Source organism: Cervus elaphus, chromosome 21 (genome assembly GCF_910594005.1).
Source record: "Cervus elaphus chromosome 21, mCerEla1.1, whole genome shotgun sequence".
NCBI classification, from domain to species: Eukaryota; Metazoa; Chordata; class Mammalia; order Artiodactyla; family Cervidae; genus Cervus; species Cervus elaphus.
The window spans coordinates 37,513,794-37,657,972 of NC_057835.1; the positions used below are offsets into that span (position 1 = coordinate 37,513,794).

General features: G+C 38.6%; 4 protein-coding genes across 4 annotated transcripts; 2 read left to right on the forward strand and 2 right to left on the reverse strand.

Moving 5' to 3' along the window:
- Positions 1 to 474: 474 nt before the first annotated feature.
- TRAM1 (translocation associated membrane protein 1) lies at positions 475 to 33,242 on the reverse strand. Its single transcript, XM_043879469.1, has 11 exons — positions 32,312 to 33,242; positions 22,771 to 22,834; positions 21,189 to 21,310; positions 20,959 to 21,075; positions 19,628 to 19,686; positions 17,602 to 17,686; positions 11,358 to 11,428; positions 11,148 to 11,252; positions 10,207 to 10,350; positions 9,104 to 9,264; positions 475 to 2,063 (listed from the first exon to the last, which is right to left on the reverse strand). Exons 1-11 carry the CDS (start codon positions 32,432 to 32,434, stop codon positions 1,990 to 1,992), a joined length of 1,125 nt encoding a protein of 374 aa, XP_043735404.1. The 5' UTR covers positions 32,435 to 33,242; the 3' UTR covers positions 475 to 1,989.
- A 16,172-nt stretch (positions 33,243 to 49,414) lies between these two features.
- LACTB2 (lactamase beta 2) lies at positions 49,415 to 81,179 on the reverse strand. The gene is made up of 7 exons (XM_043880105.1): positions 81,000 to 81,179; positions 75,127 to 75,290; positions 69,466 to 69,592; positions 58,303 to 58,481; positions 55,544 to 55,692; positions 50,400 to 50,481; positions 49,415 to 49,761 (listed from the first exon to the last, which is right to left on the reverse strand). Exons 1-7 carry the CDS (start codon positions 81,119 to 81,121, stop codon positions 49,718 to 49,720), a joined length of 867 nt encoding a protein of 288 aa, XP_043736040.1. The 5' UTR covers positions 81,122 to 81,179; the 3' UTR covers positions 49,415 to 49,717.
- Positions 66,445 to 66,946, forward strand: LOC122679435 (60S ribosomal protein L27a-like). The gene has a single exon (XM_043880107.1). It carries the CDS (start codon positions 66,445 to 66,447, stop codon positions 66,757 to 66,759), a length of 315 nt encoding a protein of 104 aa, XP_043736042.1. The 3' UTR covers positions 66,760 to 66,946.
- Positions 81,180 to 88,599: 7,420 nt separating the features above from the next.
- Positions 88,600 to 108,477, forward strand: XKR9 (XK related 9). Its single transcript, XM_043880374.1, has 3 exons — positions 88,600 to 88,933; positions 101,630 to 101,832; positions 107,849 to 108,477. The coding sequence occupies exons 1-3, from the start codon at positions 88,662 to 88,664 to the stop codon at positions 108,475 to 108,477; spliced, it is 1,104 nt and encodes a 367-aa protein (XP_043736309.1). The 5' UTR covers positions 88,600 to 88,661.
- Positions 108,478 to 144,179: the final 35,702 nt, after the last annotated feature.

A 144,179-nucleotide genomic window follows, 5' to 3' on the forward strand; every position in this document is an offset into this window, starting at 1 on the left:
ACATGAAACTAATCATGCTTTTTGGTAGAACATGTGTTACCTTGGAGGAAAGGCTATCCTAAATGCTTATCAAAAGCATGCTCTTTAAACATGTGTACAGGACTTCCCTGGTGGTCCAGTGGTTAAGAATCCGCCTGCAATAACGCAGGAGACATGGCTCTGATCCCTGGGGTCTGGGAAGATACCACACGCCTCAGGGCAACTAAGCTGGTGTGCTGCAGCTACTGAAGCTGGTGCATCCTAGAGCCCATGTTCCCAACAAGAGAAGCCAGGACAACGAGAAGCCTGCGAGAGAGTAGTCCCCTTTTGCTCCAACTACACAAAGTCTATACACAGCAGCAAAGACCCAATGCAACCAAAAGTAAATATTAAAAAAAAAAATTCACTTATAAAAATAAATGTGTTCCTTTTAATGAGATTAGACACTAAAAATAGTGTAAAATTTGCTAACAAAGAAAACGTTCAAGATGCAGCTTGTGAAAGTAAAAATTTTTATTCTGATTGATTTCTCAACGTATAGTTCAATATAAGGCCAGTTTTTAATGGCAGAGATTTGGTTCCACGGAAACTCCATGATGCTACAGAGAGCTACTACTTTTTCCAGGAAGTAGGTAAACAGCTGGAAACAGAAAGCACTTTCTAGCAGCATGGCAACTCATTAAACTGCAGAGTGACCAGGTCTGCAACTTTTATACTAAAAATGGCACAAACATTAACTGGTGACAGAAGTGAGAAGTGGGGAGCAAGATGTGAACATTGAAAGGAGCGATATGTGTCTTGTAAAGATGACAAAAACCCAAGGACAGCTATAAAGATTTGAAAGGATAATTATAGAAAAGGGAACCAAATATTTTACCCAAATGTTTTTTAGAGCCTTTCTGTAGAGATACAAATATATATATATATATATTTATCCAAAAATATGTTTTATACAGATAAATGGTTTCTCAAATAAGGATGGAACCAAAGCTACAGTTATAACATAAAGCACTGTCTTTTGTAAGACTATTTATCCACCTGAATTTTCAATTTGAGGTTAGTGCATTAAATATTTTCAAATATTGACATCCTTTTCATGTATATAAATCAAGGAGGCATTATTTTTTAAAAGGGTTTTCAGGTTAAACAGTATTTTTCTAAGATCCTGTGCATATCAAACTTATGACAAGCCCCATTAAGAATCATTATTTAATAAACATATCAAAAAGGGCTATGGTCAAATTTTCTTCTTTATAGGAAACATTTAATTTTCTGATTTCCAGTTTACAAGTGTTGAAAATGCACAAGAAAGCTATTACTTCACAAGTACTTTTATGTTAAGATATTTTGATTCAATATACATGGCAATATATCTCCACACATCGTAACCAAAAGTATGTTTTTTTTCCTTAAAAAAATGGGGATGTAACATTAACAATCACTATAAAATAAAGCACACAAGTATTTTGGTGAATTTACAAATCTTTTTCCCCAAGTGTAAAGGCTACAAAAATTCCTAAAAATTAGAGAACACTGAAAACATATTAAAATTTGACATCCAACTTTATATTATTTCCATTTTGCCCTGAAAGATAACTTAAAAAATATGACCCTGCTGGAACAGGCCATCTTGCTTAATATAAAAAATTGGTGAGAGCAAGAAATTGTATCACTGATATGTGTAATTTCTGTAAATAGTTATCTCTTCAAATCATTAGAAAAATGCTTAAAGATAAAAAACAAAATAAAATAAAATAAAATAAAATATGATGGTGGTCCCTAAACTATTTTGAAGGCAGGTAGCTTAGTCTAAGCTAAAACATTTTTTTCACTCATAGGAATCATCCTCCCCTCAAATGCCCTTTAAAAAAATGCATGAAACAATGCAATAGTAGCAAGAATCAAAGAGCAGAAAATGTATTTTCAGGAACAGAAAAAAATCTCTAGTGCTGAAAGATATAGTAAAAAGCAGATTTCTTTGGGGACATTAATCAATTAGATTATAATTCATTATGAAGATTTCTCTTTTCTGTTACGGGGAGAGTCTGCTCCATTTGAAGTTACTGTTCCATTGACACCATTTTCTGAAAAGAGAAAAAAAAATCAGGATTACTTTCTTTTATAAATAAGTGTAAATGACAGTATCTTTTATACATAAAGGTACCTTCAGAAAAGAAAATTTAAAACCCAATATATATTCTTATGCCCTTAGGTGAAACTTACTAGTGCTTAATCCATATGAGTATTTAACCAATCATAAAACACGCTAACAAGTTAAACACAATGAACTGAAAGCAGCAAATTAAAAGGAATTATAATGTCAATTATATCTCAAAAAATAGTTCAAAAAAGGAAAGCAAGAACAAGAAGAATTATACAACAAAGTCTGCAAAGCAACACTTTCATAGAAAAACAGGAATATTTTTTACACTGGACAGCAGACAAGGGAGGTTCTTGGGGATGTGTTTCTTTACAACATATTAAAAAACTGCCATTTAGGATAACTCATGTTTAAGAGTGTTATAATGGCCTTCTACAAGCTAGGGTGGAATAACTGATGTCAGACCAATCCTCCCTCCAAAAATACCCATAAAAGGAGAACATAAAAATGGCTATTTGAAAGCACTGGGGAAAAAAACAAGTCAGCTAAGAATATTTCTCCCCCAAGGGATTTGCCAGCTACTAAATGAGCACATAGCACACATATATACACAAATGTGCACACACACCAAGCAAGACTCAGAGAAATCCAGCAGAAAGTAACTCTGTGAACAAAAAGCTACACAGAGAATTGGGATGTCTCACAATGACAGGGAGATAAAAATAAGTATTCAGCGCCTATCAGAGAAGAAAGTCCTTAGAAATAGTTGGTGTCCTAGGAATGAGGGTGAACTGGAAATAGATCAGCTTCAGTGACATAGAATGATCCACTCATATTTAATCCAGAGTTTCTACTGATGCAGCCACAGTATCTACATTCTTTTACACAAAACATTCAGTATTCAATTAAAAATTACCAGGTGTGTCAGAAAACAAGACCAAATGACTGAAAACTAAGAGAAAAAAAAATATCAGAAATAGATCCTCAGATGAGCCAGATGTGGAGCTGTCAGACAGGGACATTAATAGAACAATGACTAATAAAAATAAATGCAAAGACAAGTAGTTTCATCCAAGGACTCAAAGATCTTTAATCCTAGGACTGGAAAATACCACAACTAAAAATATAAATTTAATAAAAATTTAACAGCAGATTAGACACAACAGAAGAGATTAGTGAACTAGAAAAAAAATACTCATATTGAAACTCAGAAAAAAAAGGATGGAAAAAACCAGAAAAGCATGAGAAGATATAAAAGGACAGGATAAAGGGGTTTAAACACATGTACTGGAATTCCCGAAGGACAGGAGAAAGAGAATGGGGCAGAAGCAATATCTGAAGAAATAATGGTGAAGAATTTCCCCAAACAGTAAAAGAAACCAAGCCAAGATTCAAGAAGCTAGGTAAAACGCAGGGCAGGATATACACAAAGAAAATCAAACTTACGCACATCACAGTATAACTGTCAAAAAAGAGAACAATTTCATCAGACTGGAAGAAAAAACTAAAATTACACACTGCTTACAAGACACAATTTATATTTAGGGACAAGAAAAGGTTTAAGGTAGAAAAATAGGAAACAGGAAAAGGTACACCATGATATAATATAACATTTTACTACAAGAAAATTGGTGAGCCAGAGTGAATTCAGACTAACTAGAGATGAAGATGGACATGTGACAATAACAAAGGACACATTCCACAGGGATTTATAACAACCCTAAACTTTGATGCACCTGTAATATATCCTTCACAATATTTAAAGCAAAAATGTACAAGCTACAAGGAGAAGTGGGTCAATACCTTTTGTAATAACTGACTGAACAAGCAGAACTCCTTCTACCAAGTCAGTAAAGACACAAAAGAATGGACCACACAAATGGACCTGATGCCTACCTATAGAACAACATACTCAACAAACACACAATACACATCCTTGAGAAGTCCAAAGGGAACATTCATCAAAACTGAACAAATGATGAGACATAATGAAGGTCCCAACAAATTTCAAAGAACTGAAATGATTCAGAGTATGCTTTTTAACCACAGTGGAATTAAGGTAGAAATCACTAGTAAAAACTAGAAAATACCCAAATATTTGTAAACTACACAATGTACTTAAAAGTAATCTATGAGTCAAAGAGGAAATCACAATTGGAATCATAAAATATTTGAAGCTGAATGATAATGAAAAAGATGTATCAAAACCTGTGAAATAAGGGTAAAGCACTGCTGAAAGGGAAGTCTGCCCTTAATTGCAAGTAATTCATGAGAAGGGATAAAAATCAATGATTCATTTTAACAAAGCCACAAATAACAAAACAGCAAATTAAAGGGAAATAAGAACAGAAATCAATGACAGAACTGAGACAATCAGCAAAAGAAGACAAATGTTAGTTCTTGGCTGATGGAAGTGAAAAAGAGAAAGGCATAAATTACTAACATGGGAAGTGGAAAATGGGAATCATTGCTGTTTTACAGGCATTAATAAGTAGATACTATGAATAATTTTACATCAATACATTTCACAAATTTAGATGAAATGGATAAATCCTTGAAAAATACAATTTACCAAAAAAGAAATGATAAGAAAAAATTTGAATAATCCTATTATCTATTAAAGAATGCAAATCTGTACCTTCCTGTAAAGAAAAGTCTAGGCTGGATAGCTTCACTGGTGAATCCTTCCAAACATTTAAATAAGAAATGATGCTGGCATTACATGAAGGACAAACCTGCCCAATACCTTTTATAAAGTCAGCAAAACTCATATCAAAAACTGACAAAAGGGCTAATTTTAGCCTAATCTTTTACATGAACACAGATGCAAAAATCCTAACAAAATATTGAAAAAACCATCCAACAAAAGAGATATTATCATCAACTTGGATTTAGGCTAGGAAATACATTACCAAAAATACATATCTATATTCTTTATGAATACAGATATAAAAATCCTCAAAAAAATACTAGCAAGTCAAATCAAGTGATATTCAAAGGATTATGTACATTACCAGTCAGTGAGCTTTATCCCAGGATTGCATTATATGCTTAACATTAAAAAAATCAATTAATATAATCCATGATAATAATCTAGAAGAGGAAATGGCAACCCACTACAACATTCTTGCCAAGATAATCCCATGGACAGAAGAACCTAGTGGGCTACAGTCCATGGAGTCACAGGAAGTCAGACACACTTGAAGTGACTGAGCACGCATGCATGATAATTAATAAAGGATACAAACCATTTGATGATCTCAACAGTTGCAGAAGAAGCAAGTGATAAAACCTAACATCCTTTTACGATATAAATTACAAAAAAACTAAGGAAAAAAGGGAACTTTCTCTAAATGTTGAAGCCCATTTAGGCAAAACTCACAGGTAACATTATACTTAAAGGTGAAAGACTGGATGTTTTCCTGCTAAGATCAGGAATAAGGTGAGGGTGTCTGTTTTTGCTTATTCAAAATTGTTCTGGAGGTTCTAGCCAGGGTAATTTGGCAAAAAAATGAAATAAAAGGCATCCAGACTGAAGAGGGAAAAGTAAAACTATCTCTTTGCAGATGACATGAGCTTGTATATTGAAAATGCAAAGAAATCCACAAAAATGCAATTAAATAATGAAATAAAACTTTAAAAAACCCCAATAAGTACAGCAATGTTGCAGGATACAAGATCAATATGCAAAAATTCCATTGCATTTCTATACACTGGCAATGAAAAATCCAAAAATGAAATTAAGCAGACAATTCTATTTACAACAGCATCAAAAAGAAAAAAATACTTAGGAATAAATTTAATGAAGAAGTGCAAAACTTATACACTGATACCTATAAAATTTAATTGAAAAAAATTAAAGAAGACCTCAAAAGACATAAAGACATCTATGTTCACACTCCCCAAGGCAATCTACAGACCCAAGATACTCCAATGAAGTCCAGCTGACTTTTTTGCAGGAAAATGATAAACTGATCCTAAAATTTGTATGGAAATGCAAGGCACCCAGAATACCCAAAACATGAAAAAAACAAAACTGGCAGACTCACATTTCATGATTTGAAAACTCACTACAAAGCTACGGTAATCAAGAGAAGGGCATAAGAACAGACATTCAGATGAAAAGAACAGAACAGAGCTAGAAATAAATTACTACTTTTATGATCAACTGATTTTTTAACAGGAGTATCAAGACAATTAAATGAAAACTAGTTTTTTCCACAAATGGTGCAGAGATAATTGGATATCAACATGTGAAATGATAAATGTATTAGTACAATGTTATACTTCAGAAAACAGTTTAGCAGTTCTCTGTTAAATATACAGTAATGATATGACCCAGCAATTCCACTCCTAGGTATATCCCAAACAGCAAAAACCAGGTGTTCAAACAAAAATATGTACACAAATATTAACAGCATCAGTCATAGTAGCCCCAACATTGGAAACAACCCAAATATTCATCAATTTATGGATAAACATAACACTGTATCTTCACTCGTTTATTATTTGGCCATGGAAAGGAATGAAGTATCGACACATGCTATGTATCATATATATAAATTTTAAGCACATGCTATGTGGAAAAAAAAAATGTCCAGAAAAGGCTAATCTATAGAGACAGAACAGTAAGAGGTTGCTAGGGGCAGAGGAAAGGAGGGAATGGAATGACTGCTAGTGGGCATGAGGATTTTTCTGGGTGATACAAATCTGGAATTAGGCAGTGGTATTGAGAAACCTGTGTGCAGGTCAGGAAGCAACAGCTAGAACTGGACGTGGACCAACAGACTGGCTCCCAATAGGAAAGGGAGTGAATCAAGGCTGTACGTTGTCACCCTGCTTATTTAACTTACATGCAGAGTACATCATGAGAGACGCTGGGCTGGATGAAGCACAAGCTGGAATCAAGATTGCCAGGAGAAATATCAATAACCTCAGATATGCAGATGACACCACCCTTATGGCAGAAAGTGAAGAAGAACTAAAAAGCCTCTTGATGAAAGTGAAGGAGGAGAGTGAAAAAGTTGGCTTAAAGCTCAACATTCAGAAAACTAAGATCATGGCATCTGGTCCCATCACTTCATGGCAAATAGATGGGGAAACAGTAGAAACAGACTTTATTTTTTTGGGCTCCAAAATCACTGCAGATGATGATTGCAGCCATGAAATTAAAAGACACTTATTCTTTGGAAGTAAAGTTATAACCAACCTAGATAGCATATTTAAAAGCAGAGACATTACTTTGCCAACAAAGATCTGTCCAGTCAAGGCTATGGTTTTTCCAGTAGTCACATATGGATGTGAGAGTTGGACAGTGAAGAAAGCTGAGCACCGAAGAATTGATGCTTTTGAACTGTGGTGTTGGAGAAGACTCTTGAGAGTCCCTTGGACTGCAAGGAGATCCAACCAGTACATCCTAAAGGAGATGAGTCCTGGGTGTTCATTGGAAGGACTGATGTTGAAGCTGAACTCCAATACTTTGGCCACCTCACGTGAAGAGTTGACTCATTGGAAAAGACCCTAATGCTGGGAAGGATTGGGGGTAGGAGAAGAAGGGAACAACAGAGGATGAGATGGCTAGATGGCATCACCAACTAGACAGACATGGGTTTGGGTAGACTCTGGGAGTTGGTGATGGACAGGGAGGTCTGGGGTGCTTCGATTCATGGGGTCGCAAAGAGTCGGACACGACTGAGCAACTGAACTGAACTGATGCACAATTTTGTGAATATACTTAAGAATTACTGAAATGTACACTTTAAAAGGTCAACTTCTCGTGTATGAATTATATTCCAATAAAGCAGTTATTAAAAAACATTTAATCAGAGATACTCTATATAAGTGGGAGGTATATAGCATGTTTGGGACTTCCCAGATAGTACTAGTGATAAAGAACCCATCTGCCAATGCAGGCGATGTAAGAGACATGGGTTCGATATCTGGGTTGGGAAGATCCCCTGGAGGAGGGCATGCCAACCCAGTCTAGTATTCTTGCTTGGAAATTCCCAAGGACAAAGGAGTCTGGTGGCCTACAGTCCGTAGGGTCACAAAGAGTCGGACACGACTGAAGCAACTTAACACACACACACATACACACACACACACACACACACAGAGCTAATGCCATACCTAAAGGTGAAAGACTGGATGTTCACACACACATCATGCTCATGGGTTCAAATACTCAATTCTCCCTCAGTTGATCTATGGAGTCAATGTAATATCAACCCGACACCCCAGTGAAGCTTTTTGTGTGTGTGGAAACTGACCAAGATGCACTAAAATTCATATGACACGCAAAGGGTCAAGAGTTGCTGATACAAACCTGAATAAGGACAAGACTGGAAGACATAAACTATCAGATATAAAGACACAAAGGGAGCAAACCACCACTGTTGATAAAGATTTTAAAACGGAATTTCTTGTCTTACACTTTCAACTATACTACTACAAGTTGACAAGTTATTCCACTGTCAATGCATTTTCAATCAAAAGCGTGAAGGAGAAAAGAGGTGAGAGGCAAAGTAAAAGATGAAGGGCCAAACAATCAGGAGTTATACAAGAGCTGTTCCTCTTGGGACTAAAGGGCAGATGGAAGGAGCTGAAAGAGGTCTTGTTTTTGATGTCCGAAAGTACTATCACTCTTTAGGATACTCACTCATTAAAACTGCCCATGTATACACTGGTCTAGAGGGGCTCAAAATCACCAACTCTGGAGGACTTGTGAGAGAGAACTTTAGTGTCCATGTACACATTGGTCTAGAGGGGCTCAAAGTCACCAAGTCTGCAGAACTTGTGAGAAAGAACTTCAGTGGACGGTTTTTGAGGGGAGTAACTGATTCGAGGGAACCACCAAACTGGAAGATGGGGCAAAATGATTTTCTTTCTAATTTTGCTAGTAAGTAGAATTAACTCTTCTTTTTAAGATTTTAAATCTTAATAAGATTATAAATAAGACCCCAAAACATTAAAAAAAAAAAGTGTTTTCTACTTCAGGTTTTTCACTGTTTACTGAGTACAAACCTGTTCCTTTTCTAGAAGATCTGCCTTTAGTCACTGGTGGCTTCTTCTTCACAGCTGGTGCCTGAAAAGTAGAGTGTTCTCTCCACCTTCGAAGTTGAAAATTAATGAACTTCCACATCATGAATGCTTGGGTAATACAAATGGATGCCAGAACAGCAATTCTGAGAATACAAAGAAAGAAACAGAAAATTAACGTGCACCCAAGCAATGCCATTGAATAAAGTAGTCTCTCTTGCTTTGACAGTATTAGCTTAGCGCTAAATTCCCACTACATTGACAAGGATTATATTAATGAATAATTACCCCACTAATAATTAACCCCAGGTGGCTTAATGGTAAGGAATCCACCTGCCAATGAAGGAGATGCAAGAGACTCAGGTTTGATCCCTAGGTTGGGAAGATCCCTTGGAGGAGGGCATGGCAACTCACTCCAGTATTCTTGCCCAGAGAATGCCATGGACAGAGGAGCCTGGCTGGTTACAGTCCACAGGGTCACAAAGAGTTGGACATGACTAAAGTGACTGAGCACAATAATTAACCCCAGAAGTTAAATAAATGCTTTAGTAATTTTTTTTCAAACTTTAAACTTTTTATTTTTTATTGGGATATAGCCGATTAAACTGTTGTGGTAGTTTCAGGTGAACAGCAAAGGGACCCAGTCACACATATACATGTATCCACTCTCCCTCAAATCCTTCTCCCAATCCAGGCTGGTGCAGAATACTGAGCAGAGTTCCCTGTGCTAGACAGTAGGTCCTTGTTGGTTATCCATTTAAAATACAGCAGAGTGTACATGTCCACCCCCAACTCCCTAATTATCCCCTCCCCCGGTAACCATAAGTTCATTTTCTCCCGGTAACCATAAGTTCATTTTCTAAGTCTGTGAGTCTCTTTCTGTTTTGTTAGTTTATTTGTATCTAAATGCTTTAGTATTGATACTTTAATTTATACATGAAATTGCAATAGGTATGAAATCAAATCAAATGAGTATTTTCCTCTACCTCTCATAATTATACCTTTATATTTTAGACAATTCATATTTTAAATGGATAATACATACTATATTGTAGGGCAAGGTGAGAAAAGTGTTAAATCAACCCTACCTAACAGCCAACACATTGAAGTTTCCAGTACTGAAATCCAGCTTCTGGTTCTCTGCTCTTGCCAGGCCAAAGCCAACAGTGAGTACCGAGAGAATTAAAGTCAGAAGTCTTCCCAAAACAAACAGAACTGCCCACAGAGAAAATCTGTGGGAAAAAATGTCAAAGTCAGATTCACAAAATTGCAAAGATAAGATGCTAGTAGAAATCAGATTCCTGTTAAGTAACTGCATATTAAAACAGCCATTTCGTACAGTTCTGCAAAAAGGATTCTGAAATAAAATGCTAGGGAAATGCTTCATATTATATCACATTCTTGGAGATTGTATAACAGCATATTTCAGGTTCTAGAAGTCCAGTTAAAGAAATATGTTTTTTTTTTTCGTTTAGCTGATTTTCTGTGTATGTGTATGACAACTATTAATGATTCTCAGAACTCCTGGTATATAGAACAATTTTGGAAAAGGCTGAATAAAAACAAAGGCCATGTATTCCATTCTCATGAGAGTCCACGTTTCACTTTTTTTCTCCCCAAGGCTCTTTACAAGACATACTACATCAATGCTGTCCAAGTTTAATTTTCCCATCAAAATATTTTTGTATCTTTAAGGCTCTATAATCTATTATTTCAATTTCTTCTGAAAGTTCACTTTTCCTCATTATTCCTTCTCCAAAAGAACAATGTGCACTAAACAAGATAGGAAAAGTTGTATCAGAAAAGTAAATCCTCAACCTTCAAAACTACAATATACTATCTCTCAAGCTAAGAAAGACTATTTTAGAGAACAAAATACCAACTTCAATTGTTAAAAAGTGTCATTTTATTTAAAGTAGCTTATAAAACAACATAATTGCCCATAGCATGGACCTTGGCAATAGCATAGACCTTTGCAACATAGGCACTGACTTTAATTACACAGAAACAGAATAGTTGAAAGACTCACCCTTTCTGATACTTTTCATCACTAAAGTAAAACAGGCGGGAAATGTGGAAAAGAAATTCGACAAAATAGTGTAGCACCAAAAGCACAAGTCCTAGATGATTCAAGCTGTTAAAAGAACACATTTAAAATGAAAAGATTATTACAAATTAAGACAGAGTAGCATACTATCTGCCCAGTCCATAAACACATCCAAGAAAAATCCCAACTCACTTTAAAAGATACGCTCCAGCAATGTGAAAGAGGTAAAGGCCAATGTATACAAGCTGACGAGGAATATCTTCCTGTAAACAGAAAATGGCACAATGGGTTAACACTGGGGGAAGTAGTTCTGTTTGGAGAAGCAGTGTGAAAATGGAGTCACAGAAGACCTAAAGGCCACTCTGCCCGGCACCCATTCCAAGTGCTCACCCCAACTGGCCACAGTCCTTTACCCTCTCTTGGCTTCATCTACTCATCTGGAAATGTGAATAACACCTGGGTTTGCTTGAATCAGATGAACTCCAAATCCCTTTTAGTACTGAGTGGTTCTTTTTATAATAAATAATATTAAATGACACAATCTTAATAACCGTAAGTCCTTCTAATATTAAAACCACTATGTTTATACCAGCAGAGATTCTTTTGTTTATCCAAATAGTATTCACGTTTTTTAGTCCCTTTCATTTCACTGTCAGTCAAGTCATTAAAACCAAAGGTTAAAATTTATCTTCTCACTTAGGACACCATCTACTTTTATATTCTTTCTCCTCTTAATAACCCTGTAAGTCAGGTATTCAGATTTCACTTTTGCTTTTCCTTCCCCGCTAACCCCATAGTTCTCAGTGACTTGGTTATCTTAGAAATAGTGGTTTTCAAAGATATTTAAGTCAAGTGACTCATAAAATTAATTTGGGGGTCACCCTAACATCTTTTGAAATATGAAATATAATTTAAAAAATGCTAGAGTGTACAGCACATTGTATTGTTTCATGAAAGTTTTATTCCCGATTTTACACACACCTGTACACACACAGAATTATAATGTAAACTCTACAGTTTTTCACCCTAGGTTACAGTAAAAAATGTTTGCAAAAAATGAACAGCAGGTCCTATAAACACTTGTTAATTTAGGAAATGCCTGTACCGCTCATTTCTACTCTGTTTTTGGCAGTTTACCACATATATGGTTCTACTAGCCTGGCTAGTACTATTTATGTACTGCAGTTCTAATTAAAATGATTACAATATGGTTGATGTCAGCAAACTGTGCACCATTTTCCTGGAACCTCACTAGACTTGTCTCTGGCATACAGAGAGCTGAACACAGATCTCTTCTCTTTCAGTCCCTACAATTCAAGTACAGTTACTTCACCAAATCTTCCGAGAAAGAGTAGAGAGTTTGTAAGTGTAGTTTTGAAACTGAAAAGTCTTTTCCAGTAAGAATGGTACAAAGATCAAGTGTTAGAGAATGTACGACAGTTGAACAGAACTATATAGAATCTTCTATATAGTTGTCTCGGGGAAAATTTCCAAGATACAATACTAAGTGTACAGTGGAGCTTCCAACTGGAGAGAGAACTAAGGCTGGCTGACAATTTTCTCCACATAATTCTCAAACTTCCAATGAAATATTTCTCCTTACTAAAGGAGCGAGAGAAAAAGATGTGATAACATGGCAAAGTTCAACCACAAGGAAGTCTCTTTACTCTCTTAAAATCATTTCAGACCAGCTCAGCGATAGTGTTATAATTGCAATTTGACATTCTATGGAAACAGAGGTGTCACTAAATACACGGTACTTGTATTTCTGAAAGTGTGGTGTATATATCATTGGCACTGTACAAAATGATTTTAGATAGTATACAACAAAACACTTTAACTTTCACGATAATTTTATTTTTCATTTTATTGTTTCTAAAGATTTTTTTTTTTTTAAATGTGGACCATTTAAAAAGTCTTTATTGAATTTGTTACAATACTGCTTCTTTTTTATGTTTTGGTTTTCAGCTGCAAGGCATGTGGCTTCCCAACCAGGGATCAAACCTGCACCCTCTCCATTGGAAGTCTTAATAACCACTGGACTGCCAGGGAAGTTCCTCACTATAATTTTAAATACATTTTAAGTTGCAGCGAGGTGGCATGTAAGTGACTACATATAAGAAACAATGCCATATTCCTTCAGATGTGCTACACAATGTTCCAGATTTCTGAGGGGAAAACAACACCAAGAGGACCCTTGATACTTACAATAAAAGCTTTTTAAAAAGCTTTAAAATTGCTGATTGGACACTAAACTCATTTTATTACATAACAACTTGTATAAATCAATGTAAAAAACTAATTTGCTGGAATAACTGCTGGAAAAGCTACAGCAGTGTAACTGCTTGGAAAGATTAAAGAAAAAAAGATTTTTTTTAAAAAGAAGAAACACAAATAGGTTTTAAAAATACACCATTTAGCAGAGAACATAAGCTGCCTATCTTTTTTCCTGTTAGACAAATCTAAAAACACTACCATAAATTACAAACATACTATATTTCAAAAAGTCATTCCATTTCTCTTTTTTCTCCTTAAATCTCAACCTAATTATGTGAGGCAAGGTTTCGCTTGCTCTTAGGTAAAGAAAAGTCCACAGCTTCTTCCCTAAATTCAAGTTCAACTTTGCATCTCAGCCCTGCCTTTCTGATAGCAACTGAGTCAATCATGGTGAGTAAAATACCACCAAAGGTCCCATCGCCACAACTGTCAAATCCTTAGCAAGAGCTTTTCCAAAAGGACAGAATACCAAGAAATCTTTTTTCTAAGTAATAGAAACCAGAGCCTTCTACAAACTGGCCAGTGTCTCTAAAGCAATGCTTGCAAATTCAAAGCTGAACCAGAGAAAAGTGTCAAAATAAATGAGCGACAGGGAGGGGTCTACTGCAAGGAGTGGTGGAGAGTGCAGGTTAAAGGTGTTTCCCTATTAACAATAATAAGGTGACAGGTGTGATGTAGCATGATTTTTAAAATGAAACCAGACTTCCTCTGATGTTCTTCAATTGTCATAGGGTTACAGCCCTTCTGGGGCTTTACATGCCTGTGGCCAACAATAAAGAGCTTACCCAGCACCACGGTCTCTTGGGGCCTACATGCTTCCCTGGGGTGTGGGGATCAGTGAGAAAAGAGAAGGCTGGGTGAAAAGATCAGTGAGAAAAGATGTCGGCACTCTTAGAGGCAGTTCACGGTATCAGTTAACCGGCCACATCACAGATTTCAATTAGGGAGTTAGCACGCCATCAAAGGGTGGCTCATAACTGTTTTAGAATCTAGAGTCTAGATGAATGCAAACGTGGATGAGAAAAAGCTATTTTGGTTTTCCAAGACTCACCACCCTATGATTTTGTTATGTAAATAAACTCTTTTTACCAGAAGTCAGTAATGAGGTTTTGTTTATTTACAAACTTTCTTAAACCTGAATGGAAAAAATATGTAATGAAATGAGCAGTTGCCAAGTACTTATATATCCTTAATGCTAATATTCAAGTAGTTTATATAAAGACAAAGTCATAGACTAATGACTTAAAATTCTGATAAGTCTCCTTTTTCATGGAATACCTAATAAACACAGTACACTTAAATCAAAACAAATGCTAAAATTATAAATAACTTCAGGTGACATTTTTGGTTGTTATTCTAACATCTTTTATTAACCAGGTCAGCTGTATACTTTAGTAAATTTCTATTTTTATAAGGAAATGTTTTTCTTAACTACACAGTACTAAAATATGAACTTTACTTTAAACTGAATATCGCATATATGCCCAAATATAAGGCAAAGATTTTCCCCTAAACCAAAAATGTAGTCATCTCATATGTAAATTTTTTCAAAGCTCTCATACTACAGAGATCTGTATTGATTATTTTAAACAACAAATAAATGGGTTAGGATACATAACCTGAGAAAACTCAACCAATGTCATTTCTAAATGCTTACACAAGGTTAGTGGAGGAATCAATAAGACAGAGTAACGATGTACTTTGGAAAAACTGATTTAAATGAGTCAAGGAAGCTCCAGTGATGAAGGACAGATATTAACAACAAGTCGCACATGAAAAGTGTGAATTTAACCCTCAGGAAGGAGTGGGCAAAAAGCTTTTTAAAAATTTAATATACTTTATATCATATACAACTGTATGTATGGATAATTAAACCAAATAATCTGAATATCAGAAATAAAACATTTGGATATTCCATCCACACTTCCCTGAAACTTCTTATATTCGAGATGGCTAAGAAATTACATTTTGAATCCTCTTATGGACAAAAGAGAGGACTGTTTATATTGAAACATACATATTATATGCATTTAAAATATCCTTCTTAAAACAAACTGAGTTATTTGTGACTAACACACCTCTTGAATTGCTACTGTGTTCCTTTTTCCATTTCTCTGTAGGACTGGGTCAAAACAACCACTGTTCTGATTTTTTTCCAGTGAAGAGTTCTTCCAAAAATAATTCTTATAGAGTAAATTTTAAGAAACCGTTGAACACATATGCAGCTGTTACTTTCAAATTATGTTAATTACTTGCAACAGTTACTTTCGACTGTCATATGTAGGTGTTAAAAATAGTTTCAGTTAAGTTCTAAGTTATGCAAATTATTCCACAAAAATTAGATTGCATTTCTGGAGAAATGCCATCTGGCAGGAATTGATAAGAAAAGAGCTTTGAGAACTAAAATGAACAATTACTTTGAAATGTCCCTCTCTACTTACATGGTCAATGAACAATATATAGACATATGAACTCATAATGAAACCCAGAGGTAAAACATCCCATAGATACAAAAGTACATGAAGATCTAAACATCTGAGCCATGGTACTAAGATATCAAGGACTAGGACGGTCTCAGCAGTGCTCCACGGAACCTTCTGCAATGAGGGCTGGGTTCTCTGTCTCTGATCCAAACTGGCAGACTGTGAAACCATGTGTGCCGACGAGCATTTGCGACATGGCTAGTGTGACCAAGAAAGCGAATTCTGTTTTTGTTTAATTAGGTTAAATGTGTCTTGTGGCTACTGTTTTGGACAGTGCAGCTATGGGACACGTATGGTTCACATTAGGTAGGTAATCACTAAATATGGAAGGGTTATTGGAAGTGGTGTGGCTAAAAATTTTATATTAAGACAGTTCTAAGTCAACGGTTTTATGGATCTTCATCCTAATCCTTATAATCAACTAAAAACCATTCTACTTTACATGGACTCTAATTTGGTGCTATTCTCTAATCACGGCAGACATCAGTGATGACTGACACATGACACAAAAACCACAGACACAACACAGCAATAAAATCAAGCACTTATACTCATGAATTAACTACTCAGAGTACATATAGAAAGAAGTGTTTGTGGCTTTTAAGAAGGCAGAGATAAAATGGTCACTGGATGGGTGGTTACAGTTCTGTTTTGGAAAAGCTTCTCAAAGTAAGGGGATTTTAAAACCAGTGTTTTAAATGTGGAAAAATGTAAAATACACACAATGAATCCCCATGTACCTGTCTCCCAACTATGGCTGTTAACTCATGACTTTCTTTTTATCCATCACCTGCACCAGCCCCCCCACATGTCAGTTCATATATAGGGATTTTAAAAACAATCTCTCCCCAAAGGAGAATAAAAGTGCTTGATTAATTTATTAGAAAAGGTATCCCGGAGAAAAGAACTATGTGCTGGGATTATAGAATTAGAGAATATTAAAACTGAATGAGGTACAAAAAGGGAAGAAAAAGGGACCAGGGGACAGGGGCACAGATGGGAAGAACCCTTGGAACATAGGTGAGCAGCTAGATTTTAATTTAGAGCAAAAAGGACCTAGCACAGTTTTTAGAAGAGAAAGAGTTAAATCAAGGAAACAAAGTTTACTCTGTGACACCAGGTAAGACTGACTTCAGAGGTACCGACGGTAAAACGACACAGGAGGCTACTGCAGTGCTCCAGGAGCTGAGTTACTCTTCAAACAAGACAAATGAACATCTTCCCTACCTATTTCACTAGGAAAAGAATCAAGGTGAATATTTAACTATGGTTTACTTTTCTCAATATTGAATTTTTCTCTGGGACTTATACACAGTACCATTAGTTGCAGAATAATCTAATTAATCGGTTTGGTCTCATTTGTGAAACTGCTAAGAGTTTGAATATTACATTGCAAGATTTGTTTAAATTTTATTTTAAATTACTACTAATACAATTTTAAAATGAGAAATTAGCATGTCAAATGTAAGCTCTCCCCTCTTAAGTTGAAATGAATAAAAGTTTCTGCAATAAATACTTAAAGACATTTAGTCTGTGTGGAAAAAGGGGAGGTGAGAGAATAGCGGGGGGATGGAAGAGGGGAAAGGGAGGCTAGAGATGTGAGGAAATATTTAATTTTAAAACAACTTCTCAAAAAAAGGCAAAAATGACAACACAATTACAAAACTCCTGCTTACTTTTTTGGTTTTCTGGAAGTAGAGTTCAGGAAAGGCATGAAACCAGTATGCCAACTGTGATATGTAGAAAAACTTCATCTGAAATCTGTGTAACACAAGAAAGGAGAACATATCGTTTAAAGCACAACATCTTTAAAGAATAAAGTAAAAACAAACACTGGAAATCAGGACATGCTAAGTAGCTACCTTTGTGTTACCATTTCAGGTCCCCTTACAAAACTTCTGTACTTCACTCGACAGTAGCCCCCTTCTCCAGCCCCCCAGGGTCTCCCCCCCATCAGTCAGTTCCTCTGGACTAAACAGCAGGAGCAAAGACATGATCCACAGAACCCTGGGAGCAACCAAGCAAGCTACCAGGGAACAGAGCCCCTTGCCTGTGAGTGAGTGAGCGCTGATGAGTGTGCCTGTCAGCTACTGAAAATGTGCAGAACATGTCCCTGAGGGAATCAAATCACACATCTGTAAGGGTTCCGCAAAAGGGAAGTGGGAAGGGCAAAAAGATGGTGAGGAAGTGAAGGTGCACAAATTCACCAGCACTGGAAACTGAGACAATCCCAATTTCAAACAACCTCTGGATTTTTCCTTAGGGAAACATGGTAACTCTACCTGGTTGAGACACTTGAGAGCACCCAATAAATGGAGGCAAACTTGGATTCAAGAGAGGAATAAGGCACTGCAGGGCTCCCAGGAGACATATTCTCATCATCTAGAATCCACAGTCTCTTCACACCACACCCCTCTAGACCTCCTCTTTCTGCTTTCCCTCCCCCTCTCCTCCAGAGGTCTAAAGTGGAAAACACAAAGCCTATCTGAATAATTCTGTAGGGAGAGAGGGGAAGGGGTTCAGGGAAGGGGAGAAAATACAGTCCCACATAAATATGATGTTTATAACCCCATTCTACAAAAGTTCATCGAATTAATACACTTATTAAAAGTTAGAATGGCTCAGCAGAATATGGTAAAACTGTAGGTCATGTTGCTGCTGCTGCTGCTAAGTCACTTCAGTCGTGTCCGACTGTGCAACCCCAGAGACGGCTGCCCACCAGGCTCCCCCGTCCCTGGGATTCTCCAGGCAACAACACTGGAGTGGGTTGCCATTTCCTTCTCCAATGCATGAAAGTGAAAATTGAAAGTGAAGATGCTCAGTCGTGTCTGACTCTTAGCGACCCCATGGACGGCAGCCTACCAGGCTCCTCCCTCCATGGGATTTTCCAGGCAAGAGTACTGGAGTGGGGTGCCACTGCCTTCTCCGGTAGGTCATGTTACTCTCTTCATGTCTTTTTCTCCAATTCTCCCCTCACAATGCATCCACTGACTACTGCCTAGATGATGAGCCCCTACAGCTGGCACAGCAAAGGATATGCAAAGAGACAGTTCCTTCTGCTGTCAAGTACATACAGTCTTGGTGGGCATGGGCACAACATAAGACTGACTTACATAAATGAGACAACTACAGAGCAGCCAAGACAATGTATAAACATAAAATACTGCACAACAAAATGAAAAATTCAAGAAAGCAGAAGCCCACAGAGGCTAAAGGAGCAAGGAAAATATGGAATAGATGTTTTAGAACTGGGCTTGAAGAATGAATAACTTAGCTAGCTGACTTGGCGACCCCTGAGCTTCTTATAGCACTGTACAGAAACCTTGGGGGCCAAAACAGTGAAACAGTCTCTACCCTCAAGCTTACAGTGTTAAGAGAGAAGAAATGGAAGAAAAGAGACTAGGGTAAAGAAAAGGAGCAAGAGTATGTAGAAGATGGAGCAGGGATGAGGGAAAAGAAGAAGACAGAGGACTAAATTAGGATTACTATTAAAATCAGTTTTCTTAAGGTAACAGACACACTGAGAAGACTATACACATAACAAAAGCACGAAGGAATTTTTTCTTCTTATGGCAGCGTGACTGCCAAAGACATACCCATCGTACGAATTTGCCTCATGTCTTAAAAGAGAATAACAAATCCTGCTTAAAAGTGACATGACCATGGCCCTTAAGTGAGAAAAGTCTACTAAAAATGACTTACGTCATCAGGTTATGGGGATAAGCCCTCCACAAGATAGTCGGGTCTGAGATGTAGTTTTCCTAAGAGAGAAGATACAATAATTAGCCTAATAAGCATGTAAATTCCTTAGAAAATAAGACAGTATTTTCATTTCTTGCACATTTACAACTCTCTATCTCAAGTTCCAAAGGGTCCACAGAAGTCAAACATTTTAGATGTTCTAGTTATTTTTCATTCGGTTGAACTGCTTACTTTAGTGAAGTGAAAATCAATGAGTGATGTGAAGTCCAAAAAGACGTTAATTCCTGGCTTTTGAAATTCTTTCGATCCAGGAGAGTAAAAAAGACACATATGTAAACACAACCAAAAAACAGTAATGGCACATAACAGTCATCCAAGGAATGAATTTTGTCTCAGGTAATCAAAGAAAGAGTTCCAAAAGAGGGGGCACCTGACAGGAGACAGAGGATCAAGGTGGTGTCAAGTTTTATAAGATTATGTCCACAAAAGGAGAAGGAAATGGCAGCCCATTCCAGTATTCTTGCCTGGAGAATACCATGGACAGAGGTGCCTAGTGGGCTGCAGTCCATTGGGTCACAAAGAGTCAGACATGACTGAAGTGACTTAGCATGCATACATGTCCACATAATAACCATGTCTTTTTCTTAGATAACCAGATCTGTTTAGTGAGAATTATCACATATGTATATATAGAAAAAACTGAAGCAAATTATCCTTAATATCTATTGAGGTTTAACACATTTGTTGTTTTAAAACTGTGTAAGGCAGAATTTGTATACATCAATAATAAAAAAAAAATTTCTGCGTATATAAGATTTTAAGCTGAATTTTTTGTTCATCTATAATCACTAAAGCAGCAGTTTACAATGGAACAAGCTCTGGACTTGAAAAGCTGAGTTTTAGTCTGTCTCCAACTGTGTCATACCCTGGAAAATTCACTTGGCCTATTTATTCATCTCTAGTATACATGCAACCTTGTGAAAGTATCACTGATAACTTACCCTTTCTGCTAACACAGAGCCTCTTGCAAATGACTACAGATATGAAAACAACATTCAGATCGACTAAAACTGAGTAAGGCTTTCTGGAACACTGAACATAGTTGGCAATTTTTGCTGTATAAAAACTCAAAGAGAGGCTCACTGATGAAACTTGATTTATACTAGCTCAACAGCAGAACTCCTAATCTTAGTTAAGAACAACAACAGAAGAGGAATTTTTCTAAGGTTCGGGGTTTGCTTATGAGTGCTAAAAATAGGACATCGTTTCCTGTTCTGAGTATCTAATTAAATACTCTGAGAGATGAGAATTTAAGCGTAGTACATACTTACAGATACGAGAATGAATGTGCCCCAAATACAAGAAAACAGGTAGAATGCACTAAGCTGACCAGATTCATTAAACTTGCTGTGTTTCGTTTTGGAGAAATGCATTCGCCTGTTAATTTTCTAAAAATAAAAACAATTGTAAATTTAAGATTATAAAACGTATTTAACATAACTATCATGGTATGGAGAGCTAGTATTTTATAAAGTATACATTTCTAAGATTGTATACTTACATCCAACACATATTCTTGAATTATGGCATGAATAATTATCGCCACTAGCATGTAGAAGAAAACTGTAGCCAAATCTTTGATACCATAGTAATAAAGGAACGCTGATTCAGTAGCTTGTTCTTCTGAAGGTCAAAAGGACAGGACACACACACAAAAATATGCATAAGATTATAAAAACAGCACTGAGTACAACACAGTTATGGAAACAAAAGAAGACTAATCTAATAAATAAGTTTACAGAAACATCACGGTAATATGCTTTTGGACACCTTGAGTCTTAGCAGCAATGAAAACTGAGATTACCTAGAAGTCTAAAGTTTCAGCAATTACTTACAAAGACTTGACACAGGTTAGTTACAGCCATTAAAGTCAGAGCACAGGGGAGCGGAGGCCACACTCAGACCCCTGGAGATCCCAGGGGTGGAGCAGGTTATATTTCAGTTATATTAAAGTAAGTTATACTTAGCCCATTTGCCTGTGTTTTCAAGGAACTTTTGAAACTTTCAACTTTCTAGCTCTATTTTTCAAACTAGATACCATATTTATGATTCTGATGGAAAAGCTGACTTTGATTTGATTTAGTTTTGAACTCTAAGCAGGGGAGACAGAAGCAACTGCTACAATTGTTTTCAGTCTTTAAAACTGCTAATTTTCCAGAACAAGACTTAAGCAAATACTTGTGAATTGATAAAAGAGCTTTGTTCTTCTCTGGCATACTCAATTTCTAAACAACTTTGTGGTTTTGAGTAATCTGATATCTAAATTACTAAACCAAATATTTACAAAATGATAAAACTGAACAAAAACCCAACTCCATGTTGTGTAATTTATCTTACATTCTAAATAGAGAGACTGGGGACAAATTTACTGCCTGAATATGTTATCTAGTTAAGTGAATACCACATCCCTCATCCATGCTAATAAATTAATTACTATATTCAACTATAATCAACTTTAAATAACTACTTGATTCTCACGTAGTATAATCTAGAAAAACAACTTGAAATAAAACCTAAAAATGTAGTTTGGATGCTATTCCCAAGCTATCTCTTAGAGCTTACTGTCATTCTCTCATCAAAATAACTGATAGATGGTAGAGCAGAACCAAAAAGTAACAATAAAATGGGCTTAAGAGGGATGTTATTACAGTTCCCAAGCAGAACTCATAGGTCAAAAAAACTGAACCTGAACACTGGGCCTTTAGAAACCTTGACTGAACAATGACACTTCAGAAAATGCAAAATATCTATTCTTAGGATTTTCTTATGGAAAGATCAAAGGGAAGAGAAGGACAAAAAAAACAAAACAAACAAAAAAAACCCTGTTCTTCGATGGAATTTCAAGCCCACTTACAAAAGTACACAGTAAACATTAAACACATAAAAACTGATTTTCATACAGGGTGAAGTCAACCCAAAACATCAGATCTTGCATTATTACAAAATCATCAAGAATAATATTCATTCTCATCATGAATGAGATCTGTGAAGATAAAGAAGAACCTAGTGTTCACAGAAATTTCCAAGTCTGCCCAGCTGAACTCTTCTACTTAACCAGGAAATTCCAAAAGAAAACTACTTACCTGTGGCAGGGAGGGTAACATTATACTGAAGAGTAACAAAAATGATAGAAACTTTTGCCGTTATCTGGAAAAAAAAAAGATCAGGTCAATTAGTGACACTCTCCCAAACAGCAACTCTGGGGGAAAAACATTCCAAGTTCTCTGCCTGCATCTGAGAACCAAGGGCCCCCCAGCTCCTGTGTCACCCAGACAGGCACAAGTGGGGTTCCCCCTCACCAAGGAGCTTGAGGTCAAGGTAATTCACCAGAGCAGTCTGCAATTTAGATGGGATTGTGCAATTCACTCCTAACTTTAAGATTTCAAAAAAGAGAACTGCAGTTCCAGTAAACAGTGTTTTTGATAAATAATGTTTCTCTCTCTAGACCTGTACAATGAACACAAAATTGCCATCAAGAAGATTTTTAAATGTAAATTAATGAAAGAAAAGGGAGCACCGTTACCAGGACGAAAACAGACGGAAGGCAGGGTCTGTGGTGTGTGTGTTAATCTCCTCACACCTGGCATAGGTACGTGGTCACAAATATTTAACTGACCTGCTGACTGGTACAAGCAGAGTGGTCACGACAGGAAAACGGAACGCTTACTCAGTATTTACAGGCACAAACACTGTACCAGACAAGAAAGGATAACAAAGATGATGATGTGATCCAGACGACAAGAAACTTATTTGGGTTTTGGAAGAAACAAATGGCGATAATACCAAAGAATCAGAGCCAACAGGAACTGAGGAGAAACACTGCATTTTTTCTGTTGTTTTTGATTTCTTCCTAGGGTGAGGAGTGAGGTTTTTGATTTCTTCCTGAGGTGAGGAAAGGCTCTGCAGGAGATGTGGTCCCTCGCAGGGGAGGGGAGGACAGCCCAGGCGAGGAAAAAGGGATGCGCAAATGTCAAGAAGCTGGAACCAGGAGGTCAGGCGTAGCAGGTGGGCGTGAGGAAGGGCCTAAGTGCTGATCTAAGCAGTGCAGACTTCATTGTAGCCTGACCAGACAATGTGAGGAGGGAGTTACTGGTGTTTAGAGAGACTGCTGACTGTGGCCCAGCGCTGGCCCCCCAAGTCACCCTCAGATCCATACTCCAGCTGGCAACTGGAATCCTGCCCTCCATCAGGTGAACACACTCCCCAGGCCCGCCCACCCTTCCTCCACCACCTCCGAAGGTCCTCCAGTTGAGTCCCATTCTCCCCAGGATGAGAACTCCAGGGTCTGGCCCTGCCTCCTGCCCTCCTCCCACCCAGGGCTCTGTGCGCGCGTGGTTTTATCGGAAAACCTCTCCACTCGGGACTCAGGTCAACTACACCCTGTCAAGGAAGCGTTCCCTGCCTCTTAGGATAGGTCATTTCCTTTGTTAGACTGCCTCAGAGATCTGGGTTCCATTCTTACAAAATGCACACTCTCGGCGTGCTGATATTCCTAACTGCTGTTACCCAATACAGTAACCTCCGTGAAAGCCGGGACCACACTGGTTTCTGTTCATCACTAGACGCTCAGAGTCCGGCAGGGCGTGTGGCATTTATTCAGTGATTGATCAACATTACTTAATAAATATCAGACAAGAAATAAATTGGAGTAAGGAGGCAAGTCAAGTATGAGAGAAACCCCGTGAAAGCTAATAAGGCTTGAACTAAGGCAGCGGTGGTAGAAGAGAAGTGGAACATTTGAGGCAGAATAAGGCTAGTGGAGATGATGGAATTCCCATTGAGCTATTTCAAATCCTAGAATATTTGATGATGCTGTGAACGTGCTGTATGCAATATACCAGCAAATTTGGAAAACTCAGCAGTGGCCACAGGACTGGAAAAGGTGTTTTCATTCCAATCCCAAAGAAAGGCAAGGCCAAAGAATGCTCAAACTACCGCACAATTGCACTCATCTCACACACTAGGAAAGTAATGCTCAAATTTCTCCAAGCCAGGCTTCAGCAATATGTGAACCATGAATTTTCAGATGTTCAAACTGGTTTTAGAAAAGGCAGAGGAACCAGATATCAAATTGCCAGCATCCACTGGATCATCGAAAAAGCAAGAGAGTTCCAGAAAAACATCTATTTCTGCTTTATTGACTATGCCAAAGCCTTCGACTGTGTGGATCACAATAAACTGTGGAAAATTCTGAAAGAGATGGGAATACCAGACCACCTGACCTGCCTCTTGAGAAACCTATATGCAGGTCAGGCAGCAACAGTTAGAATGGGACATGGAACAATGGACTGGTTCCAAATAGGAAAAAGAGTACGTCAAGGCTGTATATTGTCACCCTGCTTATTTAACTTATATGCAGAGTACATCATGAGAAACGCTGGGCTGGATGAAGCACAAGCTGGAATCACCACTGCCGGGAGAAATATCAATAACCTCAGATGTGCAGATAACACCACCCTATGACAGAAAGTGAAGAAGAACTAGAGTCTCTTGATGATAGTGAAAGAGAAGAGTGAAAAAGTTGGCTTAAAGCTCAACATTCTGAAAACTAAGATCATGGCATCCGGTCCCATCACTTCATGGGAAATAGATGGGGAAACAGTGGAAACAGTGGATGACTTTACTTTCGGGGGCTCCAAAATCACTGCAGATGGTGACTTCAGCCATGAAATTAAATTATTCCTTGGAAGGAAAGTTATGACTAACCTAGACAGCATATGAAAAAGCAGAGACATTACTTTGCCAACAAAGGTCTGTCCAGTCAAGGCTATGGTTTTTCCAGTAGTCACATATGGATGTGAGAGTTGGACTATAAAGAAAGCTGAGCGCCGAAGAATTGATGCTTTTGAACTGTGGTGTTGGAGAAGACTCTTCAGAGTCCCTTCGACTATAAGGAGACCCAACCAGTCCATCCTAAAGGAGATCAGTCCTGGGTATTCATTGGAAGGACTGATGTTGAAGCTGAAACTCCAATACTTTGGCCACCTGATGCTAAGAGCTGACTCATTTGAAAAGACCCTGATGCTGGCAAAGATTGAGGGCAGGAGGAGAAGGGGACGACAGAGGATGAGATGGTCGGATGGTATCACTGACTCAATGGACATGGGTTTGGGTGGACTCCAGGAGTTAGTGATGGACAGGGAGGCCTGGCGTGCGGCGGTTCATGGGGTCACAGACAGTTGGACACAACTGAGCGACTGAACTGACTGACTGACTGAAGGCTTGTTATGCAGGAGGGAAGAATCAGAGATCATGTGCTGATGCTTCAACAAGTAGGTGAAAAACAAAACTATTAATAAAAATGGGCATACAGGAGGAACAACAGGTTTTAGGCAAAGAGTTTTCAGTAAACTTAGATTTCTTTGAGATATGCAGGTGGAAAGACCAACAGGCAGGTGAGGCCCACTCCTGGAGCTCCGCAGGGAGGGCCAGGCTCAAGCATTTTTGGAAGTCTCTCTTTACAGAGAATAGATGGTACACAGTGGAGGCTGTGGAAATATGTAAGTCCTCTGTAGAGAGTGTACAGGATTTAATGAGAAGCAGGACAAATCAGAACCATGGAGAAAGCAGAGAAAAGCTAGTGGGGAAATAACAAGAAATGATCAGAGAGGAAGAGCAGAGAATGAAGAGAGTGGACACCCCAAAAGCCAGAGGGGAAACATTTCAGGACGGTGTGGACAATAAAGCCAAAGCTTCAATAGAAACATGTTAGGAAAAGAGTACAGTGGACTGGACGATTTAAGAAGACATCAGTGGTCACAGCGTTTGAGTGATTCCAACAGAGAGAGCGCAAGGCACATGACAGTGGTGCGGAGAGCCCAAAAGGAACGAACACGGGGTTCCCAGTGAGAGGTCCCAGGTCAGGCTTAAGTTGTTTCATGATGGGAGGGACTGAGCTGGTGAGAGAGGCCGGTCAGGAAAGGAGCTAGGAAGAATTTAACATGTAAGGGCATAATGGGACAGAAAGATCTGGTAGGGAATGAAACACAAGGATAGCTACTGCTGTTCAGTCATTGAGTCATGAGCGACTCTACAACCCCATGGACTGCAGCATGCCAGGCTTCCTTGTCCTTCACCTATCTCCTGGAGTTTGCTCAGACTCTTGTCCATTGAGTCAGCGATCCCATCCAACGATCTCATCCTCTATTGTCCCCTTCTCCTCTTTCCCTCAATCTTTCTCAGCATCAGGGTCTTTTCCAGTGAGTGGGCTCTTTGCATCAGGTGGCCAAAGTACTTCAGCTAAAGGTTAATCTTAAACTGTTTTCCTCTTACACTAAGCAGAAGGTAAAAATGATGGGACAGATAAATTCAAAATATAAGAAACTGAAGAAATTCTCCATGGCATGGAGGGGAAGCAATGTTATCTGTTAGGCACAGCTGGGGAATCCAATGATGAGTATTTTTAAAGTTCCTTTAGGGAAAGGAGCTGGCCAGGGAGAAGTAAAAAGATCCCTATTGCTTTTGTCTGAGGTCAGAAACCTTTGACTTGTAATATTATCTAGCAGCCTGAGTCCACAACTTTCTCTGACAACCCTGAGCAATCCACAGATGGGGAGGCAGGGAAAAGGCAGGTGCCAGGGGGAACCACAGCTGGATACGTATAGGTCAAACAGGGAAAAAGACCAACAGGGAAAGGGAGCCGAGGGCCCGGGGAGTGTGTGGACAGTGAAGCCTGCAGGGAGAAAAGCAAGGCAAGGGGAGGCCACTATACTGGAGAAAAGGAAAGGGGACCAGGCCCCACCAAAGCCTGGACTAGATGGGAGACCCAGCAGGTGAGCAGCAGAGGTGGGGAGAGGCACAACATACCGGGTGTAGCGGGGCTCTGCCATCCCGGAGTATTGCAGGCCTGTGAGAGGACGTCAGGGTAAGGCCCCTCAGTGAGTTGCTTTGCTGGGTAGATACAGTGAACCACTTGACTAGAAGAGGCCAGTAAGGCTTTTCTGTATTACATTCTGGGTCATTCACACGGATACATTACAGCAGAGCGATGACATGTGTTTCCAGGGTAACACTGCTTTTCTGCAATTCTTTTAAATAAAGCTGACTGATGACTAAACTTTATGCTTTAATATCTTGTTTAGATTTCATATACAAACACACTTTGTATCCCTGTTTCTAGTTTAAAATATGAAGTCACCACTACCGTAGCTGAAAAAACTTCTAAGGTTTTTTTTTTTTAAACAAATGACAAGGGAAATTCTTCAAAGATAAATTTAATATCAAATTCCCAAAGCAACAAAAATTAGATTATCCTTTCATGCTAGGCTTCCAAATAAAATTAAAATCTGGCTTCCAGCTAGTTTAGCATGTGACAGTATGTAGAAGAAGAAGAAAAATACAAACCACATACCCTACAAAAGTTTATAGGACATTTTTTTAAAAGAGAAGAAAAATTAAACCAATAATCATGCCCTTAGCCATTTCCAGGCCTCCTAAGTGTCATATCCCAGGCAACACTGTTTTCGTTAAACTAATATTACAGTTAATCAATAGGAAGACAAATTAGTTTGGAATAAAATATGCTACAGAAATGCATGGGCTTCCCAAGTGGTGCAGTGGTAAGAATCCTCCTGTCAATGCATAAAATGCAAGAGACAGGGGTTCAATCATTGGGTCGGGAAGATTCCCTGGAGGAGGAAATGGCAAATGGCTCCAGTATTCTTGTCTGGAAAACCCCATGGACAGAGGAGCCTGGAGGACGATAGTCCACAGGGTCACAAAGAGTTGGACACACTAAGTATGCACACACAAGAAACATGTAATGTGTTCAAAAGGAAAACTGAGTTTATGACAGTTTGGGACACTCGAAGCACTGCTCTCCATTTGTGAGAAAAATATGAGACTTATTCAGATATATCTTAAACAGGTTACCATGACACTTAATGAATTATTTAACTCTGCACTGATTACAATTATCATGAGTATCATAATATTTCTTTCATGGTCACCAGCTGGGGCTTGGTAGCTTATCACACAGAAATGTTAACTACGTTGTACTTGCTAGAGGAAGGAGTGACTACTACATGGACTGGATGTCTTAAAGATAAAGGCAGTTTCTGAATATCAAATCCTACTTTCTCACTGACATAAAAAATTAAGTTCTTAAAAAAAAGGAAAGAAAACGGTGGCATTAAGACAAGCCACACTTAGAAATAAAACAAACCTCCAAGTCTGTTCCACGATACTTGCAATTGTAAAGGTCCCCCTAACCTGGCATGGCGTGAACAACCTGGACTCCTGAGTATGTGAAAAGTTAAGTCTCTTCCAGTAGATCTTCCTCGTGGAGACTCCTAACTCCTCTTCTGCATCCTTGCTTTTGGAAAGCTTCTCAAGTATCCTTACATCTTCTAACTATTAAATTTTCCTCACTCCAGTATGAAGTCATGAATTATACACCACGATTTGCAGTTATGTGGACAGAAACTGACTGTACTAAAAAAAACATAATTTCAAAATTCACAGCAATTTCTGAGAACACAAAATTCCCTGTAAATTAAAGTCTTCCATTTCCCCAAAACAAACTATTGCTTTATCAAGAATGAATGTGTGTGCTCAGTCATGTCTAACTCTTTGCGACCCCATGGACTGTGGCTTGCTAGGCTCCTATGTCCATGTGATTTTCTAGGCAAAAATATTGGAGTGGGTTGCCATTTCCTAATCCAGGAGAATCTTCCCAACCCAGGGATTGAACCCATCTCCTGCGTCTTCTGCATTGGCAGGCTGGTATATACAACTCTTTAGATGCTGTTAAAACCTTCTCTCACATAAAAATTCTGTCTTCTATTTTTTGACCTTGATAAATACTTAAGGAATAATGAGCTATCATTTACAGCATGTCTCCTGTAAGCTAAACTTTCAACTATGAATTACACAAATTAATTTAATTCTTAGAGTAATCCAATGAGCCCTATCTTACAGAAAAGGAAACAAGTTCGAGAAGTTAAATGACATGGCCTAGGTTACCAAGTTAGCAAGCAGTAGAGCCCTAACTCCCTTTAGCTTCAGCATTTATACTACAGTCTTCATTTTGGCTAGTAATACTGTATCTGTTATTGCTTTGTCAATTTCATCATAAATCCTCTGACATTTTCTCAATATATTTACACAAAAGGCTAACAGTTCTGTTGCAAAAATATCAACTCTATTATTCTAGCACAGATACAGTCATTCAATAACTACGTTAATGGTGAGATTCATCAGCAATTACTTTGAAAGCATCAAAACAAACCGGTAAATTTTTTTCCCATGTGTAGATAACATGCTTTTAAATCCTAAAACTTTAACATATAGCAAGAAAAATGTCATAGGACATACACAAACTTTCTTCTGTATACTACTTCAACATTCTTTTTGAACTGACTTTAAAAACTTCTATTTAGATCTTTGTTGAGTCTATTTAAATCAATAAATTTTACAGATATAAAGGTGAAAATCCCTTCACTGTTAAAAAAAAAAATCATTGATGTGAGGAAGTTAACTGGTGGTGAACTTCCCTAGAAATGTGGTGAGAGAACATAAAAAAGTTTACATAAAAACAAAGTTAAAACATTTCTTAGTGTCAGCATTTCTGATTTATATTCTATTTCATTCAAAACACTGCAAGTACATTTTGCAGATAATATTACCCCTAAATTATATCTTCAAAGTCAGGAATTTTTACCATGTGGAGATGGGTTATGGCAAGTCTTACAAAACTGTTCAATATAAGACCAAAGCAGAAGGTATATGTATTTAAGTATAATATTCAGAAAGAGTACAAATGTTTAGCATTGCATTTTTAATATCGTACATATTCATACAGTACTTTATAAACCATGAGATGCCTTCATACCATGCTATCTGATCCTTCCAAGCGGTGAGAAGAGCACACGTATTTCCTTATACAGAGCAGAAAAATTGAGGCTTACCCTTAGGTCATTTAGGTGGTAAGTAGCACAGGCCCAGCCTAAAATGAACTATATGACACATGTTAGTTCCCTTCTACCTTCCCATTTAGGAATACTCACTGCCTCCTTAACTGTGGACTAAGTGGGCAAAAATGACACTATCAAGAATTTAAAAAAAAATTTATCTAGATCCAGAAAAAGCCCATTTGAAGATGAGCAAAAAGTTTGAAAATATTTAAGTATTAAAATATTCAATTTCTAATAATAACATTTAAAAGAGCCACATAGGCTCTATTTTAACAGTTTAGTCATCCTTTGGTCACTGGCAGTCTCATTCCAACTAGTTTTTCTTAAGAGTTTTTTTTTTTTTTATTTAACTAGTTTGTTTAATCACTTTTGAGTTGGAAGCAGGATTTCTTGTCTTTAATTGGATACTGTTCACACTGAACTGCATATGAAAGTCTTTACTGCTCTGTCTATATTTTGCTAACATTTTTATTGGAGCATAGCTGTCTAAAATGTTGTGTTACTTTCTACTGTACTGGTAAAGTAAATCAGCTATACATATACATACATCGCCTTTTTTTGGATTTCCTTCCCATTTAGGTAACCACGGAGCACTGGGTAGGGTTTCCTGAGCTAACCAGTAGTCAAGAATTCTTAATGTCACTCATTAAACAAATATTTTGTAAGCACTTCTAAATGCCGGGATATATTCTAGGCGCTGGAAATTAAGAAAAACAAAACCAAAAAAATTGTGCCTTCACTGAGGTTACATTCCAGGAGGGAGACAATAAATAGGTAAAATAACGAGTGTATTTGGTGGGGGGCTCAGAAGCTACAGAGAAAAGTTAAAAAAGGAAAGAGGATAAGGAACGGGCGTGTGTTTCGGGGAGCGAGGGGAAGGAAGCCGCAGGATGTTACCCGTTCACCTGGCAAAGTTTATTACCCACATTCAACAGCTGTTAAGTAAGTCATCACGATACGCACTACGTGGGAAGAGAATTTACACACTTCTGACATTTCCATCCTCTCCTACTTCAAGAAACAAAAAGAAAATTATTCGACTCCTCGGCACTTCTGCTCTGTACCCCGATTTCCGTATCAGACCTTGTTTCTTTAAGGAGAGCAAGCGCGGGGCAAAAAAAAAAAAAAAAAGTTCGATCACTGGTAACAATACCAGTTTGGGAGACCGAAGTTCTTAACAATCGGGTGGGTGATCCCGCGGCGATCGCTCGCTGCCCCGTGTGGCCACCGCCCTTCCAGCGGGCAGCCGGCGCCCGGCTCCGTCGGTTTGCCCCCCAAACCCCGCGCCGCCGCGGCCCCCGGCTCTCCCCGGCCCCCTGCGGCCTGGCCGGCCGGCCATTCCCAGCCCGCCCACTGCCCGCAGCCAGCTCGGCGCGCAGGGGCCGCCCCCGCTGCCCGCCGGCCCCTCGCCGGCTGCCACGTAACCCTTCGCGGGAACCAGGAACTGCGCGGCCGGCGGGAGGGGGCGGCGTGCGCGGTGGCCGAGGGGGCGACGCGGCGGCCCCGGTCCCTGCGGGCGGGCGGCGGCCAGGCCCCCGGGGCTCCGCAGCCCCAAGCCAGCGCGGGGCGGGGCGGGCCCGCTCTCTGGGGGCCGGGGAGCCGGGACCTTCCCCCCGCCCCGGCCGGGGTCCCCCAGCGGTCCCGGACCGAGGGGCTGAGCTGGAAGCCCGGGCCGGCGGCGGGGCGGGCGGTTGGGGCGGGCTGGGCTCACCTCGAACATGAGCCCCAGCAGGAAGAGCATCGCCACACAGGAGACGATGTCCGCGTGATTCTGCAGGACGAATTCGTGGCTCAGGACCGGGGGGCTCTTGCTGCTCTTCTTGCGAATCGCCATGGTGAAGCCGCCGCCCGTGCCTGCAGGTGCTCCGCCCCGGCTCCGCTTTCCCAGCTGCTCACCGACTCCCTGCCGCCGCCGCCTCCCTCTGGCTGCGCCTCACAGCCCCGCCGCTGCCGCTCGCTGGGGCTTCACTTCCCATCCCACAGCCAGTACGCAGCCGCCTGGGCCACCCGAAAAAAAAAAAAAAAAAAGGCGAGCCCACGGCGGAAGCGAGCATGCGCACTGGGAGGGACGGCGCTCAATAGTGCCGCGGCCGCTCTTGCGAGCCCACAGCGCCGCCTAGGGACTGGAGGCCGTCCGCCCGCGGCCGGGCCGGTGGAAGGAAACTGAGCGGTGCCCGGCCGGCTCCGCGCCCGGGCGGGGGTTGGGAGTCGTTTGAGGCGCGAGCTCCCTGCGCCCCTTTAACAGGCTGAGTCCGCCCCGGTGTCCGAGGGTGACCACGTGCTACGGCGTGCATTGCTGTAAGCGTTTCCCCGTGCCCTCCTGGCCACACTAGGCTTGGGTGTCAGTGCCTGCTTCCACGTTGATTGTCACTTCTTTTGAAAGCCAGTGGCCACTAGCAAGATAATCTTGCTGACTACAACTTAACTACATAAGGATAGGGCCATTCTTTGGTGTTCGCATCTGCCTTAAAAGTTAACCAGAATTACTATTAACACGCCTGAGGACTTTTGCTTGTTCTTTGTAGCCTTGAGTTAGTTTTTAAAAAAGAACAACTCCTATTTGGTCTCACCTGTCCATTCCCATTCCCCAACGGGTGTCCGACTGAAGAGATTAGCTTGGGTTTTACTGGCTTCTTACTTTTTAACAACACTTCTTGGTTATCGACGAGATGGTTTTTAAAAGTTTATGGATTAGACATGTCCTTCTTTCTCATAATTCTACCCAATATAAGACGTCTGGTATACTTTCTCCGAATGAACCGTATCACTGTCTACGCATTTGCCAAATCTAGAAACCAAGTCATCCTGGAGTGATCTCTCTCAGTGTCCTTCCATATACAGACCATTGTCACACCCAGGCCATTCAGTCCTTAGCCCCATCTATCACTGCTGCAGCCTCCGGCGGGGACTCATCTCTGGAGTACAATAGTACAACTCTGGTGAATCCATTAATGGTTTAAGAACATGGGTTTTTTTTTTTAATTTTTTTTTATTTTAGAACATGGGTTTTTAAATCAGAATTCTGATCACTTATTACCTGTATGATCATGGACAAGTTACTTCATCTCCATGAAACTCAATTCCTCATTTATTTATTTAGGTATTCAAAAATTTTATTGGTTATCTACTGTATGCTAAGCACTGAGGATAAAGAATTGAAGGAAAAATACAGTTGAGCCTATTCTTGCAGGCTTTCATTCTAGTATGAGAAGAGGGTCTTTACACAAGATTTAAAAAGTGAAACATAAACTGAGATGAGAGTTCTGGAGAAAAATAAAGGGGACTAGGGAAAATGGGAAATTACATTTGTCTGATGACTTGAAGAGGTGAGGGAGCAAACCATGTGGATATCATCAATAAAAAAGAGAATTGTACCTATTTTGGCAATTAAATGAGATGATTCAAAGAAAGTGCTTAGTAGGGAGTTAGGTATGAATGTTAACTATTATTATTTTCCTCCTTTCTGATCAAACAATTACTAGTTTTACTTACTTGCAGTTCCCTTTCAATTTCATATTAAAATGATGCTTCTAACAGAATTTTTCAAAATTTTTTCATCATTTCCCTTCTCCTTCAGAGAATGCTGTGCGTGCATGCTCAGTCACATCCCACTCTTTGCCAGACTGTAGCCCTCCAGGCTCCTCTGTCTGTGGACTTTCCCAGGCAAGAATACTGGAGAGGGGTTGCCATTTTCTCCTCCAGGGGATGTTCCCGATCTAGGGATTGAACTCCAGTCTCCTGTGTCTCCTGCATTGGAGAGAGGCTGAAGGGTCTAGGGAAAGCTTTTTTTTTTTTTTCTTATATGATCTATTTCTTAAAACTTAATTTTCTGAAGTGTAGTTGATTTACAATGTCTTGTAATTTCTGCTTATGGCAAAGTGATTCAGTTATACATATATTCTTTTTCATATCCTTTTCCATTATGGTTTATCTCAGGATATATTTCCCTGTACTATACAGTAGGACCTCACTGCTTATCCATTCTATATGTAATAGTTTATATCTGTTAAAACCCAAACTCCCACATCATTCCTGGATATGATCTGTTGTATGTTTGCACACAGAGAGAATGACCCATTAGAGACGTTTCTTCTGTAGGAAATTCCTACAGAACTGTAAGAGGTGATGGCGTCTAGTGTACAAGCGGAGGACCCATGGTAACAGGGATGGCGTTCCCATAGTAACCAGAGGAGAGCAGAGTCTGTGGATAGGTAAGAATGGCCCGATGAAGTTATCTTCTGGTTGCTTCTATTGTCTCGGTAAAATACAACATGAAATCATCAGGAGCGGGTATAGCATATTGGAGATTGAAGAGAAAATGGGATAAAATTGTGGAAGGGCGAATGGATTAGAGGAATGTAATCAGACAGCAGTGCCTCCTTGAGACTTGGGGACCTTGGGGACCTATATTTAAAGTGAGACTCTGGACTTCATGGTGATCCAATGGTTAAGAATCTGCCTGCCAATGCAGGGACAAGGGTTCCTTCCCTGGTCTAGGAAGATCCCACATGCCGCGGAGCAACTAAGCCCATAGCTACTGAGCCCGTGCTCAGGATTTGGTCTCCACATCAAGAGAAGCCAGACCTGAGAAGCCTGGAGAGGAGCCCCGCCTCTCCCCAACTAGAAAAAGCCCGCACTCAGCAACAAACACCCAGCATAGCCAAAAAATAGAATAAATAAAAATTTTTTTTAAAAAAGTGAGACTAGTAAGCAGAGTTCCATAATTGTTTCCAGTCCCCTCACCTTGGTTGGGTACAGCTCTGGAGAAGGCAGGGAGCTGGGTTTGCCAGGCCAGCATGATGGAGGGGCAGGGGGACGGCGATTGCAGATGAGGCCCCGGGCTGCGAGGAGGTAGCTGTGCTCCTTCCACCCTCCACCCTCCACGCCATCCTTTTTTGCTGTAAAAAGCAAGACTCACCGAGACTCCTGGGTGCGCTGACTTCTAGTTGACTTCAGCCAGGGGAAGGCCCTGGCCCCAAACCAGAAGAGAGCTGGGGGTTTATTCTCCCTCGGTTCCCTCCTTGTCTTGAGGTGGTTCTCGCTGGGGCCATGTTCTCCTGAGGCCACAGCCCCTGTCAGCCTTTCTCTCACATTCTAGCTCTCGATGGGCTCAGTACCTCCTCTCCGCTGCCTCTTTAGGTTGTTCCTAGTGCCCAGGAGCCGCCCTGTCTCCAGCTGGTTCCCTCAGTCAGCCTGCTCCTCTGTCCATAGGCCTTTCATGACTCTCTCTCCATCTCGGCCTCTCCTGAGTGAGCCATCTATGCCTTGCCGGTTCCATATTCCCAGATACAGAGTGCTTGGGTCTCAGACTTGGGGGTGCCTGTGGGGTGGAAGATGGTTGGAGCAGGGCTAGTTGGCCGAGCAGGACATGGTCACAGAGTGGGATGCTGGGGATGATGAATCCAGAGGGCCTGTGGTCATTGGCAATGAGACGGGAAAGGCGTGATGAAGGACACGGGTGGGCGGAGGGGATGGAGGGGCGCACATTGGAAGGGATGAGTGAGGCAGTGGGAGGGGAGGGTGCCCTCTACACATTTCATGAATGTTCTCTCACCAAGAGGGAGCTGAGGAGCAGAACAGAAGGGAGACAGTGAAGGAGCCAGGTGCTGACGTCTGGCATGAATGAAGAGGATGAAGAGGAGTTGGGAGCTTGGTGAGTGGGTGATGGTGGTGGGGTGGAGGACAGTGGGTGGTGTAGTTGGAGGGCGTGGGCTTCCAGAGAGGTGGGGGGTTTTGAGCAGATGAGACAGAGAGCTGTCTGTGAGCAGCTGGCAGGGGCCCTGGGAACACCCACTCCTCCCTTCGGCTCTGAGGCGGGCAAGGCGTGGGAGGAGAGCAGGTTTCAGTTTCCAGTTAAGCTGCACCAGGTTTCCATGCAAGAGGGTGAAGAAAATATGCAAAGGGGGTGGGGAGCTGTGAAGGATCTGGCAGAGCTGGGGTGCTAGGGGATGCAGTGGAAGGGTGGGGAGTGGGGAGGTTAGCATCAGTCAAATAAGGGGAGGAAAAGCCACGTGGGGGAGGATGTGCTGGTGGTGGTTGATGCTGGAGGCTTGCCTCCAAGGGGACTCAGGTGGAGAGCATCCTGCCGCATGGGGCGATTACCCAGGTGGCCATTTAGGGGAGAATGGGGAATCAATTCTAATTTTAGCTTCTTTTTAAGGGTGGGCTGCTTCAGAAGCGTACTGGGGGGATGGGGGACTGCCATGAAATCCTCTGAAGGTGGGTCATGGTGGTAAAGTGGTCTTATGAGGCCCTTAGGGCTCTAGAGACCTCTCTTAAGCAGACTGATCGCTCAGACGTGTCCACCTCTGGAGGCCATCATGGTCCAGCATGGTGCTGGCTCCTATGTGTAACAGGCGTTTTGTTCTGGGTAAGTGATGTACAGGCATTATGTTCTGGGTAAGTGATGTTTTGGCAAGTGTCACTTGGACCTCAGGATATTTTTAATAATTTAAAAAAGAACAAAGAGAAGATTGTTTGAAACTGAGTCTGTCCAGGAAAAACTGTGGCATGGGGTTGCTGTAATTATGAGAAATATAGAAGAAACAGAAAGGCGATTTTTGTCCTCCAAAGAGTTATTTCTAGTTGGTTGTACAAGACACATATTAAAAAGGGGAAAAAAGCAGTTCTGAGATGATGTGAAAGTAAGTACAACAAGCATGTGTCTAATAAAAGGAAGAACTAACATGTAACTGTTGGGTTTTACCATCTTCTAGGGGACAGAGGATGGAAAATGAGAAACTAATATTTGTTGCATGACTACTATGCTCCAGGTTACATCATTTAGTTTTCATAGAAACCCTATGAAATTGTTGTTAAAATTTTAAAATGGGGAAACTGAGGCTCAGAGAGGTTAAGTAATTTGCCCGAAGTCCCAGCGCTGGCAACCTGTTTGTCTGACAGATCCATTCTTACTTCAATATCAACAGTCCTCCAGGAGTTTAACTTATCAGGATGACCTTGAACTTTCAGAAAGTGATGATTCTCAGCCTAAGCCACTGAAGAAACTGGCTCTGATGGAGCTCAAATAATAATAATAAAAAAAAAGCAGGTCATATCATTTATCTGTTTACGTGCTATTGTCAAATCATTTAAAGTTTTTTTTTTTACAGTAAGTTTTAAGAATATAAAATTGCACTCATACTTGTGAGGAGGAAATTGTATTTCTATGAGGAAGCAAAATCACTGCTTTAATAGTTGGAAATGATATAATTTTCTTGAGTATAAATGTTACTGCTATTGAAACAATAGACCAAATTTATAATATGGTGTTGTTACTCTTAGAAAAGATTGGCAGGGAGAGCTGACTGGTAATGAAAAGACTTTGACCTACTCCTACCACTCTTGGGTCCTGCTAAGGGCAGGACTGTGACCTTCTGACCTCTAGAAGCCTAAGGAACCCTAGATGGAGCATCTATCCTTCTTTAAAGTATAACTTACTTCACTTTAGTTTCACTTAATTTAGCACACCAAGGGCCCAAGTTAATGCTTCTCTGATAGACTAGATATCAGTTTCATAAAGTGGTGAACACAAAGTGCAGAAGTGGAAACAGGAAGCGCAAATGGTTTCAAGAAGTTTAGTTTTGAAGTGGGGGAGAGAGCGGGGTAGGTCACTAAAGAACAGGGAGTTAAGGTAAGTTTTGTGTTCACTTGTGAAGGATGTGACAGTTGAGCATGTTTAGATGGGAGAAGGGAAAAGAGGAAGAGGTTGAAGACATTGGGGAAGCGGGGAGAGGTGGGAAGATTGATGGGATGAGGTCTTGAAGGACTGGGTCCTCCAGAACATAGGTAGAGGGTTAACTTTCTATAGGAGGGGACCCCTCTTTTCACACTGAAATGGAGGGAGAAGGAGAGGTCAGTAGACACAAGGCAGTCGTGGAGCTGAGTGGAGGTTCTCCCCACGGCACTGAGATCAGGGCGGGCAGTGCCAGGAAGACTGTGAGCTACAATCCTATTCTGAAGGAATGAGTGGGGCATAGCAGCCATAGTGTGGAAGTAAAGATGGTGGTTGTGCAGGGTGGCCCTGGAGGGGTTGGGACGGGAGACTGTCAGCCCCACTAAAGGGGCTTGGTGATTCGAGGGGATGGTTAGGACATAGTTTTGGCAACCCATCAAAGGAATGTTTGGTGCAGTGGTGGAGGATGTAGGAGGTTTTCTTTATAATTAAGTACATTATCTTATTATAACTCTCCTAGTTGCAAGGGACTGAAAAGAAAGAGTCAAAAGATTCAACAGATTCAAAAGAAAAGTTTCGGGAACTGGGACACACGTGGATCTTAGGAACTAGAACCAGCCACTTGACCTTCTCAGGACCCTCTCTCCATATATCTTTTTTTCTGTCTTTTGTTTCAGGTTGGCTTCTTTCCCTATAGTCAATGGACTTTATTTACATGTCAGAGAGCATGGTCCCTTGCAAGTTTTATCAGAACAGTCCCAAGAAAAGATCTAGACTAGGGTGGCTTGGTTGTATGGTCATTTCTAGGACATGTGCTTTTCCCATGGGTAGGGTGTGTCTATTATTAGAAGGTGTAGAGGAAGGGTGTTGAGCAAATAACATGAACCAACATAGGTGATCCAGAGAACAAAGTTCTAAAGGTAGAGGAACAACAGCAGGTGTTGGATCAAGGGAGAAAAATCCAACAGCAAATGAACATGAGTGAATGAGAATAATAGATGGATGGAACAGAATAAATGACTTGTGTTTGAGGCAATAGCCAAGGATTCTGGAGATGGGCACAGGGTGGATTTCTGAAATAAATTCAGCAGATAGAGATAGAGGAGGGGTCTTTAAATTTGTTTCACCAGCAAGAGGGTCTCAGGGGCTTCTCAGTTGATAGAGGAATCCCATGAGACCTCAGAGACATGGGTTCAATCCCTGTGTTGGGAAGATCCCCTGGAGGGAGGAAATGGCAACCCACTCCATATTCTTGTCTGAAGAATTGCATGGACCAAAAAAAAAAAAAAAAGAATTGCATGGACAGAGGAACCTGGCAGGCTACAATACAGTCCATGGGGTTGGAAAGAGTCAGACTGGACTAAGCATGCAGGCACACTACTGTACTATGCAAGAGGGTTTTAGTTCTCGTGAACAGACAGGAAAATAGTGGTTAGTAAGCAGTTCCTGGGAAGATTGGTACATGAGGTCACAGCAGAATATTGGGGGGATGTTTCATGAAGTAACTGGAGACTTACCTGCCAGGTAACTCCTCTGACAGGAAGGCCACCCAGTCATTCATGTTCACCTGAGGAGCGTGAAATAATAAGTGCATTGTTCTGTGCCAAAAGCTTTGCTCAATTGTTTCTAAAATTAGAAGGTCTTATGCCTCAGGGAATTCATGACTGGTGGAGCTGACATGATGTCTTGTAGCCATCAGAAAAATGGTGTATGGCTCAGTGCCCAGTAGAGCCAAGGTCTTGGGGTTGTGGCCAAAGATGCTTTGGAGCCATTTCCCTGTTTGCATCAGCCCTTGTGCTCAAAGACAAGGCTTCCAGCTCAAGTGAAAACAATTAAAATGTGTATAATTCTTTGCAGTCCCCCAAGCACTGTTGATATACATTATTAATTTTAATCTTCATATCAACCAGGAACATAATGTTTTCCCTATTTCAAATAAGGAAGCTTCTGCTCAGTAAAATAACATAAGACTTTACAACTACTACATTTTAATTCCCAAGATGAAGAATGTGCATTTTATCTTGTAGTTATGGTAAGATTTTACTAAAGAGTAAACATGGTGCTTTGTGGAGCTTAATTGGTGTGAGTCCAAGTGAAATCATTTGGGAATATGTGAGTGTGTTCTGTTAACAAACTAAATAGCAACTAACATTTATGGGGTGCCAAGCACTGTGCTAAACACAATGAACATTTAATACTCACAACTCCTCATTGCGTTGAGTGAGGTACCACTGTCAATCTTTATAGATGAGGAACTGATTGGACAAATAATATTCCTAAACCATTACAACCACCACCAATACCATGATGAATGGAAACAGGATTAGGCCACGATCAGGGAAATCAATCAGTAGTAGTTTAACTCAGGAAATAAGCATTAGGCCAGGGAAGGAAAGAGATAGGGATAAACCCCTGAGACTGTGTAAGAGAAATGATAGTCTGTATTCATACCTGTAAAGCAAGCCCCTTTCATTTCTTAAGCAGTTTATCACCCTGGGGCATCTCTCACACCCACCTGCATTTTCTTTGGTCTGCAGATGGTAGCTATATCCTCAAACAATAATGTAAATATTCCCTTGTTAAGTGGTATAGGGATTAAAAGAAATATGAGCAACCAGGGACAAATTTGGCTGACGACATGGGAGAGTGGTGATACTGTTTAACCCAAATGGTGACTTGGGAAGGGGACGTGATCAGGAATATGAGATTGTGGAGTAAGCAGAAGAGTTCAGTTTTAGACAGATGGAATTTCTTCACACTGAAGTCTGGACTTGGTCAGAGAGCCACATGAACAGTTCCTGCCAATAGCAAAAGATTCAAGCTCTAGCATACTACTTGATGGTGATGGTTAACACGACTAAATGGATTAGCTCTTTGAAGTGGTGAATGAAAAGAAAGAGGAACAACAAATTTAGTCTCGGGAGTGCCTGTAGTGAAGAGGCCAAAGCGGGGCAATCAGGATCTTAATTATATATCAGCATTTAATAACAATGGTTTTCAGAGTACTTTTCTAACAGTAATTTCCCTGAAGTCTCCATACACTCTGGATGATGAAACTTTTAAGAACTCACAACATTCTCTTAGTCTTTAATCCTAACAAGTGATTTATTTTAGGCTTAAATGCTATTGCAGGGAACATGTTGGCCCAAAGAATAGTATTATTATAAAATATTTCCTCTAAAGTTGAAAGTCATTAAAAAGTATTAAATGAGACAATTAATAAAACAGGGGAAGAAAAGGACAATGATTATATTAAAAAACTGAATTCCAAGAAAAACTGCTTTAAAACTAGATTCCAGGAAGGCAAAGTGTGAACATGGTGAATTAAGTAAGATATTTGTCCCATGCAGAGTGTATGAAGCATGGTTAATTATTAATATCCCATGGATCCTATCAAATCTGGAGACTCTGGTGGGTCTGGGAAGCCATACATGTTTTCAAAGTTCCCTCTCATTTAGTCTCACTTTCTTGCAACCAGTGAAGTTGCTTAGTCATGTCCGACTCTTTGTGATCCCATGGAACCTACCAGGCTCTTCCATTCATGGAATTTTCCAGGCAAGAGTACTGGAGTGGATTGCCATTTCCTTCTCCAGGGGATCTTCCCGATCCAGGGATTGAACCAAGGTCTCCCTCATTGCAGGCAGACACTTTACTGTCTGAGCTACCAGGAAAGCCCAAAGTTCCCTAGGTGATTCTAATAGTCAAATTTGATAAGTCTTAGACTAATAAAAGGGCTTCCCTGGTGGCTCAGATGGTCAAGAATCCGCTGGTTATGCAGGAGACCTAGGTTCTGTCCCTGGATCAGGAAGATCCCCCAGAGAAGGGAATGGCTACCCACGCCAGTATTCTTGCCTGGAGAATTCCATGGACAGAGGAGCCTGGCGGGCTATGGTCCACAGGTCCCAAAAAGGTGGACACAACTGAGTAACTAAGCACACATACAGACTAATAAAGGAAACAGACCAGTTCATACGAGAAAAACCTTTTCTCTAGCTCTAAAATCTGAAACAGATTTCATTCTGTGAACACTGTAGAACACTGAATAGTGAAATACACAATGTCCTCAATAGCATAAAAAAAAAAAAAACACAACAGGTAGGGATTTTATATGTGTGGATCTTACACTGACTTTGAGAAATAAAACCCCACGACATAAAACTAAAATCTGTTCATGTGAGTAAAGAACCATATGGGTCAATGGGAAAAATTATATTCCTTGGTCCTTTTCAGGAATTCTGATTCAATAAATCTGGTTAGGGACCAGAAATTTGCTTATTTGTAATAAGTTTTTGTTGTTCAGTCCCTAAGTTGTGTCTAACTCTTTGTGACCCCATGGACTGCAGAACAGCAGGCTTCCCTGTGCTTCACTATCTCCTGGAGTTTGCTCAAACTCATGTCCATTGAGTCGATGATGCCATCCAACCATCTCATCCTCTGTTGCCCCTTTCTCCTCCTGTAGTACCCCAGCTGATAGTGATGAAAGTGGTTCAAGACCATTTTTTTGCATCAAGAGAATGGATGGTTAAAAATATTCCTTAAAGTTTTGGGTTTACATATAAAATCTTGAGATACGCCATTTGTGATTGACACGTTCACCATTTTTGAAAACTGAAGCAGGAGAAAGAAGCAGGATTAATCTACTTCCACAAAGTAGGCTGGGAATAGTTCTGTGGTATAAAACCAGAGAGCTTCTTTCAGTGAAAAATTTTCTTCAACCCTTGGGAAAATTGTAAAAGCATGGGCTGCATCATATGCCATTAGAATAGATGTCAGTCTCACTGAAAGGAAGAAATGGATAATAGGATTGACATTCTATTATCACAGGTGATGATTTAGCAGTCTCGACCTCCCATTTCCTCCCCTCCATTATCCTGTAAGGCAATTTTAATCAATGTTTACATTATTGCCTATGTAAAATTGAAGAGTCAGATAGTGTTACGTACTTATTTCCTTCCTAGCATCACTTTTGTTTTCTGGGATCAATAATTGTCTCATTTCCATTCTGCCCCATCCCCCAGTATAGTTTTCTAACTGATTGTTGCTTCAGTTGCTCAACTAGACCTGTTGTCTGATCACCAGCAGTTCTTTTTTGCCCAAAGCCTCAAGCATCCCAGGTAACATTTCATTTCCCTCCCTGCTCCCATCTCTCTGAAGCCTTCATTTCCTCTCGCTTCAATCTACAGGCTTTGGGGACACTTTTGTCTTAGAACTTACTTTTTTTTTTTTTTGTCGGGGGCCGGGGGGGCACAGCACTGCTTGTGGGATCTTAGTTCCTAGACCAGGGATTGAACCCAGAGCTCTTGGCAGTGAGAGAGCATAGTCTTAACCACTGGACCTCCAGGGAATTCCCTTAGAACTCACTTTTGACATTTTTCTGTGTGGGATTTGCTATTTCAACTGTGGGCTTTCCTTTTCCTTGTTTTCCTGAAATGCATTATCCAGCAACTCCCCGAAGAGAGGTTCATGGCAGACATACTTCTTGAGTCCTTACCTGTGCACATAGTTGATGGTTGGTTAAAACTTCTAGGACACAAAAAATTTCTCCCTCAGGTATTCGAAGGCATCATGTCCTAAAATCCACTGTTACATTGAAGAAGCCTGTGCCATTTAGATTCATGCTTCCTTCTAAGTGAGTCTGACCCCCTAATCCTACCAATATACCCCATAGCCTAAAGATTTGAAGGGCTTCTCCTTGATTTCATTCCTATACCCAGACCCTCAACTACCCGTAAGTTCTCTTGGAAGGTAACCACTGTTACTGGTTTTTTTTTTTTTAATTTGGGGGTATTTTCCAAGAGACACTGTCTGCGTACACAAGTAAATACACTTATATAGGCCCCTCCTTCACTTTCCACTTCAATTTTATTTTTAAATTTTTTTGGAGAATAGTCGTTTTACCATGTTGTGTTGGTTTCTGCCAAACAGCAAAGTGAATCGGCCACAGGTGTACATATAGCCCCTCTTTTTTGGATAGCCTTCTCATTTAGGTCACCACAGAGCATTGAGTAGAGGTCCCTGTGCTACCTGGGAGGTCCTCATTAGTTATCTATTTTAAACACATATCAGTAGTATATAAATGTCAATCCCAATTTCCCAATCCCTCCCTCCTTGCCCCCTGGCTACCTATACCTTTGATCTCTAGAACTGTGTCTTGTCTTCTGCTTTGCAAATAAGATCAAGTATACTATTTTCCTAGATTCCACATATGTGCATTACAGTGAACAGGTACAATGTTTTTCTGACTTACTTCACTCCGTGACAATCTTTAGGTTTATCCACGAGTATGGTACTGGCATCGCATTCTCTGCTTTAATTTCCAGATGTTTCAAAAGGCCCAGCATCAATGTGGGCTGGAACTAAGACTTTCACAATCAATATTTCAAACATTGAACTTTTTTCCTCCTACCAAACCCAAGTATTTTAAGCTCCCTGCAAAATGGGAAAGATGAATGAATTTTCCTGCACCAATAATGGCCAGGAACTGGTAGCAAGATCCAAGGAGATGCACTGTGCTGGTGGGTGAGAAAGACTGGCAGGGAATGGGGTGCAGAAGTCCAGCACTTGTAGAGTTAAGAAAAACCCACACTTAAATGTTTTCTCATTTTCTCCAGGATTCTAGCCTCTCTGCTACTAGTCAGCTTTACTTTTATATTTTTACATTGGGGTATAGTTGATATACAATGTTGTGTTAGTTTCCAGTGTACAACAATGTGATTCAGTCATATATATATCCTTTTTCAAATGAGTTTTCCATATAGGTTATTAAGTTTACTTTTTTTTGAAGTGACAACCTGGATATATGAAGATACTCACAAATAACTTAAAAATACTCAAAAGATCCCCCAGAAGCACTCAGGAAAGATTCGGGTTTCAGAGAATTGGCCCAGTCATTCCATCAGCTACTGCAGAGCTGTAATTTATTTATTATCTATTGATATTTTACACACACTGGACAGAAGGAAAAGCTATTCAAGAAGGAATTGATACTGGTCAAGAATCCTTCTTTGACCCTTTTCTCCATCTGAGGACAGCCCTCGTCCTCTCTGGCCACAGGGGTGGCATGTGACCAGAGCTGGGCCAAATCCAGAACTTCTTGCTTCCTTGACCGTGGGGACTGGCTTAACAAATGGGCAATGAGCCAGTGTAAGTCATTGAGTCCTTCCCCTAGGAGCTTCCAAACTAAAGCTGGAAGAACCAGCTTTCCTGGCTGGTGAAGAGCTCACAGCTGCCCATAACCATGTCCCGCACCATGTCAAGAAGCCAGTCTGTTGTGCAGGCTTGGACTCAAAACAACAAGAAAAGGTCAGAGAGGTGTCTGGGGTTGAGTTGATAGGATCCAATTCTTCACAAGCCTGTTCACAAGCCTGACTTCACCTTCATCCATCTCAGGTTGGTTACATTTGCCAACCAACTTCCTTTTTTGCTTTCACTAGTCTTGTCACCTGCAATAGAATATATTTATCTATTTAGCCCCAGCTCTATATACCTAAGTGCTTACCAGGAATCTCCCTCTGGATGTCCCCTGGTACTTTAGACTCACACCTGCAGTACAATGCATCTTTCCTCCCATCCTCCCTATATCTACCCCATTTCCTGTATTCTATCTTCCTGGTTATCAACTCAGCCACTGGCCAGCTGCCCAAGTCAGAAACCTGCAGCTCCACTGGGTTTCTTCCTTTCCACCTGATCCCCATCCCTCAGGACCTAACGGGTCTCTAAGTTCTTTTACTCTTCACAAATATTTCTCCTATCTGTTCCTCTGTCTTCTACTACATTTGAGACTCCTTTGGTCTATTTCTCCTTTCCCTGTGGTGCTGAAAAGGCCATCTCAGAATGCTTACTCTGTGTATTGTCTCTGATGAATGGGGTATGCTTCTAATAAAATTTCCTGGGACCTTTCTAGTCCCAGGTGATTGGTCTCGAGAATTTTACCCTAAGGTCTGGTCAATAACATGTAAAGATGGCAGGAGAGTTTTCAAGAAGAGATATGGAAGATTAATTACATCAATCAGGTCGTCTTCTACGAGGCGATCCGAATCTGAGACACCTAGAGGGCTCCTCAGTGGTTCCAAACAAAAGTTGAACATTTACAGAGAAAGGAGAGAAGTGATGAGAAGAATGTAGAAACTCTTAAGAAACTATACTGAATAGAAGGTAAAGTAATTGACTGGAGTGATAGAAACAAGAAGAGCAAAATTACCATCATGTTTGGGGGCAAACTCTCTGGTGGGGAAGCAACAAAATATTAGTCCTGGCCCTGACCACCACCTGCTTTTCAATTGCTAAGTTGTGTATACTCTAGCCTGTGTGGCCGGAGGACAGCACACTGGTTCCTATGAGTTTGTGTTCCCATGAGATGCTTTGTATCCTTATGACCTCAACCCACGAACACTATACAGTGTAGTGTAGTCATAAATTAATTCCCCAACCATGTGATGTTTTGCTGTTAATGTGCCTACATTATTTCTTCCAACTAGAACAATCTTCTCATGTCCCAAAGTGTTAGTTGCTCAGTCGTGTCTGACTCTATGGGACCACATGGACTGTAGCTCACCAGGCTCCTCTGTCCATGGGATCCTCCAGGCAAGAATACTAAAGTGGATAGCCATTCTCTTCTTCATGGGATCTTCCGGACCCAGGGATCGAACCTGGGTCTCCTGCATTGCAGGCAGATTCTACCATCTGAGCCACCATGGAAGCCCTCTCATGTACAAAATACCCCTAAATTTGTCACCTGGCTGCACTGCTGCTTACTTTTCAAGACTGGGCTTAGGCTCCTCTAAGCAGTTTTCTGTAACCCATCCAGGTTACACACTCTTCCTTTACTCCAGACAGACTGCTATTGCATATTGTAACTGTGTGTCTCCACAAGCAGATGAGCTTCTGATGAGAGCAGGATGCTGTTCTGTTCCTCTTTGTATCCCCAGTGCCGGCCCAGGATCCACACAAAGCAGATATTCAGTGGATGGTATTGTTTTTGTTAGAGGTACATATATATATAATGGAATATTACTCAGCCATAAAAAGGAACAAAACCAGGCCATTTGTAAAGATGTGAATGGACCTAGAGGCTGTCACAGAGTGAATTAGGCCAGAAAGAGAAAAACAAATAATGTATATTAATGCATATATGTGGAATCTAGAAAAATGGTACAGATGAACCTATTTGCAGGGCAGGAACAGAGACGCAGATATAATGGATGAGTAGACACAGGGGTGTAAGGAGAGGGTGGGGTAGCACTGACATATATACACTGCTGCTGCTGCTAAGTCGCTGCAGTCGTGTCTGACTCATTCGACTCCATAGACGGCAGCCCACCAGGCTCCCCCGTCCCTGGGATTCTCCAGGCAAGAACACTGGAGTGGGTTGCCATTTCCTTCTCCAGTGCATGAAAGTGAAAGTGAAGTCGCTCAGTCGTGTGCAACTCTTTGCGACCCCATGGACTGCAGCCCACCAGGCTCCTCTGTCCATGGGATTTTCCAGGCAAGAGTACTGGGACATATATACACTACCATGTATAAAACAGCTCCTGGGAAACTGCTATAGCACAGGAGGCTCAGCTCTGTGTTGACCTGGGGAGGGCGGGGGAGGCTCCAGGGGAGGGAATATATGTTTAGTTATAGCTGATCCACTGTACAGCAGAAACTTAACACACCATTGTAAAGCAATTATACTCCAATTAAACAAAAAAACTCCAAGGGGATAAAAAGAAAGAAGGAAAAAAAAAAACTTGTTTATAGACTGGGTCAGTAACCAAGTTTAATAACCTTCCATTATCAGGCCTTTTTCACTAGATCCACTTGCAGCCTCAAGTGTGCTCTGGTACCTTAGAGAAAGACAATGGTTCCATGGCTTTGTGTATATGATCCTTTCAATTTGGAAAGCCCGTCTCATCCCTGCCCCCTAACTCATTGTGGTTTTAATTTGCATCTTCCTCATGATTACTGATGTTGAATCTTTTCATGTGCTTATTGGCCATTTGTATATCTTCTCGGGATAAATGTCTTATTAAGCCTTTTGCTCATTTTGGGTTGTTAGTCGTTGAATTCCCAGTTATTTTGTAATATGGAATGGTTTCAGGAACACAACAGATCTCCAGAGTTTAGAATGATATGAAAATGCTAGAGGCTTTGGGAAAAAGGTGCTTCCCTGGTGGCTCAGCTGGTAAAGAATCTGCCAGCAATGCGGGAGACCTGGGTTTGACACTTGGGTTGGGAAGATCCCCTGGAGAAGGGAACGGCTACCCACTTTAGTATTCTAGCCTGGAGAAACCCATGGGTGGACACAACTGAGCGACTTTCACTTTCACTTTGGGAAAAGGGGCAGGAAGAGATGAGGTTGTCAAAAAAAAAAGTTCTTAAAGAATTTTTTAAAAGTCTTAGAAAAGAGAAAAGGAAGTAGACTTTTAGGATTCTGAGCTCATTTTTGTACTGTTATTTGGCAACCTTATGGGTTAAATAAGTAGTGGTGGTTGACCTTAGAACCTAACCACTATTTAAAAACACTACTTATATAAAAAAATGCTCTTATAATATTCTAATCTTAAAAAACTTTGGTATGTAATTCATATATATTTTGATGATGGTGGTGGTTTAGTCACTAAGTTGTGTCTTGCAACCCCATGGACTGTAGCCATCTAGGCTCCTCTGTCCATGGGGTTTCCCAGGCAAGGATACCTGAGTAAGTTGCCATTTCCTTCTTCAGGGGATCTTCCCAATCCAGGGATCGAACCTGGGTCTCCTGAACTGCAGGTGGATTCTTTACCAACTGAGCCACTATATACTAAAACCTAAATTAGTAAAGCATATTGGTTGTACTAATGGATTACAGAAATAATTATTTACATACAATGACTTTAATTGGGAATTTAATGCTTTTCTATTACCAAACATTGATTTGCATGAATCACTTGTAGGATGCCATTATAAGAAAATATATATGATACAGAGGAACAGAGCTGATATTTAATCATGAAATGATTGACAGAAACATGAAAACAAGCCTCTAATCTACAGAAATAGACAAAGGTTGTAGAAAAGGAAGGATGACACAGACATTTGTGCTGTTAACTGAAGCAGCCGGGAAAAAAAATGTATTACTGACCACTGGCCATAGATAAATAATCTCCAAGAATAATATCCAGTTTAAATGACATAAAATTTATTATTTTAAAAGAAACTGTTACTTTGTTTATTGAAAATGTATAAACTATTGGATTTCTGCATTTTTGGTAAAATGTTGTAAGAGCTTGGTTAGATAAATCACTAATATTGTAGGTGCAAATTGTGGTTTACACGTTTTAGAATAGGTATAATGTTATTTAAAAGTATATCTAGGGTTATTTTCAGTGTTCCACAGGCTATTCTCTGTAAATAATTCATAGTTAACAGAACATCTCATTCTCCAAAATCAAAACAACACAATCTTTCATTAAGCTGAAACTAAAGATGAGCTTTCCATTTCTTCTCAGGATCTGTGTTGCTAACTGTGGAAAGAAAATTACAGAGTAAACATTTAACAACAGACAAGCAAAATCACTGGATTTTAAGTTCTCTTGTAACTAGAAAAAGCATTAATTCCTCAAAAAATTTTGTTGCTCAATATAAAGTTGGGGTTTCTCTTGCAGCGGGGGTGGGGGATTACAAATAAAAATGTTGCTAAAACTTCTACACAGAAGCCAACATTGCACCTCTTGTTTTTTAAGCAGCAAACTTCTAAGATTATTAAGTTGACAAGTCAACACCAGTGAACAATTACAGAATTACTGCTTTAGTATCTTCGCGTTTACTACTTTTACTACCGCAAAACCTTTGGCTGTTCCCAAATCTACATGTAAAGTTCTTTGTGGTCACTCTGGCAAAGGCGAAGTTCTCTTCCCGCTACATTCGGGTGGGTGAGGACTGGAGCCCCCACGCAAGGCCCTCACTCCTGTGGGAGCTTTTGTTCTAATTTGTCCTTCCCTTGCTTTTCGCTACTGACCCTTCCTAATGACTGTCTACCCCACTCACAGTGACATTCAAGGGAGAACTCTGGTGGGTGGTGTTTTTCCTCAAAGGAAACTAGTTCATTTGTTAACAAATATTTTCAGTGCCCAAAATAAAAAAAATTTGGAAGAATACTTACATATTTTCCCTTCTTTTTCTAATTTTTTCAAATGCAGCAAGACGTTATGATGGGCCATTTTATGTAAATGCTCGGGAGTATCCTAAAGGAAAGATGAGAGTACAGTATTTTTAATTTTTAATTAATTTATTTCTGGCCACACCGCACAGTGTGCAGGACCTCAGTTCCGAACTCTCACCCTCTGCAGTAGGAGCAGAGTCCTTACCTCGCCAGGGAAGTCCCTACAACATCTCTTTTTCACAAAATAACAGTGTTAATCTTTTCGAAACTTTTAAAGAAAAAAGACAAAAGAAGACAGTCTTTTTTGTTGTTGAGAGGTACTTTTCAAAAAAATTTTTAACTGTAGGATAGCTTTACAAAATTTTGTGGTTTTCTGTCATACGTCAAGAATCAGCCATAGGTACACCCATGTCCCCTCCCTCCCAGACCACGCTTTCATCTCCCTTTCCACTCCACCCTTCAGCCTGTCACAGAGTCCCTGAGTCAGATAGTAAATTCCCACTGGCTATCTGTTTTACACATGGTATTGTAAATTTCTGTATTACTCTCTCCCTACATCTCCCCTTCTCCCTCCTCTCCTCCCACCTTGTCCATAGGTCTGTTCTCTATGTCTGATTCTCCACTGCTGCCCTGAAAATAAATTCACCAGTGCTGTCTCTTCAGATTCCATATATATGTCAGCATATGATATTTATATTTCTCTTTCTGACTTACTTCAATCTGTATAATGGACTCTAGTTTTGTCCACCTCATTAGAACAGATTCAAATGCATCCCTTTTTATGGCTGAGTAGTATTCCATTGTATATATGTACCACAGCTTCTTTATCCATTCATCTGTCGATGGACATCTAGGTTGCTCCCATGTTCTAGCTACTGTAAATAGTGCTGCCATAAACATTGGGGTACATGTGTCTTTTTCAATTTTGATTTCCTTGGGGTATATGCATAGGAGTGGGATTGCTGGGTCATATAGTGATTTTATTCCTAGCTTTTTAAGGAGTCTCCATTCAAGAAGACAGTTTTAACTCTAGGTTTTTATATAGTAATAACCAAAACTATTGCATCCTATATATGTCTCACTTTGGGTCACTATTAGAAGTATAATTTACAGATAAAATAGACCGTAAGCTCCATTAATGCAGTAGTATAATTTATTCACTACTGAATACCCAGTGCTTAGCAAAATGACATACAGTGGGAACTGAATATTTTATAAGTGAATGAATAAACATAAAAATTATTTAGATAGTTTTGATGATGCCACAGACAGTTGGTCCTATGGTTTACTTATTAGGTGACATGGTAATATCTTTACATATTTTTATTAAAAGTATATATATTTTGACCTTAAAACTTACAATTTTTCCTTTACTTTTGCTAAGCTAGTAATGTAATATTGACAACTGTTACCTGAATGGTAAACAAAATAAATATTCCTTTTATTCTTTTTTCCATATATATTTTTATTTTATTGACGCATACTTGACATACAGTATTCAGTTCAGTCGCTCAGTCGTGTCTGACTCTTTGTGATCCTATAGACTGCAGCACGTCAGGCCTCCTCTGTCCAATATTATGTAATTACAATATGGTGATTCATAATTTTTAAAGGCTGTACTCCATTTATGTGTGCATGCGTGTTCAGGTGCTCAGTTGTGTCGGACTCTCTGTGACCCCATGGATTGTAGCCCACCAGGCTCCTCTGTCCACGGGATTTTCCAGGCAAGAATATTGGAGTGGGTTGCCATTTCCTCCTCCAGGGAATCTTCCCAACCCAGGGATCAAACCCATGTCTCCTGCATTGCAGGTGGATTCTTTTACCACTGAGCCACCAGGGTATACCATTTAGAGTTATTATAAAATGCTGGCTTTATTTCCCTGTGTTATATTACATACCAGTTTACACCTCTTAATCCCTGCCCTTTTATTGCCCCTCCCCCTTCCTGCTCCCCATTGGTAACTACTAATTTGTTCTCTATAGCTGTGAGCCTGTTTCCATTTTGTTATAATTCACTAGCTTGTTGTATTGTTTAGATTCCACATTACAAGAGGTAACATACACTTATTTGTCACATACACTATTTGTCTCTTTTATTCTTTAAATAAGAATTTTTCAAAGTCAAGCTTCTTGACTTAATTGACTATCTCCATTTCTCAGCTCCCTGAAAATGTTTTGTTCAGGTCATCATATTATATTTTAATGAAAATTCAAAGAATTCTTTTAAGTCCTCATTTTACCGGAAATCAGCAGGCGAGTCTCTCCTTTTGGAAGAGCTCTTTTCTTTTCCCTTCCCTAGGTTATCCTACCTCTCATCATTTTGTCTTCATTCTGGATATTCTTCCCGGGATTTCTCTTTAACACTGATGTCTACAATGAATTGTATCACTGACTCTCTTTTTACTCAATCAACTTGCCACTGCATTAAAGAGTCCCAAGTAAAAACCTCCAAACCCAACTCTTCTTGAAGCTCCAGCACCATGTATTATTATATCCACCAGCATGATTTCTAAGTCTAATTATGCAATCCCCCTGGACTGAGATCTGTGGTGGTCATTCTCAGTTTATAGGCTGAAGCCCACATTTTTTGGCACGGCAACCAAGGACTTCCTCTGATCCACCATGCCTGTCTTTCCTGCCTCATACATATCCTGGGACCCCCCTCCCTACCCACCTGCAACATGCATTCTGTGCTCCAATAACACACATTCTTTTTGGGTGTTTTCGAACACATAAAAGGCTTTTATGACCCCCAGTGTTTGAACACATCTTTCCTTCTATCTAGAATGACTTCCCTTCTCCTGTGTCTGGCCTGGGAAATGCTTACTCCTTCTTCAAGATCCGATTCAATGATTAAGTTTCTGAAGCTGTTCCAAACAAGTTTTATCTTCACCAGGTAGGACTGACTTCTCTTTCCTTTGTGCCTCCAATGTGCTGTGTATGGGCCTTGGAGGGAAGCTTGGTGTTACAGAAAAACACAAGGTTTGAGCATCTGACTTCTGACATTTGAGTATGTGACATCTGCGAGTTTTGTGCCTTTGGAAAAGTTACTTAGCTCACACTTATAAAGTCAGTTTTTAAATCTATTAAGTTGGAATAATAGTATCTTTATGTAGTGAAAACTTGGGGTACTGGAAATTAAGTACCCCAAAATACAAGTGTAATGTGAAGCATGTAGTACTGTGTCTAACACATAACAGGCTCAAAAAAATGGAAGCTATTATGAACATGTCTGTCTGCTAAACCCCAAGTTCTTTGAGGGCAGAGATCTGGAGTTATCTTAGTATCTCTGCAGTCATCTCAGTATCTCTACACCTAGTCCAGGGGCACATACAAACTTCAGTAAATGTTCGTAGAAAGAATAAATGTCTCCACAATATCTAACGCTGTTCTCTATGTGACAGGTGCTGTACACATATGCACAGTGAACACATCCCTGAACACACCTCTGAATGCAGAACCGGCACTTCTGAGGCAGGCACAGTCACTGGCCGCCTCACCTGTGAGGGTTATCAGAGAGTTCTGCAGTCTGTACTTGGGTTAGAAAATACTACCCATGTTTCAATGCATAATCTAGAAAGGCTAAACTCTAGGAAGTGAACTCTTTCACAGAATTTAAATATTTACATTTCCCCTTTGCTCCTGGCACTTTTTATCTTCAGTCCTTTGAATTATTCATCCCTCCCTTTAAACACAAAGCACATTGAGTGTGATTTAACTGGTTTTTGATAACTTGGACCTATGGGACATTGGGACATTGTTGTCATTCAATCGCTAAGTCGGATCCGACTCTTTCTGACCCCATAGACCGCAGCACGCCAGGTTTCTGTCCTTCACTATCTCCTGGAGCTTGCTCAAACTCATGTCAAACTCAGTGATGCCACCCAACCATCTCATCCTCTGCCACCACCTTCTCCTTCTGCCCTCAATCCTTCCCAGCATCAGAGTCTCTTCCAATGAGTCAGCTCTTCACATCAGGTGGCTGAAGTATTGGAGCTTCAGCCTCACTGTCAGTCCTTCCAATGAACATTCAGGGATTGACTGGTTTGATGGGACGTTAAAGACCTTTACTAAATGAAACTCACTCAGGTTCCTTTTCAAGCTCATCTTTAGTTACACTCTCATGTATCTTATGGCTGTATAGGTTATGGTAGTGGGAGTCTTAAAACCCAGATAATCTTATTACATTCTTAACTCCTAAGCTATACTGCCTACATCAGTTATCTAACACACATTTGCTGAGAAACTGAATCCTATCAATGGATTGCCACACGCTGCTGTCAAACAAGGATGTGCTCAGATGCCACTGTGTGAGGGGCTCTTTCTCTACTAAATGACTCTTCTCACACTCTTCTCTGAGGCCTTTCTCCTTTTAATCCATTGGGCTTCCCTTGTGGCTCAGCTGATAAAGAATCTGCCTGGAATGTGGGAGACCTGGGTTCGATCCCTGGGTTGGGAAGATCCCCTGGAGAAGGGAAAGGCTACTCACTCCAGTATTCTGGCCTGTATTCCATGGACTATATATAGTCCATGGGGTTGCAAAGAGTCAGACATGACTGAGCGACTTTCACCTTCATAGGCACTGCTACTAATTCTCACTGCTATTAGCCAGTGTCTCCAGTGTCTCAGTGCTATTAGCCAGACTGGGTGTCTCCAGTAGATCACCCCTTCTCACTTGCTGCCAAGTAGGACACTAGATAATCAAGATGGTCAGAGTAATACATTATTGTTGTTAGCTGCTCAGTAGTGTCCGACTCCCTGCGATTCCATGGATTGTAGCCTGATCATGGAATTTTCCAGGCAAGAATACTGGAGTTGGTTGCCATTCCCTTCTCCAAGTAAAACATAAATCATAACAAAGCCTCATCACCAGGCTATTGGTAATGATATCCTATAGAATGAAGTATAAAAGGCTTAATAATGGCTCCAAAGGGTTATTCTGTGGGCCAGTGTTTATAAAACTTCTGTGTTCTAGAAACTAGAGATCTGATGATCTCAAATCTGTACAAGTGACTAATATTACTTAAAAAATTAACAGACTCATTCTGCTCTAAGATGCGATGAGTTTACCACATAAATAGTCTAATGAATAGATTCTTCTATTAAAATTGTGTCTATGTACAAATAAGATAAATAAAAATTACCTTGTAAATACTTTTTACAAGTTCCATTGCTGTGAATGACTTTTCAAAGTTCTCATGAAATACTGTAAGAATCTGCTGTTCTCGGATGTTTCTGTGAGAAATGTATTGTAGAATTTTAGCTTCAGCGTTATGAATGACTGGGCCATGTCCTGAATCAGAATAATTATAAAAATTATTTCAACCAAATAAAAAATTTTAAGTACAACTGAAGTTAATTCACTCTACTTAAAAAATATTTCATACAGTGTACTGGAAAGGCATACTAAATATGCAAGTGAGAATTATTTGGAAAATTATTTGGAAAATTATACAGGAAAAATTACCTGTATAGGTAATAAAGAGATTTAAAAATTATATACCAAGCTAAAAACTATTAGAGAATTATGTCAAAATCTATATAAAACATTACAGTGTTCATTAGAAAAAAGAAAAGTAACAATTAAAAGATAACAATAAAATTAACAATAAAAATAGTAACCACAACAGTAACAATAGGTAATATTAACAGTGTTCATCATTTGCCAGTTGTTGTTCAGTCGCTGTGTCCGACTCTTTGCAATCTCGTGGACTGTAGCGTGTCAGGATCCTCTGACCTCCACTATCTCCCAGAGTTTGCTCACATTCTGCTTGAATCAGTGATGCCACCCAACCATCTCATCCTGTGCTGCTCCCTTCTACTTTTACCTTCAATCTTTCCCAGCATCAGGGTCTTTTCTAATGAGTCAGCTCTTTCCAACAGGTGGCTAAAGTGTTGGAGCTTCAGCTTGAGCAACAGTCCTTCAATGAATATTCAGGGTTGATTTCCTTTAGGATTGACTGGTTTGATCTCCTTGCTGTCCAAGGGACTCTTAAAGAGTCTTATCCAGCACCACAATTCAAAAGCATTAGTTCTTCATAGCACTCAGCCTTCTTTATGGTCCAACTCTCACATCTTTACATGACTACTGGAAAAACCATAGCTTTAACTATACAGACCTTAGTTGGTGAAATGAAGTCTCTGCTTTTTAATACGCTGTCTAGATTTGTCATAGCTTTCTTTCAAGGAGCAAGTGTTTTTCAATTTCATGGCTGTAGTCACTGTCCATAGTGATTTTGGAGCCCAAGAAAATAAAAAGTCTGTCACTGCTTCCATTGTTTCCCCAATATTTGCCATGAAGTGATGCGACCGAATACTGTGATCTTAGTCTTTTTTTTTTAATGTTGAGTTTATTTGCCAGATACTGCTCTAAATGCTTGATACACTTTATTCTTACATAAATCCCATGAAGTACATATGCTTATTCTCCCCTTTGAACAGCAGAAACTGAGGCATGGGAAGGGTAAATAACCTGCCTGCAGTTACATAGCTAAGTGGAGCTGGGATTCTGACTCAGGTGCTTTTAACCACTCTGTGTTCTTAACCGCTATGCTTATCAAAGATTGAAAAGATACTGACTACCATTTACTAGCTGTATGGCTGTGAAAGTCCCTGAATCTCGGAGCTTATTTCTTCAGTTGCCTGCTTCACTGGGTTTTTGTGAAGACAACTCTGTGCAGGTCCCTACACTGTACCTGGCAGGTAGGGCGGCAGGCTTTAACACGTGGTAGCTACGGCTATGGAATACCATTGACACAAGGGCTCCTGCTGCACCGATAAGCCAGTTCACTGAATTCACTGAAGCCAACACTCCAAGAACCTGTACCAGGCACCCTCTCATTAGCTTCGCTCCAGTGTGACTGATTCAAATGTCTACTCTCTTCTCTTTCGAAACAGTTGTCAGCCTCTGCTTCTTTGATGTCATAACATTAATCCAAATGCCTAGTCCCACCAAACGTATGTTTCCCACCCCTCGGCAGTGGGAACTCATGAGAGAATATGAAGGCATTAAAGACATTGAATTTACAGATCTTTTCATGGCTTTCTGGCTAGGAACAAGTTAAAGGACTTAAGAGAGTCAGTAATTGAGTCTCTTTTCCCTCCTGGGGCCTTCTGTTGGGTTCTGTATCTTTCTTAGGTTTTAGGAGGGAGGGGAGATTCATACTGTAGAGCAGGGCAGTGATAGCTGATATACTAATAACAGTTGTTTTTTTTTTTTTCTGAGGAACTGAAATAAATGTACAGTTTCACAGTTAACATGGAAAATTTTGATTTCCATGCATGCATGCTTGTTACTTCAGTCGTGTCCTTCTCTTTGCAACCCTACGGACTATAGCCTGCCAGGTTCCTCTGTCCATGGGATTTTCCAGACAAGAACACTGGAGAGGGTTGCCATTTCCTTTTCCAGGGGATCTTCCTGACCCAGGGACCAAACCCACATCTCTTAGTCTCCTGTATTGGCAGGCGGGTTCTTTACCACAAGTGCCATCTGGGAAGCCCCATTGATTTCCATAGTGTGAGTTAAAAAACTAAAGCTCAGAGGTCAAATGTTACTTGGTTACATGGCTAAAATGCAGTCCACAATAGAAATCAAGTTAACAAAACTAAAGATAGGTCATGAAATGAAAACATTTTCTAGTCCCAATAAGTTTATTTCCTTTGTTTAAGAGCTCTATTAACAGCTCGGTAGATGTTAAAAAATAACCCTATCTTTAAAAAAATTATTAATAGAACTCTCAGTCTTCTTTTTAATTGCATTGCTAGACAAGACTTAGGGGTGTAATTTAGAAAGAAGCAGTTTATATGTATCTCTTCAAGGCTGAAGACACACACAGACAAACCAAAAGAAAATCTTTCTCATCATTTGAAACAAATGGTTTGCTAGGTTAAAAGAATGACTCACCTGGATATATAACTTCAGCTTTGATTTTTAATAACTCTTTCAGGGAGTTCATATAATCATAGAGGTCTTCAAATACGGTTGTTCCTTCCCCTAAGATGCAATCTCCAGAAAACAGAGCATTTTCTTCTTCTAAGACTAGAGCCATATGATCATCAGTGTGGCCAGGTGTGTATATAACTCTAGTTCAAAGAAGAAATAGTAACAGTTGGAACTCGTATGCTTAGAAGAAATTTTGAGACATAAATTATTCTCTCCTTCTTTATGGACAAGACACAAATAAATGATGTCAACACATTTTCTAGAAAGAGTGGAGTCTTAACCACTGGACTGCCAGGAAATCCTCTACATGAAGGTTTATGACCATACCAATAGTAAACCAGTTAAAGATCTAAGTCTAAATAATTTGTTCTGCAGAGTACTTGATTGCTCAGCCACACACAGGCAACCCTCTCTAGCAGTCATTTGTTTCTGTTATCACTCCTGTACTCTGAATTACTGCAGATTTCACACTGTTTTCTTGTTTACCGTTCTACCTCACAAGGTTATGAACTCTCAAAGGAAGGACTCCTGTCTTATTCTCATCTTTATATTCCCAGCGCTTAGCACTCAGTAGTAGCTAATATCAATATATTGCTTTCCAATGTGCCAGGCACTGACTTCAGGAATTTACAAGCATTATACTTAATCCTTCCTACTAGTAACGGGGTGGGTACTATTAACCACTCTGTTTTCTGTTTTAGATAACGAAATCACAGGAGATAGCAAAAAATGTCTGGTGGAATAAGATTTAAATTATCTTTTACTTACCTTGAGAGGTTAATTAGCCTTACCTCTTTTTAAAATATAACTTTATTTTTTGGCTGCGAAAACAGAGCTCTGTTTTGGTTTTATTTTTAAAAAATGAATTAATTTTATTTTTTCAGCCACTCAATGCAGCATGAGGGAACTTAGTTCCCTGACCAGGGATCAAACCCATGCCCTCTGCAGTGGAAGCATGGAGTCTTAACTACTGGACTGCCAAGGAAGTCCTTCTCTTTGCCTATTCTAAATAGTATTGCAATTTATGTGCCTGGAATACTTTAAATAATTTTTCTCGATAATGGATTTTTTGGGGGGGAAGATAGGGCAGATATAATTGCATATTTGTATTTACTGTATAGGAATTGAGAGTGTGTTTCTGGTTAAGACTGGATTGAACACCTGTATCTCTTATTTTCCTCCTAAAACATCAATAAAGTTACCTTAAAGGGATATGTGAAAAATGGCATAAACCCACAGGAGTGAGGAGAATGGACCATATCATTAGAATTCTAGAAGCTAAAAGAAGACACATGAGTGAGAAATGACTTATTAGATGAAAGAAAAAATGACATTTAAGCTGGCAGAGGTGAAAGCTGAGACCCAACCAGATTCACACTGCTGAAGTCACCAGTCTCTGGACGTGGGACGCCAGGAATCTAGAAGTAGAGGCTGAAGCGGGGAGCAGAGGCTAAAGGAAGAAGACACTGGTAAACACCAGATCACCAGACATCTGAAGAAAGCCCTTCAAACTGAGGAGAGTGAATAAAAACAAGCAAACTAATTTGCAGGCCACAAATTATGAGGAAGAAAACTTCCAACAAAAACAAAAACACACACAAACCTCCCTTCCACAGCCATAAAGAAAAACAGCCCCGTTAATGTCCTAGGAGAGATAACAAGTTGCAACGATGAAGCAAGAAAGAATAGTACGAACAGAGCATTTAGGGGGCAAAAAGATATCCTGAAAGCTAAAAATGTGAGAAGAGAAAGGGAAAAATAGGAGTAGGAGATAAAGCTGATAAAAAACCTCCCAGAAAGTACAGCAAAAAGGCAAAAAAGATAGAAAACAGGAGAAAAAAAATAAAGTTAGTGGATGAGTCTAAGCGTTCTAACAAAATAGGAGGGGTTTTAATAAATGAAACAGGACAAAACAGATTAGAGAAAACATCAGTGAACAACTTCAGGAAAATTGTGAGAACTGAAGGACACGTGTTTCCAGACTGAAAAGGCCTCTCAAGGATCCAGCATTATAAACTTCCTCCAAGGTAAAGCATTGGGAATTTCCAGGACATAGTGAAGAAGGAAAAAAAAAAAAAAAAGAAAAAAAAAACAAACAAACAGGTGGTCAAAAAAGTTCAGCAAACTGAAAGGTTTCAGATTTCTCAATCTCAATACTGTATTAACTAGAAGGCAATGGAATCTTGCATATGAAACCAAGAAGGAAAAAAGATTTTCAACCTGGAATTTACAAACAGTGCACTTGATTTAAATCAAGTTGGATTAAACAAAGACATTTTTAGATATGAAAGGTCTTAAAAATGCACTTTCTTAGAAAGCTATTGGAGATGGGCTCCACCAAAACAGGAGTATCAAGAAAGAAAATTATGGGGTAGAGGGGACAGGTGATCCAAGACTGGAGGGAGGCAAGGGGAAGCCCCGGGTGAGCACGGAGGGATTTCTGGGAGGATCACAGAGTCAGCCTGGAAGAGACCCGTCCAGGACAGCAAGTTAGGAGGCTCGGAGGTAGGTTCATCCAGAACACGAAAGCGTGAGAATCCCAGATACATTTAAACACTCTGAGAGAGCATTTATGTAACTGGAGTTGAATTAATGATATGTATATAGAAAATTATTCAAGTAACAAAACAATTATTAACTGCAGGAAAGGAAAATTAAGCACAGTTTACTACATGGTTCAGCTGTAAATAGTATCTATAATCCTAGTAAGGTTAACACTGAATACTGAGCTAACCAAAATTATGACCCCAGTAGACTGGGAGACAGGAATGGAGCCCATAAATAAGAGAAGTGGGAAAACCAACTCTGATTTTTTTCAGAGTGGGAAATTAAGTAAAAAAAAAAAACAACTAAATGGGAAAGTTAAGATGCAGCAAAGGATCAAACAGTCCTTCAAGATTTGTTACTGTTACTGCTCCACCCTCTTTGATTTTTTCTCCCTAGAGGTATCCATTTTCACCCCTTTTGCTAATTATGTATGTCATGTGCCTGAATTTTTTTGTGTGTGTGTGTCTGTCTGACCCCAAAAAGCTGTACTACCAAAGGTAATTCTGCATTCCCCTCTGCTTCAAGACCTTCAAAAGCCTACCTAATGATCTAATAAACATATTTCCAAGTTTGGTTTTTAGATTCTAGCAAGTTATAATGAGTAAACCTTCTTCTGGGTTTCCTAGATGGTGCTAGTGGTAAAGAATCTGCCTGTCAATGCAGGAGACCTGAGACTTGGGTTCGATCCCTGAGTCAGGAAGATCCCCTAAAGGAGGGCAAGGCAACCCACTCCAGTATTCTTGCCTGGAGAATCCCATGGACAGAGGAGCCTGGTGGGCTATGGTCCATAGGTTTGCAAAGAGTTGGACATGACTGAAGTGACTGAGCATGCACATGCAGGTAAACCTTCTTTTAATAAAATAAGTTAGATTACATTACTTTTTAAGGTCTGAAGTGAAATGAAGTAAAGTCGCTCAGTTGTGTCCAATTCTTTGCAACCCCATGGACTCTAGCCTACCAGGATCCTTCATCCATAGGATTTTCCAGGCTAATCTTGAATTAAAAAGAGAATCTATAAAAAGTAGACAAATAAGCTTAAATTATATGTCTTATTTAAGCTTAACTCACAGGACCATATGACTAGTAAGCAACAATGAAGCTTCATTAACAAGATGTGTAACTGTTAGCAACTAAAGGCTCAGTATTTTTATGGACTAACTCTAATAAACATTTAAAAGTCAGATAGTTTCACTATAATCTACACCAGAGCATAGGTAAAGAAGGAAAACTTACAACTACCAAACCTGATTAGGCTGAACAAAAAGAAAACCAACTACCCAATCTCATTAATGAATATTATTATAAAAATCTTAACCAAAATATTAGGTTGACCAAAAAGTTCGTTTGGGTTTTCCCCATAAGCTGCTATGGAAAAACTTGAATGACCTTTTTGGTCAACCCAATATTAACAAATAGAATGCAAAACCAAATTTAAAAATAACACAGTGATCAAATAAAGTTTATAAAAAATGCAAGGGTGTTTCAATATTATACGATCCCTGAAAATAATAATAAATCTATGGAGAAAACTAGTAAGACCACTGCCCTAGACATTGCAAAGATGACAAAATTCAAACTGTAACTGTATTTAAGAAAACTGACACAACTCTAATGGCATTAATGATAATTAATAATAATTAGATGTCAACAAAGGAGTCCAAAATGCAGTACTTGGATGCAATCTCAAAAATGACAGAATAATCTCTGTTGTTTCCAAGGCAAACCATTCAATATCACAGTAATCCAAGTCTATACTCTGGCTAGTAATGCTGAAGAAGCTGAAGCTGAAAGGTTCCATGAAGACCTACAAGACCTTCTAAGACTAACACCCAAAAAAGATGTCCTCTTAAATATAGGAGACTGGAATGCAAAAGAGGAAGTCAAGAGATACCTGTAGTAACAGGCAAGTTTGGCCTTAGAGTACAAAATGAAGCAGGTCAAAGGCTAATAGAGTTCTGCCAAGAGAACAGTGAACTGGTCATAGCAAACACCCTCCTCCAACAACAGAAGAGACGGCTCTACACATGGAAATCACCAGATGGTCAATGCCGAAATCAGACTGATTATATTCTTTGCAGCCAAAAGATGGAAAAGCTCTATACAGTCAGCAAAAATAAGACCAGGAGCTGACTGTGGCTCAGATCATGAACTCCTTATTGCCAAATTCAGACTTAAATTGAAGAAAGTAGGGAAAACCATAGACCATTCATGTATGACCTAAATCAAATCCCTTTTGATTATACAGTGGAAGTGACAAATGGATTCAAGGGATTAGACCTGATAAGAGTGCCTGAAGAACTATGGACGGAGGTTCCTGACATTGTACAGGAGGCAGGTCATCAAGACCATCCCCAAAGAAAAAAAATGCAAAAAGCAAAAACGGTTGTCTGAGGAGGCCTTACAAATAGCTGAGAAAAGAAGAGAAGCTAAAAGCAAAGGAGAAAAGGAGAGATATACCCATTTAAATGCAGAGTTCCAAAGAATAGCAAGGAGATAAGAAAGCCTTCCTCAGTGATCAATGCAAAGAAATAAAGGAAAACAACAGAATAGGAAAGACTAGAGATCGCTTCAAGAAAATGAGAGATACCAAGGGGACATTTCATGCAAAGATGGGCACAATAAAGAACAGAAATGTTATGGACCCAACAGAAGCAGAAGATATTAAGAAGAGGTGGCAAGAATACACAGAAGAACTATACAAACAAATCGTCATGACCCAGATAATCATGATGGTGTGATCACTCACCTAGAGCCAGACATCCTGGAATGTGAAGTCAAGTGGGCCTTAGGAAGCATCACTGAGTACAAAGCTAGCGGAGGTGATGGAATTCCAGTTGAGCTATTTATTTCAAATCCTAAATGATGCTGTTAAAATGCTGCACTCAATATGCCAGCAAATCTGGAAAACTTAGCAGTGGCCACAAGACTGGAAAAGGTCAGTTTTCATTCCAAACCGAAAGAAAGGCAATGCCAAAGAATGTTCAAAATATTACACAATTGCACTCATCTCACATGCTAGCAAAGTAATGCTCAAAATTCTCTAAGCCAGGCTTCAGCAGTATGTGAACCCCGAACTTCCAGATGGTCAAGCTGGATTTAGAAAAAAGCAGAGGAACCAGAAATCAAATTGCCAACATCTGCTGGACCATTAAAAACGCAAGAGAGTTCCAGAAAAACATCTACTTTTGCTTTATTGACTATGCCAAAGCCTTTAACTGTGTGGATCACAACAAACTATGGAAAATTCTTAAAGAGATGAGAATACCAGACCACCTGACCGGCCCCCTGAGAAATCTGTATGCAGGTCAAGAAGCAACAGTTAGAACTGGACATGGAACAACAGACTGCCTTCAAATCGGCAAAGGAGTATGTCAAGGCTGTGTATTGTCACCCTGCTTATTTAACTTACATGCAGAGTACATCATGAGAAATGCCGGGCTGGATGAAGCACAAGCTGGAACCAAGATTGCCGGGAGAAATATCAATCACCTCAGATATGCAGATGACACCACCCTTATGGAAGAAAGTGAAGAGGAACTAAAGAGCCTCTTGATGAGAATGAAAAAGTTGGCTTAAAACTCAACATTCAGAAAACTAAGATCATGGCATCTGGTCCCATCACTTCATGGGAAATAGATGGGGAAACAGTGGAAACAGTGAGAGACTTTTTTGGGCTCTGAAATCACTCTGAAATGCAGATGGTGACTGCAGCCATTAAATTAAAAGACGCTTGTTCCTTGGAAGAAAAGCTATGACCAACCTAGACAGCATATTAAAAAGAAGAGACATTACTTTACCAAAAAGGTCCATCTAGTCAAAGCCATGGTTTTTCCAGTAGTCATGTATGGATGTGAAAGTTGGACTGTAAATAAAGCTGAGTGTGGAAGAATTGATGCTTTTGAACTGTGGTGTTGGAGAAGACTCTTGAGAGTCCTTTGGACTGCAAAGAGATCCAACCAGTCCATCCCAAATGAAATCAGTCCTGAATATTCATTGGACGGACTGATGCTGAAGCTGAAACTCCAATACTCTGGCCACCTGATGGGAAGAACCGACTCACTGGAAAAGACCCTGATGCTGGGAAAGATTGAGGGCCGGAGGAGAAGGGGATGACAGAGGATGAGATGATTGAATGGCATCACTGACTCGATGGACATGAGTTTGAGTAAGCTCCGGGAGTTGGTGATGGACACGGAAGTCTGACGTGTTGCAGTCCATGGGGTTGCAAAGAGTTGGACACAACTGAGCGACTGAACTGACTGAGATGATACCACTCTAATGGCTGAAAATGAGGAGGAACAAAGAGTCTCTTGATGAGAGTGAAAGAGGAGAGTGAAAAAGCTGGCTTAAAACTCAACGTTCAAAAAACTAAGATCATGGCATCCAGTCCCATCACTTCATGGCTAATGATGGGGAAAAGTGGAAACAGTGGCAGATTTTATTTCCTTGGGCTCCAAAATCACTGTGGACGGTGACCACAGCTATGAAATTGAAAGATACTTGCTCCCTGGAAGAAAAGCTATGACAAATCCAGACAGTGTACTAAAAAGAAGAGACAGCACTTTGCTGTCCGTACAGTCAAAGCTATAGTTTTTCCGGTAGTCCTGTACGGATACGAGAGTTGAACCATAAAGAAGGCTGAGTGCTGTAAAGAATTGATAGTTTTGAATTGTGGTGCTGGGGAAGACTCTTGAGAGACCCTTAGACAGTAAGGAGATCAAATCAGTCAATCCTAAAGGAAATCAATCCTGAATATTCATTAGAAGGACTGATGCTGAAGCTGAAAGCTCCAATATTTTGGCGACTTGACATGAAGAGTCAACTCATCAGAAAAGACCTTGAGACTGAGAAAGATTGAAGGTAGAAGGAGAAAGGGGAGACAGAGGGTGAGATGGTTGGGTGGCATCACTGACTCAATGCACATGAGTTGAGCAAACTGTAGGAGATAGTGAAAGACAAGGAAGCCTGGCGTGCTACAGTCCATGGGGCTGCAAAGAGTCAGACATGCCTTAGCCACTGAACAACAAGAAAACATAAATGAGTATAACTTAGAATGATTTCTCCCTTACGAAAAAAAAAAACAAAAAACAAATCCTTATAAAAAATTCTGCTAAAAGTGTAATAGATATAAGGTACAAGAACATAAGCTACTAGTGTAATGGGAGCAATTACTTTTGAGAGGCATTAAGAACTGACATTAAGAACTATTATGCTTTTATGGTTTCTAAGTGTATGCTTTATATATTGCAAACAATTACAATTTTATAGTTGCACCAATGTCAAGTTATTAAAGAGATGTTAGAAATCATATCTGGTCTGATTAAACCTGCTGCAACCTGTTAGTGAAAGTATTCATATTATATGAAAATGATTCTAGTAGGTATATTTCTAGCAACTATAAAAATATGTGAAGACAGTCTACAGAATGGGAAAGCATTTGCAAACCATATATCTGATAAGGAGTTAATATCCGAAATACATAAGGAACCCATACAACTCAACAGCAAAAAAATCCAATTAAAAAAATGACCCAGCTCTTTTGTCTAGGCTGCCAACATGCCATCCAGACTAAGGAAGACCTGGAAACTTAGGGGTCACGTGAGCCACGGCCATGGTCGCATCGGCAAACACCGGAAGCACCTGGGAGGCCGAGGTAATGCTGATGGCATGCATCATCACAGGATCAACTTCGACAAATATCACCCAGGATACTTTGGGAAAGTTGGTATGAGGCATTACCACTTAAAGAGGAACCAGAGTTTCTGCCCGACTGTCAACCTTGATAAATTGTGGACCTTGGTTAGTGAGCAGACACGAGTAAACGCTGCCAAGAACAAGACAGGGGCTGCTCCTATCACTGATGTGATGTGATCAGGTTACTACAAAGTTCTGGGGAAAGGAAAGCTCCCAAAGCAGCCTGTCATCGTGAAGGCCAAATTCTTCAGCAGAAGAGCTGAGGAGAAGATTAAGGGTGTAGGTGGGGCTTGTGTCCTGGTGGCTTGAAGCCACATGCTGGGAAATTCATTAAATGTTAAGTGCTTTACAAAAAAAAAAAAAATGACCCAAAACTTGAATAGACATTTTTCCAAAGAAGATAGATGAAAGATCAATAGGGACATGAAAAAGTGTTCACCATTATTAGTCATTGGGGAAATCCAGATTAAAACCAAAATAAGATATTACCTCATGCCTGTCAGAATGGCCATCATCAACATATAAGAGATACGAAGTGCTGCTGTGTGTGTGGAGAAAAGGAAATGCTTGTGCATTATTGGCAGGACTGTAAATTGATATAGCCACTACAGAAAACAATATGGAGAACTCTCAAAAAATTAAAAATAGAACTACATATCACCAGCAATTCCACTCCCAGGAACAGATCCTCAGGAAATGAAAACACTAACTTCAAAAAATATCTGTAGCCCAATGTTCACAGCAGTGTTATTTACAATAGCCAAAACATGGAAACAATCTAAGTGGCCACTGATGTACGAATGGATAAAAAAGTTGTGAGATACACACACGCATACACACACAATGCAGTATTTATTCAGCCATAACAAATTAGGAAATCCTACCATTTGGGACAACATAGATGGACCTTGAAGGCATTATGCTAAGTAAAATAAGTCAGACAGAGAAAGACAAATACTACATGATCTCACTTATAAGTGGAATCTTAAAAAACAAAACAAAAAACAAAAACCCACCAAACTCATAGGAAAAGAGATCAGGCATGCAGTTACCAGAGGTGGAGGGTAAGGGGAGGGAGAAATGGAGGAAAGGTAGTTAAAGGTACAAATTTCCAATTATAAGATAAGTACAAGTCATACAATGTACAACAAGATGACTAACCACTGCTGTATGATCTGTAAAAAAGCTGTTAGGAGAATAAATCCTGAGTTCTCATCACAAGGAGAAAACTGTTCTTTTTTTCTTTTTATTCTTTTTTCATTCCTTTTTATCTATGTGAGATGATGGATGTTAGCTGAACCATAATACATGTAAATCAAACCACTATGGAAAAAATACTGTCGGTGTGTATCATATCTTATGGACAATCCTATGAACAATCACAATAAAATGAATTTATGAACAGACCCAGTGTTGTTTTTTTTTTTTTTTAAATTGAGAAAGATTCATTTGGAAAACCATTCTTTTCAGAGTCTGCAAATTGCCTTTTCTGTCAAAGTGCTTGCAATTCCTCCTCCACCTGCTGGGTTGAGGGAGGTGAGCATGGTGACCTTGAAAGCAAGGACTGAGGGTAATGGAATCACAAGATGGAAGGAGCATGAAACCTCACTTGCAGGAGGGCCCCTCACTAATCACTACTCCCTTTTGAACTTTCTGTGACTGAGAAGTAAACTTCTTCTATGTTTTAGCCATTACTCATTTCTGGGTTTGTTGACCACAGCAACGAGAATTAACTAATATTAATTAGTGAAGTTAAGGAGTTGATTACCCGAGGTACTTCCATACAAAAAAACTTAAAATTTAATATGTGCTATGACAAAACAATAAAGGTTATAGGAAAGTTAGTGGAAGGAGCAATGAATTTTTCCCAGAAAGGGTTCTTAAACTAAGTAATGGGTGGATTAGGTTTGAAGAATGAACAGATACAAATCTGTCAGGGAGACAAATTGAAGGGAAGGGGCAATGCCTGGTACAGGGGGTGGAGGAGCCAAGGCACGGATGCACAGAATGTCCTTGTAACTGTGCCTGTGAGGGCAGTGATGAGAGCGAAGACCAGGAACCTGCGGGGCCAGACTGTGACACACAGGGGAACAAACATTATCTTGTGGGCAGGGAGCGCTATTCTATGTTCCAGGTGACACGGGGTACGAAGGGTAGATTAGAAAGCAGGGAGTCTGCAGACAGGAAGACTGAGTAAGAGGTAGTGGTTGTGCACATGGAGAAAAAGAGGCTGCACTGCCAAATATTTCTGAGGTTAAAAACTAACCTGATTATATGTAGCAGGCGAGGGTGGGGAGGGGAGAAGGGGGAACATAAGAGTGAAGAGGAGTCAGCTTCTATCTTAGGAGAAAAAAAAAATCTATAAAGTACTATGAAAAGTAACTCTTCTGAAGTTGGAAAGCAAGTACAGTTTGTGGGGGACAGAAAACCAGCATTAGTTTGGCTTTAAAGCTGAGTCTGAAATACCCTTTTGAATCCCTCAGACATGTCTCAGGAGAGATGAGTCTGGCTTGAAATGTGTTTACTTTAGGGATGGGTCAGCCTTTGGAAGTGAGAGCATGACAGAGCCCTGAATTTACCTAATGGGAAGATCCCTAAATCACTCTAGCAGGAAGCTACTCCATTTTTAAAAATTTAAATTTGATTTATTAAAAAAGGTGCTCAATTAATTCAAGTAAACAATTTTAGAAAGGTATATAGAGTGAAAAGTCTTTTCCTCTGCTTATCAAGCAACCTGTTTTCTCTTCCTAGAGCACATCTGTATCCTTCCTGAGAGATCTTCACTCAGACAAGCAATGTGATGAAATCTTCCTTCTACTGCTATTGTAACACATAGATGTAGATCCCCATCCTGCCTTCCCCAGCTCCAGGACATTGACTTACCTTAGCGTGGCACCTTCAGTCTTAATTATATCTCCATCTTTCACATAAACATACTGTTGTTCTCCATTGCCTATAATTTCTTTTCTCTCAGGATTCCGTGGGAGTTTTTTAATGCAATAGGTAGTGTCTAGTCACAAAACATGTAAAATATATGAAGTCACATTTTAAGTGTTAATTCAGCCTTTTACAAGAGCAGAGCCACAATCACTTGAGAGTGGCTGCAAAGTATATTAACAGTAACAGGCAACAGAAATTGGGATGAATTAGAGCAGCATACCTCTGAGATGGTAACTATTTTTTCCCACCTTAACAAAGAGATTGTTATTCTGTCATGCCCTTCCAGGTCTACATAAAAGCCTCTGTGTTTTTCTAGTCTCTAGAAAACTAGAGACTAGTTTCTAGTTTCTCTAGTCTCTAGCCTCTTATTTTTATGCAAAATTTGGAAATAGCACTTCACAGTCTCAGCTTTGAGATCAAGATGGGTATTGAATACTGTATAGCACAAGGAACTCTACTCAAAGCTCTGTAATAACCTATATGGGAAAAGAATCTGAAAAAGAATACATATATGTATATATATATTTATGTCTGTCTGTCAGTCTATAAGATCCCCTATCTATCTATCTATCTATAAGATCCCCTGGAGAAGGAAATGGCAACCCACTCCAGTATTCTTGCCTGAAGAATCCCATGGACAGAGGAGCCTGGAGTGGGATGCTACAGTCCATTGGGTTACAAAGTGTGGGACACTGCATAACTGAATTACTCTGTTGTACACCTGAAACTAGCACAACACTAAATCAACTATACTCTGATATAAAAAAAAAAAAGTGGGTGTTTAAGGAGCAGCAGTACAGAACCCAGGAACTTTCTTCTATCTAAGTGCCTGCTGCTGCTGCTGCTAAGTCGCTTCACTTGTGTCTGACTCTGTGCGACCTCATAGACGGCAGCCCACCAGGCTCCTCTGTCCACAGGATTCTCTAGGCAAGAATACTGGAGTGGGTTGCCGTTTCCTTCTCCAATCTAAGGGCCTAACATAAGTAAAAGAAATATGGCATCATGGCAGAACTTAATAATAAAAGGATGAGAGCATAAGGTTCCTTCTGTGAATGCTGAAAGGAAGCCCCAAACCCAGGGCTGAGATATGAAAACATTAAAATCAATGTAAACCATAGCCCCCTCCCTGACACAAAGACAATCAATTTCTTAACCAATCAACAGCTGAGTGGGCAATCATATAACCAGTATATCATGTATAGTGAATACAAGCACCATGATCCCAAAGTGCTTAAAAACTGTCATAGTTGGGGAAATAAAAACACAAACAGGCAATAATTAGAGGACTATACTCAGGCCTATTTCATGGATATACTAAATGGACAATGCAGCTAACAAAAGCAACAAGTGTTTAGAGAAAGAAGCGACAGTTAGGAAGGGGTTAACAGACACGATAGAACTTGATGTGAGACTTACAGGTGAGTAGGATGGGAAAAGGTTCAGAGAAAGACTTGTGGGGAACGGTGTTAGTAAAGGCATAGAAACAAGGATGAGCTCTGTGCATGTGCCAAACGTGACGCTGCCTACTTGTCTAAAGCAAAACACTGGCTGGGAAATGTGGAGGGAAAGTGGGGTAAGCAAGATGAGCTCAGATCATGGCGGGCCCTAAAGTGCCCTTCACAGAACAGAAGGATTCAAGCTTCACTGTATGTGGCTACTGTACACTCGTCAGTAATAAGACGAAATAGTGTTAAAGGTAGATGAGTATGATGGCTGGAGCTGGGGAGACTGCAGGGGGAGAGATCAGAAAGACTGGGGGCGGGGTGACTGCAATAAACCAGCTGAAAGACAGTGAGCATCAGGGTGAGGGTGGTGGGAATATGGAAGGAGAAAAAAACATTCCGAGGAAAACTGACAAAGGATAGAAATCTGGCTGGTAGGGAGGAGACAGAAATATTGTGAATATAATAAAAAGAAAATAAAACAACAGCAACTAGACCTTCCCTCTTCTCAGCTCCAAACTCCATTACTTTGTATCTTAAGAGGCAGAAGCAAAAAATACTATGTTATGCTGGGAACTGACATTATACAATAAGGCTGTCCTCATTCTCGAGAGAGATAATGAGGGTTTTTTGTTTTTATTTTGTAATCTACACAATTTTGCTTTTCAGTGAAGCAGTGGAGATATTATATCTCTAGTTATGAGATCTTTGGCAGACGACCCTTCCAAAAACCTCACAACTGTCTCAAAATTACAAAACAAACGTCATATGACAAAATAAGTCTGTATCATAAAATTATGTGCAAATTTGAAAACACATATCCTATTCACAACAGCAATCTATACAGTCAAGATGAAGAAGGGCATGCTTAAAGCAATCATATTATTATTGAGATGGAATTCACATACTATAAACTCGACCCTTCTGAAATGTGCAACTCACTATTGTTGTTAGGTTTGTTTGTATTTTTTAAAAGTATATTCAAAGAACTATACACCATAAGCACTATAAAATTTTAGAACATTTTCAAATCCTCATACTCAATGGTATTCACTCCTTATTCTTTCCTTTTTCCTGCTCTTGGCAACAACTTATCTACTTTCTGTCTCCATCATATAATTATTTAAACAGGAGGAAACCCTCAGTCATTTGTTAAGGTTTATGGATTATAACAACATTGTTGATGCTAATTATTTAAGCTGATACAAACGTGATATTGCTCATGTATAATACTTTCTAATAAAAACATTCTAATTGAAAAGCAGGAAGCAACTGTTTGACTCCTAGGACTTGGATGTTAAACACATGGCAAAGGCCCAACTTCAGCTGCAAAATAATAATTATCAGATAACAAAATACATTTTATAAGATATACCCCAAACCAAACCAAACCAAAACACTCAAGACGGCCCGAGGCCATCTAGTTCTCATGTCTGGTAAAATTCTGGTTCTCTGTAAGCCACTGCTGCTGCTGCTAAGTTGCTTCAGTCGTGTCCGACTCTGTGCGACCCCACAGACGGCAGCCCACCAGGCTCCCCCATCCCTGGGATTCTCTAGGCAAGAATACTGGAGTGGGTTGCCATTTCCTTCTCCAAGGCATGAAAGTGAAAACTGAAAGTGAAGTTGCTCAGTCGTGTCCAAGTCTTAGCGACCCCATGGACTGCAGCCTACCAGGCTCCTCCGTCCATGGGATTTTCCAGACAAGAGTACTGGAGTGGGGTGCCATTGCCTTCTCCCTGTAAGCCACTAGGAGTTCCCAAATCACATACTGATTGTATTTTAAATTTTGTAAGCAGGTTGCTTAAGAGGCAGTCTTCCCTGGTGGCTCAGATGGTAAAGAATCTGCCAAGAATGTGAGAGACCCAGGTTCAATCCCTGGGGTGGGAAGATCTCCTGGGGTAGGGCATGGCAACCCACTCCAATATTCTTGCCTGGAGAATCCCCATGGACAGAGGAGCCTGAGCCTGGTGGGCTGCAGTCCATGGGGTCGTAGAGTCGGACATGACTGAGCGATTAACTTACCTTACCACAAAAATCTTGTAAACGGCATTCATAATTTTGGTGTGTCCTGTTAGAAACAGGTTGCTAGCACTGTAAAGTAGTTGAAAATATTCTGCCATGCTAACAGCTAAACAAAATTATAAAAAAATTTAAACTAATAATTAAAATATGGAACAAAAAAAGTGAAATGGAACAAAAATGATAGTGATTAATGATTGAGAGAATGAAGAAATATATGGAACTTTGGGGAGGGGACCCTGAAAGTTACTTCTGAACAATTTTAGTGCTGAGCAACTCAAGGTCTGCATGTAGCTGGTCTAGTTTCCACAGAGTTCAGAAAGAAACACAAGCCACGTCTCAAATAAGCACTAAAGGTTTGTGGCTATAAAGCTGTGTCAAATTTCTCCTTTTAAATCAACATAACAGTTAATTTATTAAATAAATATTATTCTGTAGGGAACTCAAACCTGTTTTCATGTTTAATTTGAAGAAAGTGGGTCAGATGGCCATTAATAGGTGAATGGAAACACACAGATGGTGGTATATTCCTACCATGAGTTACTATTTGGCAATAAGAAAGGGACAAACTACTGATGCATGAAACACAGGTGAATCTCAGAAACAAGATGTGGTGTGAGAGAAGCCAAAGAGTGGTTCTGTATTCTTCCATTATAGGAAACTTCAGAACACAGACAAAACTAACCTATGGTGAAATGAAGATGTGTGGCTGTTGAGGGTGGAGGGGACGTCACCACAAAGGGCCATTGGCAGATTTCTTTTTGGGGTGGTGGGAGAATTATCTTGATTGGAGTGGTCACATCAGTGTTTGCCACTTCAAATGGGTACATTTTATGTACGTGAATTCAAGCTCAATAAAGCTGATTCATGAAGGAGGAAAAGGGGGCCATAAGTATTTTAATTCACCACCCTGACTGTCACATTAAAAGAACTGACCAGAGCTAATTAAGGGTCCTCAGTATAGTTTTTTAATTTGCAAAATTTAATGATGGACAAGAGAAAGAAAGGCAAAGACAGGTCAGACTGAGAAAGAATAATTTCCTGCGGTGGACAGTCCCCTTGGATTGGAAGAAAGGAAGTGAGAAGGTAAAACGGTCAGGTTAGACAGGTTTTCACAACCAGCAGCCTGGTGATATTGGTGCTGGGCCTGAGAATATCTTGGTGTCCCAATTAGTCTCAAGGCCTAAAAAGATAGTAATACAAATAATACTAGTTGAATGCTACATGCATCCCTTGTGTGAATGAACTTTCTCAGCTTCCTTGTCTTTCCAGTGCCTTGGACAGGCCAAGCACAGTCCCGTTCCAGTATCTCTGGCCCTGCAATGCCCTTAGCCAGTAAGCCCTGCTCTCAGACGCTGTCCGGCTCACTGCCTCTCCCTCCACCCTGGATATCTCTGCCACCGCCCTCCTCTACTTTACCCTTTCTCCCCTTGCTTTCATGTCGTCGCTTTACTTTTCTTTGTAGTACCTGTCACCAACTGATCTATGATTCATTTACCATTTACCTTCCTTGTGAGAATAAAGCTCCATGTTTCGTTCACTGCTAGGTTCCTTGTGTCAAGAACAGTACCTGCATATAGCAGTGTTTGGTAAAGGAATGGATGGATGGATGAAACTGTGTGATGGTGGGATGAGGGAATGAGAAAGATGGTGAAGCGTCAGTACTTAAGAGGTTTCAAGGACAGAGAATTACCAATATGACACCCCTTTCCCAGTAGTTCAGTTTATCATGGTGATTGCCTTATGCTCTGGAAGACATATGGATAAGAACACACCCACCTCACAGTACTCAGGCCACGTGATCGGCACAGTGCCGGGCACACAGAAAATATTCAACAGTAGCTGCTTAGTATTTAATCTGAAATAGTAAGTGTCACATAAACTAAATTAAAACTGACCTTTGTTACTGGGCAATGGGAAAAAATACCAGGAAAAAAGAGATCAGAGGTGGAAAATAGGACTTTTCTTTCCTCCTTTGTTAAAACTGGGGCTAGTTTTCAAGTTATAGTAGTTTCTGAAAGTACCATTTAATTATGGGATATTCAGGAAATGGTTTACTAGCTTACTTAGCTCTGTTAACTGAATTAAATGATCCTGAAAACACAGTTTTCTTCAATGAGCTTAACGAATATTTTCTGTTTACCATTATTGATGCTTTTACAAATATCTCCTATGCCTCCAGTATGATCACGGTGCCAATGGGTCACTATGATTTCCTGGATGGCTGTGTTAAATTCTGTCAGAGCCTGCTTTAAACAGTTGATATATTCTGGGACTGATGGTTCTCCAGTGTCGATGAGGATCCTCCTGAAAATTAAATGGAAGATAATCACACAATCAGAACACATAGTATCAATATATTTCTCACACAGATAATTTACAGTACGTGTAAGAAACTGCACAAATTGCCTTGCTTCCAAAGTGCTTGAAAACCAGATGCACATAAGCTTAACTATAATCATCTCACCTTAAGAAGATTCTTTGAAAAAACTTAAAGCTAAATGTTGAGTCTCAACAAGGAATAGCAATGATATTGAACACTTACACAGCATATAAAAGAAATAAAAAGAAATAAGGCATAGTTTCAAGGATCTTACATGTTTTTACAACTGTATGCCTTGTAACAAACTCTGAAGGTAAGCTTTTCATTATTATATCCAGAAATTAAGTAACTGGCCCAAGGTTACTTTGCAAAGAAATGGCAGAACCAACATTCAAGCCCAGGTATTCTGGTGCCAGAATATGCATTTTTATTCACTCTGCTCTCGAGATTTTTTACAGCATCCTCAAATGTTGAGCAATAGGGAAGAAGCTGATTCAGTGGTTTCCCTAAGGAAATCTAGTCTTCATTATATACAAAATGAAGTACTGGGGTTTCCGTATGTGAAAGTGAGGGCAGCAGGGGAGCAAGGGGTGGGGGTGGGGGGACGTTTGAGCTGTTTCCCTCCTTCACTCAGACAACCTACTTTTTCTGCTCGTGGCTCTGAATCCTCCTCCTGCTGTTTGCTCTTCCTCCCTGTTTTATCAACCTGAATATTCACTGGAAGGACTGATGCTGAAGCTCCAGTACTTTGGCACCTGATGCAAAGAGCGGACTCACTGGAAAAGACCCTGAAGCTGGGAAAGATTGAGGGCAGAAGGGGGCCACAGATGATATGGTTGGATGGCATCATCAACTCAAGGGACATGAGTGTGAGCAAACTCTGGGAAGATGGTGAAGGAGAGGGAAGCCTGGCGTGCTGTAGTCCACAGGGTCGCAAACAGTCAGACACGACTGAGCGACGGAACACCACTGTTTCATGGGGGCAACAGTCTTTCTCTCTCAAGTTCTTTTGAAGAAATAATAGTGACATTTTCCTCCTCCAGAACCAATTCAGCAACTTCTTAAATTCATGCTGTTTCACAGGAATCCATCCCAAGTTGAGACTGGGGGAGAGAGGATTAGTCTTGATGAAAAGTCTCAGTTATTCATTTGTGCATTAATTCCTCAATAACTGTTTACAAACCATCTACTATGTGCTATGCTTTTCTGTTTTTTACTTTTTTTTTTTTTTAACATAAAAAATGTGCTATGCTTGTCTTGCAAGGCAAAACCCATCTTGCCCTGGAAAAACAACCTGTTTATATGTTAATAACATCTCTTCTGTGACTTCTCATGTTGACTGAATTGCCACACTGGAAACTTCTCGACAGTGATGACTGGATTAAAACCTTTAATTATACTATCCTAGACTTACTCTTTGGAGAAGGCAATGGCAACCCATTCCAGTACTCTTGCCTGGAAAATCCCATGGGCAGAGGAGCCTGGTAGGCTGCAGTTCATGGGGTCGCAAGGAGTCGGACACTGAGCGACGTCACTTTCACTTTTCACTTTCACACACTGGAGAAGGAAATGGCAACCCACTCCAGTACTCTTGCCTGGAAAATCCCATGGACGGAGGAGCCTGGTAGGCTGCAGTCCATGGGGTTGCAAGGAGTCCGACATGACTGAGCGACGTCACTTTCACTTTTATGCATTGGAGAAGGAAATGGCAACCCACTCCAGTGTTCCTCCCTGGGGAATCTCAGGGATGGGGGAGCCTGGTGGGCTGCCGTCTATGGGGTCGCACAGAGCTGGACATGACTGAAGCAACTTAGCAGCAGCAGCAGCAGACTTACTCTTCACTGGTCACATCAAATATTAAATTATATATTCATTTTGGGAGCTATCTGATGATTTATGGTATCTACAAGTCTCTAAGCCAACCATTGTTACGGGTGTTTTTTTTTTGCCAAGTTCATAGGACTCCCTTAATACACTACCTGAAACACTGCAGGCACTTAGGCACTTTTCTACTATGAATGAATGAAAGTTTTCTTTTTTCTCTTTTAATCAAATCCCATTTAAAACAGTAAGAAATACTATGTCTCCAAAAATTTAAAAAAAATACCAGAAGTGTTGTATTAAAGCACAAATGAATCAAGACTAAGTTGTATTAACACTTTACAAACAGGATCTCATTTTATTAAGCATACTGCAAGGAAAAAAGGAAGTTTCACTTTTCACCTACATATAACAATGTCTCTTGAAACGTCACTCTGAAGTTCCTTCCACCAAGGACTAGCGCCTGTTTCCTTATCCTTTGAGTAGGGATGTACACTGGGTTTTCCTATGGCCAATGGACTGACATGAAAGGGATGTCTTGCCATTTATAAGCCTTCGCCTCTAGGTCTTTACATACTTCCTCTCATTCCACTGGAACCCTGCAATCAGCCAGTGAATACGTTAGACTAGCCTGCTGCAGGGTAAGTTACCAAAACACAAAAATAAAAACCATACACTACTACTTTGGCTACGTGGGCAAGAATGGATTGAACAGGGACCAAAGTAGATGCAGAGAGGCCAGTGAGAGACTATTTTAAAAGCCAAAGCAAGAGTTGTACTGGCCTGGATAGGTTAACAGCAGTGGAAATGTTGAGATCTTTATAATGGCTTGGATATCTGTGTGCAGGAAGCAAAGAAAAGTGGTCAAGGAGGGTACTTAAGTACTTACCTTGATTATATATGGGGATGGTTCTGTTTACTAAGATTCAGACTACTGGAAGAAGACAGGAAGTTTCGAGTGGCTTTGAGGTATTCAATTAGAGATATAAAAAAGCAGTTGGCTACCCTTGTCTGAAGATGAAACCTGGATTTGTCTACAGTGGAGCTATAAATTCAGGAGTTATTAATGAATACAAGTGAAGCCCAGGAAGTAGTCAAAATCCCCTGGGTAGAGAATACAACAATGAGAACAGAAGAAAGAGTAGGACTGTCTCCTGAGGAACTCAAAAGCTTAAAATATCTGGTAAAGAGGATGATTCTATAAAGGAGATTGCTAGAGTAGAGTAGCTAGAGAGGTGAGAGCAAGCCAGAAGGCCGTGTCGATCAATCAGGGAGTGGGCCACAGCTTCAGAAGATACTGAAGTTCAAATAAGATGGGAATGGTAAAATGCCACTGGGTTTAGTGATACAGGAGCCACCAGTGATCTTAGTGGAATAGATGGATATCACTTATCAGAATCACCTGGACCCAATTACTATTCATTTCTAGCCACTTGATATTTACTTTATATAGCAAAGCAGCAACACCTGCACATTAACTTATCATGGCTCAGCTGCATCGGCTCAACATCATCTCTCTCGCTCGCATCTGTGAGTGTAACATCATCTCTCTCGCTCGCATCTGTGAGTGATTCCACTGGCCATTCATAGTAGTCTAAGCAGTGCGACATCAAAGACGGTCAATCTGTTCTTCCCTCAATCAGCTTCAGGTTCTTCACGTCTTTTAGCACCAGCACTTTGCCATGCTGAGTGTGATTCTAGTGTTTAAAGATACAGTATAGATTTTTTATACAACATCGTCCCCGACCCCTGCCAACTTCTTCATCTCATTTTCAAACAGAGCCAGCCATATGTTTCATCGCTGGAGGAAAAACAGGCTGTGTTGAACTTATTGAGAGATAGTACACTGATCTCCTATGTTGTGTTCTCCTGAGAGATTTCCCAGGATAATTTTGACAATAGGCAATTTTCATCTTATATACTGACTTTAGAACTCATTTAAGATGATGCACTGAAAAGCGAAGAACATACCTATGGACTTCCTGGGGTGAGTGAGTCTAAGCCAACCCTGACTCTATGCTACATATGAGGTATTTTTTTTTTCCTGCTTAATTTTCTGTTCACCAAGACCCTGGAGGCAGCTTAAAGCTCTGACTCTGCGTCATTTGTCTCAGACTCAACTTTTCACTTTCTGCTAGATGGTTAATACTTCCATATTCTCCAAGTTGCTGCTTCTAAAATTGTGATTTACCAGAAAAAGGCAAATACAGTGGATACTTCAAATGAAAACCTAATAAACTATACTTATTAAACTGTTTAGTAATCAACTATATTTTACTAATTGTAACACGTCTAGTTCATGGCAAATAGATGGGGAAACAATGGAAACAGTGAGAGACTTTATTATTTTGGGCTCCAACATCACTGCAGATGCTGGCTGCAGCCATGAAGTTAAAAGACACTTGCTCCTTGGAAGAAAAGCTATGACCAAAGGAGACAGCACGTTAAAAACCAGAAACATTACTTTGCCAACAAAGGTCAGTCTAGTCAAAGCTATGGTTCTTCCAGTAGTCATGTAAGGATGTGAGAGTTGGACCATAAAGAAAGCTAGGCACCAAAGAATTTATGGCTTTTCAACTGTGGTGTTGGAGAACGCTCTTGAGAGTCCCTGAGACAGCAAGGCGATCAAACCAGTCAATCCTAAAGGAAACCAACCCTGAATACTCATTGGAAGGACTGATGCTGAAACTCCAATACTTTGGCTACCTGATTCGAAGAACCGACTCATTGGAAAAGACCCTGATGTTGGGAAAGATTGAAGGCGGGAGGAGAAGGGGATGACTGAGGATGAGATGGTTGGATGGGATCACTGGCACGATGGACATGAGTTTGAGCACGCTTCCAGAGTTGGTGGTGGACAGGGAAGCCTGGCGTGCTGCAGTCCATGGGGTCACAAAGAGTCGGCCAGGACTGAGTGACTAAATTTAACTGATGAACACGTTCAGACTGAATAATTAAATTCTGGGCTCAAGGTAAACTATATCTTATTTTCAATTTTTTTATCTAGAGTAAGGACTACACAAAGATTGCTCAATGCACTTGTGTGTGTGTGTGTGGTGACTCAGTCGTGTCCGACTCTTTGTGACCCCATGGACTGCAGCCTACGAGGCTCCTCCCTCCATGGGTTTTTCCAGGCAAGAGTACTGGAGTGGGTTGCCATTTCCTTCTCCAGGGGATTGTCCCGACCCAGGGATCGAACCCATGTCTTCTGCATTGCAAGCAAATGACATGTCCCTGTTTCTCCATGATACCACTAAAACAGAATGCGTTGAACAAGATAAAAATCTTGGAAATACAGACAGGTTATTCCATTCGCAGAATAATTTAAAAGTTAAAAATATTTAAAATAAGGCCACACAACAGTAACAAGAAACATAGTTAGCTCTTCTTTCCCCAAGCTAGCTAGCGTTTTCCCAGACTCGAGCAATTTGAAGCAAGGAAATCCTCTCTCGAGTTAAGAAAAAGGCCTCAATACAACCACTCGCTTTTGTGAACGGAAGTCAAACTCAGAGCCAAATACCAGTGAAAGTCAGGTGAGGAAAGTAGACGCGTTCCCGAATTCTTAACTCCAGGCGATCCTAGTGTCTCAACAGCTTAAACACTCTTTCAAAATCAAACAAAGTAAACTGGGTTTCGAAAACAGGAAACGTGTCCATTTTTCCTTAGCCATTTGTAAGTTAAGACAGTTGACTACCCCGGGAGGAAGTTATTTAGGGGCGGGGGTGTCCGAATCGGGGTGGGCTGGGGCAGGACCCCACGGTGCAGGCTGCGGGCGCACAGCCTCTCCGCCCGCCGCGAGCAGTCCCCGCAGCCCCAGCTCCGTGCGTCCCGCGGGCCGGTGTGTATGATGGCGAGCGTGGAGAAACGTTTACCTGGGGCCGGTCCCCACCAGGTAGGTGTTGGTGCCCTGCAGGGTCATGGGACCCGGGTTACAGCCCAGGACGCGAATCACCCGACTGGACAGCCGTTCTATGCGCTGCAAGGTGGCAGCCATCTCCTCTACCGCTCGCCGCCGCAGAGAAGGCAGGACCGCCCAATCCCGGAACCAGCAACAAGGCCGGGGGCGGCGCCGGCGGTCACCTGACGCCGCGCGAGTGGAGTGGGGCGTGGACCCATAGCGGTGCCGGGGGCGGGGACAGAGGTCACGCGGTGCAGCACGAGCGAAGTGGGCGGGCCGGGGAAATTAGCCCTGGTGCCGTGGGCGGGGCCGGAGATCTCCAGTAGACGCGCAAGCCCAGCGGGTGGGGGAGTCGCTGATGTGCGGTGAGGCGGGGCCAGCGGCACGTGACTCTGGCGGAGTTTCGAGAGCTGCAGCGCGAGGTTGTTCGCTGGCGCGAGGCGCGCGGCGGCCCGAGGCGAGGCTGGACTCCGGCACTTGCGTGCTGCCGCGTGTCACAGAGCGTGGTGGTTTCGCAGGAGTTTGATTTCAGGCAGGCGAGTTTGTTCGACTGCAAGACACATTTTAACCAGGGAAGTCTTGTGATGGAGCAAGGGGCAGGCAGGTTTCGGGTTAGTTACAGAGCACGGAATCCCGGGAAGGGTAGCTAGTCGGGTTTTCAGGCGAGGGTTGGGGTGAGTGTGTGAGGAGGAACTGGTTTATCTTTTATATATAAATATATAAATAGCAGTAAGGGAGGTTTATTTAGCACTTAACTGCTGTGCCGAGTGCGTTTTACAAACACTACTATCTCATTTAATCTTCACAATGTGAAGAGGAAGGCAATATTTTTATGACCATTTTACAGGCGCAAAACGGAGGTTTGGAGACTTGCCCCGACCTTGTACCGACACACGACGCCACTCCTGCAGCGGGTTCGAGGAGCCCCGCTTCCTTTTATGCCACTTGCGGTACCCCACCTACCCCGAGACTAGGGGGGCCGCGAGCGCGTTTGTTGGGGTTGTGCTTGTGGTGGGAGGTTGTGTCCAAGACATAAAGGACTTCTTTTTCTTTGTAAGGAGTCCTTTTCTAATCTGCTGAGCAGTTAACTACCCCAGTGTTAACTAACCCTCCCCATATTAAAAAAAAAAAAAAAAAATTCCGGTTACTGTTTTCCTAAAAGGAAATGCACAGATCCCATGATCAGTTTCATTCCGTTACGGGTATGTAACCACCCTAAAAGATGTGGAACACATGTGATATCCTAGCCCATGCCTTTTTCAAAAGAAATGATAAATTGACACATTAGATGGCTAGTGGTTCCAAAATTTAGGCATTTTTAAAGATAATTATTTTTAATTGGAGGATAATTGTTTTATAATATTATGTTGGTTTCTGCCATACATTAACATGAATGCCTCATAGGTACATACGTGCCCCCTCCCTCTCGAATGCCCCTCCTACCCCGTCCCACCCGTCTAGGTTGTAGGGCATGCATTTTTAACATCCTTTTTGGCAGGTATTTCTGGAGAAAGGACTGTTGCTTTGTATGCAGTATTTATATTACAAATCGGGAGTTTAATATTTCAGATTTCTTGAAAACACACCTGGATTATGTGTGGCAAATTCTTTCCCTGTGTCTTCAAGATGTACTTTTAATAGCAAAATGTTTCAAAAACCTTCATTGAAACAACCATGTGAATTATCCCCTTTGTAATGGGAAGGCAAGCGACAAGTCCTTTAAAGACTGCTTGGAGTAATCATCAAAATTCCCTGTATCAAGTATTTTCAACTCGACAATATTTATTTGTCTGCTATCAGTAGCTCTTCCAGCAAGAAGCTGGCTTCCCATTTTAAAACCTCTCTACTGGAAAGTCAGCAAACCTTTGAGAAGAGAGTGAAACTATTTTCGTGGTCTCCACTTACTTATTCCTTTTTTTTCTTTCCCCCGTTAATTAGAATTTTCCTTGTACCTTCCATCCCAATTTCATTTAGGTCCTTGCCAGGGTCTTCATTTGGTAGATGAAGAAATGGGCCCAACAAATAATTGAAAAGTTAAGTGACTTGAGTCGAGTCATAGAAGGAGACTTTAGACACTAGCAGAAGAGCAGAACAGAGTGTAGGTGATGAACTTGGTTTAGAGGCGTTTAAGTTGAGGTCATTGTGGGATATCCCCATAAAGAAATCCACAAATAGTTAGATGTATGGCTTGAGCTAGGAAGAAAGAGGCTGCAGATTCAAAACTGAGTCTTTGTGAATATCAATGTAACTTGAAGTTTTAAGTTCCCAAGAAAGATGACCAATGATTTTTACGTTCTGTTCAGTTATATTTACAATAATTGATCAACTACCTCTAACATGTATTGTTGTTGATGTGTGGGAATGTGTGTGAAAATGAATAGGATAGCTTTATAGAGGCTTATAACCAAAAAGGAGATGTACATGATATTTTAGAGCGTATTCAGGTGAATCCTATAGAAGTATAGTGAAAGTGATGAGATTGCAAGAAGGAAGGAGAGAAATTAGGATGATCTGAGAAAGCTTAACAGTAGTGGATGTAAGCTGATTCTTGAAGGATTGATATAACTTTTATCAGGTAGCTGGAGGAAGAAGGGCTTTCTGGACAGTAAATAACCTTGAGCAAAGGCTTGGAAATAAGAACTGTAATGTTTATTTTGGTAATAGAAACTAGCGATCATATGTTCTTGGAGCATAGGGTTTGAGAAGGTATAAAGTTTGAAAAATTAGGTAGGTAGGGCTCCATTAATAATACGTTGTAAATTCTTTATTAGAGTATTTGAAATTCAGGAATCTCTCCCTTTCAAACATGAATTGTCCACTTAGATATGCTGTGAGGCAAATTGGATTTTAAAAAAATTAATTGATAATATAGTAAAAGCTTATAAACTCATCAGTCTGTAAAAGGAGCCATGTAATTCCTTCCCCCAAGGTGATAGTTAAAAAAAAAAAGGATGTACTATGGTCACAATGATATAGACTCTTATCACTGGATTAGAATATTGCACATATGACTAACAGGTGATTTCAGTTTCATTTTGGTTTGGATCTTAAAGGTTTACACACTCCTTAATAATGCTTATTTTCCGTGAGGAAGAAAAAAAAAATTCCCAGGATGAAGGTTTTCCAGAAGGAACTTTGAATTAAAGAAGGCTTTTTATATATGACAAGTAAGTCTATATATTATGTGTGTTAAATTTGATTGACAAGTGAACATTTGCTAGTTTGTACTTCTTCAGCTATCTTCTTTATTGCAAAGAAAGGAAGAGAGCTGTACAGTGGGCAAAGTTTATATATTTTGGCTGGCAGCCAGATAGTCACACAGGTGGGTTGACCTCTGAATGAAAAACTGGATTGAAACGCCTATTAAGTCAGTCAGTGTTCCGAATTCTCTAAGTGAAGTGAAATTTTGTAGATTGGCATTATTTCTGATAAGGTGGTATTGGAACAGTGATCAGTTGTAGGGGTAAAGATGAATATCCTTCATACAAGTTATCTGACCAAGTGGTTATTGAAGGAAGTGCAGGCCCTTTTTTATGAGAGCTGCTATATTTATTAAGTACTTTGCTGTGTAGTTTTCTTTCCAGTTGGCGTTAAGTTCTGCTTCACTAAATTGGGAATTTAAAAGTTGCCAGATCAGATTAGTTTATTGAGTCTGATGTTCTGCCAATAATGCAATTTCTAAGTTTCTTAGAAATTATTTTTTCCCATCTTGTAAATCTTGGTTCAAAATGGCTAGAGTTTTCCTTTTCCATGCCAGGTAAAGAAAGCTATATTTGTGGGGAGAGTGATTAAGAATTGTGCACAAGGAGGTCTACCTCATTTTCTTGCACTTCACTTTATTGCACTTCTCAGATATTGTGGTTTTTACAAATTGAACGTTTTGGCAACCTGCATGGAGCAAGTCTACCAGTGCCATTTTCCCAACAGCATTTGATCTCTTTGTGTTACTGTGTTCGATTTTGGTAATTCTCACGGTGCTTCAAACTTTTTTTTTTTTTTTATTATGTTTGTTATGGTGATCAGTGATCTTTTACGACTGCAAAAGGATTTTGTCTCGCTGAAGGCTGAGATCATGGTTAGAAGTTTTTTAGCAATGAAGAATTTTAAAATTTAAGTATATGCAGTTTTTAGACATATTTGCACACTTAATAGACTACAGTATAGCTTAAACATAACTTTTATATGCACAGGGAAACCAAAAACTGTGTGACTCACTTCATTGTGATATTTGCTATGTTGTGGCGGTCTGGAACTGAACTCATAGTGTCTCCAAGGCATGCCTGTACGTTAAAATCAGTTTACTCATTAGAGATAACTCACGCAAATACCAACATCTCTAAGCCTCAGTTTATGATCTATAAAATGGGGCCAATGATAATCTTCTTACAGGAATTTGTGAGAATTAAAGTTTGTAAAACATTTCACACATAGTAAATACTCAGCAGTGGTAGCTACTATTCTTACTATCTATTCTTCTGCTATATGTGGAAATATTTTTTTTCCTCAATAGAAAGCTTAGGAAATTGCAGTTTTTTTAGATGCTGTTAAACAGGACTTGGATACACATTAAACACATCCGATATAATCTTGTTAAGAAATCCGACAACATTTTGGGGAATTTTGTTCCACATACTCAAAATCTAGTACATTAGACTTCTGAACTTGTTGTTCCTTCCACCTGGCAAGCTTTTTCATATGATGGCAATATGGCTAATTTCTTTACTCAGATGCTATCTTCTCAGTGAGGCCTGCTCTGACCATTCTAATTAAAATTACAACCTGTGATGCACCTGCCTCTACTCCAACTCCTGATTTCCCTTAACATGCTCTGTTCTTTCTGTATCACTTATCACCTTCTAATATGATGTCTAATTTTACTTATTTTTATTGTTATTTGATTATCTTTCTGTGCTAGGATGTAAGTTCCACAATGGCAGGGATTTTTGTTTCTTTTACACATGATATATCTCAAGAGCTTAAAATAGCACATTGTAGGTTTAATTAAATATTTAATTAAGCAGAACTTTTTGATGAAATCTCATCCTGCTAAACTCCATGCTTAAACATGACGTCTTTCATTTAAGATAAGAAACCCACTGCAGGGAAATTCATGCCCTATTAGGTTGGAAATACTCAGACTTAAAAAAAAAATTTTTCCATCCTGTTGGCCACAACATTCTTGGTAGGAAAAGTAGCAATAATGAGTATTTTTTTTTTTTTTTTTTTTTACTGTAAGAAGAGTGAACTATCTTTTAATATTATTCTGAAAACTTTTAAAGAAAATACTTACAAGTGCTGAAATGACAGGAACACTGCTAAGTATTAGATTTTTTTTTTACGTAACATATTCCCCTCCTAATTTTTAAAGTAATAAATATTCTTTATAGAATACATAGGATGTTAGTCTACTCAGGCTGCCTTAACAGAATCCAACAAATTGGTGGATTAAACAATAGAAAATAATTTTTCCCACAGTCTGGAGACTGGAAGTCCAACACTGAGGTGCCAGCAGGGTTGGTTTCTGTTGAGGCCTCTTTCTTTGGGTTGCAGATGGCTCTTTCTTGCTGTGTCCTTTCTCATAAGGACACCACTCCTATTGGGTTAGGGACCTGTCCTTGTGACTTCTTTTAACCTTATTACCTCCATAAAGGCCTGTCTCTAGGAACAGTCACTTTGAGGGTTAGTATGTCAACGTATGAATTTTGAGGTTCATACTCATAGAAAAGGATGAAGGAAAAAAATCATCTATAATACCATTAATTCCCCAGATAAAACTACTGTTAACGTTTTTTGCTATTTCTCCAGTCCTATTTCCTTTACATTTTCAAAGCTTTGAGATTATAACAGTATTTTTTCCACTTAACATTCTTTAAAGTGAAGTCAAAGACTGCAAACTCAGATGCTTACAGGTATCAGGCAGACAGGCAAAGTAATAATGGTAACTAACAGTTTTTAAGCCCTTACTGTACCATGTAGTTTTCTAGAGGCTTGTATGTATTATATATATTACCTTTCTTAACCTTAACAACAACCCTCTGAAATATATACCATTATTATCTCCATATTTCAGATGAAGAAAATAAGGGATAGGGAGGTAAAAAGAACATATTTAAGGATACACAGCTATTAGATAGCTGCATGGGCACTGAGACCTCACTGTTGAAATGACTGAAGTGGGGTGACTGGCTGCTGTGGTGAACTTGAGAGAGCCTTTGGCATCTAGGGTGGGTACCCACTGCTTATTAAGAAATGATAGTCTACTGTAGCAGATCTTTGAGTTCTTTGATAGCAGTGAAAACTCTGGATTTTTATATGAAATCTTGGCAATTCATTAGTACAATTAAAGAAATCCCTGTTGAGTTGAACAGATGTCATCTTCAGATTGCATTCATGTTTATAAAATAGGCTTCATAATAGTAATATCTACTTTTTAAGTTTGATGTAAGAATTATATGAGGACATTTTATTTGCAACATACAGGTCAATGCCTGGCATGTAATAACTTATTAATAGAATAAGTATTTTCCCCAGTCATCAAAATTCTTTATAAGTATCATTTACTACTATTTTTAAGAAATTATAAAACACATTAGTGCATATCTGTTGTAAAAAACTCAAACAATATGAAAAAAATATTTAAAAGATTGAAATTGCGTTTGCTTCCCACTCAACTCCTTTTCCCTCTCCATGTATAATAAAAAAGCATATACTGCAACATGTTATATTTATCCTTCTGGTACTTGCTTTTTTCATTTAATATATCTTGGAGACTTCCTGAAATCAGTTTATACGAAGCTACTTCATTCTTTTTAAAGGTTGCATAGTATATTCTTTAGTGTGAATGTACCATAATTTATTGAATTAGACTTCTCAATTGTCATTTGGGTTGTTTTCAGTTTTTGCTGTTTTAAAAATGTTTCTTGCAAAGAGCATATACCTTTGTGCATGTTTGTAGATATTTACCTAGGCTTGATTCTTAGATTGCTGTATCAAAGCACATTAAGAATTTTCACAACTGCTGGACCTTTGTTAAATATATTTTTAGTAGCTTTGTAATATTCCACTTTATGAATCTATAATTATTTAATTCTTTTTGTTGACACATTTAGATTATTTCCAATTTTTTGCCACTATATATAGTCCTTTAGTAAATATATTTGTGAGTAGGTTACGTTTTTTAAAAAGCAAATAGTCTGAGAGGAAGTTGTCAACTATTAAGTATATTTCTAACACTTTACTTTCCCAAAGCTATATATTGTAAGAAATGTATTTAGTGGTAATATATTATTTTTAGAAAAAGTAGTGCTTTGATAAAGTCATGGCCTAGGATTTTTAATGTTAGAACCGAGATTTTTGGAATTTTTTATGTTTTATTTTAGGTGTTATCATCTGTAATGAAGATCACTGTGAAACAAGATTGAATAAAGCCTAGTAACAACTGGACTAGAGGTTGAGAAAAGAAAGTTAAAATTAGTCACTTTGGTTTTAGTGTTCCAATTTCATAATGTTTAATTTTTTAAATATTTAGGGAGTGGAAATTAAAATTCAGTGCTACACCACAGAATGCACTAATATTTGTTTTTTTCTTTTTGTATGAGAGGAGGAGGTAAATAACCAAGAGATATAGTGATTCATAATGAAATATACTAAGTTGAATTTTATGATGTCAGTCCTTGGCATTATGATCTATGTAACTGATTTAATTGTGGACATCTGGGTGTCTGTCAGATTTTTTCATGAAAAACAGTATGTTTTTGGTGTTTTAACAGTAAGCTTTATGCTCTTTGGAACACTTGTGGTCCAGTGTTTTAGTTATTCTTGGTTCAAGGCTGATTTCAAGGAAGCAGGCCAAGAAAGTCGTCATTGTTTTCTTCTACTTCATTGCTTGCAAGGAGGAGTTTTTACAAGGTGAGCATATACTTTTGATCTTTAATACTGTTATTCTCTGATTCAGACAGAAGCTACTTTCTGTATCTGGTTAGTGCAAGGTACAAAGTTTCTCTGTTTGCATGTAGGACAAAGGTTACTTGCTTCTCACTAGCAATGCTTGCATGAGTCGTTGTACTGTCAGAATTTTCCAGGTTCATTAATAGAATGTTTTAATTTACCTAATTAAGTTGCTTTTTCTAATATCACATTTTTATGAGAAAGAAAAGGACTCACTTCTATGTCTTGTGAATCTTTTCTCCTCTATATTTTAAAACTGATTATATAAATACAGCCTATCACCTGCAACTCTGATAGAGCACTTACTTTTTAAGTAACTTGTACTGTTGATTTAATGAGATGAAATTTTTACTGCAATAGTGCAGTAGTCATGTGGTTAGCTAGGTACAAAATCACTCAGAACTAAAAACAAACTTAAAAAATCATGTTGTTTAAAACCTATTTTATGGTTAAAGAAAGTAGAATCTAAATGAGCCCCGAGAATTCTATGATTATCCATATATCTAATTTCACATGACCTTTTCTTTCATTATCTTAGATTTAATTCTGTTCAAAACAATATATATATATTAAAGGTAAGGAGTAGAATTAAAGACAAATATTAAGAGGATAATGTGCTATTTTGTTACAGTTAGGTTTTTTTTTTTTTTTTTTCTTTTTTTTTAATTTTTTATTAGTTGGAGGCTAATTACTTCACATACAGTTAGGTTTTGAATTTGAACTATTTTAATAGTCATCTTTCCTGAGAAAGATTTTAGTGGTAGTAGAATTCTAGGTAAATAGTTATTTTCTCTCTGTATGTTATATTCTCTCATCTTTTTGTTTCCATTGTCATTATTGAGTAGTTAGATGTCAGTCTTGCTGTTGTTCTTTAAAAGGGTTTTTCTTTTCCCTCTGGTTGCTCTTATGATTTTTCTCCTTATATTTGGGTTTCTACAGTTTATGATATATCCATATGAAGAATTTATTTTTATTTCTTTCACTTGGGATTTGCTTGCTGTCTTGATTCTGTGAATTATTAGCTTCCATGAGTTCTGCACAATTCTTAGCCATTATCTTTTCTAACATTTTCTTTACTGTATTTCTGTCTCTTTTCCTTCTGTACTCCAAACAAACTTAAGATAGATTTTCTTGCTATATCCAACATGATTGTTACTGTTAGATTGTTTATTTGAGATCTTTCTTGTTTGCTAAGATAAGTCTGTATTGCTATAAACTTCCCTCATAGAACAGCTTTTGCTGTGTCCCATAGATTCAGTGTCATTGTGTTTTCATATTCATTTGTCTTCAGGTGTTTTTTTATTTCCTCTTTAATTTTGTTAGTGACCCATTGATTGTCTAGTAGCATATTATTTTTGTTTTTTATGCATTCTAGTAATTGATTTCTAGTCTTATGCCATTGTGATCAGAACAGATGCTTGATATGATTTCAATATTCTTAAATTCATTGAGACTTGTTTTGTGGCTTGTTATGTGATCTATCGTGGAGACTGTTCCATGTGCACTTGAAAAGAGTGTGTATCTTGCTGCTTTTGGATGGAATGGTCAGTATATAATCTGTTAAGTCCATCTGGTTCAGTGTCATTTAAGACCAGTGTTTTCTTACTGATTTTCTATCTGGATCTTACATCTCTCCCCTGATCTAAAGGTCTCCTACTATGTCAGTTTCTCTCTTTATGTCTGTCAATATTTGCTTTATGTATTTGGGTGCTCCTATGTTGTGTTTTTATATATTTACAATTGTTATATCTTCTTCTTTGATTGATCCCCTTATCATTATGTAAGTCCTTTTTTGTCTCGTGTTACAGTCTTTGTTTTAAAGTCTGTCTTGCCTGATATAAGTATTACTACCCCAGCTTTCTTGTGATTTCCACTTGTGTGTAATACTTTTCCCCATACTTTGTCTTTCAGTCTATATGTCTTTAGCTCTGAAGTGAGTCTTGGTAGGTAGCATATACAGGTCTTGTTTTTGTGTCCATTCAGCTACTCTGTGTCTTTTGACTGGAGCTTTCAGTCGATTTACATTGAAAGTAATTATTGTTAGATATGTCTTATTGCGATTTTGTTAACTGTTTTGCAGTTCTTTGTTTTCTTCTTCTTTTGCACTCTTCCTTTGTGATTTGACGACTGTCTTTAGTGTTATGTTTGGGTTTCTTTCCCTTCTTTTGTGTATCTGTTATAGATATTTGTTTTATTATTACCATCTGAAAGTGTAGTTGCTCAGTCGTGTCTGACTCTTCATGACCCCCATAGACTGTAGCCCACCAGGCTCCACCATCCGTGGTTTTTTCCAGGCAAGAGTACTGGAGTGGGTTGCAATTTCCTTCTCCAGGGGATCTTCCCGACCCAGGATCGAACCCCAGTCTGCTGCATTGCAGGCAGACGCTTTTACTGCCTGAGCCACCAGGGAAGTCAACAATCTGATTATCATACTGATATGTGATATGTGATATCATACTGATACGTGATTATTTTAAGTTGATGATGTTTTAAGTTCTAACAGTTTGTAACAACCATGCACTTTTGCTTCCCACCACCCATATTTACTGTTTTTGATTTCATATTTTATATCTTTTTGTTTTGTGTGTTCCTTGGATACTTATTATGGATATAGGTGATTTTACTCCTTTTGTCTTTTAACCTTCCTGTTAGCTTTATGAGTGGATGATTTACTACCTCTACTGTATATTTGCCTTTACCAGTGAGATTCTTCCTTTCATAATTTTCATATTTCTAGTGGTGGTCTCTTTTCCACTTAGAGAAGCTTCCTTAACATTTTTTTATAAAGCTGGTCTGCTGGTTCTAAACTCTTTTAGCTTTTGCTTGTCTGTAAAATTTTATCTCTCTCCTTCAAATCTGAATGATATCCTTGCTGAGTAGAGTATTCTTGCTTATAGGTTTTTTTCTTTCATCATTTTGACTATATGGTGCCACTCCCTTCTGGTCTGTAGAATTTCTATGAAAAAGGCAGCTGATAGTTTTACGGGAATTCCCTTGTACATGCAAGGAGATTCTACATTCTTACTGATTTTTATGCTTAGTAATTAGAGATGTTGGAATAAGTAGATAGTCATTTGGAGAAAATAAATAAACTATAAGTGGACCTTCACACAAAGGTCATACTTAGCTTATGCTCTAGCATGGTATGTGATCTTGAAAAGAAGTTTAGCCTGTTCTGTAATGAAGGTGAAATCTTTAGAAATACATTGGTAGAAACATAGAGATGGGTACAGTATTGGGAGAGTTTTAAAATGTTGCAGTTTATGTCTTCAGTTCCTCAGTCTTTTATATGACAGGTCATGGGCTCTAACTCCTCCTAATCAGAAGAATATCTGAAAGCATAAACTGGAAGAGCTTTGTTTCCAGAGAGACACTAAGCATCACCCACCTGCAACCCCCAACACCAAACCCAAACCACATGGACAAGGAAACAGCTTTTCCCCCGTTTGCCATTTAAATGGATAGACCACAGATTGTAGAAATTGACTAGAATGGAAATAAGAGGAAGTAATAACCAGTATATGCAACATAAGAACAGTAAAAGTTTTGTTTCACTTTGGAGTTGGGATAATTTAAGGTTGCATATTATAGAGTATACAGCTAGGTAAAATACCAGACACCAGGATAAATTTCAAATGACTCTAATATTTAATATAAGAAATGTACTATTAGAAAACATAGGAAAATTCCTTTATAGCCTTGAAATGGAGAGCCTTTCTAACCATAACTCAAAATCCCCAAGCTATAAAAATTATAGATTTGACAATAGAAATTGCATGCAATAAATAAAAACAAAAATATCCCAACAAACAAAAGCAAAGCAAAAAGGAAAACAGTTTTCATAGGGGAAAATATTTGTAATTTTTAATAGAAAAAGACCTAGTCTTTTAATATTTCATGAGCTTCTGAAGTCAAAGAGATAAAGGTCATCCTCCCAGTTGAAAAATGGGAAAAAGAATGAGGATATTTTAGAGAAGAGGAAATACAAATGGCTCTTAAGTTGTCTGAAGGATACTATACCACATTCATAGTTTAAAAACTGTCAATTAAAACTTCACTGAGATACTTTACCTACCAGATTGGTGAAAATCCAAGTGATAATACACTCTCATGGTAAGGTATGGGAAAACAGGTATTCTCATACTTTGTTGATGGGAGTATGGATTGGTACAATCCACGTGAAGGACAGTTTGAGCATATTTCAGGTGCACATACCTTTAGGTCAGAGTTCCTCTTCTGGGGATTTATCATACCTGCATACATGTAAAATGACATATGCATAGCTTTTCAGTTGTGTTGTTTATAAGAGCAAAATACTGGAAGCAATTGAAATGTCTGTTGGTAGAGTTTATAGTATATCTATGCTATGTCATACTACAATAACTATTACAAAGAATGATAAAGTACTTAATATACTGAAATGGCAAAATCTCCAGGATGTACTTTTAAGTGAAAAGACAGGGTGCAGACAACAGGCATGATATAATACAGTCTATTTTTAAAAGGTGGTGAAAAGGCATATTTACATGTGTTAGTATATGTGTAAAGAAACTCTAGAAAGGGTATACATGAAACTAGTAATCATGAATTCTTATGGTCATGGGGAAGGGTGAAAACTGGCTAGTTAGGTCATAGGAGTGGGGTAGAGTATTTTCAAAAAGTTAGTAACTTCTTTTTTGATTTTTGATTTATGTGAATATTTTGCCTATTAGTTAAAAAAGAAGAAAAAGAAAAACTGAATTAGGTTTCCTATTACTGTTAAAGGCAGTGCCAAAGAATACTCAAACTACTGCACAATTGCACTCATCTCACACGCTAGTAAAGTAATGCTCAAAATTCTCCAAGCCAGGCTTCAGCAATACGTGAACTGTGAACTTCCAGATGTTCAAGCTGGTTTTAGAAAAGGCAGAGGAACCAGAGATCAAATTGCCAACATCCGCTGGATCATCGAAAAAGCAAGAGTTCCAGAAAAACATCTACTTCTGCTTTATTGACTATGCCAAAGCGTTTGACTGTGTGGATCACAATAAACTGGAAAATTCTGAAAGAGATGGGAATACCAGACCACCTGACCTGCCTCTTGAGAAACCTGTATGCAGGTCAGGAAGCAACAGTTAGAACTGGACATGGAACAACAGACTAGTTCCAAATGGGAAAAGGAGTACATCAAGGTTGTATATTGACACCCTGCTTATTTAACTTATATGCAGAATGCATCATGAGAAATGCTGGGCTGGAAGAAGCACAAGCTGGAATCAAGATTGCCAGGAGAAATATCAATAACCTCAGATATGCAGATGACACCACCCTTATGGCAGAAAGTGAAGAGGGACTAAAAAGCCTCTTGATGAAAGTGAAAGAAGAGAGTGAAGAAGTTGGCTTAAAGCTCATTCAGAAAACTAAGATCATGGCATCTGGTCCCGTCACTTCATGGCAAATAGATGGGGAGACAGTGGAAGCAGTGTCAGACTTTATTGTTTTGGCTCCAAAATCACTGCAGATGGTGACTGCAGCCATGAAATTAAAGGACGTTTATTCCTTGGAAAGAAAGTTATGACCAACCTAGACAGCATATTTAAAAGCAGAGACATTACTTTGCCAACAAAGGTCCATCTATTCAAGGCTATGGTTTTTCCAGTAGTTATGTATGGATGTGAGAGTTGGACTATAAAGAAAGCTGAGTGCTGAAGAATTGATGCTTTTGAACTGTGGTGTTGGAGAAGACTCTTGAGAGTCCCTTGGACTGCAAGAAGATCCCGCCAGTCCATCCTAAAGGAGATCAGTCCTGGGTGTTCATTGGAAGGACTGATGCTGAAGCTGAAACTCCAATACTTTGGCCACCTCAAGTGAAGAGTTGACTCATTGGAAAAGACCCTAATGCTGGGAGGGATTGGGGGCAGGAGGAGAAGGGGACGACAGAGGATGAGATGGCTGGATGGCATCACTGACTCGATGGACATGGGTTTGGGTAGACTCCGGGAGTTGGTGGTGGACATGGAGGCCTGGGGTGCTGTGATTCATGGGATCGCAAAGAGTCGGACACGACTGAGCGACTGAACTCACTCATTACTGTTAAACAGATACTTGATAAATAAACATTTTCCTCTTTTTGTCTGTCTTTTTCTTTGTGTTTTCTTGGTGCAGGAAGTGACCCAATGCAGACATGAATAGTGAGAAATAAGGAAAAATTAAAGCGGTTCTTAAAAGTGGCCAAATTATCCAAGGATTTGTCTAAACTAAGTATGCAAAAACATGAAATATACTAAACTACAGATTCATTTCCCTACAGAATAGATAAATTGAGTTTGTGTTGGTAGATGAAAGACAAGGAATGTCAACATGAATTATTTATTCGGTATAAGTGTCTTGCTACTAAGTGTGTTCTTATTGCTTAGTGGTCTGTGGGGTAGAACGATTTATTTTCCAGAATATAAATTATATGACACTTTTGTATTTCTATTTTATGTATGACTTGTGATAATACCTTTTTCTTTGCCAAAGGAGACTTTTTCCTTTGATGGATATATGAAAAGAATTTGTTTTATTTGCAATATGGAAGTTATTATTGCTCTTTTTAAATAGCTGGTTAAAAGGTTCAAATTGTGTGAAACAGAGTACAGTGGGAGAAGAGTTTCAATTCCTCCACAGGTCCCTAGGCCCTTCTTTAAGGAATTTCTTAAAGTGTGAAAGTGAAAGTTGCTCAGTCGTGTCCAACTCTGTGATCCCATAGACTCTAGAGATCATGTAATTCTCCAGGCCAGAATACTGGAATGGGTAGCCTTTCCCTTCTCCAAGGGATCTTCCCAACCCAGGGATTGAACCCAGGTCTCCCACATCGCGGGCGGATTCTTTACCAGCTGAGCCACAAGGGAAGCACAAGAATGGTAGCCCATCCCTTCTCTAGCGGATCTTCCTGACCCAGGAATCAAATCAGGGTCTCCTGCATTGCAGGAAGATTCTTTAGCAACTGAGCTATCAGGGAAGCCCGAAGTTTCTTAAATGGGCATTAAATAGTTGAACATTTTTTCCTTACCCATTCTTCTATTTAAAGCTCTTTAGATAGAGATCATCTGGTAATGTTCAAGTTCCTAGGGTTCAATATATATGAAACTTGAGAGTCTGGGCCCTTCAATCCCTAAATATGTGGGGATTTTCCTAGATATGTTATTGTTGTTGATTTCTCATTCAATTTTATTTTGATCAGAAAACATAATTTGTGTGATTACAGTCTTCTTTAATTAACTGACATTTCATTTCCCAGCACATAGTCTAACTTGGTGAATATTCCATTTGAAATGGAATATTCCATTTGAAAAGAATTTGTGACTTGCCTTTGTTGAGTGTCCAGCTCTTTGAGATCCCATGGGCTGTAGCCCACCAGGCTCCTCTGTCCATGGGATTTCCCAGGCAAGAATACTGGAGCAGGTTGCCATTTCCTTCTCCAGGGGATCTTCCTGACCAAGAACTTGAACACTTCTTCACTGCGTGTGGATTCTTGACCACTGTGAGCCACCTGGGAAGCCCCTGGTTGAGCATAGTGGTCTATAAATATAAATTAGGGCAGTATGTTGATAATGTCATTAAAGTCGTTTATATTCTCACTGATTTTTTTTCTTTTCGCCTACCTTTTCTTTCGTTTACTGAGAGATGAGTGTTAAAATGCTATAAGACTGTGGATTTATCTTTTTCTCCTCCTACTTTTGACAGTTTTTGCTTCATGTGTCTTAAAACTCTGTTATTAGGTACATTCAGATGTGTGCTGGAAAAATTTATTCATATCATCATGAATGAATGATGAATGCTCTTTGATTTGAAATCTATTTTGTCTGGCATACTAATATAGCCATACTAACTATTTTTTCTGATTGCCCTTCAAACTGTCTGTATCTTTATGTATAAAGAGTGAAAGTGAAGTTGCTCAGTCTTGTTTGACTCTGCCACCCCCTGGAGCCTACCAGGCTCCTCAGTCTATGGAATTTTCTAGGTGATAATACTGGAGTGGGTTGCCATTTCCTTCTCCAGGGGATCTTCCCAACCAAGGGATCCAACTTGGGTCTCTCGCATTGCAGGCAGACGCTTTTTTACCATCTGAGCCACCAGGGAAGCTCAAGATGTATAAAGAGAGTCTCTTCCAAATCACAGAGAGTTGAATCCTAATGTTTTTTTTCCAGCTTGACAGTCTTTTATTAATTGAAGTATTTAATCTATTTCCATTTCATATATTATTGCAATTATTGATATAGTTGTTTTCTTGGCCTACATATTATATTCTTTTCATGTTTTCTGTTTGTGTTCATTGAGCTGTATGTTGTTTTTAATCAACTTTGGAAAATATTTTTGGCCAGTATGTTGTCAAGTTTTATTTTTTTCCTGTCCCATTTTCTTTGTTTCTTTTGTGACTTCAATTACACCTGTGTTATGAGGTTCTGTTAGTTTTTTCCTAATTTTTTCTGTGTGTGTTTGCTAATTGCAATATCTGGGTCATCTGTGGGTATGTTTCTGTTAACTGATATGTTTCTATTACCTGGTTTTCCCCTTTAGCATAAGTTACATTTACTCTTAATTTGCATTAAGAGTGAATTTTTTTTACTCAAGTAAAAATTTTACTCAAGTAATTTTTTTTATTGTGTAATGGGCATTGTGATTGATACCTTGTAGTGACTGTAATTGCTGTTATCTTCCATTGAAGAGAAAGCAAATAGCTAAATTATTGGCACATTACCTTGATGTATTACAGAGACTTGGTTTAAGCTTTATTAGGGAAGGTCTGTTTTTTGCTTTTGTCCTTAGTCCTAGGGAAAGTCTCACAGACCCAAAATATAGTCTCTATTTCTAAAACATGGCCTTTTGGGGTTTCAATGGGATGCCTGAAGTATTTACCAAGCTCCTTGAATTTGGTGGGTTGCAAACTCCATACTCTTCCTTATGGTAGATAGCTGCTGAAATCTCTGCCCAGGTCCCATTTAGCCATTGTTCCTCAGTTCCTTGGAGTCTCACCCTACATATATATATAGTAAGGGTTTGACCGAGGATTTAAGAAGAGTATATGCAGATTTGGGGTTTCTTTTACTCTGTGGCTCCCTCTTTTCTGAGGTCCCTCTTAATTTCTAACCACTCTGGCAGATTCAACCTCAGTCCTCTGACACTTTGAGCCAATAATAATTTGACTTTCTGCTTGAACTGTGTCTGTTTTGTACCGCTTGGACTTTGGGATGCTTTTAGAGGAAAAGCCACATGTGCTTCTCCTGTAGTATTGTTCCCTTCTCTCAAGGGTTAAGTGACCTCATGCTTCTTCCTACTTTTGGTTGCTCTTCAGTGCCTTGTTATCTTTATAATTTATCATTGTCATCAGTAGGAGGGTGAGCTTGATGCAAAGGAATCCATCATTACTAGAAGCTGTTGCCTCTTTATCTCAAATAAAATAATACATTATGATAAAATATGCTAAGAAAGCTCCTTCTGTTTATTTTTCTTTGGCCTCTTCATCATTTATCCCATAAAACTGAAACAATATCCTGTTGATTAAAAAATTATATTCATACTCCCCTTTGCATGAAATTATCCTTAGATAAGCAGAACTTTGTATACATTTGCCACTAAGTGCTGCAGATTTGGAAAATATTCCTCCTTAAAGTCCCTGGAAATATTAATGTGCACATCTGTGAACAGCCCCATCTGTTTTTTTGTTTAACAGGCATTGACATAGCACTTAACATGTGCCAGTTACTGGTCTTAAGCATTTTACATGTATTAGTTCCTTTAATCCTTATATCAACCCAATGAGGTAGGTATGATGATTACTCCCTTTTTCAAATGAGCAACCTGAAACATCACTAAGAAGTATTGGAGCAAGGATTTGAATCCAAGCATCCTGAGTTTTTTAGAGTCATTACTCTTAATCACTGTACTCTGCTAGCTCTCCCACTCTGTGCTACCTATATTAATTTGCTCTGAGCATGTACCAATAATGTTTGTGTGTTTTTCAAGTTTTTCAGTTAGTGGTATCTATCCTCTTGCTTTAAAAGGATAGATACCTTTAAAAACAGGAACCACATACTGTATTGCTTATTAGTCTTACGTAATGTACACACGGGAACTCCTTACTGTGCCGTGTCCGACTCTTTGTGACCCCATGGACTATAGCCTAACAGGCTCCTCTGTCCATGGGATTTTCCAGGCAAGAGTACTGGAGTGGGTTGCCATTTCCTTCTCCAGGGGATCTTCCCGACCCAGGGCTTGAACCCAGGTCTCTAGCATTGCAGATAGATGCTTTACCGTCTGAGCCACCAGGAAGCCCCCCTTATTGTGCCAGATACCCAGAAAAAACTCAAACACAAATTATCTTACGAATCTTGCCTGTAAATCCTGGACAGTGTTAATCATTTTTTCCTGTGCTTTTACAATATATCAATAGTATTTATATTTCTGTTGAGTGGTTATTTCTTCTGCCTCATTTTGCAGTTAGCAGTTCATAGGCTTGATCTTCCTACTGGGCTGTAAGGTCATTGAAGGTGGAGGTCATGTCTTCATCATTTTTGTAGACCTTGTGCCCTGGCATCTAGTCCACATGGAATATAATGGACTATGTTATCCTAAAACTATTATGGTAAAAATATACTTCTATTTGCTAGGTGAAGAATCTTTGCATATTCATATATGTATACATCATGTTTACAATCAGAATATCTTATGTATTTCAACTTTTCAAAGCCTTTTCATATCTACTGTCTCTTTATGGAAAAATTGTCATGAGTTTTTCATTTGTTCATTCCTTCAGTAAATATTTTCTGAGAGCCTGCTATGTCCCAGGACTGTTCTAGTTGCTTAGGATATGGCAATGAACAAAACAAAGTCCCTGCTTTCATGCAGATCTCATTCTTGTGAGAAGGTACAAATAAAAATATATAATGTGTCAAGTGGTAATAAAGAAAAATAATAGGATAAAGAGAATATGATGGTGTGATCTGGAAAGATATCAGTAAGAATGTGGCATTTGAATAGAGACCTGAATGAAGTTAAGGAGAAAGCATGTAAAATCTCTGGGGTTTAGAAGAGTTCCAGGAAGAGGCAATAGCAAAGACCAAGGCCTTTAAGTTGGAAAAAAACAGCACGAATAGTACCCTGGAAGTGTGGGAGACTTGAAAGGGAAAGGCAGTGTTACAGTGTGTGTGGGAGTCAGATTACAGGGGGCCTTGTAAGATGGGGTAAAAACTTTGTGTTTTATTCTAAGTATGATGGAAAGCATTAGAATATTTTGACTGGAGGGATAGCATCTAAATTATGGTTAACAAGTTCAACCTAGATGCTGTATAGGGAGCAAGAGTAGAATCAGAGATACCAGTTATGAGGCTATTGAAGTAATTCAGGCCAGAGACATTGGCTGCTTAAACTAGGATGGAGGCAGTGGAAGCGATAAGATGTGTTTAGATTTGGAAATATTTGGAGTTTGAACTAAGAACCAAGAGAACCCACTGGGGAATTTTTATAGGGTGTTAGAAAAAGAAAGAAATTGGAAATTATTCCCACATTTTGTTTTGAGCAACATGATGAATATTAGTGCCATTTTTACTGAAATGGGAAACATTGACAGAGCAGGTTGAAGCAGGATATATATCACTATTGTAACTTTATATATGAGGAAATTGAGGTATAAATAAAGAATTTTGATAAACTTTGGGCTAGAATCCTAATTGTCTTATTGCTAGCCTCAGATATTTTAAAAATAATTGTTTCAATTATTTTTGTCATTAATTTTACTTGAATGATGATAACTCATGTTCATTTAAAAATTCCTTGTAAAGAAGAGCCTGAGCAAGGATGTTTTAGGAGTCTTTGAAATTTTATATATTTTTCAGGATGCTGTTGGTCACAGAGACTAATGCTTTGTATTTATGGAGTACAGATGACCCTTGAATAACATGGGTTTGAACTGTGTGGATTCACTTATATGCAGATCTTTTCAGTAGTAAATATTACAGTACTACCCAGTCTGAGGTTGGTTGAATCCATGGATGTGGAACTGAGGACACAGGGCCAACTACCAGCTAGCGATTATGCATGAATTTTTCAACTGCACAGAGGGTTGGTGTCCCTAGCCCCCATGTTGTTCAAGGGTCAAGTAATTATTTGCTAGATTAAATTGAAAGAATATTCAGTCTTATCTTCAACCTTGACATATTCATAAGGGCATGTATTAATATCTGTCTTATAATTAAGATAAATTGCGTGAAGTGGACGTTGCAGTTTGTCTTTCAGAAAGTAGTGGTTAGGACTAGGAATCATAAGATAAAAGTTTGGACTCTAGGTCTGCTCCTGACACTTTGTGTATCTTTCAGCATATCATTCTAGTTCTCAGTCTTACTTTTCCCGACTGTTAATTGGGAATAATACCGACTCATGTCTCATAATTATTTTGAAGATGAAATAAGATCATGTATGCTTAATAGTGCTAGCACACACTGACACATCAAACATCCAATAAAAATTGTGGAGTCTTGAATCTCAATACAACTACTGTGAAATGTTTACAAAATTGTAGCAGATAAAAGTTTGTGGGAAAATTCTATTCTTAAACACGTATTTTTTTCAAAATTATTATGTATATGAACACACATGAAGAATCTATTACTGAAGATAAATGTTCTGTTTACTTTACAGGTATTGGTTTGCCTTGAAACAAGGTTATCAAGTGGCTTTCAAGTATGGCAGCAAAACTGAAAACTTCCTGGAAAAACAGATTAATGATAGGGTGACAGATTTGAGCATGCTAAGGCTGTTTGAGACCTACCTGGAAGGTTGCCCACAACTTGCTCTTCAGCTCTACATCTTTCTGGAACATGGTCAAGCAAATTTCACTCAGTGTAGGTCTTTCTTAATTCCTTGTGTTAGATGGATGCCACTGATATCTTACGTCAACTGTGTAACTCTTTGGCAGGTTTTATGTTTATTTTTATCATTTTTTAAAGAGTAATTTGTTATTTTTGAAAAGAAGTGCATAGTTCAAATATCAAAAAGTATTTAAAGGTGTACTGTCTCTCTCCTCTTCTTCCTATTCCTTCTTTTTGCCTACAAATGAAACTATTGTCAGCTTTTTAATGATTGTTTCAGAAAAATTTTTTTTCAGAGCCTATATTTATTCTTTTTCTTTTATAGAAATGGTAACATGAAAACTATCTTCGTTTTTTTTTTTTTTTACTTAATGTATGTCTTGGAGATCTAAACATATTGGTACAGAAAGAGTGCCCACATTTTATTTTTATTATCTGCATAGTTTTATAAATTATAGATGTATTCTGAATTATCTAACAAGCTTCTTTATGTTAATTTAGGTTGTTTCTAATATTTTACTGTTGGAAAAAAATTCTGCTGTGAATAATCTTATGCATGCATCCTTTTGCATGTGTGAAGTTTATCCATAGGGTAAATTCCTAGAATTAGAATCATTGTGTAAATGTGCACCTGCTACAAAACTAATGTTTGCTTTGCAAATTGGTCAATATGTTGCTTTTTTATAGCAGATTTTCTCATGGTTAAATGCACATTTTAAAAGGACAGTTTGGTATTTCTATTAAAAAATATTTTAATAGGTGTTTATTTTGAGATGTTAAAAACTACTTATTTGATGAAAATAGTTGCTCTTTTCATTAGTGATGAGAGTTCCATGTGGTCTTGGATTCACCTCAGAGTAGTAGCAGATTGTCCTCTCTCTATGCTAGATTTTCTTGTTAGATGAGTTAATTCCCCTAAACAGTCTTCTCTGTTCCCAATTTCCCATAAACCTCTAGATGTAGTCCTTTCTAATATTTTCATATTTGTTAGTGTAACACTGAAATGAGCCTACAGCATATGAGATCTCTTTTTCCTTGTGATGCCCAGAATGGTTGTATATTATATAGTCCCTGAAGCTAAAGATCAACATTTAGAGCTTACAACCTGTGCTTTGGTAGATCTGCTGATGTTAACTGTGGCTGCTTCTGTGTGCTGGGATCACGAATGATTTTACTTATTTCATCTTCTTTATATTTTTCTGAATTTCAAAATTTTTATAGTAACCATGTTTTGATAATCAGGAAGAATAATTCAAAATGTAAAAAAAAATCAATTTGTGTATAGAACGACTTCAGAAAACTGAACATATTCTTTTATCTTTGTTCCTCCCTGAAATCATGCTAAAGAGGAAAGTAAAGGGGTGAAAACAATAAGACTCATAAGGATGAAGAGAATGCAGAGTAGAACAGCAGACTAGAAATATCAGTAAATATTTAGAAGATGGAAAGCAGATGGAAAACTTGGGTTATTCAAATCAGTTCCACCACCACCAAAAGGCTAAATTATTTGAATCAATTCTCCTGAAATTATCTGAAACAATTGGGTATATAGTTTCAAAATTCTTCATAAAAGCTTAAAATAGTCCGATGTAACAAAATATGCATCAAAGTGGGAGTGGAGCAGGGTTGAGTAGGACTGTGAAGGCATTTACCCCTGAGGAGTTTTACAGAAACTTATACACAGCAGATTCAGTTTTGATAGCTTCCCAGAGTCTGGAGGACTGGAGACAAAACTCAGGGTCCTCACAAGGGAGGGATATCTAGTAGAAAATCCTACTTGTAAAGCTGACGTGCCAGAAGGCACCTTCCCCCTCCTCAGGATAAAAGTGAAGCTACCTACCTCTAAATGAAAATTGACTGCATAAACAAAAATAGTACTATGTGGCTAAGGAAAAGAATGAAAATACAAAACAGAAATAATACAAGACAGGTGGAAGATGAATGGAGTTAAACTGTCTTAAATGCCTTGTACAGTTCAGGAGAAAGGTAAAACAGAAATGAATCTGGGCTTTTTAAGGTGTAAAATTAAACAATTAGACCCTATTTTTTTTTAAGAATATATTATTAGGAAGACAAAATTAGATATTATGTTAGTCTGCTTGGGCTGCGGTAACAATACCACAGACTGGGCAGCTTAACCAACAGAAATATATTGTCTCATAGTTCTGGAGACTGGAAATATGAGATCAAGGGGCCCAGTTGGGTTGGTTTCTGGTGAGGACTCTTTGGGTTGCAGATGGCCACCTTTTTGCTGTGTCCTCACATGTCTTTCCTCTATGTATGGAGAAAAAGTGAGATCTCTGGTATCTCTTTGTCTTCTTACAAGGATACCAGTCCTGTTAGATTCAGGCTCCATCTTTATGATCTTGCTGAACCTTAATTATCTCTCTAAAGGGCCTATCTCAGTGTAATCACATTGGGGGTTAGAGCTTTAACATATGAATTTTGGAAAAATATAATTCAGGCCATAAAAGGTATGAAAACAAGCATTTTTTAAAATATAAAAAATAAGTAATAGCAAATTACAGGGATAAGAAATCTGACCAATACCACAAATTTCACAAGAGAAAGAAAAGTGGTATCTTTTTCTTATTTTAATGCTCTTTAATACAAATTTTTAGTATCTGACTGGCTTTTGATTTGATAATGATTTCATACTTTCTGTAGAAAAGAAAAATTCAACCTTTTTTGTAGCATAGTTAATAGAAATTTTATCTTTTAATTTAGAAAAGTTTCTTTCAACTTCACAAATTATTGATAATGTTATATGTATATTTTTGGATTATTGTCACATTTGAAACAAACTCTACCAATTTATTCAATAATGTGGTTTAAGATCAGGGTATATCAAGATTTTTTTTTTGATGAAGTAACTGATTTTAAATACTGTTTGAATTGACAACACTAATTTATTGTTGATGTCTAATTTAGTAAATTGTGGGAGTCTTGTTTTTTTTCACTGATGTCAATAATGTCGAATCAGAAGAAGTTAAAAAGAATCTGTATAGATGTAATTGGGCAGAGTCATTCCATACTGAGAGAAATGCATAAACAAAGACATGGTTTGGCAAAGACAAGGAAATTCAGTTTGGATAAAGTGTAATGTACAGATTAGATTAGAAAAATGGGCAGAAAAAGTATATGGGAAACAGGTAGGTAAGCAGAAAATGGAAAATAATATCAAACAAATAGTGTCAGGTGGACAAGGATAAATCATCATGCCTTAATGTTAAGGAATCAAAGACCTGTTCATGGCAGGATAGTGAAGCGTTCCCTGGTAGCTCGGAGGTTAAAGCGTCTGCCTGCAATGCGGGAGATCTGGGTTGGATCCCTGGGTCGGGAAGATCCGCTGGAGAAGGAAATGGCAACCCACTCCAGTATTCTTGCCTGGAGAATCCCATGGACAGAGGAGCCTGGTGGGCTATAGTCTATGGGGTCGCAAAGAGTCGGACACAACTGACCGACTTCACTTCACTTCTTCAAGATAAGGCAAACTGCTTGAAAATCCTAGATCTGTTACTTACTCATCATAATTATCCAAGCAAATCTTATAAACAAATCTTCCTAAACCTAAACTCTTCTCAACTCAATTTCTCTTTAGCTAGAGCCCCAAAATGATGACAGTTGCTTTAGTACACTTAGGGAAAAATGTGGAAGAGGGAAAGTAGGAGTAGAAACAGGGAATTTAAGCAATTACAATGAAAACATCTTATTTTTCCAAATTTTATAAAAGTATATGACAAAGTGAACACATTGCCAGGGCTTTGCCAGGCTTGGAAGGAGTCTGGGCAGGCATGGGTCCCTGAAATTTAAGCTTCATTACCTCCATGATAAATCTTCCTGTGAGGTAGAAATTTTGATTAAACTTTAATCTGTTTAGTATACATGTTGTAATTTCTTGGGAAGCCTTCAAAGAATAAAAGCAGCATATCTCTGAAGGACATGTGTAACTAGATTGAAAAGTTGATAAAATGGTCCACACCAAGCCCATCATTATAACATTTCAGAGACTTAAAGATTTTAGAAGATTTGAAAGAAAGTAAAGATTGTTTAAGTATAGAGAAAGGGAATAACTTTGATATCCTTAAGTGTAACACTTGAGATTAGAATTTAAAAGATAAATGACTTCAAAGTTTCCTTGGAAAAAATTTTTAAACTTTGAATTCTATTTCTGTTGAAACTGTATATCAAATATGGAGGGTAGAATAAAGACATTTAGAGACATTCATGCTTAAAAGTTCAGCTTAGGTGCAGCTTTTCTCAGAAATGTCTGGAGGTTGTTTGATCCAACCATGAGAATGAAGCAAGAAAGAAATAATGGGAAACAAAATCAACAGTGAAGAAAGGTAAAGGCAAGTTCTGGGAAGACAGAAAGCAAACCTTGACAACAGCTACCTTTGACCAGAAAGGTCATATTATTATTTTAAAAAAAGCTAATAGATGTATCTGGGAGTTTAATTAATTTGAAGAGTTTGCTAAAAAATATTTATGAGTCATGAAATAATAATAAGCAAAGTAAGGAACAAAGAAATGTTTTAAAAATATTGCATTGTATACTTGAAAGTTGTCCTGTTGACCCACCAAAAATATCATGGGGGGATGAGGTATTAATTAACCTCATTGTGGTCATCATTTTGTATATATATGTGTATCAAATCATCACATTGTAAACTTGCATATATATTGATAATATCTCAGTAAAGCTGAGGGGTTTTTTAAAATTAATAAAATGCTTCAACAAAAAAAGTTTTTAAAAGGAAAGGAAATATAAGCAGAAGGTAGTAATTTGGCCGAGCAGCTTTTAAATCAATAAGCAGTGTCTAAAGTAGATAAATTTTAAAAAAAAGCACAGTATGTGTTTTATTTAGAAATAGGGCAATAATGTCAGAAGAAAAGCTAAAAGTTGACAGTGGTTTTTTTCTGAGGGTCCCTACTGAGAAGTGAGAAGGGGCAGAGCAAGCTACTGCTTTTTTTCTTATAAGTTCTATGGCATTTATTGATGTTTAAAAACGAAGTATATGTACTGGATTTGGTAGAAATTAAAACCAGTTATAAAAAAGACACCACTGAAGGGCAGTTTAGGGGAAATGATGTTTTAATTCATATTTTTGAATTAAAGAAGAAAGAAAAGTCCAACTAATTAGTGGAGTCCACAGAATGCTATATGCTAAAACCAGGAGAGTGGACAAAGTCATTTATAATCCTCTTCAATAGATAGATCTGTCTTAAATCTGTCTTTCTTTCTTAATATATTGACCTTCAATGAGCTTAAATGGGAATGATGAGCATTCTGTATTCTACTTTAAATTACTTCCTTCTAATTCCCTACTATCTTTGCTTTCAGTTTTATGTCCCCAACTTTGACGGTGGGATAATGACATGTCTTTCCAAAGTAGTAATTAACTTTTCTGTTATTTGATGGGATAAAAAATAGGCTAAAGTTGTAAAACCTATAGAAATTTATAAGTTTTAGATCATATTTGTTCATTTGATCTATCATCTTAAAGACATGGGAAACTGAGCTGTTAATAGCTCATACTTAGGTTAAAGTTTCTATTTAACCTCCTTCCCTGTCTTTCTGCTGTTTTCTTTCTTGGATGCCATTTCTCAGTGAATTAGGTTTATGCCCAAGGCCAAAGTCAAAAAGATTGGAAAAGCTAGGACTATAACTAGTCTCTTAGAAAACTTCCATAGTATGCAGTTTGCATTGTACCAGGTGCTCAAGATTTGTCCAGTGAATTTATTCACATTCTGGTATAGTGGTTAAGTATACCAACTTTGGAATCGGGCAGATTTCAATTCAGATCTCACCTCTCTGCAACTTGCTGGCTGTGTGATTTGGGTCAAGTAATACATATATTCTCTAAGCCTCAATTCCCTCATATGTAGTACAGAAATATTAATATCTATTTCAAATGATTAAATGAGTATATAAAGTGCCCAACTTGTGTTTGTGGCTGTGTATATACAGATAAAATATGTATGGTGTATAATAATATTGCTATTATTATTTCTATAACTACATCCTTAAAAATGTTTTGTTTTGTAGATGCAGCCATCGTGGTCTCTTGCTGTGCTGTTTCTTGGTCGACTGTTGATTATCAAGTAGCTTTAAGAAAATCCTTACCTGATAAAAACCTCTTTAATGGACCCTGTCCCAAGCTTGTATATCTCTTTTACAAGTTGTTTACATTATTATCTTGGATGTTGAGTGTTGTGCTTCTTTTATTCTTAAATGTTAAGATTGCTTTCCTTCTGTTGTCATTTCTTTGGCTTTTAGGTATATTTTGGGCATTTAAAGAACAAACTGATTTTTGTGTTTCCACAAGTATGGAAATCCTATATAGGATTGTTGTTGGATTCATTCTTATCTTTACATTTTTTAATATTAAGGGACAAAATACCAAATGCCCAATGTCTTGTTATTATATTGTAAGGGTATTGGTCACATTGGGGATATTGATTGTGTTCTGGTTTGAGCCACTCTCTATTTTTAATGCAGACTATTTTATACCTGTCAGCATTACTATAGTTCTTTCTCTTCTCCTTGGAATTATTTTTCTTCTTGTTTATTATGGGACTTTGCACCCAAACACAAGTGAAGAGACTAAACTGGATGAAGTTGATGGAAAACCAGCTCAAAGAGATTGTAGAATGAAGTATTTCCTCATGGAATAAGCTATTCACTTAAGAGATATGTTTCCTTATTTTTTATTTCATTGGTTAGTAAAGAAAAAGTTTGTGTATGTGTGTGTTTCTTATTTTTGCCTATCTTAATTTGATACCAGTTCTAGTACATTAATTATGAATGTTAGAGAGTATACTAATATTTTTATTATTTAATTTCTCTATTGCCTTGTAAAGTTGCCATCTTGAGCCTGAACTGAAAGAAAGGGTCTAATTCTCATAATTAGAAGGTAGAATTGAATTGCCTCCAACTTTTCCCTCATTGTTTCTGAGCTAAAACTGGTGTTTGTCATCTTTCCTCTATTTTCTTGATCCAGTTTTATATATATATATATATGTGTATATATATATATATATATGTATGTATGTATATCTTTTTTTTTCAGTGAGTTGGAGACAGATTGAGAAGAGGAAAAGGAGGGAAGAGGAAGAAAACAAAAATAAATTAATCATTTAACCCATCTTAACCATTTTTAAGAATATAGTTCAGTAGTGTTAACTATATTCACTTTGTTGTGCTGCTCTATTAACATTTTTATCTTGCAGAACTGAGACACTATTTCCATTGAACAATTTCCCATTCCTCTCTTTCTCCCTGGCAAACACAATTATATTTTCTATTTCTATGAAGTTGGCTATTGTAGATATTGCGTATGAATGGAATCATGAAGTATTTGTCTTTTTGTGACTGGCTTATTTCACTTAGCATGATATCCTCATGGTTCATCTATACTGTAGTGTGTGAGAAGACTTCCTTCTTTTTAAAGGATGAAAAATATTCCATGGTATATACATATATGCCACGTTTTCTTTATTTATACTTCATTGGGTTGCTTCTACCTCTTGGCTAATTTTGAATTGTTTCCTGGATACTATGAGTATGTTTAGATCCTCTTGATTGTTTCTTAGAGGAATATTTTTTTTTTTCTTTCAGAAACTTAAACTCTGAGCTCTAAAGAGTCTTTATTTGGTTAGCCTTCAATGTACTCCTTGGAGTCTGCCCCTCACGTATATATAGTTCAGTCAGTCAGAGATTTGGGAAGAGTTAATACATGAAATGAGGCTTACTGTATGTTGGCTGTCTCCTTTTTACGACTTTCACTGTCACTTTTCAGTTTCTGTGGTCACTCCATACTCTGTCCTTGAGGACTTTAAGCCAGTAAGACCGCAGCTTTTCTATCTCGGTTTGTATACACAGTGTGCCGACCAGGGTCTACCTTCACTCAGTGCCATTCCTTCTTCACAACTTTGACTGCCTTCCTGTGTCTGCCTACTTTTTTTCCAGGTAGTTTTTTTTTCATGTTTTATCCAGAGTTTATAGTGGACTTTTTTTGAGAAAGAGTTTAAGCAGTAAGAGTTATACCCATCTTTTTATTAATCAGTACCTTTTTTTTTTTTCAATTTAATGGTTTTTTTTTTTAATTTTAATTTTTATTTTTTATTTTTTTTTTGTCATACATTGATATGAATCAGCCATAGATTTACACGTATTCCCCATCCCGATCCCCCCTCCCACCTCCCTCTCCACCCGATTCCTCTGGGTCTTCCCAGTGCACCAGGCCCGAGCACTTGTCTCATGCATCCCACCTGGGCTGGTGATCTGTTTCACCATAGATAGTATACATGCTGTTCTTTTGAAATATCCCACCCTCACATTCTCCCAAAGAGTTCAAAAGTCTGTTCTGTATTTCTGTGTCTCTTTTTCTGTTTTGCATATAGGGTTATCGTTACCATCTTTCTAAATTCCATATATATGTGTTAGTATGCTGTAATGTTCTTTATCTTTCTGGCTTACTTCACTCTGTATAAGGGGCTCCAGTTTCATCCATCTCATTAGGACTGGTTCAAATGAATTCTTTTTAACAGCTGAGTAATATTCCACGAATATTACTGAATGGATAAGTAACACAGCTTCCTTATCCATTCATCTGCTGATGGGCATCTAGGTTGCTTCCATGTCCTGGCTATTATAAACAGTGCTGCGATGAACATTGGGGCGCACGTGTCTCTTTCAGATCTGGTTTCCTCAGTGTGTATGCCCAGAAGTGGGATTGCTGGGTCATATGGCAGGTCTATTTCCAGTTTTTTAAGAAATCTCCACACTGTTTTCCATAGCGGCTGTGCTAGTTTGCATTCCCACCAACAGTGTAAGAGGGTTCCCTTTTCTCCACACCCTCTCCAGCATTTATTGCTTGTAGACTTTTGGATAGCAGCCATCCTGACTGGCGTGTAATGGTACCTCCTTGTGGTTTTGATTTGCATTTCTCTAATAATGAGTGATGTTGAGCATCTTTTCATGTGTTTGTTAGCAATCTGTATGTCTTCCTTGGAGTTCTCTGGCCCATTTTTTGATTGGGTCATTTATTTTTCTGGAATTGAGCTGCAGGAGTTGCTTGTATATTTTTGAGATTAATCCTTTGTCTGTTGCTTCATTTGCTATTATTTTCTCCCAATCTGAGGGCTGTCTTTTCACGTTGCTCATAGTTTTCCTTTGTTGTGCAAAAGCTTTTAAGTTTCATTAGGTCCCATTTGTTTATTTTTGCTTTTATTTCCAATATTCTGGGAGGTGGGTCATAGAGGATCCTGCTGTGATTCATGTTGGAGAGTGTTTTGCCTATGTTCTCCTCTAGGAGTTTTATAGTTTCTGGTCTTACATTTAGATCTTTAATCCATTTTGAGTTTATTTTTGTGTATGGTGTTAGAAAGTGTTCTAGTTTCATTCTTTTACAAGTGGTTGACCAGTTTTCCCAGCACCACTTGTTAAAGAGGTTGTCTTTTTTTCCATTGTATATCCTTGCCTCCCTTGTCAAAGATAAGGTGTCCATAGGTTCGTGGATTTATCTCTGGTCTTTCTATTCTGTTCCATTGATCTATATTTCTGTCTTTGTGCCAGTACCATACTGTCTTGATGACTGTGGCTTTGTAGTAGAGTCTGAAGTCAGGCAGGTTGATTCCTCCAGTTCCATTCTTCTTTCTCAAGATTACTTTGGCTATTCGAGGATTTTTGTATTTCCATACAAATTGTGAAATTCTTTGGTCTAGTTGTGTGAAAAATACCGTTGGTAGCTTGATAGGGATTGCATTGAATCTATAGATTGCTTTAGGTAGAATAGCCATTTTGACAATATTGATTCTTCCAATCCATGAACACGGTATGTTTCTCCATCTGTTTGTGTCCTCTTTGATTTCTTTCATCAGTGTTTTATAGTTTTCTATGTATAGGTCTTTTGTTTCTTTAGGTAGATATACTCCTAAGTATTTTATTCTTTTTGTTGCAATGGTGAATGGTATTGTTTCCTTAATTTCTCTTTCTGTTTTTTCATTGTTAGTATATAGGAATGCAAGGGATTTCTGTGTGTTAATTTTATATCCTGCAACTTTACTATATTCATTGATTAGCTCTAGTAATTTTCTGGTAGAGTCTTTAGGGTTTTCTATGTAGAGGATCATGTCATCTGCAAACAGTGAGAGTTTCACTTCTTCTTTTCCTATCTGGATTCCTTTTACTTCTTTTTCTGCTCTGATTGCTGTGGCCAAAACTTCCAACACTATGTTGAATAGTAGTGGTGAGAGTGGGCACCCTTGTCTTGTTCCTGATTTCAGGGGAAATGCTTTCGATTTTTCACCATTGAGGGTGATGCTTGCTGTGGGTTTGTCATATATAGCTTTTATTTTGTTGAGGTATGTTCCTTCTATTCCTGCTTTTTGGAGAGTTCTAATCATAAATGAGTGTTGAATTTTGTCAAAGGCTTTCTCTGCATCTATTGAGATAATCATATGGTTTTTATCTTTCAATTTGTTAATGTGGTGTATTACATTGATTGATTTGCAGATATTAAAGAATCCTTGCATTCCTGGGATAAAGCCCACTTGGTCATGGTGTATGATTTTTTTAATATGTTGTTGGATTCTGTTTGCTAGAATTTTGTTAAGGATTTTTGCATCTATGTTCATCAGTGATATTGGCCTGTAGTTTTCTTTTTTTGTGGCATCTTTGTCTGGTTTTGGAATTAGGGTGATGGTGGCCTCATAGAATGAGTTTGGAAGCTTACCTTCATCTGCAATTTTCTGGAAGAGTTTGAGTAAGATAGGTGTTAGCTCTTCTCTAAATTTTTGGTAGAATTCAGCTGTGAAGCCATCTGGTCCTGGGCTTTTGTTTGCTGGAAGATTTTTGATTACAGTTTCGATTTCCTTGCTTGTGATGGGTCTGTTAAGATCTTCTATTTCTTCCTGGTTCAGTTTTGGAAAGTTATACTTTTCTAAGAATTTGTCCATTTCATCCAAGTTGTCCATTTTATTGGCATAGAGCTGCTGGTAGTAGTCTCTTATGATCCTTTGTATTTCAGTGTTGTCTGTTGTGATCTCTCCATTTTCATTTCTAATTTTGTTAATTTGGTTCTTCTCTCTTTGTTTCTTAATGAGTCTTGCTAATGGCTTGTCAATTTTGTTTATTTTTTCAAAAAACCAGCTTTTAGCTTTGTTGATTTTTGCTATGGTCTCTTTAGTTTCTTTTGCATTTATTTCTGCCCTGATTTTTAAGATTTCTTTCCTTCTGCTAACCCTGGGGTTCTTCATTTCTTCCTTCTCTAGTTGCTTTAGGTGTAGAGTTAGGTTATTTATTTGGTTTTTTTCTTGTTTCTTGATGTAAGCCTGTAATGCTATGAACCTTCCCCTTAGTACTGCTTTTACAGTGTCCCATAGGTTTTGGGTGGTTGTGTTTTCATTTTCATTCATTTCTATACATATTTTGATTTCTTTTTTGATTTCTTCTATGATTTGTTGGTTATTAAGAAGCGTGTTATTTAGCCTCCATATGTTTGAATTTTTAACAATTTTTTTCCTGTAATTGAGATCTAATCTTACTGCACTGTGGTCAGAAAAGATGACTGGAATGATTTCAATTTTTTTGAATTTTCCAAGACCAGATTTATGGCCCAGGATGTGATCTATTCTGGAGAAGGTTCCGTGTGCACTTGAGAAAAAGGTGAAGTTGATTGTTTTGGGGTGAAATGTCCTATAGATATCAATTAGGTCTAGCTGGTCCATTGTGTCATTTAAGGTTTGTGTTTCCTTGTTAATTTTCTGTTTAGTTGATCTATCCATAGTTGTGAGTGGGGTATTAAAGTCTCCCACTATTATTGTGTTACTATTAATTTCCTCTTTCATACTCGTTAGCGTTTGCCGTACATATTGCGGTGCTCCTATGTTGGGTGCATATATATTTATAATTGTTGTATCTTCTTCTTGGATTGATCCTTTGATCATTATATAGTGTCCTTCTTTGTCTCTTTTCACATCCTTTATTTGAAAGTCTATTTTATCTGATATGAGTATTGCGACTCCTGCTTTCTTTTGGTCTCCGTTTGCATGAAATATTTTTTTTCCAGCCCTTCACTTTCAGTCTGTATGTGTCTCTTGTTTTGAGGTGGGTCTCTTGTAGACAGCATATATAGGGGTCTTGTTTTTGTATCCATTCAGCCAATCTTTGTCTTTTGGTTGGGGCATTCAACCCATTTACATTTAGGGTAATTATTGATAGGTGTGGTCCCGTTGCCATTTACTTTGTTGTTTTGGGTTCACGTTTATACAACCTTTCTGCATTTCCTGTCTAGAGAAGATCCTTTAGCATTTGTTGAAGAGCTGGTTTGGTGGTGCTGAATTCTCTCAGCTTTTGCTTATCTGTAAAGCTTTTGAATTCTCCTTCATATCTGAATGAGATCCTTGCTGGATACAGTAATCTAGGTTGTAGGTTATTCTCTTTCATTACTTTCAGTACGTCCTGCCATTCCCTTCTGGCCTGGAGGGTTTCTATTGATAGATCAGCTGTTATCCTTATGGGGATCCCTTTGTGTGTTATTTGTTGTTTCTCCCTTGCTGCTTTTAATATTTGTTCTTTGTGTTTGATCTTTGTTAATTTGATTAATATATGTCTTGGGGTGTTTCGCCTTGGGTTTATCCTGTTTGGGACTCTCTGGGCTGCTTGGACTTGAGTGGCTATTTCCTTCCCCATTTTAGGGAAGTTTTCAGCTATTATCTCCTCGAGTATTTTCTCATGGCCTTTCTTTTTGTCTTCTTCTTCTGGGACTCCTATGATTCGAATGTTGGGGCGTTTCACATTGTCCCAGAGGTCCCTGAGGTTGTCCTCATTTCTTTTGATCCTTTTTTCTTTTTTCCTCTCTGCTTCATTTATTTCCACCATTTTATCTTCTATCTCACTTATCCTATCTTCTGCTTCCGTTAGTCTACTCTTGGTTCCCTCTAAAGTGTTTTTGATCTCATTCATTGCATTATTCATTTTTAATTGACTCTTTTTTATTTCTTCTAGGTCTTTATTAAACATTTCTTGTATCTTTTCAATCTTTGTTTCCAGGCTATTTATCTGTAACTCCATTTTGTTTTCAAGATTTTGGATCATTTTTATTATCATTATTCTAAATTCTTTTTCAGGTAGATTCCCTATCTCCTCCTCTTTTGTTTGACTTGGTGGGCATTTTTCATGTTCCTTTACCTGTTGGGTATTTCTTTGCCTTTTCATCTTGTTTAGATTGCTGTGTCTGGAGTGGGCTTTCTGTATTCTGGAGGTCTGTGGTTCCTTTTTATTGTGGAGGATTTACCCAGTGGGTGGGGTTAGACGATTGGCTTGTCAAGGTTTCCTGGTTAGGGAAGCTTGCGTCAGTGTTCTGGTGCGTGGAATTTGATTTCTTCTCTTTGGAGAGCAATGGAGTGCCCAGTAATGAGTTTTGAGATGGGTCTATGTGTTAGGTGTGTCCTTGGGCAGCCTGTATGTTGACATTCACGGCTATGTTCCTGCGTTGCTGGAGAATTTGCGTGGTATGTCTTGCTCTAAAACTTATTGGCTCTTGGGTGGTGGTTGGTTTCAGTGTTAGGTATGGAGGCTTTTGGACAGTCACTTATTACTTAAAGTTCCATGTAGTCAGGAGTTTTCTGGTGTTCTCAGGTTTTGGGTTTAAGTCTCCTGCCTCTGGATTTCAGTTTTATTCTTCCTGTAGTCTCAGGACTTCTCCAACTATACAGCACTGATAAGAAAACTTCTAGGTTAATGGCGAAAAGATTCTCCCCCGTTAGGGACACCCAGAGAGGTTCACAGAGTTACATGAAGAAGAGGAGAGGGAGGAGGGAGATAGAGATAAGCAGGAGGAGAAAAAGGGGGACTCAAGAGGAGAGAGACAGATCTACGCAGCTGTCTGTTCCCAGAGTGTTCTCCGTAGCCCAGTCACCTACAAAGATTCACAGAATTGGATTGGGAAGAGAAGGGGAAAGGAGGAAATAGAGGTGTTCTGAGGTAGAAAACAGAGAGTCAAGATTGGGAGAGAATAATCTTCGGTTTAAAAATAGGGCTTCTCTTCTTTTTTTTTTTTGTAAGGTTATAGTGTATTGAAAATGAAAATTAAGGAGTAGTAGAGGAGTACTAGAGGACTTTAAAAGAAATAAGAGAAAAAGAAAAATAGAAAATAGAAGAGAAAAAGGAAAGAAAAAAAAAGAAGAAAAAAAAAGAAAAAAAATTTTTTTCCCCCTAATTAAAAAAATCGTAAAAATCTATGGAAATGAAAGTTAAGGAGTAATGGGGGAGTAATAGGGGATTTTAAAGGAAAATAAAAGAGAAAAATAAAAAAGAAAAAATAAAAAAAAAATAATAAAAAAGAAAAAATAAAAGAAAAAAAAAAAGAGAGAGAAAAAAGTAAAATTATATCTAGGAGTTTCTCTGGAGCTGTTGCAGTCAGTGTGGGTTCGGCTCAGTTTCAGATAGCTCCTCGTTCCAGCTTACACGTCTCGATATCTACAGGCCCCTTCCGGTGTAGTCGGTGTTTTCTAGAGGGATTTTAATCTGTTGCACCAGTCCCTTCTGAGGCGGTTCCCTTTGTTTATTTGGCTTCTGTTTGCCAGTCTCTTCAGAGCCTCATTTCCACCCTGACACAGGCGGGCGGAGGTGGACTCATTCAGGTAGCTAGCTCCGTCGCTCTGCGGGGCAGGGAGGGGCTGGCGCTGCAGGGAGGGGCTTGCGCCGCGGGGACGGGCTGGCGCTGCTTTCTCCTTCTGCGCTGCTCAGGCTCCCGGCTGTTCTACATGGAGCGCGGCCGCGCTGCACGAGGTTCCAGCCCTCGGGTGTTCCACAAAAGCGCAGAGTGAAAAGCTGTGCTTGCTCTCTGTGCCTTCCCCGTCAGAGCGGTCCAGGCAGCCAGGGGCTTGGTGGGCGCACTCTCCCCAGGTGTGGCGCGCCCACTCCCTTCCACGGACCGTTTCAGTTTCCTCTGGCGCCAATCGGGTGCGTGTGCTTTCTGCCCTCCGCGTCCCCAGCCCCAGTCCCCGCCCGCGCCGGTCGGGTGCCTGCGCCCTGTGTCTCGCTGCGACCTTCCCCTCCCCCCTGCCTCCTGCCTCCGGCGGGGCTGGGCCGGTCCGCAGCCTGCGAGCTCTTCTCTGGATTTTCTCGGTCTCTTTGTTCTGCGAACGGCCGGCAGTGTGTTCGGCCGGTTAATTTACTCTCTCTCCTTTGGTCTCCCACAGTTCAAGTTGGCAACTCACAGAAGCTCCCTCCGATTGTCCTCAGGGCACTCAGGCCCGGACCCTACTCCAAGCAATGCCGCCTAAGACTCCCTTCCTGGGACGGATCTCCGTCCTTAGCTCTTTTGTCTCACTTTTAATCTTTTATATTTTGTCCTACCTCCTTTCGAAGACAATGGGCTGCTTTTCTGGGCGCCTGATGACCTTAGCTAGCGATCAGAAGTTGTTTTGCGAAGTTTGCTCTGCGTTCAGTTATTCTTTTTTTTTTTTTTTTTCAGTTATTCTTTTGATGAATTTGTAGGAGAGAAAGTGGTCTCCCCGTCCTACTCCTCCGTCATCTTGGCTCCTCCTCATCTAATCAGTACCATTTTTAAGTCTTTCTGTAATGTTTGCATTTTTTTCTGAGATTTGCTCAAACATAATGTATAAGTTCCTTTTGTTTAACGTTTAAGTCTGTCTTATCCTTATTTATTTGACCCTCACAAAAAACTGGTCAATATATTTATTGTTATCATTACCCTTTAGCTGGGAAAAGCAAGCCTCATAGAATTTAAGTAACTTGCCAAATTTCACACAGATCCAATCTCATACTTTTGACCTCAAGTCTAGTTTGCTTTCATTCTATTCTTTATCTGATAAATAGATGGACTGACCCATCAACAGCCTAGAGCTATAATAAATTGCACATGATTTGTAAAAACTATTATTAAATTATTTATTTGCCAACAAAACAATTTTTTAAAAGTTTGATCCCAATATTTTCTGGCTCTAGTTCGGGATGGGGCTAAAACTGTGTCACTGATTGAATAATTTGACTAACAGTACATGTAATGGAAAGTGGCAATTTATGTAATGGAGAAAATGGGTAGAAAATAATGTACATCTACTGGATATTGCATTCCCCCCACCAACCTGGATTGAATATTCATTGCATTCAACACATATTTTATGATTGATTTTATAGCAAATAAACAAATGGGCTTATATATATATAAAAAACTGACCTGGATCCTGGTCAGATGTTTTGGCTAGTTAGCAAGCTCTTAAAATGAACTTTTAATATCTAATTATTTTACCTTTATTCATTTTATCTGATTTTCTGTATCATTCAGCCATAGATTTATAGCACTTTTGAATCCCCCCTCAACTTAGTGTAAGCTTTTTCTAGATTATTCTGCACATATGAAGGGCTTTTGAAAATTTAGAAAAATCATAGGAATAATTATGAACAATACTTATAAAAGAGCACTCATGCACTGTCCTAGTCAGAGTTCTCCAGAGAAACAGAACCAGTAGGGTAGATATGGAGACATGTAAGGGGGGATTTCTTGTAAGAATTGGCTCACGTGGTTGTGGAGGCTGAAAAGCCCCACCATCAACCATGTACAAGCTGGAGAACCATGAAGGCCTCTGGTGTAATTCTGTCCAAATCTGAAGGCCTAAGAATTGTGGGGCTGATGATTTAAGTGCTAATCTGGGTCCAAACGCTTGAGAAACAGGAGTCCTAATGACTGAAGACAAGTGGAGATGGATATTGTAGCTGGACCAGAGAGAGTGAATTTCTCATTCTTCTGACTTTTGTTCTATTTAGGCCCTCAACTAGCTGCATGATACCCACCCATGCTGGGGAAGCCATTTGCTTTACTCAGTTCATCAAATGCTAATTTCTTCGAGAAACACCCTCACAGACTCCCAGGATGTCTTACTAGCCATCTGGCACACTTAGCCCAGTTAAATTAAACCATAAAATTAACCCTCATACACACCTTTATACTTTCACATTTACTGCAACTACAGGTAGAATGCTTCCCTTAGACTGCCTGCTGCTGCTGCTAAGTCGCTTCAGTCGTGTCCAACTCTGTGCGACCCCATAGACGGCAGCCCACCAGGCTCCTCTGTCCCTGGGATTCTCCAGGCAAGAACACTGGAGTGGATTGCCATTTCCTTCTCCAATGCATGAAAGTGAAAAGTGAAAGTGAAGTCACTCAGTCGTGTCTGACTTTTAGCGACCCCATGGACTGCAGCCTACCAGGCTTCTCCACCCATGGGATTTTCCAGGCAGGAATACTGGAGTGGGGTGCTATTGCCTTCTCCTTAGACTGCCTAGTGGTTCTCAAACTTTAATGTGCATCAGAATCACCTGGAGGGGTCACTAAAATATACTGCTGGGCACCATCCACAGAGTTTCTTTTTAGTAGATCTTAGGTGGGTTTTGAACTCTATGTCTAGGAAGTTCCTGGATGTGGCTAGTGCTGCTGGTCTGCCCACTCAGCTTTGAGAACTGTTGCTGACTTCTGAGGGCTAATACCACTGTTAATAACTAGTTTTAACATAGCCGCTAGAGGGCAGTGGAACCATAGAAAAATTAGGTGTGCAATAGAGTCCCTGGTTTATGCTATCAGCTACAGTTTTGCCATAGGCTGTAAGAAAACCAAAGCCAAACATTAATTTCCTATACAATATCATGAGGCTCATTCTCAACTGTAATAAAAATAAAAGCTTGTCTTTGTGGTTGTGAGGGTCATAGAGATACAGTGCAGTTCTAACTCTGGGTGATGCTTGTATTGTAATCACAATAAATTAAAAACTGGACTTTTCTAAGTGGGCTTTTGCATGTATATCTAGTAGTATTGGGGGTTAACATGAACAATTTGTGGTTTCCCAGAGAGGTGGCATTTCAATAATAGGTTTAATTACGAAGATAATTCTACACTTAAATAGTATTTATTGTTTTGATACATGTACTTTTTATTTTGTGAAAGTGAGACCTAAGTACTTTTAAAAGTATTAAACCTGGTATACACTAAACTCGAAGAACATAAAGATTCACAGACTATCAGGAATTTGTAATTCTTTTCTCCCAGATGTATTGTTTGATAGTACAAAGGACTAGAGAAAAATCAAAAGATATAGTTTGCAGGGTCCTTGTTATATTGTCTTTTACTTTGAAAGCCCAAAGGCCGGAATTTGATTTCTTGCCTTGTCATTATTACCTGGATGACCTTGATGATTTAATCTCTCTAAGTCTCAATTTCTATATATGTAGAGAGAGAATTACATAATACAGCTATCTCTCTGGGTTGCTGAGAAAAATCAGCGATATACTATTTGTGATAGTGTTTTATATATTGCAACTATCTTTGAAATTTTCTATTTTTGACATACTTCCACCAGCATGCAGTATATTTTGAACTTGGTTTTGATGTCATTGGAGAAGGACATGGCAACCCACTCCAGTACTCTTGCCTGGAAAATCCCACAGATGGAGGAGCCTGGTAGGCTACAGTCCATGGGGTCACGCAGAGTCGGACATGACTTAGTGACTTAACTCTCACTTTTCACTTTAATGCATTGGAGAAGGAAATGGCAACCCACTCCAGTGTTCTTGCCTGGAGAATCCCAGGGACAGAGGAGCCTGGTGGGCTGCCGTCTATGGGGTCGCACAGAATCGGACACGACTGAAGTGACTTAGCAGCAGCAACAGCTGATGTCATTATTATACCATATTGTAAAATTGCTCCTGGGCTTCCCTGGTGGCCCAGTGGTGAAGAATCTGCCTGCCAATGCAGGAGATGTGGGTTCGGTTTCTGGGTGGCGAAGATCCTCTGGAGAAGGAAATGGCAACCCACTCTAGTATTATTTTTTAAATCATGAAAGTGTGCTAACACATTTACAGGAAACTTGGAAAATACAGAACAAAGTTACATATGGTTCTACTATATATTACAATGATTTTCTTAAGTAGATAAGATTTTTTAGTTGGAGTTTTATATCAAACTCTCAAAAATTAATAGAGTGAATAGACAGAAAAGTAGAAGGATATAGTAGACCTGAAAAGCACTATGATCCAATTCAACGTGATTAAGATTGATAACAATTTTCACACAACAGCAGGATACAAATTCTATTCAAGTTCCCATAGACTATAAGCTAGAAGACACTGGAACATATCCAGAGACGTAAATTTCATGGTCTAAAGGAATTGAAATCATATAGTCTCTTCTCTCATCACTGTGGAATTATGTTAGAAATCAATATCAAAAGATATTTGAAAGTAACCTACATTTTTTCAAGTGCAGTATGACATTTACCAAGAGAGATCTTTGACTTAGCCATTGAAAGCCTCAATAAAGTTGACTGAAAAAACAGAGGGTGATTGCAGAGAAGGAAGCATTTAAATGAGAGACTAGTATCAGAATGAGAAATTAATATCAAGTATACTTAGAAAACCCCATATATTTGGAAATTAAATGTTTACTTTTAAATGATGGGTATATCTAAGAAGTCATAAGGAAAATTAGAAAATATTTGTAACAATAAAAATGAAAAGAATGTATCAGAATTTGTTGTATGCAGTTGATGCAGCTGTGTGCTGCCCAGTGCAGCTAAATACAGTCTCACTCTAGTATTCTTTCCTTGGAAATCCCATGGACAGAGGAGCCTGGCAGGCTGTAGTATTATGTTCTTCTGGACAACAGAACACCTTCGCTATGATTGCTTTAAGATTAAACACAAGTTTTACCTATTGTGTTTGTGTCTAGCAGTATGCACGCTAACTAGACTATAAGCTTGTGATTGTATTTCTGTGCCCCTCAGAGGTCTTTGTATAGCATGTTTGGGAGTTTCCAATAGCAACAGAGTACTGTTACTTTTTGTGAACCCCTGGAAAAGTGAATATATCTCATTCCATAGACTACTAGGAAAGTCATCTGATTCCTGTTTGGAGCATGAATCAGTCCATCAGTTTGAGGGCTGTGTGTTCAATTCAGTGGCAGGATAAGGCTTAGTAAATACCTGTTTCTTAACTGATTAATCACCACTCCAAAGCGTGATTTGTGTTTTTTGGTGGTCTATGGATGAAAAGCACTTTTTAAAAAATTTGTGGAAATATTACTGTTGTAGTCTGTGTGTTTTTTTTTAAACAGCTTTATTGAGATATATAAGTCATATACAATTCACCTACTAAAAGTGTACAATTCAGTGTTTTTTAGTGTATTTACAGACATGTTTAGTGTATTTACAGATATGTTTGGGACTTCCTGGGTGGCTCAGATGGTGAAGCGTCTGCCTACAATGCGGGAGACCCGGGTTCGATCCCTGGGTCAGGAAGATCCTCTAGAGAAGGAAATGGCACCCCATTCCAGTACTCTTGCCTGGAAAATCCCATGTACAGAGGAGCGTGGCAGGCTACAGTCCATGGGGTCGCAAAGAGTCGGACACAACTGAGTGACTTCACTTTCACTTTCACAGACATGCTCAACCGTTACCACAGTCAATTTTAGAACATCGGGGTCACAAAAAAGTCAGACACAACTTAGCGATACAACAGCAGCAACAACAACAACATCTTCTTTGGGGAAATGTCTGTTTATATCTTTGCTCATTTTTTAGATTGGGTCATTTGTCCTCTTATTATTGACTTGTGAGGGTTCTTCATATACTGTAGATTCAAGTCTCTTAATCAAATACTTGATTTGAAAATATTTACTCTCATTCTTTGATGATGTTTTTTGAAGCACAAAAGTTTTGAACTTAATAACATGTAATTTATCAATTTTTCCTTTTCTTACTTATATTTTTGGTGTCATACCTAAGAATCCTTTGCCAAATCCAAGGTCATGAATATTTGCCCTTATGTTTTCTCCTAAGAATTTTATAGTTTTTGTTCTTTATGTCTTTAATACATTTGAGTTATTTTTTTATACATTGTGTGACAGAAGAATCCAGTATTATTCTTTTGCATGTAGCTATCCATTTGTCCCAGCACCATTTATTAAGAACTCTTCTTTCCCCATTGACTGGTCTTTGCACCCTTGTTGAAAATTTTTTGGCCAAAGAGCTATTGAATTATTTCTGGATTCTAAATTTTATTCTGTTGGTCTGTATGTCTGTCCTTGCACCACACTATTGTGATTGCTGTTTCTTTGTTGCTGTTGCTAAGTTTTAAAATCAGGAAGTATGAATCTTTCTAGTTAGTTCTTCTTTTTCAGGGTTGTTTTGGCTGTTCTAAATCCTTTGCAACTCCATATGAATTTTAGAATTAGCTTGTCAATTTCTACAAAGAACTCAGTTGGGATTCTGATAGGGATTGTTTTGAATCTGTAGTTTAGTTTGGTTAGTATTGCCATCTTAACAGTGTCTTCCTGTCCTTAAATGTGGGATGTTTTCCATTTATTTAGGTATTTAATTTCTTTCAATAGTGTTTTATAGTTTTCAGAGTATTAATTTTATACTTCTTTTGTAATTTACTCCTAGATATTTTTTTGTGATGCCAGTGGGGTGGAATTGTTTTCTTGACTTCATTTTAGATTGTTCATTGCCAGTGTATGGAAGCACAACTGATTTTTGTGTATTGATCTGAAATCCTGCATCTTTGTTAAATTCATTTATTAGTTCTAATAGCCTTTTAGAGGTACCTTAGGATTTTCTATATACCAGAGCATGCCCATCTACAAATAGAGATTATTTTACTCCTTCAAATTTGGGTGCCTTTTCTTCTTCTGTGCTTAGTCCCCTTGGCTAGAACTTCCGGTACAGTGTTGAATAGAAGTAGTGAGAGCAGACATCCTTGTCTTGCTCCTCATTTTAGGGGTTAAAAGTTCAGTCTTTCACTGAACTTATGATGTTATGCTATGATGTTATGTTAACTTTAATTATGATGTTAGCTGTGTGTTTTTCATAGATGCTCTTTATCAGATTGAAGGAGTTCCCTTCTATGCCTGGTTTGTTTAATATTTTTATCATAAGGGGGGGGTGACATAATTTTTGTCAAATTTTTTTTGAGAAGATTATGTGGTTGAGATGGTTATTTGAATTTTGGTTTTTGATCTATTGATATGATTTATTATATTAATTGATTTCAGATGATAAACCTATCTTTAATCTTTGAAAATAAATCCTGTTTGGATTTTCAGTCATGGATCATGGATCTTCTGTCTCTTCTCCTTTTGGTATTGCCTTTATCTGTATGTTGGCATGCTTAAGGATTTCTCACATTTCTCTGAGGCTCTGTTTATTTTTCTTTATTTCTCCGCTCTGTACTTTAGCTTACATAATGTCCATCAATCTGTCTTCAAGTTTACTAGTTCTTTCTTCTACCAGTTCCAATCTATTATTGATCCCTTCTAGCAAATTTTTTTTATTTGTTATTGTACTTTTAACTCCAGAATTCCATTTGATTCTTTTTACTGATATTCTCTATTTACTGCAACATTGTTGGTATTCTTTTCTTCTTTAAATTTGATTTTCTTTAGTTTTGTGAATATATTTATAATGGTTATTTTGAAAATTTTTATGTTGAATCAGGCATCTGGTTGCTCTCATAGGAAGTTTCTTTTGCCTACTTTTATCTTTTTTTGAGTATTAGTCATAATTTCCTGTTTCTTTGCATGCCTCATAATTTTATTGGTAATTAGACACTTTAGGCAATATATTGTAGCAACTCTGGGCACTGGTTATCTCATTCTGGGGCTTGTTATTGCTGTTTGCTTGTTTAGTGATTGCTGGATTATTTTAGTGAAGTTTATCCTCTGTCACCCTCTAACTGCAGTATTAAGTCTCTGTTGCTTCTAGGAACAAATTTAGGTTTTCCCAGTCATGTTGGGGTGACAGCAGCACTTGTAGAATTTTTTCCACTCTGGCCCTGACCACACTCAACTGTTAAAACTCTGTTAAGTGTTGGGTGGTTGCTCTATTAAAAAAAAAAAAATGTCCTGGGGCATAAATTCCTCTACAAATGAATCCCATCAAATTATGGCTTTTTGGACAGACTAGTTTTTGAAATCAGTTTTTGATATTTGTTCTGACCCCAGGAAGACTCCTCCCAGCTGTCTTAGTCCCCAGTTGTCTCCCACAAATTAAATTTGCCAGCCTACAGTCTAGGTTTTTTTCTTCATCACACACACAAATCTCCTTCCAGTTGCCTTTCGCCACGTTCTCCACTTTTCTTGAGAGTGCTCTTAGGTTAAATTTCTCCAAGTTGTGTTGCAAATGAAGTCAGTTTCTGTGGGAAGAGATCAGGAACTACTTGTTTTATGACTGCTGCTTCCCTCAGGTAAAATCTCTGACCCTGGACTCTGGAGCTGGGGGTGGGGACAATGGCAAGCTTCTCTCTGTGTGATACCCCCATTATAGAAGCCTCAGTTCCACAAGTAGGATTTGGGTGAAAGTAGGGAGCCCCAACTCTTGCCTGCACTTGCCTAAGAGCTGGTGCAAGATGGGAAACACTGAAGTCTTGCTAAGTCTCAGGAAGAAGTCCTTAAGAGGGAGCCCCATATTCCTGGCTGCAGGAGACCTTGAGTGGAGTGTCTGCCTCGTTGAGCTGGGTGTGGAGTAGGGAGAGTGGTCTTGATTCAGATAACACAGACTCACACCTTTCTTACAGAAAGTTTCTTAGGTGTTTTTGGAATAGATGTTTCTCCATTTGTTGTTTGCACTTACTATCATTTCCAGAAGTTTTACTTGCTTTTTAATAATTCTCAATTTCACTAGGGAGTGATTCAGCAGAGCTCTTCTTGCTGACATGGCATTATTCATAGCAGTGTGTTGTTCTTGACAACTGTCCACTGACCTGACATTAAGAAGATTCATACAACTCAAGCCGATAAGAATCTCTTGATTCCTTGTGAGATTTCAAGGCCCTTCAGACACCCATGTAAACATAACTCTTCTTTGAATGGAGTTGCTCAGATAATTTGAATCCAGGATGCTCTAGGAGACACAGCTCCCAGTTCAGTTCTTTCTAAACACTTTTCTGTGATACAGAAATCTGTATGCAGGTCAGGAAGCAACAGTTAGAACTGGACATGGAACAGCAGACTGGTTCCAAATAGGAAAAGGAATACATCAAGGCTGTATATTGTCACCCTGCTTATTTAACTTATATGTAGAGTACGTCATGAGAAGTGCTGGGCTGGAGGAAGCACAAGCTGGAATCAAGATTGCCAGGAGAAATATCAATAACCTCAGATATGCAGATGACACCAGTCTTATGGCAAAAAGTGAAGAAGAACTAAAGAGCCTCTTGATAAAAGTGAAAAAGGGAATGAAAAAGTTGGCTTAAAGCTCAAGATTCAGAAAACAAAGATCATGGCATCTGGTCACATCACTTCATGGGAAATAGATGGGGAACAGTGGAAACAGTGTCAGACTTTATTTTTTTGGGCTCCAAAATCACTGCGGATGGTGACTGCAGCCATGAGATTAAAAGACGCTTACTCCTTGAAAGGAAAGTTATGACCAACCTAGACAGCATATTAAAAAGAAGAGACATTACTCTGTCAACAAAGGTCCGTCTAGTCAAAGCTATGGTTTTTCCAGTGGTCATGTATGGATGTGAGAGTTGGACTGTGAAAAAAGCTGAGTGCTGAAGAATTGATGTTTTTAAACTGTGGTGTTGGAGAAGACTCTTGAGAGTCCCGTGGACCGCAAGGAGATTCAACCAGTCCATCCTAAAGGAGATCAGTCCTGGGTGTTCATTGGAAGGACTGATGTTGAAGCTGAAACTCCAATACATTGGCCACCTGATGTGAAGAGCTGACTCATTTGAAAAGACCCCATGCTAGGAGAGATTGAGGGCAGGAGGAGAAGGGGACGACAGAGGATGAGATGGTTGGATGGCATCACCAACTCAGTGGACATGGGTTTGGGTGGACTCTGGGAGCTGGTGATGGACAGGGAGGCCTGGCATGCTGTGGTTCATGGGGTCTCAGAGAGTCGGATACAACTGAGCGACTGAACTGTGATACAGTGGTAACATGTTTTTATCTTTAACAAATCAGTTCAGGTCAGTCGCTTAGTTGTTTCTGACTCTTTTTGACCCCATGGACTGCAGCACTCCAGGATTCCCTGTCTGTCACCAACTCCCGGAGCTTACTCAAACTCATGTTCATCGAGTCAGTGATGCCAACCAACCTTCTCATCCTCTGTTGTCCCCTTCTCCTCCTGCCATCAATCTTTCCCAGAATCAAGATCTTTTCTAATGAGTCAGTTCTTTGCATTAGGTGGCCAAAGTATTGGAGCTTCAGCTTCAGCATCAGTCCTTCCAATGAATATTCAGGACTTTCACAAATAGCTATATTTAGACAGTGTCCTTTTAAAGTCAGTCTTAATGACAAAATTTCTTGGGTTTAAGATTAGGGTAACTCAACAGTTAGCATTTTGAGTTGTCACTCACCCATTTGTTTATATTATGAGTAATAGCCAAGCAAGCAGGCATGGGCAGTGCAGTTCAAGAGTAATAGCAGAACACTGCATGTGTGGCCTTACCCTATTGGCACTTCACGTGGAGCTGCCTGGCTGTTGGAGAGGCAAATCCCTGATGTGCTGGCCTGTCTTACTTGTGATTGTTAGTGATGGATTATGCAGAGGTCTGTCTAGCAGTTTGTGACAGGCAGAGATCCCTGAGTTTCTACTGCTGGATAGTGATGTGTAAACAAAAAGGACAGAAGCCCCTTTTTAACTGTACCATATAGGAAAATATAATATTTCTATTTCTATTGCAGTATATACTCAAATGTCTTAAATCACATGTTATCATTCTTTCTACAAAGGAAAAGATACTTTGCCTACATGGAAAGCAAAACTGTCAGCTATGGACTTATACAACAAGGAGAGATTAAAAGAAATAGTTTCAACAAATTTGGCAATATTGATAAGAGATGGAATTCTTCAGTTCAGTTGCTCAGTCATATCCGACTCTTTGCGACCCCATGAATCACAGCACGCCAGTCCTCCCTGTCCATCACAAACTCCCAGAGTTTACTCAAACTCATGCCCATCGAGTCGGTGATGCCATCCAGCCATCTCATCCTCTGTCGTCCCCTTCTCTTCCTGCCCCCAAGCCCTCTATGCATCAGGGTCTTTTCCAATGAATCAACTCTTTGTATGAGGTGGCCAAAGTATTGGAGTTTCAGCTTCAGCATCAGTCCTTCCAATGAACACCCAGGACTGATCTCCTTTAGGATGGACAGGTTGGATCTCCTTGCAGTCCAAGGGACTCTCAAGAGTCTTCTCCAACACCATAGTTCAAAAGCATCAATTTTTCGGTGCTCAGCTTTCTTCACAGTCCAACTCTCACATCCATACATGACCACTGGAAAAACCATAGCCTTGACCAGACGGACCTTTGTTGGCAAAGTAATGTCTCTGCTTTTTAATATGCTATCCAGGTTGGTCATAACTTTTATGCAAATCACTGAGATCTGATTTTTCTACATCTTTCACTAGGATTAGAAAATCAAACGTCAAGAAAATTTCCCACTCTTGACTATAATATGCAAATGCCTGCTTTAATTAAATACTTCATCCCCCCCCCTCTGTGATTAGTACATTTGGGCTATACAAGTACTTCCAAAAGTCTTTAGAGTTAAAAGTCTTTCCAATTTTCGGCTAAAATGGGTTTGTTATTCTGCCATAATTGTCTTGCCAACTGTTTTCTTTTTGATAATGAAAAAGTTAAACCTTTTTCATGGCATTTTTCATCCACCTCAGGTTCATGCAATATACAGCTAAATGTGCTGTGGTCTAGGTACACTAAACATTGTTAATAGGATTCATTTCTTCAGGAAATATAATAACAGCTATTTGAAAAAGGGAGTAAAGGACAAGGAAGAGAAGGAAAAAAAGAAAAAGGAATCACTCTTCTAAGGACATAGTTTGGTCACGGGATGTATGCAGATGAGTTTTTTTTCCTTTTTATCATGAGGAGTGTTTGAAAATCATCTGACAGTCCATACATCATTCTTGACCATATCATTTTAATCCAATAGTAAATAGAAAACAAATGCTTTTTTTCCCTTGAAGGTATGATCATGACATCTTGCAAAAACATTTTTGTTAAGTTAAAGGTAATAAGCTCTATTTTTCCTTCTGTCATTGTGTCAGGGAGGGACAGCATTCCAAGGAGTTGTTTTAATTACCCTATCTGTATGCACTGTGACATCTGGTGGCATTGGTGAGCTCACCTGATGGACCACAAAGAACCCTGATTTATGAACCCATAATTGGTTTTCCAATAAACATTTGTCAAAATAATGTATTAGTTCAAACCAAAGCCTTCTTTATTTATTCATATAAAAGAGCACTTAACTTCCAACAATGAATTGCCTATCATCAAAAACACTCTATAAATGAATCAAATTTATGAAGACATGGTTCTAGAGAGTGACTGCTACAGTCTCTACTACAGCTTATTTTAACTCTTTGGAGGACTTAGTATTCTAACTTGCTGGTTTTCACCACATTCCTTCATATTTTTAAGTTCAAATAAAATATACTTCAGTGTTTGCTCGTCAAGGTACTTGTTACAAAATGAATCTAGTGACTTAAAGATTTATTCAATTATGAATCTTTAGCAGGTATCATTTTATAGCTATCTCAAATTCTGTTATGACAACATGTTTTTTCTTACTCAATTTACTTCTAAGTAAGAACAAAACATTCATTGCCCTCATATTAGTTTGTCAATTGCTAAGGTTTCTGATAAAGATCAATGATCTTTATTTTAAATTTTACTTGTTTACTCTTTAACAGATTAGTCTTTGTTTCCATTGGAGTTTCATGTCAATAAGTAAGATATGTAATTTACACAGCATATATGTCTTGTTTCCTTTACTTTATAGAGTACATTATTACCTTATGAAGCATTGTTTTATTATTTAACAGTCACTATCTTCTTTTTTATTGTGGCATAATATAGACAACATAAAATTTACCATTTTAACCAGTTTTGAATATACAATTTAGTGGCATTAAATACTTTACAATGTTGTACAATCAGTATCTATTTCCAGAACATTCTCATTATCTCAAACAGAAACTCTGTACCCATTAAACAATAGCTCTTCATTCCTTTCTCCCCTCCAGTCAGTCCTGATAATGTTTATTCTATTTTGTTTATGAATTTGACTAGTCTAGGTACCTCATATGGTTGAATCATATGCTTTTACTCTTGTGTCTGGATTATTTCACTTGTAATATTTTCAAGGTTCACCTATCATACTGTAGCATATATCTGAATTTTATTCCTTTTTTATGGCTGAATAATACCCCATCATATGTATACACCACATCTTATTTATTCATTCACCTGTCAGTGGACACTTGAATTGTTTCCATTTTTTGACTATTGGGACTTATGCTTCTGTGAACATTCATGTACATTTATCTATTTGAGTCACTATTTTCAGTTTTTTTAGAGTGGAATTGCTGAATCATATGATAATTCTATGTTTAACGTTTTGAGGAACCTTACTCTCCCCTTTAAAAAATTTATTAAAAGTGTCATTCCTTATGCTAAATATTAGAGTCATCTTCAGTCATGATATTATTTGTAAACATTAGTGTATAAACAGGTTAAGTCAGCTGTTCACATTAATAAGTATTTAAGCAAACAACACTGATGGAGGGGCTTCCCAGGTGATGCCAGTGGTAAAGAACCCACCTGCCAATACAGGTTAGATGTAAGATACATGGGTTCGATCCCTGAGTTGGCAAGATTTCTTGGAGAAGGCAATGACAACCCACTCTAGGATTCTTGCCTGGAGAATCCCCTGAACAGAGGAGCCTGGTGGGCTACAGTCCATGGGGTCACACAGAGTTAGATACGACTGAAGTGACTTAGCATGCACACAAGCATGATGGTGTTCCAAGTAGAGTTCTAGCCACTGAGATCACAAAGATAGATAAGGTCCCTGATCTGAAGGGATCCTTATAGTCCCCAAATCTTAAGAAAATTCAGTCACTAGCAATAGTCTCAAGTCTGCTGTAAAATTTGATGAGCTTTATTTATTTGAGTTATGAAGCAGAAATAAGTTTTCATGCTTTTATCTTTTTAAAGAAAATATAGAGGCACTATTGAAATTTTGAACCAAATGTGGTAGAGTTTTGGTAAAGAAAGGTTGATCCTGAATTATTTTGTGATTGGAGGACATGAAAACGGATTTACATGAAGGAATCTCAGCCTGGGGTTTGTATGAAAGAGATTAGTGAGTGAAAATTATTAGACATGAGGTAAACTAAAGGATTCCCTTTAGTATATACTCTGCCTATAATTTGGGGGAAAGCTTAATACATATTGGGGTGGAACATGGTCCACCACTACTTCTGAAGAATGGTGATTAATTTTGAAAAGTGTTCTGAGGCAGTGGTCTTGTTCACTTATAGCTGGTCATGGGACCTTCTGGGCCTTTGCAAGATAGAGCAGGGATCATCCAGCTGAAGTTCTTTAAGAACCTATGAATATCCTCTCAGTTTGTGCTCTGCTCCTTTTTAGCATTTCTAGAGGTTTGGACTTGAGGTCAGAATCACCCTTGTAGGCTTCACCTGAAATAGAATTTGAGAGTTCATGGCTGACTGCTCTGGCCCTTGGGAAGTCCCAGTACTGTTTTCCTTCTGTTTATAATAAATAATTTTCATCAACAGTGCATGTATTCAATTTACAGGTGTTTGAACTTTTTAGCCTACATGGAAATTTCAGATTAAAAAGCAGATCTTAAAAAAATAAATAAAAAGCAGATCTAGAACTTATAGAAAAAAAAATTATTTTTTCCTGCCATCTTATAGTAGATAAAAGTCCAGTGAGCTGTCTCTGACTCCTGTTTGAAGCACACATGCAAACTGTGATGGTGCTTCACCTTAAATTCGGCTTTGAGTATATTGGGGAAGGGAACTTACACCCTGGCCTTGTGTTGATCTTGAATGTACACTGGCTGATTGATGAACTGGATTTAGTGGACACCAATTCTGGGTAATATATTGGCATTTGCTTCTGAAGTCTGCAATGGATACAACTCCTGCTGTAAGTTTAGACTCAGCTTGGTCAGGACCCTGTGGTTCATCCCATATGGCATGGCTTTACCTCACCTCTCACTGATGCTGCATTGGTCTCAAGTCTCTGCCGTGAGCTGCCAAGAACACTGACTATCTCCTTTATCCTCTTCTGTGGGTCTCTTTGTTCCTCAGCATAGAAAGCCCCACCGTGACTGCTATCCTGTTAACTTATTTCCTAAGGAACCTGTGGAAACCTTTGGGTTTACTCCACCAGATAAGAGATTAGGAATGATAATTAGGCATCTTTTTTTTTTTTTTTTTAATTAGGCCTCTTTCTGACTATCTTTTTCTGCCTTCTGTACTCTGTTGGGGATGTATTACTTTTTTACTCTGTATTAGCATAGTGTTGCCTTGCATAGTGGTTTTGTTCCTGAGACCCAAGGGGTAAAGAGCCCCTTTGCCTTCAATGTTCCTTTTATCTTACCTAATAGTCCACCCTGCATCCCCCCACTTCAGCCTGGAAATTGTGGGTAGGAAATACTTTTCTTTTGCTGCTTCCCTTCTCTTCTGTCTTCCTTCCTCTTCCCAAAAGCCACCTGCAAAGGAAGAAATAGGCTTTCACACTTCTCATTGTCTTATCTGTACTTTTCTTATGTAAAAATCTCTGATCAAGTCAGCCAGGTCTGCCTCTTCACCCATAAAGGAATCTTAAAAATCTTTTTTCTCTCACACAAAGCCTGACTTTAAAGACTGTTTCCTAACCTTGTTGACTTGAAAACTCTTATTTGGTGGCTCTAGTGATTATATACTTTTATTTCTCTTTATATTGATGCTGCAGCAATCCTAACCTCTTTATCCCACTCCCCAAGGAAGACAGATACTTTATGATATCTAAATGGTATGCAAAAGAGGAAAGCCTGGTAATATACTTCAAAAAATGTTACGTATGCTATCTATGAATCAAGTGGCTGTTTTAGTTCATCTGTCTTGCATGTGACATTAGCCTATAAGAAACAGAATGGGAAAGACTAGAGATCTCTTCAAGAAAATTAGAGATACCAAGGGAACACTTCATGCAAAAATGGGCTCAATAAAGGACAGAAATAGTATGGACCTAACAGAAGCAGAAGATATTAAGAAGAGGTGGCAAGAATACACGGAAGAACTGTACAAAAAAGATCTTCACGACCCAGATAATCACAATGGTGTGATCACTCACCTAAAGCCAGACATCCTGGAATGTGAAGTCAAGTGGGCCTTAGAAAGCATCACTACAAACAAAGCTAGTGGATGTGATGGAATTCCAGTTGAGCTATTTCAAATCCTGAAAGATGATGCTGTGAAAGTGCTGCACTCAATATGCCAGCAAATTTGGAAAACTCACCAGTGGCCACAGGACTGAAAAAGGTCAGTTTTCATTCCAATTCCAAAGAAAGGCAATCCAAAAGAATGCTCAAACTACTGCACAATTGCACTCATCTCACACGCTAGTAAAGTAATGCTCAAATTTCTCCAAGCCAGGCTTCAGCAATACATGAAGTGAGAACTTCCAGATGTTCAAGCTGGTTTTAGAAAAGGCAGAGGAACCAAAGATCAAATTGCCAATATCCGCTGGATCATCGAAAAAGCAAGAGAGTTCCAGAAAAACATCTTCTTCTGCTTTATTGACTACGCCAAAGCCTTCGACTGTGTGGATCACAATAAACTGGAAAATTCTTCAAGAGATGGGAATATCAGACCACCTGACCTGCCTCTTGAGAAACCTGTATGCAGGTCAGGAAGCAACAGTTAGAACTAGACATGGAACGACAGACTAGTTCAAAGTAGGAATGGAGTACGTCAAGGCTGTATATTGTCACCCTGCTTATTTAACTTATATGCAAAGTACATCATGAGAAGTGCTGGGCTGGAAGAAGCACAAGCTGGAATCAAGATTGCCAGGAGAAATATCAACAACCTCAGATATGCAGATGACACCACCCTTATGGTAGAAAGTGAAGAGGAACTAAAAAGCCTCTTGATGAAAGAGAAAGAGGAGAGTGAAAAAGTTGGCTTAAAGCTCAACATTCAGAAAACAAAGATCATGGCATCTGGTCGCATCACCTCATGGGAAATAGATGGGGAGACAGTGGAAACAGTGGCTGACTTTATTTTTTTGGGCTCCAAAATCACTGCAGATGGTGACTGCAGCCATGAAATTAAAAGACGCTTACTCCTTGGAAGGAAAGTTATGACCAACCTACATAGCATATTAAAAAGCAGAGACATTACGTTGCCAACAAAGGTCCGTCTGGTCAAGGCTATGGTTTTTCCAGTGGTCATGTATGGATGAAAGTTGGACAGTGAAGAAAGCTGGGCGCCGAAAAATTGATGGTTTTGAACTGTGGTGTTGGAGAAGACTCTTGAGAGTCCCTTGGACTGCAAGGAGATCCAACCTGTCCATCCTAAAGGAGATCAGTCCTGGGTGTTCATTGGAAGGACTGATGCTGAAGCTGAAACTCCAATACTTTGGCCACCTCAAGCGAAGAGTTGACTCGTTGGAAAAGACCCTGATGCATAGAGGGCTTGGGGGCAGGAAGAGAAGGGGACGACAGAGGATGAGATGGCTGGATGGCATCACCGACTCGATGGGCATGAGTTTGAGTAAACTCTGGGAGTTTGTGATGGACAGGGAGGCTGGGCATGCTGTGATTCACAAGGTCGCATAGAGTCGGACACGACTGAGCGACTGAACTGAACTGAACTGAAACATAGGATTAGACTAGCTGCAAAGAACATGTGGCCTGGGTTGATTGATATGTAGGCTGGTAGTACCTAAAATGTCCTTTGACTGTATCCACTAATGATAGTTCATACATCGACCTTCAGATCATCCTTTCTCACTTGTCAAACCCTATTTCCTAACATTTGGATAAAGCAAATGGCTCAATCCTGCTGTAGCATGAATCTTTCAAGACCTGGCAAAAAAAGAATTTTGAATATTGGCAGATCTTAGGCAAGATAACTTATTAAAAATTAAAAAAAATTGATTTATTAAAGCCAAGAAAATACATAGGTTTTAGATAAACAAAGTAAAATATACAAAATAAAGTTGTTCACCTGCCTGGTGTAATGCTGAACACTTATAATTAGACTTTATTTAAGATGGTCCAGCTAAGCACCAAAATTATATATGGCAATCTAATGCTGTAATACCATGAGAATGTCTTTTTTTGCATCATTACTATATGTTTTCTCTACCAGACTATAAGCAACTTGAGAGGAAGACTGTGTCTTATTCACTTTGTTAACCCCAGGCTCTAAAGTGATAATTGGAACATTGTAAATAATAACACCTATTTGCTGTCTGTCTGGATCTTTGCTGATCTCTGAACAAAAGACTTGTGAACAAGAACAAAAAGGCAATTATATATCTCTTTTTAGTGTTATATGCTTGGGACAATACTCCATGACAGGGGGGAACCTAATAATTTGAGTTTTAACTTGTATTGACCCGGAAATGAATTTGAATGGCCCAACTTAATACTAGGCAGGGCTTCTGGTGAAAACCAGATTTCTTGGCAATCTAACCTAGTTTATAATATTATGAAATGCCTTTGTTATCACAGCCTTCACAAGCCAACAAGCTGGGAATTCTAACTTTCATGAACTGATAGGAGTGTAAAAACACACAAGGTTTCATTTGATATACTACAAGTACTCTTGATTGTGATGTCTTCTGGTCATAAGATCATACTGAAATACCATGGCAACTTAAAAAAATATTTATACAAGTGTTAAAAAATAAAATTAAAAAACCTTGTGAGATGAACAGCAAAAATCAGCCCTTTGATTTTTAATTTATGGTTTTCTAGTCTTTGCCTTTTAGGACTTGAAAATGTTTCAGTTTTTCCCATTTATAGCCAGGTATGAAGTAAGGGGAATACTTTGGTATTGAAAGTTTAAAGAATTTTAATGGCAAGAATAAAGCATTGTTGGTTCCAAATGAATAAGTGTTTTGAGAATTGTTATTGTTTTATATAAAAAAGTTATTTGTGCATGTAAGAGAAACACAGTTTTGTCATAAATCTATTACATTGTCATTGTGCTATAACAGAAATCTTGTTACTTTGTAAAAAGCCCCAATATTATGATTACTGAGTGCTCAGAAATGTTCTTTGAGTGGTTATAAACAGATCTGATCAATGAGGTAAGCAGTTCATAAATGTCTTTGAGGGATTTTTAGTTTGGGTTGTCCAACTGAAAGGAGTATTATTTGGCATGTCTATGGATATAATGGTATGCTAGGCAGCAGGTCTGTGGCCTAATTTAGCCAGAGAATGTACATTAACAAATTGACTCTGTCAATGATGGATTATGCCTGAAAGAAGTTAACTGAATGCAATCTACTGGCCATGGTCATAGAGCAACACAGGTTTTTTTCTTCTTCCCATCAGGCTGACTTTTCTCCTGGCTCAGCACTTAACAAGCTCCACATGCAAAATTGGATGATCCTGGTCGTTGTAAAGCAGCCTCAATGTGTGCGTTTGGGGAAAGGGAAGAAACACTTAGATTAAATTTTGTGTGTTAATCTTTTGGAATGTGTGTGGATCAGACTCTGGGAAGGAGATGGATTGCTTCATGGTGAAATGTTGGCATACCATTTCTAGCTTCCATTTGTCAGCTAAAAAGGGGAAGTGTTCTGGGTCAAAAACAGTGATTTATTTGCTACTTAAAAAGAAAATGAATGGACAAAAATGAGTGTGTCATTGTAATATTTGGACTTTAAGGCCAGCATAAAGTCAAGCCACTTAATTAGACCTTAAGCCAGTTGGTTGCAGTTAACTCTTCATTTTTTATAATTTTTGTTAGGTTTAGTAAGAAGGCAGAGTATGGCTGTTAGTATGGGGTCACCTTTATGTAGAATAAAAATATGGAGATTCAAAATTTAGAGCAGTTGTTCAGTAGAAATGACTCCATACCATTCTTTGGGCACTCTTTTAATCATACTTTTCAATTTTTCTTCGCATCACTCAGAGGTTGGACACATGTCACCTTCAATAGCACATCTCTTCTTTGAGGTTCTACCTCTAATTTCATGCTTGATTGAAGTTCTCAATTGATGATATACCAGCTTTCTATATTAAAATTGTCAATAAATCCTTACATTTCTAAGAAAAATAGCATTTGGATTGAATAACCAATCCATTTATACTTATCAGGCTAGAATATGCTTCAGTAACAAAGAATGCCCAAATTTCAGTGACTTAACAATACAGAAGTTTAACTCTCACACTACGTGTCCACAAATAATGGGCAGAATCTCTGACAGAGCTTCTGTCTGGAGAGATGGCTTTCATGATTACTTGGAAAAGGGAACATATTAAATCATGTCCTGGCTCTTAAAGCTTTCACTTCATAGCCATTCACATTTTATTGACCACAGTGAAAGTGTTAGTCACTCAGTCATGTTCCACTCTTTGCCACCCCATGGATTGTAGCCCGCCAGGCTCCTATGTCCATGGAATTCTCCAGGCAAGAATACTGGAGTGGGTTGCCATTCCCTTCTCGGGGATCTTCCCAACCCAGGGATTAAACCCAGGTCTCTTGCATTGCAGACAGATTCTTTACCATCTGAGCTACCAGGGAAGCCAAAGCGTATCAGTATTTACCTACCCCGAAGTCTCAGAGATTTTCTCCTACGTTTTCTTCTAGGAGATCTGTAATTTGCATTTAGGTTTGTGAGCCATTTTGGATTATTTTGGTCTGTAGTATGAGGTAAGGATTGAATTTTCTTTCTTTCCAGATGGATTTCCAGTTGTTCCAGAACAATTTGTTGAAAAGACTGTCCTTTCTCTATATAGTTATCATAGCACCTTTGTAAATAACAAATTGACTATTTGTCTGTCTATTCTAAACTATTACTGGGCTGTCTGTCTTGGTCCATTGCTGTATATGTCTATCCGTAGGCCAGCAAATAGTGTTTTGATTACTGTATCTGTAAGTCTGAAATAGGTAGTGTTAAGTCCTGTAACTTTGTTCTATATCAATATTTTTTTCACTGTTTTAGGTCCTTTCAGTTCAGTTCATTTCAGTTCAGTCGCTCAGTCATGTCCGACTTTTTGCGACCTCATGACCCACAACACACCAGGCCTCCCTGTCTATCATCAACTGCCGAAGTCTATACAAACCCATGTCCATTACAGTTCCATAATAAATATTGTAATTAACTTGTCAGTCTTTACAAAGAAAGGATAGAGTTTTGATTAGGGTTGCTTATTTTTTTTCCCCCTAACTTTTTATTTTGTACTGGGGTGTGGTCAATTATCAACGTTGTGATCGTTTAAGATGAACAGTGAAGGGACTCAGCCACACGTATACATGTATCCATTCTCTTCCAAAGTTCCCTCCCATGATTAGGATTGCTTTGAATCTTTGGGCCAATTTAGGATGAGAAGATTTACTTCTTAACCCAGTTGAGTTTTCAGTATTTCCTTATCTGTATAGGTCTTTAATTTTTTCCTCAACAATATTTTCTAATTTTCAGTGTGTATATCCTATTAAATTTATCCCTAAATATTTTATTTTTCATGATAATAAAAATGGAATTATTCTCTAAATTTCATCTTCTAGTTTCATGCTAAGATATATAAATACAACAGATTGGTATATATTGGCCTTGCATCCTGTAAGCTTTCTAAATTCACTTATTAAATTTTAGTAGCTTTTTGATATGTATTGGTGTCTCTTATGTATATAATAATTTCTTTTTCATGGTAAGATAGTTTACCTCTTCTTTTTCAAGTCGTATTCCTTTTATTTATTTTCTTTCATTATTTCACGAGTAGGACCTCAACAGTGTTGAACAGAAGTTGTCAGAGCAGATACATGCCTTGTTTCTGATCTTTGAGGGGAAAATATTATCTTCACTATTAAGCATGATGTTAGCTGTGGGTTTTTTAGTAGCTATAAATCTTTAGTAGATGCTTTTTTATCAAGTTGAGAAAGTTTTCTAGCCCCAGTTTTCTGAGATTTAAAAGTTAAGATAGAAAAAAAAAAAAAGTTAAGATAGGTATTAAAGTTTCTTAAGTATTTTTTATGCATTGATTTGAGATGCTCAGATGTCTTTTCTCCTTCATTCTTCTAATATGATGAATTGCACTGATTTATTTTCAGTTTATTTTATTTATCAATTAAATAAATCAATTGATATATTTTATCAATCTTGTATTCTCAGGAAAACCCTATTTGGTCATAATGTATAACACTTTTATGTATTGCTGGATTTAATTTGCTTATATTTTATTAAGATTTTTTTCTTCTATGTACATGAGGCATATTTGTCTTAAAATTTCTTGCCAATGTCTTTGCCTTTTATTGTTATTGGGGAAAGACTTGTCTCATAAAATCAGTCTGTCTCATAAAATAGGGGTGAGGTCCCTCCTTCTCTGTTTTCTAAGAATTCTATCTACAGAACTAATATTATTCCTTTCTTGAGTATTTGAAATAATTCACCAGTGAAGCTATCTGGGACTGGAGTTTTGTTTATGAGAAGAGTTTATTCTGATTTATTTTCTGTAATTGATAGGATGGCTATTCAGATGTTCTGTTTTTTCTAAAATCAGCTTTGGTAATTTGTATCTTTAAGGAGTTTGTCTATTTCATCTAATCAAAAATATTTTGCAAAAATTGTTTTACGCTAGTATCTTCTTTCAAGTATCTGTCTAATCAAAACTATTTTGCAAAAATTGCAAAAATTTACAATAGTATCTTCTTTTAAGTATCAGTAGGATCTTAGTGATTTTCCTTCTTTCAATCCTAGTATTAGTAATTGAGCTTTCTTTTTTTTTAAACCAGAGATTCCTTTAAGTTTTGTCAGACTTCTGAAAAAACTGGCTTATATTTCATTGAAGGAAGAGAGGGATGGATGGATGAGATGCAGGGTATTTTTAAAATAGTAAAACTGTTATATATGAAACTGTAATAATGGATACATTTCATTATGCATTTGTTAAAACCCACAGAACTTGTACAACACAAAACAGTAAACTTATCTTCCTTCCCCTAGAACTCTTGGCAATCATTGATATTTTTACTATCCCTTTTAAAAAATGTCATGTAGTTGATCCAGGGTACAATCAAGGCTTATGCAGTACATTTTCTTATTATGTCTCTTTAGCCTGTTTAAGTCAGAACAGAACTTTTGCTTTCCTCCACCACCACCCCACCATGACATTGACAGAAGAGTTGCAGAAGAGTCTGAGTTACAGATGTAGAAAACAAACTGGTAGTTGCTAGTGGGGAGGAGGGGGAGAGGCAATACAGGGGTTGGGGAGAGGGAGGTACAAACTAGTGGGTGTGAGATAGGCTATAAGGAGGAATCGTAAAACATGGGGAATGTAGCAAATAACTTATAATAACTGTAAATAGAGTGTAATCTTTAAAAATTGTACAAAAAAAAAAATAAGGGAATCTCAAAAAGAAAAAAGTCCTAGAAGAAAACATAGGCAGTATACTCTTTAACATTAATCTAAGCAGTTTTTGTTTTTTGGGGGGGGGGTGATTTGTATTCTCAGGCAATGGGAACAAAAGTGAAAATAAGCAAATTGGACCTATTCACAATAGCCAGAACATGGAAGCAACCGAAATGTCCATCCACAGATGAATAAAGAATGTAGTATATATATATGTGTGTGTGTGTGTGTATATGTGTATATATATATATGATGAAATATTAGTCATAAAAATGAATGAAATTGTGTCATTTGTAGTGATCTGGATGGACCTAGAGTCTGTCATACAGAGTGAAGTAAGTCAGAGAAAACCATATATTAACATATATATGGAATCTAAAAAAAAATAGTACAGATGAACCTATTTGAAGGGCAGGAATACAGATGCAGATGTAGAGAACGTACATGTGGACATAGGATGGGGAAGGAGAGGATGGGACAAACTGATAGAATAGCACTGACATATATGCACTATGGTGTATAAAGCAGATAGCAAGTGAGAAGGTGCTGTATAACAGAGGGAGCTCAGCTGAGTGCTCTGTGATGACCTAAAGGGGTGGGATGGGGGTAGATGGGAGGGAGGCTCAAGAGTGAGGGGTTATGTATATATATATAGCTGAATCACACTGATGTATGGCAAAAGCCAACACAACATTGTAAAGCAATAATACTCCAAAGCGAACAAATAAAACCTTCTCAAAACAAAAAAGCTTTTACACAGTAAAGGAAACTGTCAACAAAATGAAAAGGGAACTTACTGAATGGGAGAAACTATTTGCAAATGATATGACTGGAAAAGGATTTAATTCCAAAATATATGAAGAACTCATACAACTTGAAAAAAACAAAAAACCCAATTAAAAAATTAGCAGAGGACATGGATAGGCATTTTCCCAAAGAAGACATACAGATAACCAGTAGGCACATGTAAAGATACTCAGCATTATTAATCATTAGGAAAATGCAACTCAAAACCACAGTGAGATACCTCATACTTGAAGACACTATGGAAAACAGTATAGAGGTTCCTCAAAACTTTAAAAATAGAACTACCATTCAACACAGCAATTCCACCCCTGGGTAATTATCTGAAGAAAATGAAGACACTAATTTGCACCCCAATGCACCCCAATGTTCACAGCAGCATTATTTACAATAGCCAAAATATGGAAGCAATGTAAGAGTTTGTTGACAAGTGAGTGAATAAATAGGATGTGGCACATATATACAATGGAATATTACTTAAAAGATTATATCATAATACTTAATATATAATAAAAGATTAAAATAATATATAATATTGTATAAAAATGAAATCTCAGCCATTTGTGACAACATTTATGGACATGGAGGGTATTATGCTTAGTGAAATAAGTCAGATTGAGAAGACAAGTATGTTTTCACTCGTGTGAAATTTAAAAAACGAACAAATATAACAAATCAGAAATGGACTCATAAAGACAGAACTAGTTGTTAACCACATAGGAAGGTGTGAGGGGAGGGGGAAATGGAAGGGGATTAAGAGGTACAAATACCAGTTATAAAAGAAGTTGCTGGGTTATAATATACAGCACAAGGAATATAGTATAACAACTGTATGGTGTGTAATCTGTAACCGTTTTGAGTCACTATGTTGTACACCTGATAATAATAGTGTAGTAAGTCAAGTATATCTAAAAAACTGTCTTTTTTCATTCATCATAATCCTATAAGACTTATCCAGGCATCAGTAATTTATTATTTTTAATGCTGAGTAGCATTTTATTGTATGGATATACCACACTTTACATTGCTGGACATTTGACTTGTGTTCAGTTTTTGACTTTTCAAATAAAGCTGTTTTGAACATTTGTGTATAAGTCTTTGTATAAACATATATTTCCTTTCCCTTGAGTAAATCCCAATGAGTGAAATGGCTGGCTATATGTATTTAACATTTTAAGAAACTGACAAACTATTTTCTAAAATGATTATATCATTTTATATTTCTACCAGCAGTGTACGAGATTTTCAGTTGTTTCATATCTTTGCCAACACTTGGTATGTTTATTTTGTTAATATTAGACATTCTAATTGTTGTACAGTGATCTCTCATTATGATTTAAATTTGTGTTTTATTAATGATTCATAATGATAATCATCTTTTGATATGCTTGTCATCTGTATATTTTGTTTGGTGATGGGCCTGTTCATACCTTTTGTCTACTTGTGCTGAATTTTGAGAGTTCTTTTTGTATTCTGAATACAAGTTCCTTATCAGGTCTGTACTTTGTAAAGCTTTCTTCTCAGTCAGTGACTTGTTTTGTTGTTCTCTTAACAGGGTCTTTTTGAAGAGTAGAAGTTTTAAATTTTGTTGAAGTCCAGTTAATCAATTTATTCTTTTATGGATCATACTTTTTGTTTCATATCTAAGAAATTTTAGCCTAATCCAGGGGTCAGCAAACTATATAACCTATAGTGCAAATATGGGCTGCTGATTGTTTTACATGATCTGTGGTCAAGAATTTTTTAATAGAACTTTTTGTTGAGATAACTATAAGTTCATGTGAAATTATAGCAAACAATAAAGAGGCATTCATATAAAGTTTCTCTAATTTCTCCCAGTGGTAGAAGTTTGCAAAACTGTATAGTTTAATATCACAACCAAGTTATTGACACAATCCACAAACCTTATTCAGATTTCTGCAGTCTTTCTTTTACTCATTTGTGTGGGTAGATATTTTAACATTTTTAAATGGTTGGAAATGAACCATTTCCAAACCAAAAGTGTATTATTTCTCAATATATGAGTATTATATGAAATTCACATGTCAGTGTCCAAAGTAAAGTTTCACTGGAACATTTATTCCTTTATGTATTATCTGTGACTCTATGATAACAGAATGGGGTAGTTGTAACAGAAGCTATATATGATAATCCCATTACGTTCCACTGTTGCTCAATGCACTATAAATTGCTGTGATGCTGTTATAATGCTGTTGACAGCATTTTGTGTATCACGTATCACTGTACCATGACATTATATTTACTTTTTCATCACCAAGGCAGTCCTGTCATGTCACATCAAGAAGAGAAAACTAGACTTTAAATATCATGCTTTTAAGGCACAGTAGAGTTTAACCATTTAAATTAACAATTTGTTAACAAATTAGGTGGTGAAGTATTTATTTATTGTGGAATGACTCAACAGCTATGCTGAAAGAATGTAATATATGTACATTGATATTACCAGACTATTCATTACGATATTCCCAACACATAGGACAGAACAGTCAGGAAAAATTAGAAATTTTCAATGAAATATCTCATCATGGTAAATTTTTTTTCCAAAAATAAAAAGTGAGGCTGCAACCAAAACAAGCTTTCAAGTGGTCCACTTGTTAGCCAAGCAAGGATTTCTGATGGCGAATTAATTAAATCTTGTTTGCAGCGACTGAAGAAGAAATGTGTCAAGGGAGAACATTTAAGATTATTAGTTGTTGGGCAAAAGTGATTCCTCAAAGAGGTGAAGACATTAGGAGGGACATCAGTAGTCAGTTTAAAATGAAGGCAAATGATTTCAAGTGCATTTCCTCGGCTCTTGATCAATTGAAAAATGTTATTGATATTCCTTAACTGTTACTGTTCATTCAAAGATTCAGGGCTTCCTTGGTGGCTCAGCAGTAAAAAATGTGCCTGCAACGCAGAAGATGCAGGGGATGCAAGTTTGATCTCTGGATCAGGATCTTCCTCCCTGGGAGGAGGGCATGGCAACCACTCCAGTACTCTTGCCTGAAAAATCCCATGGACAGAGGAGCCTGGCAGGCTACAGTCCAAGGGGTTTCAGAGTCAGACATGTCTGAAGCGACTGAGCACAGCATTCAAAGAATCAATACAAAGTGATAAAGTATTAACCCAATGAAAAGTCAGCAT

What these genes read in the sequence shown, in the direction of transcription:
- TRAM1 (XM_043879469.1), bottom strand. Translation starts at nt 32,434, where the DNA reads ATGGCGATTCGCAAGAAGAGCAGCAAGAGCCCCCCGGTCCTGAGCCAC. An exon ending in TATCCCCATAACCTGATGAC is followed by an intron (nt 17,687 to 19,627) that starts GTAAGTCATTTT and finishes TGTGTTACACAG; the next exon opens with ATTTCAGATGAAGTTTTTCT. An exon ending in ATCTTCTAGAAAAGGAACAG is followed by an intron (nt 2,064 to 9,103) that starts GTTTGTACTCAG and finishes TTCTCTTTTCAG; the next exon opens with AAAATGGTGTCAATGGAACA.
- LOC122679435 (XM_043880107.1), top strand. Translation starts at nt 66,445, where the DNA reads ATGCCATCCAGACTAAGGAAGACCTGGAAACTTAGGGGTCACGTGAGC.
- LACTB2 (XM_043880105.1), bottom strand. Translation starts at nt 81,121, where the DNA reads ATGGCTGCCACCTTGCAGCGCATAGAACGGCTGTCCAGTCGGGTGATT. An exon ending in ACTGAAGGTGCCACGCTAAG is followed by an intron (nt 58,482 to 69,465) that starts GTAAGTCAATGT and finishes TCTTTGAACTAG; the next exon opens with AGTTATATACACACCTGGCC. An exon ending in AGCTGAAGTTATATATCCAG is followed by an intron (nt 55,693 to 58,302) that starts GTGAGTCATTCT and finishes ATTCTGATTCAG; the next exon opens with GACATGGCCCAGTCATTCAT.
- XKR9 (XM_043880374.1), top strand. Translation starts at nt 88,662, where the DNA reads ATGAAATATACTAAGTTGAATTTTATGATGTCAGTCCTTGGCATTATG. An exon ending in CAAGGAGGAGTTTTTACAAG is followed by an intron (nt 88,934 to 101,629) that starts GTGAGCATATAC and finishes TTTACTTTACAG; the next exon opens with GTATTGGTTTGCCTTGAAAC. An exon ending in TCAAGCAAATTTCACTCAGT is followed by an intron (nt 101,833 to 107,848) that starts GTAGGTCTTTCT and finishes TTTGTTTTGTAG; the next exon opens with ATGCAGCCATCGTGGTCTCT.